Source organism: Neomonachus schauinslandi, chromosome 6 (assembly GCF_002201575.2).
Source record: "Neomonachus schauinslandi chromosome 6, ASM220157v2, whole genome shotgun sequence".
In the NCBI taxonomy this organism is placed as follows: domain Eukaryota; kingdom Metazoa; phylum Chordata; class Mammalia; order Carnivora; family Phocidae; genus Neomonachus; species Neomonachus schauinslandi.
The window spans coordinates 140,523,150-140,659,326 of NC_058408.1; the positions used below are offsets into that span (position 1 = coordinate 140,523,150).

Sequence of the window (136,177 nt, forward strand, 5' to 3'; positions counted from 1 at the left end):
AGGAGGAGGCCTTGCAGCTATGCAGAGAAGAGGTGATGAGGATCATATGAGGGTGGCAAGTGGAACTGAGTTACAATGGAGTGGGTGGGCCTTTTGGTTGGCCATGAGAGCCCTTCTCTTTGGTCAAGGACAGCCTGCTTCTCCTGCTCCCCAGACTGACAGAAATGGCCAAAGACTTGGGGGAAAATTATTTTAAAACAAAGAGGAGGGCGCCTGGGTGGCTCAGTCGGTTAAGCGGCTGCCTTCGGCTCAGGTCATGATCCCAGGGTCCTGGGATCGAGTCCCGCATCGGGCTCCCTGCAGAGCAGGGAGCCCGCTTCTCCCTCTCCATCTGCCTGCTTCTTTGCCTACTTGTGCTCTCTCTCTATCTCTCTGTCAAATAAATAAATAAAATCTTTAAAAAAAAAAACAAAAACAAAGAGGAAACTGAGAAAAGGTATGCAGTACAGACGGAGGAAGCCAGTTGGGGAGAATCCTCAAGGCTGTGGACCACATCATGAGCACTCAGCCCAGGCACTGCCTTGAGCCACAGGAGACCTGGGGTGACCTGGGTCCCACCTGCAGCTACAGTGGTGGCCAAATGCTCCAGGGGCAGGGGAGCAGCTGATGGAGAACCCAGCTGGAGTGGGGCAAGGCCCCAGCTCTCTCCTCCCACGTCCTTTTCCTCAAATGCGTGTCCTATTATCGGATACACAGCTGGAAAAAAACTCCCAGGAAGGCAGAGAACAGCAGGTTCCAAGATGCCTGCTGTGAATTTTGGCTACTTATCAGCGCAGTTATGGGGCATCTACTTCCTGACACCATGGGGGAGACCAAGCTCAGCCCCATAGATCTGCAACCCAAACATACCATCTCGGGAAGAAAGGGAGTTTGGGGCTCTCTGTAGTTACCTGGGGGTCCATCTGCAGTGTCCGTGTGGCCCAGGCCAAATCTGGCCCACTTTCCAGATTTCAGGGACTACTTGAGGCCAGTTTGATTGGGCTTCTTTTGTTTGTTTGTTTTATTGTTTATATAACAAAAGTGGTGCAGTGGGGTGATGAAAATATGCCATATTCACATTCAGTTTATTAGCATAAAGCTCAGAGGACACTCAGTCTGGTTGGGAGCAAGGGAAAAGGCACTGAGCTAACAGTCAGGACTCTAGTCAAGTCACCTTCCAGTCAAGGTGACCTTGAACAAGGGGTTTCTGTAGAGGCTGCTTTTAGGACCACAGGCTTCAGCAATGGAAACTTGATCAAGACACAAGGGTTTGGGGCGCCTGGGTGGCTCAGTCGTTAAGCGTCTGCCTTCAGCTCAGGTCATGGTCCCAGGGTCCTGGGATCGAGCCCCGCATCGGGCTCCCTGCTCTGCGGGAAGCCTGCTTCTCCCTCTCGCACTCCCCCTGCTTGTGTTCCCTCTCTCGCTATGTCTCTCTGTCAAATAAATAAAAAAAATCTTAAAAAAAAAAAAAAAAAAGACACAAGGGCTCACAGCGACCACTGAGCTGAATGCACACAGGCTCATTAAGCGACCCACCTCATAATAGCTATAGGCCCTAACTGACCAATTACAACCAGGCACAGTTCCTAAGATTACCAAAAAAAGGGACCATTCCATTGCTCCCCATCCCCTCTCGCTCTGCCCTATAACCGTGGCCCCTCACCACCGCCTCGTGGTAGTCGGTCTCTCCTTTGCTGTCCTGTCCTTCATTCCCTTGCAGTGTATTCAGTAAACTTTTTGTCCTGCCTTGCATGAATTCTTTCAATGCCCGCACCACTGGCCCCCACCCAATGGGGACACCCCACATTTGGCGGTCCCCCCATCCGATCGGAGAGCCGCACCGTTTCCACCTGTCAGATGGAGGCCATAGCCCAGAGCCCTGCCTTCCTGGTACTGTTGTCTTAGGGGTCTAACCAGAGAAGCAACAGCACCACAGGAGTGCAGGCTCTGTCTTGAAGTCAGGGCGCTGCGAAGTGAGTGAGGCAACCTAAGGAATGTGGCCACGGTTGGGCCGGACTCAGAGCTACCAGAAGGCTGCAAGCATGCCCCCAGGCCCTGAATGCACACGCTCTGTCCCTGGAGCCTCCGAGGACTCCAGCGGGGGCCAAGGCCCGGCCATCCTGGCTGCAAACCAGACTCACCTGCACTCACTTGGGACCTGGGAAAAGGAAGGTGGGGGGTCATCCCAGGCCCCACCCTAGCCGGGAATAATCTCAGGCCCAAGCGTTTGGTTTGTTTCTTTTTTTTTTTTTTTAAGATTTTATTTATTTTTTTGAGAGAGCACAAGTAGGCAAAGAGGCAGGCAGAGGGAGAGAGAGAGAGAGAGAAGCAGGCTCCCCGCTGAGCAGGGAGCCCGACGTGGGGCTCGATCCCAGGACCCTGGGATCATGACCTGAGCCGAAGGCAGCCACTCAACTGACTGAGCCACCCAGGCGCCCCTGGTTTTTTTTTTTTTTTTTTAAAGCTCTCAGGTGATTCTCACGTGCAGCCTATAAAACTCCACCATGACACAGTAGTTTCATGATAAACATGAGTCTCTGGTCGGCTCCCACGGTTCCGGGCATATACTCTTCTCTGAGAATTTATTAATTTTGTGTTTTTATTTTTTAAAGTTTATTTATTTATTTATTTATTTATCTGAGAGAGAGCGCATGAGCAGGGGGGAGGGGCAGAGAGAGAGGGAGGGGCAGAGAGAGAGGGAGAAGCAAGCTCCCTGCTGAGCAGGGAGCCCAATGTGGGGCTCGATCCCAGGACCCTGAAAACATGACCTGAGCCGAAGGCAGCTGCTTAACCGACTGAGCCACCCAGGCACCCCTTGTGTTTTTATTTTGATGAGAGTCTAGTTTTTTAACCAGTTATAGAGACCAAGTTTTCTTTGTTGTAGTCATTTGCAGCAAGACCTTGGTTGCCTGAGTTGATGTGCAATGAAATGAGGTTGAGGGAATGTTCCAGGGACTTGTGAGAACCTTTAGCGAGGGTGACATCCATGCATTTATTTACTCAGGCCTGAGTATGATTTGGGTCTGAAAACGTGGGAGAGACATCCAGCTTCCCGGCTTTGAGAGCAGAGTTTGTCCCCAGACCTGGAGAGGAGGAGCATCTGCACCCTGAGAGCGGTGGAGGAGGACGGCCTGGGGGGACCTGGGAGCAGGGGATGCAGAGCCATCCCTGACGGGGGAGCCACAGGTGCAGGAGCTCAGAAGAGGACACAAGCAGGTCCGTTCCAGAAGGAAGGCAAGTGAGCCCTTCCATCCAAGCAAGTGCAGGGTGGGAAGGCAGTCTGGGGAGCAGCGGGAACGGCGCTGGGCAGAGGCCCCTTGGTGGCCATACTAGTCTGCTCCGGCTGCCCTCACAAAGCACCACAGACCGCGCCCTTCAACCACAGAAACTTCTGTCCCGGTTCTGGAGGCTACAGGTGCAGCCAAGATGTTGCAGGGTTGCTTCCTCCCAGGAGCCGTGAGGGGAGAATCTGTTCATGCCTCCTTCCTTCGGGCGGTTGCCGGCACTCTTCGTGTTTCTTGGCTTGCAGAAACTGCACCCCAATCTCTGCATGTTCACGCAGCGTTCTTCCTGTGTGTCCGCGTCTTTCTGTCCAAATTTCCCCTTTTGGCAAGCACAGCAGCCTATTGGATTAGGACTCACCCTAATTCCCTCATTTATCTCTGTCAAGATCCTATTTCCAAATAAGGTCATATTCTGAGGTCCTGGGGGTTAGGACTCCAACAAATCTTGTGGTGAGGGACATAGTTCAACCCACAACCTCGTATACCCAGCTTCAGAGTTTGGACTCTGCTAAATTCTGACCCCTGTCCACCAGATACCCCCAAGTTATTCTCTTTACATACAGCCCAAATTACATAACCAGCATACAAGTTCCTCGGTGTGCTTTTTCCTCTTCCTAGTGCCTTCGATCATTTGTAATTATGTATTCACTTGTAGGCGATCAGTGCCTGTGCCCCATGGGGCCGTCAGTCCCAGTCCCATGAGGGCAGGGAAGGAGCATGCTCTGTTCACTGTTGTACCCTCAAGGCTGGAAGGGCATCCAGCATGTCGTAGCCACACACAAATGAGCATGAGTGAGCGAGAGAACACATCAAACATGCCGCTGAAGGCAGCAAGGAGCCACGCACGGGATCAAAGCCCGGAGGAAGCTGGGGGAGGCACCAGGGAGGGGAGATGCATCGGCCTAGAGAGAAGGGAGACCAGCTGCTGCAGGGCAGGGGGAATGCAGGGGAGGGGACAGATAAAGGTGGTGCTGAAGGAGAGGAGGAGACCAGTTTCAACAGACCTCAGGCTGTAGGAGAAGGAGGACCGAAGCCGTCCCCTTCCCCGGGCAGCTGCTCTACCAGCTGGATGGTTCCCCCACGCCCTGACCCTGGTGCCTGCCAACATGTGGACAAGAAATGTCTTTTCCCACAGGTGCTGGCCTTCCCTTCCTTCCCAGGGCAGACAGCTGGCAGAATGTTAGAACCTCAGAACCTCAGGCCTCCGGAGAGGAGAGGACAGGAGGGCTGTCTTGGGTCACCCTCCCAAAGAGACCGATCAGGCTCTGGGATGCTTGGGAGCACCCAGTAGGGTCGGCCCTCGGCCACTGGTGACTGTGGAAGGGGTGCCCAGCCCCCCTAGGGGGGCAACTTGGTGCAGGGACAATGTCCCTAAATTGAGAAATAAGTGCAGATATTGCCCAACCATGGCACAGAAGAGAGGGAGCCTGGGCAGAAATATTCCAACCTCTCTCTCCTCCTACCCTCTGATCTCCCTATGGTGCCTCTGGTTGGCTCAACCCAACCAGAAGGCCAAAGGCATGTAGCCTAGGGAGGCAATCCATAGAGCAGGGCACAGAGAAGGGAAGAGATGGCAGGAGAGATCTAGAAGTTATCCAGCCCAACAACCCAGTGAGTCATTAGCTTCCAATGTCCCATTCTTTTACCCAGCAAATGTTTATTGATTATCCCATAACAACCAGATACCGTGCAAGGCTCTAGAGACAGAAATGCCTATACAGAACTTGACCCTGCCATCAAGGCAAGATCCAAACAAATAATCATGGAAATGTAATTACCAACTAGGATATGTTCTATGGAAAAAAAAAAAAAAAGGACAGTGATAGATGTAAAGAAGGGTCTGGTTCTGCTTTGGACATTGAAGAAGGCATCTTTGACGATGTGACATTGAAGGGGAGCCCTGAGGGACAACTGATTTTAAGCAGGGAAAGAGTGAGGGTCATGTGTTTCAGGAAGAAACAGAATATGCAAAGACCCCGAGATGGACACTTTCAAGAGAGACAGCACATGACCGGCGTGCATGGAGTTCAGTGAGCAAGACTCAAGGTGAGGAAGGGGAGGAGAGCAAGGTCCAGGTGCCGTAAGGGCCATGGTAAGGAGTTTGGGTTTTCTCAAGAGTAATGGGCAGCCACACTGGTGCCATATCATGGGTCTCGGGCTTCCATTCAGTCTAATGTCATTCCAGGCTCCTCAGTGGGGTCCTTTATGAGTCTTGGATCTGACCTCCTCTCTAAGCTGCTGGAGACCTCCAGAGGCAGCATTAAGCTGTGGGGGTCACTGAGGCACAGGCAACCCTGTGAGGCTTCATCATCACCTTACTTGTTCCAGAAACTTCTCTGAAGCCGACTCGAGATACAAAAGTTCAGTCCTTAGATTTCTTCAGTTCTGCGCTGCTCACCTCAGAGTTCTCAGAAGGCAGTGTCACAAAAAAAAAAAAAAAAAGGAGCCATTTTTCGACACTCTTTCTAAACCTTCAGGAAATTGCTAGCAACCTCAGTGGTTCTGGGATTGGTCCAAGGGTAGGAGTGGAATGTGGAATAATTAGAACTCTCACCCAACTGCCAGTGGGACTCTTTGGGAGAGTGTTTGGCAGCATCTCCTAGAGCTAAGTATACACACACCGCAGGACCGGGCAGCTCTACCCCCGGGTATAAGCCTGAGAGAAATGACTGTGTGTGTCTACCTAAAAACTGGATCCAGACTAGAAGGTTTCTAGCAGCATCGTTCATCATAGTCCCAAACTAGAAAGAACCCACAGGTCCACCAATGAAAGAATGGATAACCCCACTGTGATATATTCACACAGAAATAAATCAATATAACACAGTAATAAAAAGCTAATAAAAAGTAATTAAAAATAATAAGGTAACCAATTAAAGTAAGTAACCAATTACTTAAACATGTAACAACATGGATGAATCTCAAAAACGGGTTGTGGGAAAGAAGCAAGACCTTAAAGTGCACACACTGTATAATTCCATTTATAAGCAATTCTAGAACAGATCAAACGAATCCACGATGATAGAAATCAAAGCACTGGTGTGGGCGTGATGCTAAAAGATCATGAGAGAAACTTCTGCCTTCTGGAAACGTCTTATATGTTGATCTGGGCCACTCACATAGGAGGACACATCTGTCAAAGCTCATTACGCTGTACTTTAAACTTAAGATTTCTGCACTGTGGTATATCTAAATTATACACCAATTAAAAAAAAAAAAAATGGCAGGGCGGCACCTGGCTGTCCTCTCAACAGTGAAGGAAGGACCTTCTTATCTCCAGGTCAAAGTACAGCTGATACAGCTCAGAAACGGTCTTAATATAAAGACTATGTTTCTAACTAAAGCCAGAGCTGAGCTGTGTTCGTTTTCTTCTTTTGAGCATCTCGGTCGTACGGCCAAGCTGGTGGAACGTGCGGATGTGTTTATGTGATACGTGTTTGTGAGAACCGAAGTTCGAAGCACGCAGGTGCACAGCCCTAGCTAGCCTCCCCTTCCTCTCCTCTCGGGAGGCCAAAGGAGAGGGCCGGGTGTAGAAGCCCCAGCCAACCGTTCTGGTGCTGCACAGTAAGTCTCAGCCCCCGTGGGGCAGCTTGGTGGGGCTGGGGCTGCCAGAGGGATGCGGCCCTGGGGGCGGCGGGTGAGGGCCCTGCGGCGGGGAGACCCAGACACTGGGGGTCTCAGAGCAGTGTGTGTGGGGGCGGGGGGAGGCCCCAGGGGGCCCAGGTGCTGGGCTCTGGGTTCCACACACTGTGTGTCCTGTCTGGGCTCAGCTACCGCCAGCCTCGAACCTGTGCCCAGGGGTGTCTGTGTGTCTGTGTTTTCATCCGCGTAGATGCTGCCTTCCTGGACCATCGGCCTTCTCCTGCTGGCCACCGTCAGAGGTGAGGATGCCGTTCCCCTCCCGTTGGGGAGAGAGTGACGCTGCCTGGGTGGGCCTTCCGCCGCCACGAATAACAGCATTATCATTATTTCAAGAAAAGCAACTGCCATCCTTCAGGGAGGCGTGACTCTGTGGAATGGGCTTGACACGGATGATCCCGGGGAATCCTGCTCCGTCCTCTTCTTCCTGCAAAGGCTCTAGGGACGGTGAGGCAGGTGGCAGAGGTGACAGCGGCTGGGGCAGGGGGAGGGGAGGCGGCTTCGGCAGGCCCCCCACAGCCTCGGTCCCTTGAGTGGCCAAGCGCATGCCCGCAGACTAAAGTCACAGAGATGGCACTGTGTGACAGGCCGGCCAAATGAACCCACCCTCCCGCCCACGGCCCCCACTGTCTCTCCTCACATGGTCTCCGTCTCCCCAGCTCCGATCAGTCCCTCTCCTCTGGCCTCTGTTCAGATTCAGATACAGATACCAAGGTCTACTCATCCTCAAACAGAAATAACCTCCCTTACCACCACAGTCCCTGGAGCCTCCGGCCTGCTTACTTCCCATCACCCCCACCCCCGCAGAGGCCGGCCTCACACCCTTGCTGCCTCACTTCGTCCCACCAGGCAGAACCCCTCACTGCCTGGCTCGGCCCCCCAAACCCTGCTGGAGCATGCTTCCCGCAACAACAGACATGGTCTCCTCGGGTCCTTACTGAGGCTTTCTTCCGCACCCAGACTCCCCCGCCTCGTCTCCTTGGCTTGTCCCCAGGCCCCCTCTGGGCCTCCCATCCCAGCCATGGAGCGAGACCTGGCTCCCAACAGCAGTCCGGGGTGGATGGGGCTGCATCTCAGGCCTCTCTGGGCCCTCTGGTCTCCTTTGCTGGTCTGCCGCCTCCTCCTGCCCCAGACTCGGGCAGCCCCCAGAAGTCACTCCCAGGCAACCCCACCTTTCTTTCTCTGCTTTGGGGCTTCCTCCTTGCCTAGCCTCTGGCCCTCCCACCCTCCTGAATTCCAGGACCTCCCAGCATGCCTCAAACTCACTTGTCCCAAACCAGGCTCAGACGTCACCTCCTACCCCCATCTCCCCACCTCTGCCTTAATTTCCACTGTCATCGGGGGTTAGGACACCTGTGACCTCCCCAGGCTCCCTGCCCCTGCACTGCCCCACCCCACACCCCCGCCTCTCCCAGGCCTCCCTCCTCAGAGTCACCTACACTAGGCTCTGCAGAACACCTTCATGAAGCAGGGCCCCCACACCACTCACCGGCTCGACACCCTCCAGCACGTCCCCACTCTCCCCCAACAGCCCAGGTGTCTTAACCTGGCCCCCAAGTCCCTGCATTTGCCACCGAGGCAAGCATTACTTTAGTCTCCCCGCTTCCCAGAGTGAATTCCCCTCCTTCGTTACTCCTTCCCTGTTACATTTCCTCTCTCTCTCAAGATGGGGTTTGACCCCGATCTGTCCCAGCCTCTCCTCAGCACCTAGCTGTAATCCCAATTAAACTTCACAGGTTCAAATCCTGGCTCCTCCGCTGGCCGTCCCCTGGGGCAGCTTACTCTCTCTCTCTGTGCCTCGGATTCCTCATCTGTAAAATGGGTGTAATAATACAACCTCCTTCCTCACGGGGCTGTTCTGAGTCTTCAGTGGGACAATACTGGTAAAGTGCTAGCATGGTGTCTGGTGCACAGTAAACAAGTATTAACTATCACCAGTTTTTGAATGAACGGCCAGCATTTAGCACCAGCACTTTAGGAGCTGAGGAAGCCTAAGACAGAGACCCACTGCAATCCTCCGGATTTGATTATGTCACCCTCAGTGACAATTTCTTGCGGAAATGTGCATGTTGTAGGCAGAGAAAGGAGTGACATTTATGGTTATGTGCCTTATCAGGGGCATGGGTTGAGCCCCTACTGCATATAGTATGATGCAACAATAAATCATCCCTGTTCTTTAAAAAATTCACCTTTTAGGAACAACAGGGAAAATCTGAAATAGCAGAGAATAATTTGGCGCAAAAGTGTGTGTAAAAGGATGACATGAAGTTATGTGCATTGGACAAATACCCACAAATGCCTACTGCATGCACGGCCGGCGGTGGATGTAATGGAGAGGTCAAGGGGAATCAAGAGGCACCATGCCACAGATTTTCACATTTGGATAATTACCTGATGCTTGATGAATATACGTCCAAGGCCGTCTGGGAGTTTCCTGGGAGAAGTAGTTTTAAGGCAGAAGGGTCCCAGGAATTCTCAGTGATTCCCCGACTGGCCAGATGATAAGGGTTAAACAGCATTAAATGTGCGATTCCCAGCACCCCATCCTAGGGAGTGAGGTGAATCAGAATCTCTGAGGGAGGGGCCTGAGATTGTGTAGACACACATAGTCACTCCCAGCCCCCAGGTGATTCCTATCACCACGGAAGTTTGGGGAACAACAGCTGGCAAAGGTGAAGACCAGTGTTGGCCATAGCCAGGCCTGGGCTCACCCTGAAGAATCCTCTTGTGTAGCTGAGAATACAGTGCTCCTTTCCAGAACCTCACAAGTGCCCTGTTCGTTGCTCTTCCTGCCCCAGGAAAGGAGATCTGTTATGGACATCTTGGCTGCTTTTCCGATGAAAAGCCATGGTGCGGGACCCTTCAGCGGCCTTTAAAGTTATTTCCCTGGGATCCCAAGGACATTGACACCCGCTTTCTCCTGTACACAAATGAAAATCCGAACAACTTCCAAGTAAGAGTGGGTGTGGAAACACTGCACGGTGGGTGGATTTGGGTGCCCACACTGGAGCTTTCACATGGTTGTCTAAAGAAAAAAATGCACTGCCTTGGAACTTTGCAGATGATGCTTCCTCGCCAGTGTTAGACCTAGAGCCAACTTAGCTCTCAGGATCACAGACCGCTATGCATAGCTCAATGAAATCTCTGGACGCCCAACCCAGAAACTAACACATCCACGCACACCCGTGCACAGACCTTCAAAAGTTTCCCAGCTGCAGTTTAGCCTGTTCCTGGGAAAGTATGAGCAGCATTTATGGAGAAGCCCAGGCCTGGCATTCCCTGGGAGGGTCTGTCTTCTTCCTGCACCAGGCAGGGGTGGGAGAGAAGCCCCTCAACGGGATGGAAATGGGGAACTATGAATCCTTCCTGAGGAGCCAGAAGACAGATAGGAAGAGGGGAAACTTAGCCACAAGAGACAAAAGGTGGGGACCCTCGGGGCACCCTTCAGTTCCCAGAAAGCCTACCAGGTGGAAGCAGGGCAGGCTTCCTGCTGGTGGTCAGAAGTGACCAAGAAGGACATGCTCAGAATCCAAGCAGCTCCCAGCTCCAGTCCCTGAGAGGTTTCAGAGAGCTGGTGTCTATCTATAGGTCCCTGAGGTCACCCACTGTGGGGTTCTAGGGGACCAACGCCCTGCTCCCAGCTCCCAACTGGGAGTCTGCTTGGACGCGGCTATGGTGCTGTTTTTACTTTGTGATCCTTCTTCAGGCATTTTGCCTAGCACTTTTTTTGTAATTAAACCAGCTGATCACTGCCACTGATCTAGCCACGGTCGAGGCTTCCAACTTCCAACTAGACCGCAAGACGCGCTTCATCATCCACGGCTTCATAGACAAGGGGGAAGAGAACTGGCTGACGGACATGTGCAAGGTAGGGGTCCCCCCCACCCCGCACCTAGCCACTCCAGATGGAGATCAGCACCCAGCACCCAGATTCAAACCCCACAGCCCCAGTGTCTCTGAGGCTGGGAAGGGAAATACTCAGGGAAAGAACTGTCCTTTGCAAAACCACCAAGGAAAGCCTGGATTCCCAGGGCATCCATTGTCAAGTTCTCCCAACCCAACAACTTCTGGCCAACCAGCTCCTCTTGAGGCCGAAAAGAACCAGAGTGCAATCAGAAAATTCCAGAGGTGGAGACTACAGCACATTTCCTGACATTTTTCTTTGATGCTTTATGTAAAACCCTTGGGTGACAGGAAAGCACTTAAGTTTACCTTCTAGAGCTTTGCTATCCAATAGACCATTCTGTGCTGATGGGAATGTTCTGTATCTGCACTATCCAAATCAGGAGCTAGGGTCAGGCTAGAACACCTAGAGTATTGTTGGGAACATAAAAGCAGCACTACCCCGGGCTTCAACTATCTAGTGTAGAGACCACAAACTTTTCCTGTAGGGAACCAGGTAGCAGATACTTTAGCATCTGTGTTCAATTCAGGTCATATGGGTCATATGGTTTCAACTCAACTCTGTTTTAGCTCAGAAGCAGAGATAAACAGTAAGTAAACAAATGGGTGTGGCTTTTTCCAAGAAAACTTTATCTATTAAAGCAGGTGGATTTGGCCCTACCTTGATAAGTCTGCTAACCCCTGATCTAGTAAGCGATCTTTTTGATCTGGGTGTGTCACTAAGTATCCGTGAGACCTTAGACAAATCATTTAATCCATTCCCGGCCTCAGTTTCTGCATCTGTTAAGTGAGGATAAGCATACCCAGTCGATAGTGAGGTGGCAGAAGTGCGGACAAGTGCAAGGAATCAGGCTCTGGAACAACTAGGAGCTTGACGGGTGTGAATGCCTATCTCTGGAGTGTACAGCCTGTGGCTGTTGATAAATTGGTTTCTCCCTCTTGCTTGTCTTCCCCAGAAAATGTTTAAAGTGGAGAAGGTGAACTGCATCTGTGTGGACTGGAAACGCGGGGCCAAGACACAATATACCCAAGCCGTCCACAACATTCGCGTTGTGGGAGCACAGATAGCTTTCTTCATACAAAATTTGTCGGTAAAACCCTGCCTGGGCCACATCCTGTGGGTGGCGGGCAGGGAGGAGAGAGGCGGGCACGCAAACACCACCTTCGTCGGACTTAAGACGCACCCTAAGGAACTCCCCCCACCCCGCCCCGGGCTGGGGCCAGGCCTGGAAGCCCAAGGAGGGCCTTTTCTAAGGTGAAGTTGCACCTTTCCTCCCTCCTGAATTGTCCCGAAGACGCCTACTTATGGGACCCGAGGCAAATTAACCTCTCTGAGGCTCAGTTTCCCCTTCTGAAAGAAAGCCTTCCCTGTATGCTCTTCTGGGGACTCCAGAGCACGCTGGGCTGCCAGCTACTCTCAGGCCAGATGAGTCTTCATTCTCAGACAGCCCAGGACGGAAGGCCCCTTACAGCCTTCTGGAAGGTCTATTCTGGAGAATCCCAGAGCCAGGCCCACTACCCACGATCTCCCAGGGATCGGGGAGGTGGCCCCGCGGCGGGGTGCGGGTGGCAGCAGGCAGCGCACGGCGGTCCCCGCCCGGGAAGCCTGCAGTTGACTCGGTGGCCGCTGGTCAGCACTGTCGCCCCGCGCACGAGCCGGCCCGCGGGCCACGCAGACTGCCGGGCCGGGTCGCGCGGTCGCAGGCGGCGTCCTGATCCGGGGGGGGGGGGAGGGGGGGGGGGGAGGGGAGATCGGGGCGGGAGGGGGGAGATCGGGGGCGGGGCTCCTCGCGAGTTTCCAGCCCGAGTCCCGTCCCCATCCCCGAGCCCCGCGCCCGCGCGCATCCCCTGCCCCCCCACAGCCCCGCCGGCGGGACCTGACGCGCCATCCGTCCGCAGACCGTGCTGGGCTACAGCCCGGAGGACGTGCACCTCATCGGCCACAGCCTGGGCGCGCACGCGGCGGCCGAGGCGGGCAGGAGGCTGGGCGGCCACGCGGGCAGGATCACAGGTGCGCAGCGCGCGGCCCCGACCGGGTGCGCGCGGCCGGGGCGAGACGGGAGCGCGGCCCACGCAGGGGCCCCGGCCGCGCGCACCCCTCCCCCGCCAGCGGGAGTGGGGGGTAGGTGGTGCCCCCACTGGAATCAGAAGGTAACTGTCCGTGTTTTCATGTGTATTAGAAAATACCTGATTGTAAATAAAAATACATTTATTTTTTAAAAAGAAAACTATAACTAGAATATTAAGCGCCTGACTTCAGGGTTATTATTGCAGGAGTAATATAATAATAATAATAAAACTGATTTTTTAAAATTAATTCATCCGTTCCACAAATACGTGGCAGAGAATGCACAGGCAGAGAATGAGAAGTGGCCACTTGAAACCTGCCACATCGGAGGTGCTCAGTAAATACTGAATAAATGAATGAGTCACTTGGCAAAAATGAACGCATACAAGACAGACACGGACAACTACTTATTTTGTGCCGGCAAATCAGCATGTGGCTTTGGCAAACAGTTCAATTCACAATGTAATGAATGTCTCCTTTGCTCGGGGTGCTGTGCTGGTGTCGGGGGAGGGGATAAGGGGATCATAGTTCATGTTTCTGTAGAGGTTTTCAGTTTGCAAAGTCCTTTCTCTTCCACCTTTCATGGGGGTTTCACAATAACCCTGTAAGAGAGTGGTTGTTATTCCCACCATCCGGACAAGGAAACTGAAGCTCAGAGCGGACAGGTGTTTGACCTTGAGCAGAAAACCAGGGCTAAATATAGGTGCCTGAGTCCCGGGTGCCGGTGGGTTCCACCCTCCGCCTCTCTTCAAAGATGAAGTGGCCACAGCACATTTCAGGAGATCCACAGTCTAGTCCAGGAGGCAGACGGTTAAGTAGGCAAGTCAATTCAGAGCCAAATTAATTAAACACAAAATAATCCTATACAAGGTTGGTGGTGTGCGCTGAGAAAGGAGAGGCTAAGTTTTCCCTGAGGAGGTGGTGTTTGAGCCCGGTCTTGGAGAGAAGAGATGTATTAGGGGAGGATGTGGGGAAGTGAGCAGCGGGTGGGGGTAGCGTAAGCAGCCGGAGGGGACAGACAGTGTGGGGACAGGGGACTGAGTGGAGCTGGGCAAGGCCAGGGAGCTTGCAGTCTTGGAGAGCTGTGGCCGAATAGTAACAGGTGAAGGTAAAAAGGACAAAGGAGATGAGGGGGCAAGGGGGCCCCCTAGATCCTGCTCAGAGTCAGGCACTGGGGACTTCTGGATGTTTGTTGACAGTCAGTGACCCCACTCCTGGCCTTTCTATCTCAACTTCTCTCTCCTGAGCAGACCGGGAGCTACAGACCCAATTCCCCAGGTCACAGCTGCTGAGGTCTGGGACTCTTGGCCCAGGAATCCCCATGGATTTTGTGGGTAGAGGGTTTAGAGCCTGGTTCGTCTTAGAGTGTGGCCTAACTACCCACCTCCCCCATTTCAGGACTGGACCCCGCACAGCCATGCTTCCAGGGCACGTCTGAGGAGGTTCGGCTGGACCCATCTGATGCCATGTTTGTGGATGTGATTCACACGGATTCTGCTCCCATCATCCCCTTCCTAGGTGGGTTCCCCACTGCACCTCCTGGTGACCAGCTGTGACTGATGCGAGTGGGTCCAGGTGCACCCCACACGCATACCACGAGGCTAACCACAGGACTACCTCAGGCACCAGCCACAAACAGGCAGGACGGCGCCAGTGGGATCGAATTGCCTGCTGGCCCAGGTAGAACTCAAAACACTTCTACAGCCTGGAAGGCTGTCATCAGTCTTCAAATCTTTAGGCCTTTCAATCTGCCAATATCCAGAGGGACAGTTAAAATTCTTATTGATGTTTGACTTGTACCGGCAAAATGCAAAAGTTAATTTTTGAATTTTTTTTTTTTTACTTCTTTTGTCAAAGCTATGGTTACTAACAGTTTGTTTTGTTGGAGATGAAATATATCCTTTTATCTAGTTCTTCTAAAGTCAATGTTCTTTTTTCATTATATTCTTATACAACCACTCACGAAATGTGCCAGTGAAAGCATGTTTTTAATGAAAATTATATCATTTATTGTTTACCATGCACTGCTTTGAACGTTTTGTATACATCAGCTCATTAATCGTAACAACCCTAAAAAGTGGGTATTATTATTACAATTTCACTGCCAGAGGGAAGGAGGCTCCACAAGGTCAAGGCCAAGTAATTGCCCAATATGACAGAGCCTATAGGTAGAACCAGGTTGTGATCACAGGTCTATATGCTTCAAAAACCAAAACTCCTACCATTGTGCTGGGCTCTCAGTATAGCAACATAATGGAATGTGTCTCAGCATAACAATATAACATAGAAGTAAAAATTTTTAAATGAATACGGTAATAAAAATTGCACCAGTCCTGATATGTATCTGCTGGTACATAGTGGTGTCAGGGCATGACGGTACCGCTCAGGGTCTCCCCAAGACAGACAGACAGACAGACACACATATACATACAATACACCTGTGTGCATGCTCGCCCAGAGCCCACCTTCCCCCTCATCTCTCTTCCTGTGTGCTCTCTTCCCTTCCTGAAGTCTTGCCAAGTGCCCATTTCTGAGCACTTTCTGCAGAGCCACAGACAGGGTGGCTAGGCCGAGGAGAGAATTTGCCAAGAAGGTTCTCGCTGTGGCTGGAAGGAGCTGAATGCTGTCTGTGACCACAGCCTAACATTGGGACCACTCACCTCCCTGCTCCCCTCTGCTTACAATATTTCAGGTTTTGGAATGAGCCAAAAGGTGGGCCATCTGGATTTCTATCCAAACGGAGGAAAGCAAATGCCTGGATGTCAGAAAAATATCCTTTCAACCATTGTTGACATAAATGGCCTATGGGAAGGTACGTAAGTTAGAGAAGCAAGACAGCTGCTGTTCCACTTGGGGAGAAACGGTGCGTGCTCTGTGCCAGGCATTTCCACAACAATGACATGAGGTCTTTACTCTCATCAGCCCCATTTTACAGATGAGGAAACTGGGTCAGTACAGTTACAAAACTTGCCCAAGGCTACCCTAGATTTAAGCCCAACTTCTGGCTGCAGAGCCCCAACCTTGTGCCCCTTCCTGCACCGTCGTCCACTTGTCAGGATGTTGAGGCAGGAGGGGACCAGCCCACTGGCAAAGACCCAGCTTGGGCTTTGGCCCTCCGTCCTCCGTGCCTGTTCTTTGAAGGACTGCTCGCTGGGTATAAACAAAGATCTGAGCAGCTTAGACTTTCTTGCCATTTGCTCTGGTCAGGTTCTAGGCACAGAAAGGAGCTGAGCTGGTAGGAAGACAAAGAGGGGGACGTGCTCTGCGGGTTTGGGGAGAGTGTGCTGGAAGCGGGAGGCCTGGGCTCTGGGGGATGAGCCTTGTGTGGACTTCTGTTCATCTGAGAGGGCGGGCTCAGTGCCCCAAATAGGAGGTGACCTAAAGCATCATCTGGGCTCGCTGCCCTTGTTCTGACCTTCGGCTACTCTTGTCGCCCAGCCCTGAAACCGGGCTTCACTGTCCTCCCTGAGAGTGGAGGCTTTGAGTCCGTGATCATTTCATTTTAGGATTTATTTGTCTGAGCTGGGAGTTCCCCGAAGCCAGGGAATGTGTCGGGGACCTCCCAGATGCACCGGGGTCTAGCCCAAAGCAAGCATCCATGCAAGTCCGTTACACGGGGCTCAGTGACCTTCGGTGGCATTTTTATATTTTATGTAACATCAACATTTATATATGTTGATGTTAAAGAACAGGGTTGCTGAAGCCACAGGCGATATCCACTGACAGTACATGGTGCTTTAACCTCCTCTGGGCTCCGCGCCAGGTTACTCTGGGGAAGACGCAGCTGTTCTGCTCCCTGGGAGACCACCAGAGTCACAGGGAGGGCTGCCCCCTCCCGGAAGTGCCGAGCAGGCCACACATAATGGGAGCCCAGGTTTAATTAAAAAGGCCGTTTAGAGTGAAGAAGCCCATGAACACTGGGATGTGTGTGGACTGTGTGGAGCTCCGAGTTACCCAGGCTGAGCAGAGGACAGTGCAAGTTACTTGCTCCTGTAGGATGGGATCCCAGGGCAGCAATTTCGGATGAAAGAAACAATTCCGTTTGAAACAAGTTCTGTTGTCTGGAGATGAGCGTTGGTGTGGGACACACGGAACCAGCTTCTGCAGGAAGTTTCTGGGCTGGGGGGCATGTAGAGCCCAGAGCTGTGGGGAGCTAATCCCACTGCTGCTTCCCAGTGTGCCTTTCTCCCTGGGCAGGGAATGAAGCCACCAGACCCCCGCCCCCTAAGGGACCCCCAGCTACGTCTGCTGTTGCCGGGGATCACTTCGTAGGAAGTTTTGTACCCAGTAGCTGGAGAAGTGAAAAAACAATTTTCCAAACAAGAGGGCTTTGGGTTAAAGAAAAAGATGGTGAATAAAATGCAGTGACAGAGTGGCCAGAGACACGGTAATCGCACTGTCCATTGCTTTTACCTTGTGCCTGGAATAGTAGGAAAGAAAGAGTTCTCAGCCTGGAGCCAAAGGCATGGGTAAGCCTGCTTCACTCAAAAGGCCTGTCCGGCGTGTCCAGCTTGCAAACTGAGGCCCAGCCTGCAGGCAGAAGGCAACCCCCAGCAGTATGTGATTGGCCTTCACAGTGACTATTTAAAAGTTGGAACGTACTGCTCTCATGTGAGCATGGAAAGATTTTCATGGAAAAGTCAAGATGCTAGCTACTCGTGAAAAATCAGAACAAGTAATCTGGGCCTTTACCATGCAATGACTGGCTGGGCCGTGTAGGGTCCCCTTAAAGGCTATTGCTATCCCCACCCCACCCCACCCCTCTCTGCATATACATTTCTCACTGCCCCCTGCATGGCCCCCAGCCCCCACCATTCCTTCACATTACATGCCCGGCCCCAGATTTCCTCCTCGCGCCTACGTATGTCCAAGTCAGTCACAGGTATTTCAGACTGTGCCCTGACACTCATCTTGGAGGGGATTCCTCGATCAGTCAGAGTGGTTCAGCCTTCAAAAGTGAAATGCGTCCTGTGAGCTCCGGTGGCCTTTGCTTCCTCAGGGACCCGAGACTTTGTGGCTTGCAATCACCTAAGGAGCTACAAGTATTACTCAAGTAGCATCCTCAGCCCCGACGGCTTCCTGGGCTACCCGTGCGCCTCCTACAATGAGTTTCAGGAGGTAGGTCACACCAGGGCTGGGGGAAGATGCTGGTGGCCCTGTGGGCGGTGGGGGTTTTGTCCCTGTGGCTTGGCACAGAGCAGAGCTGTAACCTCATGAGGAACGGGAGGAGGGACCAGACATGCTGAGCCTCAGGGAGACCTTCTTCCAGAAGCAGGGTGGGACCTGACCACTGGGCTTTCCCTAGATCCCAACTTTTTGTTCTAGAAGATTCCCAATCTACACAGGAGCCAAAAGAAGGACGCACCGATTGTTAACATGTAAATGTGTGCATATGTATAGTTTTCTTCTAAATTATGTGAAAGCAAACTCAAGACTTTACTCATAAATACATCCATCTCCTGAGAACAAGGTCATTCTCCTCTAGAACAATGTTCAAGAAAGTTAACATTGATACACTAATATTTTCTAATATATAGTCCATATTCAAACTTCTCCAAATATCCAAACAATGTCGTCTAGAGCTGTCTTTCTTTTTCTTTCTTTCATTCGCCCTCTCTCTCTTCCTCCCTCCCTTTCTTCTCTTCTCTGCCTCTCTCCCTCCCTTCCTTTCTCCCCTTCTTTTTCCTGCATTGCATTTTTTTTAATCTCCTTTAATTTCTCTCTCTCTTTTTTTGTTTTTGAGAGAGAGAGAGAGTGCACATGCGCAGGCAGGGAGGGGATAGAGGGAGAGAGAATCTTAAGCAGGCTCCACACCCAGCATGGAGTCCGACGTGGGGCTCAATCTCACGACCCTGAGATCATGCCCTGAGCTAAAACCAAGAGTCGGACACTCAACTGATAAGCTACCCAGGACCCCCCTTTTTAGGCTCCTTTAATCCAGAACAGCTCTCCATCTTTCATTGGTCTTCCAAGACATTGACAGTTATGAGGATTCCAGACCAAGTGTTTCGTAGAATAGCCCACAATCTGAATTTGTCTGGTTATTTCTTCGTGATTCACCGGGTGTTATCGAGTGCTCAGTGTATCACAACCAGAGACATGGGCATTCATTTAGTGACACTTTGTCTTATTATTTGATGACTTGCAGTTTGATTACTTGTTTAAGATTAAAAAAATCTGCCAGATTTCTCCACTCTAGAAGTCCCATTTCCCCTAAGTGATCTCTGAGGTGATACTGTTCTGAAACAACAAACCAGTGGGAAGGGTTGAGCTTCTTACCCGAATCAGTTAGCACTTTGGAGTTGCAAACGTTTAAGGCTTCAAAATATTTTTTTCTCAAAAGTAAAAACAAAAATATATTTATACTCACACGTTTTCCTTTCAAAATTGATTTCGACCTTAACGTTCTCGGGTTGAACTAAGATCAGAAGGGCATCATGTTCAATCCCCAGGGTCTGTGAGTATTCGTTGTGCAGCCTTGGCCATGCTGGTTATTGCTGGGGCATGGATAATAATATACCCAGCCTCCAGCACGTGTCTTGAGCTTTCCAAATCGCAAAATAGCTCTGCATATCATGGAAGATGGATTTGGTGAGAGCAAAGAACAGAAGACCAGTGACACTGTACTATAAAATGTTAGTCTGATCTGAACAGAGCAAACCACCTCCTCCATCCCCAACTAATGAGCTACCATTTGGGAAACATCACACAGGGATCAATTATATAATTCACATTAAAGTGAAGATGGTCATAGACCTTCTCTTCCTCTGCTCTTTTGAAGTAACTTATTTGTCCCATTTATTCCTCCTGGAAGATGTCTTGCATTTCCCTTCCATATTTTAATATTATCGCTTCCTGGATATGACTTGTCTACGCAACTATACTCCAAGTCTTCTGGGTACTTCTTTGGGTACATAGCAGGGCTTCATACAGTTCTGTGCATGATTCTGAGGGTGGATGCATGGATGTATGGGTAGATGAATGCATGCATGTCAGTGAAGGGGTGGAAGGATGGATGGACGGTTCAATGGGCAGGTAGATGAGAGGATGGATGGGGATAGATGGGTGCATGGGTAGATAAATAGGAAGATGGATGGGAAGATGAGTGATTCCACGAGTGACTGAGTGAGTCAGGCAAACAAGCAGTTTGTCAGTCACTAACAAGCAAATTGTGTTTTTCTTACCAGAATAGCTGTTTCCCTTGTCCAGCTGAAGGATGCCCCCAAATGGGGCACTACTCTGACCAATTTCTGGGGAAAACCAGTGCTGTGGGACAAACCTTTTTCCTGAACACAGGAGACAGTGGTAACTTTACTCGTAAGTTTCCATTTTACTCATTTAAAAACTCTTGCAAATAATTTTGAAGGTGTATCAGCCTAATTAGTCAGGACCCCTGCTAGCAACTGACAGAAACTCAACTCCAACCGGCTTAGCTGTAATAGGAGGTCATTATTTAACCAATAATCCTGATCAACGGAATGAAGTGCAGTGATTGGCACAGGCTGGTCACATTTTCATCCACCCCGGTACCAGAAAGGGTGAATCCCTTAACAGAAGAAGAGGGTCATGTGGGCAAAGCCACTGTAAGTCAAGAGGTCATGCCCGTGATTATCTGCCATACAGATAATGTAGTCTCCCTACACAATCACGCATATATGCACGTGCACACGCACACGCACAAACACACACACACACATAGTGTTTGTGTTGTTGTTTTGCCCAGCTTCTCACCAAAAACGTACAAGATAGTAAAATCATCAAGATTCATTTGTCATAAGTAATAATGCATGGTGGCTAAATAGAAGAGTGTTATTTTCCAAGGGAGTGATAAATTTAAAAATATGTACGTATAGCACTTTACAAAACACTTGTCATGTAATCCTTACAATAGTTAGGATGGAAGATAGCAGTTTGGCAGTATCTATAATGTCTCATGTGCATATTTCTTCAACCCAGTCATTCCACCTATCAGACGTACCTTAGGGCAATGCTTGCATAAGAAGGTGTGCTCAAGGATGTTCACTGCAGCACTGTTTTTTTTTTTTTGTTAAGATTTTATTTATTTATTTGAGAGAGAGAATGAGATAGAGAGAGAGCATGAGAGGGGGGAGGGTCAGAGGGAGAAGCAGACTCCCCGCCGAGCAGGGAGCCCAATGCGGGACTCGATCCCGGGACTCCAGGATCATGACCTGAGCCGAAGGCAGTCGCTTAACCAACTGAGCCACCCAGGCGCCCCTGCAGCACTGTTTTTAATACCAAAAGTTTAGTGAGGAGAAACCTAGATGCCCACCAACTGGTAAACAACCAATACTGTATTAACCATTAAAAGCAAGGAGATAGTTCTATGTACTGAAGAGAAAAATCCTCTATAGTAAGTGAAAAGGCAAATGACCAAAAAACCCTGTATCCCACAACATGTATCAGTCAGGGTCCCAACAGGAGAGAAAACTCATCGAAGTGGCTCAAATGAAGAGACTTTGTTGAAGGGTCTACTTTGAGAGGTGTGGGCAAGGTTAAAGGAACAAACAAGGGACGCTGAGGCACCCAGAATCTGGTGGCTGTGGGGCTCCTGGAATGACACGTTATCATAGGGGGGGGGGTTACTGCCAGACATCCGGTACTAGAGCCAGGGGATAGCAGGGGAGCATGAGGGATGGGTCCCCCTCTTTCCTCCTGTCTTCTGATTTCCTGCACACATCTCTTACCAGCTGAACTCAACTGAACGCCAGTGGCAAGATCCCTGGTGGGGGTGGCCTTCCAGAACACGGGGTAGGAGAGAGAAGGGTGGTAAATCAGTCTGGGGTGAGGATGGGTGGAGACAATAGAGAATAATGGCGCATCCTATTTGTGGAAGGGGAAAAAAGCCTGGGTATTCTTTTATAAACTTATCTGTGTGTGTGTGAATGCTCAGAGAAAGCTCTAGATTAGGGTTTCTCTACCTTGGCACCACTGACATTTCAGGCTGGGGATTCCGAGCTAGGAGCAAGAATCCTTCCATGGGATGATTTTTTTTTTTTTTTCAACAAGATGAGTTCATTGAACTGATTATATGTCTTTGGACAGGTTGGAGATACAGGGTATCGGTCACACTGGCTGGAAAAAAGAAAACGAGTGGGTACTTCAGGATTGCTTTGTATGGAAGTAACGGAAACTCAAAACAATATGAAATTTTCAAGTAAGTTTGACGGTAAAGTGAAATGGTCAGACTTTTCATCATAGAGTATTCATAAGAGATTGGGTATAAAATGATTTATAAATCTGGCCATCTACTCTATAGAGAACCATTGAATCCTAGAATGTCAGAGCTGGAGGAAAATCTTAGCATCTGATCCAGTCATCCCATTTTACAGATGAGAAGAGTGAGGCCCAGAGGGGGAATTCACTATTTAAAATCAAATACGTGCTAACTTCTTTTGGAATGTCCAATTCTGACTTCGGTTTTATTGATATCAACTTCTCCTTCGGTGACGCACGTTTATGTGGCAATTCCCCCAACACGTGCCCTCTCCACCCCCCAAAACAGGCATCCCTAGCTTCTTGTTGCTGTGGTGGTAGCCTCAGCACCTAGCTTTTGCTGGGCAGATGAGGTGCTTGGTAAATATGTGTTGGATGAACTGTAACTGTGCTGTAAAATTATATTCTGTTTTTTGTACTTTTACATAATGCTTTTCAAGTTAAAGCTCTTTGACAACTTTCTGTGCCCCATATGAAATCCTAACAGAAGACCTCTGCTGAGCCACATGCATCTTTAAACATAAGACATTGCGGGGCGCCTGAGTGGCTCAGTCGTTAAGCGTCTGCCTTCGGCTCAGGTCATGATCCCAGGGTCCTGGGATCGAGCCCCACATCGGGCTCCCTGCTCCGCAGGAGGCCTGCTTCTCCCTCTCCCACTCCCCCTGCTTGTGTTCCCTCTCTCGCTGTGTCTCTCTCTATCAAATAAATAAATATAATCTTAAAAAAAAATAAAAAAACAAAGATAAGACATTGCATTAGTTAGTCTTGTAGTGTAATTATAGGGTTAATATGCCTCCCCAAATATTTGATTTCCCCTAAGGACAAATTAAGACAGTAGAAATCTAGAGTCCTATATTTTTTGGCAGATGTGTGCTTCACAAATACATTTGTGTTTTAGCAGCCCCCGGACGAACATGAAGTCGTTCAAGGTATTTGCAGAAAACCTACAACGGCATTGTTTAGGGAAACATTCGATTGCTATCATGCTTTGTATTCATATATCCAGCTGATATAACATTCTATGTCTGTGTTTTCAGAGGATCCCTCAAACCACATGCAAGTCATATGCGTGACATTGACGTGGACCTCAATGTTGGAAAAATCCAGAAGGTTAAGTTCCTCTGGAACAACCATGTGATAAATCTTTTCCGGCCCAAGCTGGGGGCTTCGCAAATCACAGTGCAAAGCGGTGAAAATGGGACTGAGTACGTATCTCTTATTCCACCTACATCTTAGTATCTATACTTACCTATCAAGCTATCTATACATCCATCCATCCATCCAGTCATCCACTTACCCATCTATGTAACTATTTACCCGTCCACTCATCCATCCCTTTCTGTCCATCCACTTAACCTACTCACCTATCCATTTATCCATCAGCCATCTATCCAGTCTTCTGGTCATCCAGCCATTATCTACTCAACTATTCATCTCAACTCCCCATCAGTCCATCTGATTTACTTTGAAAAATCAAATATCATTTTCCTTCCGCCAGATTCAACTTGGCAGGAGCAAGGCATCAGTTATTTGAGAAACAGGCAAACATGAGACTGTTTTATCTCAAACACTAAGGAAAACACCTAGGCAGAACTTGTAGGAAATCGCTAAGTTAATTCCAGCTGGGGTGCAGTTATTAATGTAAACTGGTTTGTTTGGAGACTATGGCATGAAAAGGATAGAAACTGGGTTGGGATCTCGCTCATAGGGGCATTCTCTTCTCATTCAAGGGAACAGAATCTTACTTGGTTGAGGCTGGGAGAGGATATAACTGTATTTAAAATACTGAAAGAAGAAGGCCACCTTCAAAGAAGATCATCATAAATAACAGGCTGTTAGGGTCTGAAGGAAACCTAGATAACCCCCTCAACTGCTCTCATTTTAAGATGAGGAAAGTGAGATATGGCGAGTCGGGCAACTTGTTTAAGATCACAGAGGGAAGCTAGAGAGAAGAATACTAAACCTCAAAATGTGTTCGAAAACACACATCAAGACCTTGCTCAGCGGCATCATTTAACTGTGCTGGCTGTCAACCATACTATTCCCAATTCCTCCGCATGTTGTTGGAAGGATCAGATGTCACTCTGGCTGTGCCCTTCCTTTGTATACTCAAGAGCAGAGCAGGGCGCCTGGATGGCTCAGTTGGTTAAGCGACTGCCTTCGGCTCAGGTCATGATCCTGGAGTCCCGGGATCGAGTCCCGCATCGGGCTCCCTGCTTGGCAGGGAGTCTGCTTCTCCCTCTGACCCTCCCCCCTCTCATGCTCTCTGTCTCTCATTCTCTCTGTCTCAAATAAATAAATAAAATCTTTACAAAAAAAAAAAAAAGAGCAGAGCAGAAGCATAAAGCACAGCCCAGACTTGGGCCCCAGGTCCTCTGACAGCCAATCTGGTCCTCCTGCCATGGGGCCTGTCCTGCTCACACAGCCAGATGTGGAGCTGAGGATCTGGCAGGCCTGGTGGTGGGATGCATTGTGAAACTGTCTGGATTTCAGAGTCATGAGGTAGGGGTTGGGTGGAGTCGTCGTTTTCAAGTACAGTAGGGCCCACACACAACATTTTGCAAGTACCAAAGTCATCCCCTCACATAAGGGATCCCTCATCAAGGAGCTACATTCTGAAGCTGAGCCCTGAGGGAGGGCTGGGTGGTCAACCATCCTCCCCTAGCCAGAGATACCACCAGGGCTGGAAGAGGCCAGGGGTGCCCTGCATCTCATGTCTGGGTACCTGCCCCACCCAACCAGGCTTCACCCCTCAGGAATGACAACACTTCCCAGTCTTTTTTTTTTTTTTTTTTAGCATCTTTATTGAGAGATCATTCCCATACCATACAATTCACCCATGTAAAGTATGTAATTCAGTGACTTCTAATATATTCACTGAGTTTACAATCATCTCTGCAATTTTAGAACATTTCCTTACCCCAAAAGGAAACCCCACACCCATTAGCCATCACCCGCTCATCTTCCTATCCCTTTGCCCAGCCCTAGGCAACCACGAGTCTATTTTCTGTCTCTGTAGATTTTCCTGCTCTGGACATTCCATACACATGGAGCCAGATAATATCTAGTCCTCTGTGCCTGGCTTTTTTCATAGCACAATGTCTGCAAGGCTCCTCCATGTGGTAGCCTATATCATTCCTTCTTACTCATTCCTTTTTATTGCCAAATAAGATCATACAGATAGACCACATTTTAGTTATCCATTCATCAGTTGGCAGACATTTGGGTTGTTTCCACCTTGGGGCTTTTATGAATACTGTTGCCTGTATCCAAGTTTTCATGTGGACATACGTTTTCATTTCTCTTGGGTATATAGGAGCAGAATGGCTGGGTCGTAGGAGAACTTTAGGTTTCACTTTCAGAAGAACTGCCAGCCTGTTTTTCCAGAATGGCTGCCACATTTTATGTTCCCAGAAGTAGTGTATGAAGAACATTCATGATCTTGACTCAATAGGGAAAGTCCCCTCTGGGCAGGCTAGGGTGCCCCTGGGAACGCATCGCCAGGCCCACAGCTGCAGGCCCATCAGAGACTCTTATTTTGGGAAAAAAAGAAAAAGAAAAGAAAAAAAAAAAATCCTTGGCCTAACACAGCTGATTCACTCCCAGCTCATTAAGAAGCTACAGGAGAGGAGGATGTTGTTTGAGTGGTTTTGCTTAGTAAGAATCACCTGGACTCTGCTTGGTGTAGCAGAGCCTTTCGGTCAAAGAGATCTGAATTCCAGGGGGCTGGCTAACTGCTGTTTGCTCATCTGAGGTCCCATTTCCATAAGCAAATGAGTCTCATGCTGAAAATGCTTTCTTCCACAGGTCTAATTTTTGTAGCAGTGACGTGGTCCAAGAAGATGTTTTACAATCTCTTTACCCTTGTTAAAAACGTGGTCATCTCTCTTGTATCTTCGCCGTAATAAATTTTTTAATGCCCTCGGTTTGACGTTGAGGTGTTAAGTTTGGCATTCTCCGTGTTCTGGGGTCACATTTCAGAAATGATTTGTGGGACTGGAGCCAAGTTTAATCAGAGGTAATGCCTGAAAGCTCCCACCGGCTCTCCCCTGCCACCATCTCTCTCTTTCAGGGCACGTTGTGGGGCCTGTTCGAATGTATTTTATTTCCTTAGGCAACGAATTTCTCTCATATTTGATAAAGTCATCATTGCTCCCACGTGTTGCCCACCCAGCTTTTAACATGCTAGGGGAAGAAGTGGGCCCCATGCAAGAACAGCCTCTAGCAGGACTCAGAGCAGTCATTATTTAGATTAAAGCCTGTCCGTGGCATGAAGGAAGAAGGGCTTAAAAAAATTAATACATGCACGTGGTGCAAAATGCAAAAGATCCAGAAGAATATTCTTACACAAGGTATGTGTCTGTCCACCCTCACCCTCCAAGTCTCTGGTTCCTCTTCCCAGAGACAACCAGAGTTGTTCGTTTGTTTGTTTTTCCCAGAAATACTCAACTTGTACACTCATGGGTGGCCGTCTCACACAGCCAGCCCCAGCCCCACCGTTTTTATTTCAGACAAATGGTAGCAATAGGTACCATTCTCACTTTGCTTTTTGCACTATCAATAAATTGGGTATTATTCTCTAATGGTACAGAAAGAGCCTCTTCACCCTTCCTACAGCTTCATAGATTCCACTGAGGAGTGCTTGTCGTGTGGTTGTCTCTGCTAATGGACATAGAAGTGTTTTCCAAAATTTCCCCATTATGAATATTCATGCAACCACTCTCCTTTATGACTGTTTTACATTGTAAAAATTTGTCCAATAAATGTTTCAGATAGATTTCCTTTGGTCAGGATTGCCAGATTGCCTTCTGTAGCCAATATACCAACCCACACTCCAACCAACCTCATGGCATGGCCGGCCCATGCCAAATTGCCAGCCTTATAGGCCAAGAAGCCAAATACTGGTAATTTCATTCGGCTCCTTCTAACAGGAGGGCGCTTCGCACCTTTTCCAGCACAGTGAATTGTCTAATCGTTTTTTAATTTGGTAGGTTAAAGTGTTGTTCCCTAAATTGTAATTTGTGTTTGTTTTACTATGAGGGTGAACATCTTTTCCGTGTTTAATGGCCCTTTGTCTTTCTCTGTAAGTCGTCCAAATTGTTTGCCAAGTGTAGGCATTTTTTTCATCTCATTTTTACTTTAAAGAGCACTTTAAAATTAAGAAAACTGGAATATTCTGTCAAATGCAAATATTTTCCCCAAGTTATCCTTCTCCCTGGGAGGAAATGGTAAGTGAGTCGAAGGGCCTGGACCCAGCTCCTACCTGGAAAGTTCAGCAGGTGCCGTAATCCAAGGGGCTGCCCAGAAGGATTGAGCCACCTGAACTCACACTAGGTTAAGGCCAGGTGGTTGAACCAGGCCCAGGTCTCCTGCTTTCCCTCCCAAGCCAGATACAGGCCTGTATGGTCTTCTTCCGAGGCCACTGAGCAGGCAGAGTCTGTGCCCAGGTCCTGGGGTTCTCGGTGCCACCCAGGCAGAGCAGTGGGGGCCTGTGTGGAACTCAGCCCTTCCGGCCTGGCCTTCTGCCCACACGTGGCCTCCCACGCCCCCTGGCCAACCTGCCCACTTGTTCCTGGGACCCTAGTGACAGGTAGCAGATGTTACTTTCGGGGCCTGAGGCATGGTGGCATGGGGTACAGGAGTTGGGCAGGAGTTGGGGTATTTACTGTTCAAGTCTTAGAATCCAGAAACGGCTCCAGTTAGCAATTCTGGGACTGGCGTCGTGACAGAGCACTGCAGGTGATTCATCCCGAGATTCCAAGAATGAGAGCAGAAGGAGCTCTCCCTCCCCTCTCCAGGGATGCCTCGAATTTCTAGCAGAACAGCAGTGCTCGAGCTCAGCACCCGGGGGGGTTTCTTTACTAGCCTTTTCTCTTTGTATTTTCAACATTCTTTTCTTGAAACCCTATCCAGCATTTAAAATCTTGCCCTAATGTGGTGAAATAGGTCCATATCTGAGACCTCTGAGGCTCCCTAGATCTTAATAAAGCCACAAATTCTAGAACAGAGGTTCTCAGCCCTGGCTGTATATCAGAATTGACCAGGTGGCTTTAAAAGAAACCCCACGTCCAGGCCACACCCTAGGGGAGTTAGAATTTCTGGGGTGGAGCCCAACACCAGTACTCTGAAAGCTCCCCTGGAGATGAACAGTCAGGGTTGAGAACTACTATGTATGTTCCCTTCTAGGGGTGCGTAAGGACGCTTGCAAATCTTTTACCACTTCTCACCCGGTGATATTGGGCTATGCAGGAGGGCAGAGGTGACTTCGAATCCTAGTGTCCTGTCTTTCTACCCGAACTACCTGGGCTGGTTACTTTCTACCTCCAACCTCAGTGCTTCCCCGGGAATAACAGTAGCCCTCCAGTACAGGGTGGATGGGACGATGAAACAAGATAAACCATGCAAAACCCTCAGTGCAGTGCCTGACGCTTGACAGACAGCCAGTAAATGAAGCAGGACAAGCAGGCGGGCCTGAGTTATTCAGAGACACCACGACCAAGATTGTAGACAAGTGCAGCCTCGGAAAAGGTATTTGAAGTGGAGACAACAGAGAATTAGTATCCAGCATACATAATAAAAAGGACAGCCCAATAGAAAAATGGACAAAGGGACGCGAGCAGGCAACGCACAAAGGAGGATCCGAATAATAAATATTTGAGTTACCAGGGCACCTAGGTTGTTCAGTAGGTTGAGCGGTTGAGCGTTGGACTTAGTTTCGGCTCAGGTCATGATCTCAGGCTCCTGAGATTGAGCTCCACATGGCGTTCCGTGCTCAGTGCAGAGTCTGCTTGTCCCTCTCCCTCCCCCTGTGCTCTCTCTCTTGAATAAATTAAAATAAAGTCTTTAAAAAATTTAAAAAATTAAAAAAACAAATGTTTGAGTTACCTTTGCCAGTAATGAGCAGAATATCAATGAAATTAACAACATGACATTTGTACCCATCAGACATTTTTAGCAATAAAAAAGAAATGAAGGGTCCATATATAGCAATATGGGTAGGTCCCCCAAATGTCCTGTTGGGGAGAAAAGCAAATGTTGGGAAGATACCATTTAGATACAGAAATTACCATTTATGTACATTATTATTCCCCAAATACTGCTACCCGCTGCATATGCAGTACAAAATATCAAGACATGGGCATTCAGAATCCTTCCTTTTTTTGTTGTTTTTTTAATTTATGAAAGAGAGAGGGAAAGCATGGGCAGGGTGGAGGGCTGGGGAAGAGGAAGAAGCAGGCTCCCCACTGAGCAGGGAGCTCAATGAGGGGCTCAATCCCAGGATCCTGGGATCATGACCTGAGCCGAAGGCAGATGCTTAACCGACGGAGCCACCCAGGTGCCCCCCAGAATCCTTCCTTATCAATAATGTCATTTATTTTTTGTTACAATAGGATGTAAAGCAAATATGACAAAAAGTTCATCTTTGCTAATTCCACATGGTGGTCACAGAGGTGTTTGTCAATGTTATTTTTTATAGTTTTAATTTTGTATCCAATTTTAAAAGAAAAAGGAGAGAATTAGAGGTTTACAATATTTTGGAGTTCAGAACCTGTGCCTGGTAGGAGGGGTTGCCGGTAAGAGGTGACTGAGTGGTTTCTGGGACCCCAAGATGGTTCCATGTCTGTATTTGCACTCAAATCCTGATTTATGAGCCACTATTCCCGAGACACACAGCAAGAGCCTCCCTCCTTCCCTCCTGCATCTGTCACATCAAAACCCTCCATCTTCAGCCTCTGACAGTCTTGCTACTCGTCCCCAGTGTCACGCCCGTCATGCCTGGACCAAATGGCACTACCGAGGAGGACAAAACCCAGGACCTGGGCAATAGCCTGCCAGAGACAGCAGAGACCACAGTTGGAAAGACAGCTTTATTTCTTAGCACTCACCTGCCCCCGGCACAAGCCACGTAATTACTATGAAGATCTCACTGAATCAAGATGTAATGGTAAGAGAAGTGCGATACAAAGCCCTCCATTAAGAACCAGGCGTCTTCATCTTGTCTTCTCAGCCTCCGTGGGGGAAAGATAATGAATACTTTACAAAGCTATTTCGTAACATGTTATGTTAAATGAACAACAAATTACTCTTTCTTTTACTAGCTTTTAATGCTAATAGTCCCATTTATTTCTCACCTTCAGATATATGAGCTATTTTAAATGACAACGTAAAGAGTTCTTGTTTGAAAACGCAAGCTACTTTAGACTGCATATTACTCCTTCTAAGTATAGCGTATGGCAACATCACACATTTATATCTAACTGATATATATTTCAGTTGACATTTATTGTTCTCCTGCATATGTGTCAAATTTCTTAATGATGACTCCGACAAAAGCATAGAGCATGGTATATATAAATTACATTTGCTACCATATAATCAGTGTTATCTATTAGAATGCTATTTGTGACAAATCATGTTCAAAATAAAAATTGAATGGATTTGTCTGTTATTTTAACATTGTGCCGCTCACAGCAAGCCTTTGATTGAATCTTAAACACTTTAATGTTCTATTTTTGTTTCAGGCAGATCAGAAATGGGGTTTGCACCATTCTCAAAGCTAAAACAATCTGTAAAACAACAAAATCAAATTTCAAAAAGCATCTTTGTTTTCCAGCCACAGGAGTAAATTTGGTGAAGCTATCATTACAGGGTACATAACTTGGCGACCAAAGCCTCACACGCACATTTAATTTCTGTGCATCTATTTTCATCTAAATTAGATTTTAGCTGTAATGCAGAGTATGAAAAGCCTCGGCCAGGCCTTTGTCTCTACATTTTCTGTCGACCCATTGCAAAGGATTCCTCCCAGCTAATCTGAGCTCCACATCACCTCGCCCTGCTCCATTTTGGCAGTGGGTTTGGATGATGGTCTGTGTCCTGGGAGCATGGCGGTTCCATTTCCCAGAGCCCCCAAAGGGGTCTCTCTTAAGAGGGCACCTGCTTGACCCAAATTACTTATGAGATGCATCACTTATGACTAGCTCCTGGCTAGCATCATCCCCTTGGGTTAACTCGTTGTTTAGGGCAGGGGTTGGCAAATGAGGGCCCGTGGGCCACCTGTGTTTTTAAGGCCCTCCAGCAAAGAAGAATTTTCACATATTAAAATGGTTTTTTACGAAAATCAAAGGGAGAATACTATTCTGTGATGCATGAAAATTATATGAACTTAACATTTTAATGCCTATAAATAAAGTTTGATGGGAACACAGCCACACTTGTTCATTTACATATTGTCTGAAGCTTCTTTCCTGCTAAGATGGCAGAACTGAGTATTTGCGACAGAGACCAGATGGCCCAGAAGCCTAAAAAATTGACTATCTGGCCCTTTAGAGAGAAAGTCTTCAAACCTTGTTTTAGAATGAAGGGCCTTAGTAATTTATGCTTTTATTAAAAGGGTTGTCACCTTCAGGGCGGGAGGCTGAGGGAGCGTTCAAATAAAACGCCGCGTTCGCGACAATCGATTTCATAGAAAGCTTTATAGACGCATTGGCTGAAAGGTCCTCAAAATGTTAGATAAAAGAAGTTAGATAAAATGAGGGAAAAAAGGACAACCAAGGAAATAAAACAACCCCAACCTTCACCAAGCCACAGATGTGATTAATGTGTATACAAATTATAAAATAAGTCCAAAATGCCCTCAGACAAATGGATTGAAAAATAAGCAATCACCAAAATTGTGTTGAGTTTAAGCAAATGGGAGTGGCTTTGGGTCAAATGGCATTAAGCCAGAGGTCTGTTAGCACCTGCCAGTCACCCAGACCCTGGAGCCGGGGTCTGAGATGATGGAAGGCAGGGAGTGCCTCAGCCAGATGGAGAGGCCTGGGGAGAGTTGCCCTTGGTGTGACCTTCAGGAGAACACATACCAGAAACAAGGCCTAAAGGAACTTGGGGCTGGGTGTTCAGCCCGTTCAGGTCATGGAATGCCTGGTGCCCCTTCCTGATGGTACCCCTGGCTGGTTGGGGAAGGTGGGGTATATGCTCCCTCTCAGCCTTTGGAGAATCCAAATAAATCTGGTTTGAATCCAGATATGAACACAGGCTTTTGTGGGGGACACATGAGCCTCCTTTGGGGGAGCCTATTGTTGGAAGACTAATGGAGGCTGGTGTACCCCATTCTCTCCCCCCCGCCACCAAGGCCACCTCCATCAGCAGAGAAAGAGGCTTTCAGGGAGAGGGCAGGTGGGGACTCTGCCTGCTGGGTCTTCCCATCTAATGCTGGCTCACATTGTAGAGTGCTGATTCTGGGCTGCGCAGCAGGGGAAACTTTGGGTATTTGTTGGGGGAGAAGCAATTTGCTTGAGGAACTCAGAGGCCTTTGGGAAAAGAGCCAAGACCCCAGCTCTTGAAACTCTTGGGGTGGGAGAGAGTCTGATGAGCAAGGCCTAGAATAGGGCAGGGAGATGAGGGCCTCCAGTCTCTGGCCTTAATCCAACCTCTCAACTTCTGCTTTTGGTGGTGGTGTTCCTTTCTAGAGCCTTCAGCTCAGTTAAGGGTAGCCTCTGAGTCTTGGGCCAGCAAAATGCCAGGCCATGCCCTTTGTGTGCATGATTTATATAATCTTCTCAAATAACCTCACGACAAGGCATCATCATTGTATAACAGGAAACTGGGGCTCAGAGTGGGTAAGATTCTCACACCAGATCACACAGCAGTCCCATGGCACAAACCAGTGTGAGCTGCCCCCAGCACCCAGCTCTCAACATCCTGAACCCCATCATACCAACTCTGTCGCATTTAGTGTACTTTCGGGTTTCTCATTAATCCTCTCATCTCTGACCTCAGACTGCCTGGGTTCAAGTCTGGGTCTGCCATGTACTGGCTGTGTGACCCTGAGCAAAGTGCCTCAGTTGGTTCATCCGTAAGACGAAAATGTTTGTAATAAAGAATACTAATTAAATAAGCTATTCCAGGTAAAGGACTTAGACCAGAGCCTGACATAAGCAAGCACATTAGCAGCTGCTGCTGGTTTTATTATTGGTCAGTGATGCCTGATCTGCCTCCCTCCTGGGGTAGAATCCCTGGAAGAAACGTACGGCGGTAAAGAGCATTTCATTAGTGGCCAGGGGCCCTGGGTGCGGGACCGTTTTGTGTTAATGTGCGGGACCGTTTTGTGTTAATGATTCACGGTGTGGGCTCAGAGACATAACGCCCCCATCCCCAACCCATGTCGGCGACATTCCCGGGTCCCTTTGCCCCAGTTGGTAATTGACAATAACAATATTTCCTGAGCACGGGGGGCCAGATTTACCTGCCTAATCTCTCTATTCTCATAACCAACTGGGCTCCTGGGTGAGCTGTTTTGTTATCTTCATTTTACAAAGTAGGAACTTGAGGCTCAGAGAGGTTAAGGAAAGCGTCCAGAGTCACACAGCCAGAAAAAACACAGAGTTGAGATCTGAACTCAGGGAGTCTGCCCCCTGGCCACAGGCTTCACAGCGGTGCTGGAGCAAGTTAAAGCCGTGACTGAGATCCTGTTTAGAGGCAGCCCGTCACGACTCCATGGGATGGGGCGTCTGCACAAGCAACCGGACATGCCCTCCCAACAGCCCACCCCCGGGGCATTCTCACCCAGGAAGATAAAGAAGTCACCGCAAAAGAGCACTTCAATGCTAGGGAAGCCAAAGTATCCCCCACAAAAGGCCCCGTTGTCATAAGCAAATGCACAAACCCCTACCCTCAGTTTGTTTCTTCACGTCTCCAGATCCAGGGACATTTGTATTATCAGGTAATGGAATTGTTTTTAGTGGCAAGAATGAGCTCATTACGGATGCAGCTTGTGCTAATAATGATAATGTGGTCGGCAGTGAAACCACCCCTCTGCTTCCCCTGACAGACGACGCTCCAGAAATCACAGGCTAGGGAGAAACAGCGCGGGTAAAGATTAAGGAAAAGAATTACAGTGGGGGACCGCTTCCACAAAAGGAGTTGCAGATTTGCACATTGAACTTGGTGATCTTAATCACGAAGTTGTGGAAGAATTAGATACTATGAAACCATTTTTAATGGCGTTATTCAATTTTGTTACCTCTGTCACTGGGTCGCTGTTTTTTGCTTTTGTTTTACAGTTCAAGCCAATTTTCAAAGGCAGTACCAACTGATTTAGTCGGTGACTTAAACACTGATGCGCAATAGGATCCCATGGATAAGATCAAGATGAGAGCTCCTTGCAAGGAAGCATTTCCATCCTGGCCACCCCTCAATTTCACAGGTAAAGAGCTCAACAACCTTGAGTCCAGAGCAGTCATCTACAAATTCTGTGGGTTTGGGAGAGGCGGCCAGGCAGAAACGGCTTCCCCCTCCCTCACTAACGAGGGGCCAGCAGAGCCGTGGCGGGCTGGACCACCTGTCCCGGGCGGGGGACCCATCTATCTCCTGCTTTCCTTAAGGATGGATGCGGGGGTGGGACGGGGTCGGGGGGAGTCAATCTCACAGGGTCTTAACAAAGTTGGAAAAAATCTTAACTATATTCACTGAGGTTTGTCCCAGCCCTTTGAACAAGATGCCAGCTACCTTCTACTAAGACGTGGCTTTTTTCCTGTAAACATATGATCTCAAGAAGATTAAAATACCTAAAATAAAGATTTTTTTTTAAGATAACATCTTTTTTCGTGATTATGAAAACAATACCTATGGGCTGTGGAAAATTGGAAAGCACTCAAACAAGAAAATAAAAATAACTAATGATATACCGTCATCCAAATAACCACAGGTAGCATTATGGGCTAGCATCCTCTCCCCTCCCCTCACTGTTTTAAAAATGAAAAACAGGATCATAGTGTGTGTGTGTGGGTACACATGGGTTTGCTGTTATTGCACAGTTTTATGGCCTGTTTTTCATGTCCTATATTATAAATATTTGTCCGTAACAGTTATTCTTCTATCACATTATTGTTTGGTAATGGGGATAGATTGTAATCCCAAGTCCTGTGGGGTTTGGGTTGCTGCTTTGTTTTGTATGACAATCCCCCTGTACACACATCCTTGGTTGTTCCCCTGGACGAGGAAACCTATCTGGGCCGGGGCCCCTCTGGCTGTCTGGTGAAATATGCAGGCCTCTTCTCACAATAAACATTTTTAAATGCAGAAAGCAAAATACATGACATTACAAGGGAAACTAATTATATTGAACTATGATCAAAGTATTAAATAGGATAATTTTATGAACTAATCATGTATTTCTTTATACATAGATTGAATAGCAATATGTTAGGGTGTAGATATAGTCGCTCTAATAACTACATAATTATAAAGTAGTGATCAACACTAACATTATGTTAAGCTGTATGTAACAAAAGTCATGGTACGACCGGACCCCGGCTTCTATTAGGCCAAGGTGACAGGCACGGCTGTGGTTTGTTGCGTAAATGAAGGGAATACTAAATCACACTTGGAGGTTTGTAAAAACAAAGAGGTAACTCTTTTCTCATCAAAGTTCTTTATACTCATCGGAGTTAAAGATTGGACACCTAATTTTTCTGCCCAGGGGACCCCAGTGAAAATTCCCGCCCTGCGCAAGACTCCCAGGAGTAGAGGGTGCTGTATTGTTTCAGCTCTGCCCATTATTGAGCCTTTGGATGCCTGCAATGGTCTCTCAGCTCCGGGAGCTGCATCTGATGTCTTCTGAGGGCCAGTGGATGCAGAGCGAGGGCAGAGAGAGTGCCTGTTAGTGGCAACAAGTATTAGCCAGCGCTATGGGCCGAATTGTGTCCCCACAAAACGCCACGTTGAAGTCCTAACGCCCAGTACCTCAGACTAGGACTTCTTTGGAAAGGGGCTCATTGCAGGTATAATGAGCTAAGTTTAGACACGCTCATCCTGGAAAAGGGTGGACCCTAATCCAGGGTGACTGGCGTCCTTATAAGAAGGATGTGAAGACACGGAGACACAGAGGGGACGTCATGTGACCATAAAGACAGGGATTGTAGTTATGCCCCAAGGAAGGCCGAGGATTGCCAGCAAGCCACCAGGAGCTGGAAAGAGGCAAGGAAGGATTAAGTTTCTGAGGAAGCATGGCCCTACTAACACCTTGAATTTGGATTTCTAGCTTCCAGAACACTTCTGTGTTCTAGCAATATGCCTCTGTTGTCTTCTGGCGTCCAGGTTGAGGTACTGTTACAGCATTTGTATAGTGAAACAAATGCGTCTCATGTCTGCCAGTTGGGGTCTCCTGAGGAGGGGGACTCTGAAACACCAGGGTGGGGTAGGCATGGCATCGTGCCAGTGCTGGGAACTGCCACGTCAGGACCCAAGATGGAGACAGGGACCGCTGGTTAGAGGGCAGGGCTAGGGCTACCTAAGAGCCTCACCCAGGTGCACAATGCTACCTCCGGGTAAGGAAGAGAGCGGCCTCACCCTGGCTCTTCTCAAGGTCAGCATAACCTAGAAACCCGTCCCCCATAAAAACCTTCAGCGTGCTGAGCAGTATCCTCTTTATTCCCACACAATGAAAGGTCTTTATCATTGATGACACGCTATTGCCAAACAGACAGGGTGCAGGTGGCCACCGAAAGGATTCTTAGGTTTTGAAATTTCCCTAGTGCCTGTTGGGTGTGGGTGAGGGGCTGGTTCTCATGCAAGAATGGTGAGCTTCTGAGTCCCCCTTTAAGTTCACCTCTCCCTGGGAGGCTGTCTGCATCAGCTTTCTGCAGGCTTTGCTGAGGACAGTGGCTCGAGATAAATCTTCCCGTTGCACGACGTATTTGTCCTTTGGGCACAGCCACACGTCACTGGAGGTCTGGGGTCCTCTGTCAGCGGTCTTCCGTGGCCAAGACAGCTCCCACCTGGAAGAGAAACCATCCTGACCAGTTGCAGGCCGATGGCCCAGCTAAACAGGGAGGCTACTGCAAACATTTCATCCCCTTTTTAAAAGTAGTGGGAAAGAAAGAAAGAGCACTCCCTTACCTGGGAGAGAAAAATCCGGATATTTGGGCAGCAGCCCTCCATGCTGCAAAACTTCTGGAGAAGGGGCAGGAGGAGGTTGTGTGGACCCATCTCCATATATTCTAAAGGACAAAAGTCATAGGCTTACTCCTCTTTTTAATAATAAAGAGAAGAAATTTAATCTATGTAGGTCCTGTGTGAGCACAGCAGGTTACTTTCTAGTCCTGACGATTTATCCTAAACTTAAAGGATTATCATATCTCCATTTTGCAGAAGGGAAGACTGAGGCCAAAGAGCCGCCCTCTGCAGGGCCATACCATGCCCCTCCCTCAGTGCCCTTGGGCCTTAGGTTGCCGCCAGGACAGGTGGCCCTGTGGGTTTTTACTCCCGGCTTCTTCCCTGCAAACCAGCAAAGACCACAAGCAGGGCTTCTGGAGAATGCTGGGTGAGGTGGGATGGGGAGTGGAGGGTGCCTGCTTACCGTGAAGGCCCTGCTATTACCAACAAGGCCCCTTCTGTACAACAAACCAAACAAAAAAGCAGCCCTAGAGCTGGGATGGGGCATCTGCGAACCCCCTGGCCCAGCATCTGCTCTGGCCCTGGTTCTTGTCACCTGCGGCTGCGCCCCACGCCGGACTCACTCCTCATATGGCTTCAGGTGTGCCCTCTTGGCCTGCTCCACGATGCCCAGGAAGTCCCTGTAGCAGTTTCTGGCCATGACAGCATATCGCGTGGCACAGCCCAATTCGGTGACCCTGGCTCTTGGGAGGTAGCCAGCCCAGCCAGGGATCGGGGGCTCCTGGAAAGGTTTCTTTATGTTTTTGCATTCTGTAAAAAGATACCATGCTTCCTGAGGGCTTTGAGAAGCCACACAGGGGGTGGTGGTCCCCAGGTAGCTGGCACCTCAACAGTTACCCCAGTGAACCCCTAGGCTTCTAGAGGCCCTAAGATCAGCTACCCCTGGTTGGTTGATTCTGTGTGCCAGGCACCTTGGTAGGGGCTTTACCAACACCCTCTGAGTTCCTGCTCTCACGCACTTTGAGGGGCTGACACCATTATTGCCTCTACCTTATGGAACAGGACACTGAGACTAAGGTCTTTAAGAAGAGGTTAAGAGAGTCTTGGCCAAGGTCACATGACAAGGAAGTGGTAGGGCCAGGCTTCAAACCTGCGTCTGAGTCTCAAGTTCTTTCTCTTCAACAGATCCTGCTCCTCTCTCAGATTAATAAAAAAGCTTCACACATTGCTCTTTTACAGTCTACAGAAAAGAAGCAGCAGAAGCATCCAGGTCAGAAGAAAATACATCAGACTGAGCCCCAGGCAGCTGCCTTCAGGTCATGAAATTGACCTGGCGGAATTTCCCACCGGTGATATGAAAGACCCTGCCCGCCTGTCTCCTCCAGGGGCTGTCAGAACAGAATCAGGCCACTGAGTCCCAGAATTTCAGAGCTGGAAGGCACCGTGGGGAACATCTAGTCCAACCTTCCCTGCACTTGGATGAAGGAACTATAACCCAGAGAGGGGAAGCGATGTGCCCTAGGTCACACAGCAAATAGTCACAGAGCTGGGCTAAATCTCAAACTCTTAGGCAGATGTTCTTTGTTATGGCTCAGAAAACTTTAAAGCCCAATAAACATGTGAGTCAGCCGCCGCAGACAACTATAGTAATAGTAATAAAGACAGTTCTGGAGTCCATTACTTTTCCTATAAGTCTTTAGACCTTAAAAAACGGTCCAGGGCAAATCATCGTGGTGATTAGCCTTATAGAATCACATCGTCAGTTGTTTTTGTCATTGTTATTGTGGTTGTTATTCAGTGCCTGCCAGAGCTGGGTTCCAGCTGAGGTCTGACCTCAGACAAGGACCACTGCCTCTGCAGACTCGCTTCCCCCATCTCTAAAATGGGAATAATAGTATCAACGTCGTGAAATAATGGTGCCCAGCACAGAGAAAGCAACCCCAAAGCGTACATACTGAGACAGCAGGTGCGGTCTGAACGTTCATGGCCACCTGCAGGGGGGAAGGGGGGTCCCCGTTTGCAGCCCCCTCTGGCCTGACCAGGACCGTGTCCCTCTCCCCCAGGAGATGTTTCTTTCTCATCGTATGAAACCAAGCCTTTCCACCTTGCACCACACCGCCTGGGGATGCAGAAGTGGGTTGGAGTCCGTGCTCCTGGGGCGGCTCAGCGGGCTTGCCGGGCCCTGCACTTGGGCCCCAGGAGAAGGGGACTGGTTTCCGGGGGACCGGTACCCAGACTCAGGGGGTGGTATTGCCGATAGTACTGATGTAGCGCCCGCAGGACGGTCTCCTCGGAGCAGACGGGCTTCAGCCTCCGGGCAGTGGCCACCGAGCAGCGAAATTCCTCCATCTGGTTTTTATAGTGCTGTGTGCTCTCCTGGAAGATCTTCAGACAGTGGGCCATGTTGTCCTTGCTGGTGGCTTGCTGGCAGCTAAGGTAGGGCACGAAACCTGCAAGAGCCAACAAATTGCAGCCTTCAGCGAGGCCGTCGGAACCTACAGAAGCTCCCGAGAATCTCAGCCCACTCCTTGGCATTTCTTCCTTGGCCGACAACACTGCATTTTCCCAAAGGCCATTAATACAAGCAGGGCTGTTGTTTGCGCTGCACTGGGCCCTCCCAAGGCCACAAAAAAAAAAATGACCTTGGAGCTGGGGAGGGAAGGCCCATTTCAACAAAGACGATGACAGTAATATTCTTTGATAGCAAAGCCTCTGATGTCAGTCTGAACAGCAAATGGGGAAAGCATTTAATGGGCCAAAATGATAGTCTGAGGAGTAATTGAAATTATTCATCTTTTTAGAGAGAAAGCTTATTTTCCTTGACACTTCCCAAATGCAATTTGGGATCTTTTTTTGTTGGACTATCGGGAAATTGCGGGCTTATTAAAAGCTGAGACCTATTACACAAAAAAGGTAAATTCATTATCTCTGGGGCCGACCCCCTAGAACAATTTTTTACCATTTCCCACAAAATAACACATAATCATTACAATTAGTATGGGTAAAACACAAGTATTTATTTAAACTGGAGGCTGAATCCCAGGGCCTACACTATGGTCACAATAAAACTATTTTTTGAAAGAACAAAATGAAGAAAAATTGGTTAAGAACTTGGTTTTCAAGGACTAAATAAATAAATAAATACCCCTCGCTCATTACTGAAGCCCAACATTGTGCCTGTGTCCCTAAAGAAAACCTGACTTCAGAATCAAAAAGCAACGACCCTGCCTCCCACACCCTACAAGAAGCCACCTCTCGAAGAATCTAATTACTCGACTATTCTCAAAGTCCTCCCCCCACCAGCCAGGCTCCTCAACCCTGGGGCAATTAAAAGATACCCTCGTGTTGCGAGGGGAGATCGTAGAAACCGAAGGGTCCTGCCACCAGGACCTACTGGGGCCTGGAAAAATTTTATGTAATTGTATATATGCACACACACAGAGGAATTCAAGCTACCTTCGAGGAGTCTTACTAAGGGCCAGGACGATCTTAGGAGAAATCTATCATTATCCCATGGAGAGGGTTGAAGTTGTGTCTCTAGAATAGATATGTCCAAGTCCAAACCCCTGGGTCCCATGAATGTGACCTTACCCGGAAACAGGGTCTTTGCACACGTCATTAAGGATCTGGGAATGAGATTATCCTTGACTGGGGATGGGCCCTAAATCCAACCGTCTCTGCCTTGGTCCACTGTCTACATCTGGCCGGCTGGCTGGGCCAGGACAGGCACTTTTGATTTTTAGGACACTTGTTGAAAGCACTCCGTTATAAGAGAAGGGAGAGGGCGATCTGAGAAAGAGACACAGAGGTGCAGGGCAGAAGGCCGCATGAAGAGCCATGTGAAGACAGGGGCAGAGATTGGAGCCATGTGGCCACAAAGCCACGGAACAGCTGAGGCCACGAGAAACTGGAAGAGGCAAGGAAGGACCCTCCTCTAGAGCCTTCGGAGAGAGCATGGCCCTAGCAACACCTGGGTTTCAGACTGCTTGCCTCCAGAACTGTGAGAGAATAAACATCTGTTGTTTTAAAGAGCAGCCCTAAGAAACTAATACACCCATTTAGTAGACATTTTTACTTACCACAGAAAGTAAGCAGCTCTTACAATCACATACATCGAGGCCGAGCAGGGACTGAAACCTCGGTTTGGTAACAACTCAAAGCTTGTTCTCTTAACCAACCAGTAGGACCAGGGGTGAGGCTGGGCGACCTTGGAATAGTCCCCGTGCCTCTCCTCTCCTAAGAATACCTTATGTGAGAGCTGAGGGCCCATGAGGACCACCTGGTTTGTCACAGAGATGTGACTTAGTAAGTTCTCAGTAGCCCAAAAGCCCGAGGAGAATCTTTAGGTAGGGTGGCCAACTGTTTGCCAAGGACTTAGGGGTTTCCTGGGACTGAGGACTTTCCAGACAAACCGGGGCACTTGATCACTCTCCCTCTAGGGGACCCAGGAAGGAATGGGACCCTAAGAACAGCCCTCGTGCAAGACTTGAGAAAGCTCAACTTGGGAAAAAGGACAGGGCCTTGGCTTATTCATTGTGTCTATCCCTTATCTTGGCCCGGAAACCCTGAATACATATTAAGTGCTTCCTGCATACCAGGCCATGTCCTGCAAGATCTGGCCTAAGTTCTATCTCTCCACTCGTCAGAACTCAGTTATCAGCCATCTTCAGCAAGGGAGGCTTTAACAAGTGTATTAAAAAGCTAAAGTGCCCATAATGCCCAGCCAGTCAGAAAGACAGGGACGGTGACCAGGACCAGGCATATCCCCAGGGCACACCACCACTTACCACTGTAGCCTGGTGTGATGGGCGGATGTCTCATGAAGGTCTCGGAAGACTCCATGATTTCGCTCGCTGTTAACGAAGGGAAGAGGGAATGAAACGATCTCATCCAATGTCCCTGCCTCAAAACTCACTGTGTGTGTGCTGGAGCCCTTGGGAGTAGAATGACCCCAGCAGGGGGCTGGGACAGAGGAGCACCGCCACCTTCACGCAGAACCGGAAGACACTGTTGGCGTCAGTTATAAAAACAAGGGGCGTTCACCTTTTACATGAACTTAGATACAGGTGTGCGGATCCCCGTCCACGAGCGTCTCCCCTCCTGGGACCTCCTCCACCCACCCAGCCTTCCAGCCAGCGAGCCAGCCTGCCCACCGTTGTGAACTGTACACACACTAAGGCCAGCAACTATGATGAGGTTAGGAATGTAAAGACGAGCGGGACCCTCAGAAGAAGGAAGAGATGAAGCACTCCCACCCCCAGAGCCTTTCTTTCTCCAGGGGGAAAAGGTCGCACTGGGGATGTCTCCTGCCCCCCTCCCACGCCCCCCCCCCCACCACCACTGTCAGGACAACAGGCAGTGTCTAGAGACATTTTTGGTTGTCATGACAAGGGGATGGGGTGCTATCTAATGAGTTAGAGGCCAAGGATGCTGCTAAACATCCTACAAGACAGAGGGCAGCCCCACAAAGAAGAATTAGAATAGTTCTGGCTGGAAGGGCTCAGAAGTCCCCAAAGGTCGACATGGAGTCCAAGATGGGTGAGCAGAGGGTGGTGGTGGGGGGGTGGATCACCTGACATCGGGTTTATGTGGCTGCTGCATCCCCAGCCAGAACCCGTCCCCCTTCCAGGATGGCTTCTGGTCCCCCCCAAAGGGACAGGTCCTGCATCTGGGCATCTGTTGATGCTGCTGCTAAGCCAGTTCATCTCTCAAAAGTGAGGCCTTGGGGGCCACGACGGGTGGTCTCAGGGGTGGTGGGGAGGGCCACGGTCCACGTTCAGTCAGTCAGCAGTGCTGGGAACTATAAACACGCTCAGACACAGAGCGCTCGCTCCGACGCAGCTGACGCGGAACCGCACTCCTGTTCCATCCTCCGTGCCCTAAGGGTTAGTTCCCGTTTGAGTCCCCCATTTATAGATGAGAAAAAGAAGGCACGGAGAGGCTAACTTTTTTAAGGGTGCTCCCATCCAAGGAGGTATGAACGGATGGACGACATCTAATTCTGAGGGCAGCATTATGTTATCCAAAGGCGTGGCCCTGGGGAGGGGGCTCAGTCCGGTGGGGGTGGGTGGCAGCCTGGGCAGCGGTCTGGAGGAAGTGAAATCCGAGGGGAGGAGCGTGGAGAGGACGTGTGCTGGGGGTGGGGGCCCGGAGGGGTCGGTAAGCTCCACCACAGGCCCCCCCCCGCCTCCTGTCCCGGGGCAGCCGCACTCCCGCGTCCTCACCTGGGCCCGCCGGCCGGGATCTCTGCCAGCCCGGCCTCCAGCCCTCCAGGTCTCCCAGCCTCCGCCAGCGCTCCTGGCCTTTGTGCGCTCACCCCGCCCCGGGGGGAGGGGAGGGGGCCCGGACCCGCCCCGCTGCCCCTCCCCCTCGCTCCCCCTCCCGCACTGGACCGGAGCCCGCCTCGCGGGCCAGGGGGCTTGGGGCAACCCTAGTCCATGTGGGGGCGCTTCCCCTTGCTGCCCGCTCAGCGTCAGCCCCAGGCGTGAAGTGCAGGGGTTTGCCCAACCAATACTAGGCCTCTGAAGCTGTTCTCCGTACATGGTCTCCCCCCACTTGGCCCCTCTGGGTTTTGGAACTGGGGGGAGCCCTACGGGAGAGGATCTAGGTCAAAGTCGCCTTTTCTGCTGTGGACCCTGGGGCGGCCTGGGGCGGGGGATGGGAGGTAAGAGGGTTGGCAACTGGCCTTCCTCCCGGATTCAGGGCGGTGTGAGGGGCTGGCAGGGGGGCGGCAAGCAGCCTGGGAGGGAAGGAGAGGCCCGTGTGGGTGGTGACTTCCCTTCACACCCCTGCCCCCCCCCAGTCCTCTGTCTTCAGATGGTGGGGACAGGGAGGGGGATGGAAAGGGGGCAATGAGCCAAAATGAAGAGGGGGGTGCCAGGGAAGTGGAGCCAGACCATCTTCTAATCATCCTCATTTGATGGGAGCTACAGGGGACCTGAGGCTTCCTCTCCCTGGATTGAAACCAGGATGCCCACTGAGTGACCGGGACAGCAGGAATGAGGGCCTTTCCAGACAGCTAGTCCCAGTGGGGCCCTGTACTCCAAACAACTGAAACCTGATCACCCCAGGGCACTACTTTCCCACAGATTTGTGTCACTGCCTCTCCCAGCCTTACCTGCCTCTACTTCCCGGGAGCTGAAATTCAGATGAAGCCTGGTGAAGCTGCCCACTTAGGAAGAACCCCTTTGAGTCCCCTTCAGTGTCCTTAGGACTCCACTACAGACTCTCCGGAAGCTTCTAAAGCCGGCTCTGGAGGGTGACCCGGACATAGAGCCTGGAATAAACTCAAGATGAAGCAGCCAGCGGGCCATGCCTGCTAGGATGGGAGGGCTAGGCACCAGGCCTCGGCCCTTCCGCGTTGTCTTCAACCACCTGCATCTGGGTCTGGTGCAGTTGTCTGCCCCCACCCAGGCTCATCTGCCTTCTGTCTGCCTAGACCACTTTCTGTAGCTTGGAGGAAAAAGGGGCTCAGGAACATGGATGGAGCCTTGGTTCCCAGCAAACAAAGGAGCCAGTCTTGTTGGAACGAAAGTTAATTTTAAAAAGCTTCTAACACTTGAGAAAAGACCTGAAACTCAATCTCCATCTGAGTGAGATGGGGCAGAGGGGAAGTCAGCAATGATGCATCTGTAATTCCATTCACAAAATCATAGTGCAAAAAAAAAAAAATTGGGGCCACACGAGATCCAGAGTTTTTGCTTTATTAGACGTCTGTGAAGACAGAGTTTGCAGGTACAGTCTCGTCAAGTTGTGAACAGCTGTGAAGTTCTGTGGAGAGTGAATTTATCTTGTAGTGAACAAGACCCCAGTGGCTGATATTTTAGAATAAAGTTCCATGTTCCAAGCAGATGAGAGGTGTGACGTAACGGACAACAACTTTTATACGAGTCATCCACTTAGTCATTTCCCAGCATAAATACGCAGCTTACTCACAGCTACTTCAACTCTACAGTGTGAAATTTGATCTTCGACTAATAATGCATTTGGACTCCTGTTTATATTGGCGCATGCGATTCTTTGCCACCCTGGCAATTAACCAGACCTAGACTCTAAAAGCTAAACTTGATCTAAATAACATCCTAGGGGGCGGGCAGGCTCTGCAATCTGGACTCAATCATAATCCAGACTCAATCTGGACTCAATCTTCAACTCTGCGTGAGTGCCTGTATGTCTCCTTCTCTCTCCTATCTTGTCTGTCTGTGACTTGTCTGTCATTCAGCATTTACTAATGCCTGCTGTGTAGAGAGAGGGCAGTTAGAAAGGCGATCCTTTGACAGGTCTGCTTCCAAAACATGAACATCAGATAATACTCCAGGGACAGCTGAGTAATGGTCAAGACAACAGGCCTTTTAGAAACTTTCTAAGATTAGAAAATGTGTCCACGTGTATTTATCCAGTGTTCTCATTCTACAGTATTTCCGGGGGCAGGAGGGAGAGGAGGGATGGATTGGGGGCTTCCCTTTAAGAAGCTCGACTATTGGGGCTGCATTTCTGGGGCCAGAAGAAAGTCCGGTAAAGTTATCACCCCTCTCCATCACCTGCTTGCCAACAGCGCAGAATTCAACCAACTCGCTAAAGAGAAATCAGACAAGGAGACAGCCTCAGTGCAAGGTGGGAAAGGTCTTACATTAGCCAAAAAAAAAAAAAGACTTCACTAAATTACTCACACTTACACTTAATCGAGTGGAACAGCTGGATTTGTGCCCCACTTGATTCCTTCCTGGAACCCTCTTGTGCAGACAACACGGCACATGGGGACCACATCTGGCCATCAGAGTGACCCAGCTCTGCCCCACAAGAAGCTGACAACCCTGCAGGGACGCAGAGAGTTTTCGTAGGTCGTCCTGCACAGTCACGTGGCGTACAGAACCAGAATGTTCAGCTCTCAAAGACTGGACAGGAGAATCGATACATGATTATGCTCCTCTCAATGTAAACTGTGAGCTTCTGGGAAGGATGTGAGTGAAGCAAGGTCTGACGAAGCTGTTGATCCAGCTGTTGTCCCTTTTTTTTTTTCCAGAGTATTCGGAGCCTCCACACCTCTGACTCTTGCTCAGTCTCGCATACATAGTCCATAAGCTTAGTACCGGGTACAAATGGATAAGTAAGCGCAATTAAAAAATGAAGCCATGGGAAATTAAAGGCAGCAATGTCATCAACAAAATTCAGAGCATTTTCCTTTTGGTTTTTTTTTAACAAAGCACATTGTAGAAATAAAGATTCTGTACAATATTCTAATACCATATGTACATAAAATTATATTACTTATAACTAAATTGAGAAGTCTTATTTGCAGAGTATGGCTGGCAACACCAAAGAAAGACCCAGAACACTTAGCTTTTGAAGCAGAGCAGGCAGCAAGAGAACCCCAGCAAACACACCTCTGTGCCTGGATGCGCAATCCTGCTACGAAGTTAAGTTACATGACTAGCATTCTCTAGGTCAGTGGTTTGTTCGTGTTTCACATTCTAGCAGGGAATTCTGCAGCAGGCGGTGTGGAAAGACATGTTCAAATGAAACTGGAAATGCTATTTCGAATCTGCATATTGGCTATGGTAATGGGTTTGTGAATCCAGCTTGCCTTCGAAGTGAGTTCCTTAGCTCATCCTCCCTTCGTTTATTATGCATGCCTCCAGGGATTTCAAATAGGAATGAGTTCCAGCAGAGACACCAGTTGGTTCCTCATCTGTTCTTAGGGTCCCTTTCTTCCGACCTTCCTCCTTTGCAGGCTATTCCTGTGAGGGCAAAAAGCGCCACCCCCAAGCCTGGTGGAGCCCCAGCCCCACTCACAAAGGGCAGAGTGTGGGACCCCGGTTCTTCACTTGAAAATCCCTCTCCCCAAGGGGGAGACTGCAGGCGCTGGTGTGTGCTTCAGCTTCCAACAAAACCTCAAGTTAGGAGTTCTCAGATTCCCATGGAACCAGAGTCCCCCGTGGTGTCTACTGAAAATGCAAATGCTGGTCCCCTCCTCCCCCACCAAGACCCAAATTCAATTTGTAAAAGGAATAGGATCCAGAAACCTGCTTTTAAGAGGCACCCAGGCAGTTCTCACAAGGGGATCCACAGACCAGCTTTGAACCGACCTGGCTCAACTCATCAAGTACAAATCTATGAATTCCTTTTAGATACGCCTAAAAAACTGAAGATTTTAGTGAAACATTTCATAGTACAGATTCTCTACCCATGTATCACCAATGTATTCTTTTTGAAATGTGGGAATGCGGGGCCAAAACTCTTTGGGAGATGAGGGGGAGAAGGGAGTTAATTTATAATATGGACCCTTGTCAAGGTGAGGGGCTGTTCCAGATTCCTGGGCTTGGTGATGTGAACAAGGCAAACTGCAAGCCCATTTCCTCACACAGAAGCCTACTAAGGTTAATTTGAGTTATTTTATGAATTCAGAAATCAGGATCTGGCATCCGGGGAATGATGTCCCAGCGTATGATTTGGGATAAGTCAGCAGCGCCTAAACCACCCACTTCGCTCGAAGCCAGCTTTCACCTGCTGAAAAGTGAGCGCATCAGCTCTCCCACTCACTCGAATCCTAGTAGATTAGCTCAGGCGATAGTTACTCCTCACTGAAGCTATTCAGAATTGAAATTATGAGAACCTAAAATAGTGCCCAGCGTGGGCAGGCCTCTCCCACCAGCTGCACATGCTCCCAGCTCCCAGTGAATCACCGCTTTTAATCACATGATGATGAAAAGAAATTAACTGCAGATGGACAGCATTTTATATTGACTGCCATCCAAAAAAACGTAAAAAGAAAAGTCTCAAATAGATTAGGGCATCCTAACAGAGATCCGTTCAAAGCAAGCTGAATCGCCGCTGCAGAAACGGACTGACTCCCTTGTCGGGTGGCTGTCTCACCACTGGGCACCTATGAAAACTAGCTGCTCTTCCAGGATCCTCAGATTTCTTATTCCCAAACCTCCGACAGTTTTTTCTGATTCCAGTGTGCCCTCAAAAATCCCTAACTGTTTCTAGCCCTAGTCGTTCCCATCTTCCCTGCTGAAATTCAGGTGGGCGATGCTGAAGGTCAAGGACAGAGAAAGAAGAGTCAGGGTTGAGGTCAGCAGATGCAGGGGAACAGAGTCCAGGGGTGGGGGCGGGGTTCGCAGGCGGCGGGGCGGGTCTGTTAGTAATTTAAGAAGTCAATCCCAACCTTGACGCTCTTCGAGGTGGCTATGTCGACGGCCGTGGCCTTGATCTCTGTGTCCCCGAACTGCATGAGGGTCTGGATCTCCCTCCGGGCGGGCACGGCTGTGCTGCTGGTCCCTGTGAGATCCAGGCGGAGCGTGCCGCACTTCTTCACCCCCGGGTCGGTGATGAAGCTCACGTCGTCGTGCTCACAGCTGTAGATGTTGATGACGATGACCAGCTGGGAAGGCTTGGCCGGGGTGTAGCTACGCTTGACCAGCTCCCCCAGGGCCACCGACTGGTCGGCGGAGATGAACTTATCGAAGACGTCGGTGCACCAGCGAGTACCGTCCTTCACCAGCAGCTTCTCGGGTGGGTGCTTGCCCTCCACATAGCGGTTCAGCACGCCCACCCCATATGTGAGCGGCGACCGGCGCACCTTGATGACCGCGGGGTCCAGGCCGAAGAGGACGGCGCCCTTGAGGATGGTGAGGCCCACGTCCTGGGGGATGATGATGCGGCACTTGTCGCCGAAGGCAGCCTGGACCGCTTGCTGCAGGAGGGGCGCCTCCGCAAAGCCTCCCACCAGGAAGAGGAACTTGACAGTGGACACCTCAGGCTTCTGAAACAGGTCTCCTGAAAACAAAGAGGAAGGGACAGCGTTCTGTCACCAAAAGCCAGCCGCCAAGGGGGACCGGTGACCTTGAAGACGTGGGGAACAGACATGGCTGAGCTGGTTGGGCAGAATTTTCATAGAGCTGGTCTTTAAAAGAAAGGGGTTTGCACACCAGTATGCCCAGGAATAAAAACCAAAGCTGCTGGTAAGTAGACACTCATTTTTACGGCTAGATGGTGATGGTTCTAAGTAGTAATTTGTTAGGCATAAAGGAAGACTGCTAACGTTCTCCAAGCCTGTGGTCCTGTTAAGTCAGTCAAGATAGGCTGTTCTAAAAACTGTCCTGTGGTTTTCAAAGGGGTTCTGATTTGGTAGGTGTGGGGTGGGAAGTGGATGGGGGGGCTGGGATACTGAGAAAGGTCTCCAGTGAGTCTACCGTGTGTCCCCAGTGAGGGCCACTGAGGTAGCACAGTAACTGCATGGCCGGATTCTGTTTGCCCCCTCGCAGGAGACCTTTCTTTGGTCCACATAACTGTCCCTCCTCCACAGCAGAGATTATGGCTCCTAGTGCATCCTGATGAAGCAAAGACTATACATTCCCTAGGCCCTGTCACTCCAGGAGAATATTACTGCAGAGCTCCCAGCATCCTGACTTTTGAAGTCAAACTCAAGGCCCAGGTGAAGACAGGCTCTGGGCTGCTTTATAGTACCTGAAGGCAAGGATCTGGAGAGCCCATGCCCAGAAAGCTCCCCCATACATGCCCAGGCCCCGTCTGCTCCTGCCCAGGCCCCAACCTGTGGCTCCCAGCCCCAGACCCCCTGCCAACCTGACTTCACACACACTAGCTAGTGATACTAGAAAATTCAGTCCCCATTCCTGGCTCTGCCCTACTGAGTGGCCGAGCCCTGGCTGATACTTACGGAGATGCTCAATGATGCTGTCAATGGTTGGCTTAAAAAGAGCATTCATGGCATCTGGACTCATCCTCAGCATCCCTTGTGAGGACCACTTCACGAAATCCACGCTGTGGGGGGTGTGGCACAGAGAGAAATAAGCACTGAGTGTGTGAACGGTACCCAGTCTATGTGCACAGAGATGGGCCCTGTCAGAAGAGCTGTCACACTGGAGTGGGCAGAAGGGTTCAAAAGTCCTTGGAAATATCCTCAACTGCCAGAACCTGGACCCTTAGGTGCTCAAAAGCTAAGACACAGCCTCTTCTGTTTCTCTTTGCTTTGGGCTGTGGCCCTTGGGATGGTGGAAGCCAAAGTCTAGTGCAAAATATAGGGAAAGAATTAAAGGGATCTTTCTCGTTTGAATGACATTTTTTAATGGCACAATAGTCCGATTCGAGTCCATTAAAGGCTCATGTGACACGTCCACTGTGCTGCTGCATAAGGCTACAAGCCTGGATGCTCAGGTGCATTTCCTTCAGCCCTGCAGGCACCTGTCCCATGACCGTGTCGAGCCTAAGCCTACCAGGATGCCCCTTTCTCTGTCAAAGGCATAGAACGTCCAAAGCAATGGCATGGAAAAGAAAGAGCACTGGACAGGGATTCAGGATCATTGGGCTCCAGGATGGCCTCCACCACTCAGAGGCTGCGGGACTTTGGGGCAAGTTGGGCTGCATTTTCTCTGAGCCCCAGTCTCTTGTCTGGAAATCAAGGCTAGTACAACTTGTCTTACCTCCCTCGCAGGGGTTGTTGTGAAGATGAAGTTACATACCACGTCTGTGAAAACACTTTGGAAACTTTCTGGCACTAAAGGAATGCCGGGGACTGTTTACTGCAGCATGTACCCCGCCCATTCTCAAGTTCAAAGAGGCCAAGCAAATGGTGTCTCTGTCCCTGAAGCAAAGCATGCACCAGCTGCTTCCTAGCATCACATTCTAGATGCTGCCAGGGCTGCCCGACCAGGCGGTCTTTCTGTGGCCTTGGCCAAAGGACAATGTGGGATGGTGTGGAATGACCCAGTGGCTGGCTGTGGCCAGTCTCTCCAGAAGGAGAGTGGACCAGCCCCAGAACTGTGTGAGCAGGACTTGGGGTTCAACTCGGAGCAAGCACCTCTGCAGGGGAGCTGGTGGACAGAGAGAACATGAGCCTGGTAAGAGTCTGGCCAGGACCCTGCTCCAAGGGCAAGAAGAGCTAAAATCATATCTATTTTGTTTCCCTTATACAGAACCCAAGCTTTTTAGAGAAATGGCTGATTGCAGGTCTGGGATAGGGAATATAGAAGACGAGCCAGGAGCATCTTCTCTAACCAGAAGTCAGACCAAAACATCAAATCAACGGGACTCGGGAGCCAACTTGAAGAGGCTCCTACTGGCCAAGATGGGGCATTTTGACTCTCAATCAGGATACAACCGCCATGGTTTAAAATACATCAAATATGCCTGTATCTGTGAAATCTTAATGATACTCCCCTTGAGTCCCCACAAAAGAAAAAAAAATGCATTTGTCACTTAGGAGAATGCTAGGAAATCAACAATATTTTTTAACAAAAAATTTATAAATGAAAGGAAAGAACCAAGCATTTGTCTTGTCTTTCCTATATGAACTGTACTTCAGGGCAACCAAACCACTGAGGAGAAGAGTTTCTCTCTCCAGAAGCATGTAGCTAACAAATGCGGATGGAGTGAGAGACTAAGGGGCCACTCCTTAGCATTACGGACCTAGGCAACAACCCTCCAAGGCTGCTAGCATCTCAGAAGAAGCAACCAGCAAACAGCATGTGCTCCCTGACGTGAAGCAAGGGGGAAATATTACCCCCGCCCCGCCCATGTAGTGGGCTTGCCAAAAACTTAAACTTGACTCTGACCAAATGTCCAGCTCAATCTGCCGATTTGTAAGAAAATACCAGGGGGCTGAACATGTTACATGGGCGTGCAATGAGCAAAAATCCCAGACTGGAGGAAACGCTATGGGACAATCAGCTTTATCATCTAATAAACCATAAGGAAAAAAAAACAAGAGGGGGACCATATATATTAAGTGGGATGTAGGGGCAGGGGCAGATCAGAGAATTGCTGTGTATAGCCATCTTTTGGATATTAATGCAAACTGAAAAAAAATTATAAGACAATGGGAGAGATTTTAATGTTAACTGGGTATTTGAGGACATTGAAGAATGACTCATTTTAAGTGTGCTCGTGATAACAGTGTCAGGGTTATGATTTTAAATTTATCCCCCTTAAAGATACATACTGACATATTTATGGATTAGATGAGCATCAGATTTGCTTTAAAATGCTTGGGGGAGGTTACGCGAGGATTTAGGTTGGCCAGGAACTGACAGTTGTTGAAGCTGAATAATGAGGCTCATTTTGCCCAGAAGATGTTTGAAATTTTCCACTCTAAAAAGACTTTGAGAAACCTATGATTTTTGTCTATTAATTTTGTAATTCGGCTTTAAAACAGCTTCCAAATGTTCATTTTGCAACAAGCTGAACTACAAACACTTGCCTGCAGCCAAGAGACTCAGACTAGCAGGAAACCCAGAATCCCATGGGATTCATTCAACAAATATTTACTGAGCACCTTCTATGTCTGTACCAGAATCTGTTGTAGATACTGGTACAAAACACACAAAATTCCCTGCTTTCACAAAGCTTATAATTATTACTACATAATAAAAGCTAACACAAAAATAGTACTTTCCAGGTCCCCAGCATTGTGCTAAGTGCCTAACATAGGAATTCACGTCATCCTCACGACAACCCTTTGAGGTAAGTGGAAACATCATCTCCGTTTTCCAGATGCAAAACTGAGGAACAGAGAAGTTGAGTCACTTGCCCCAGGTCACACAGCTTCTCTGTAGGACTGGAAGTCAGAGTCCACACCCCCTTCTTCCTTCCCATCAACGTGACCCACCCTCTAGAATGACCTAAGCCATTGGTGAGTCCGACTCACTTGCTCTTCCTCAAGGCATGCTCCACGCTGTGCCCGCGGAACTTCTTGTAGTAGTCAATGAAGGAGAAGGGCAGGGTGATGTTCAGTGGGTTTGTTCGGTCCGGGGCTGCTGCCCTTTTACGAGACTCAAATGCAATCATTAAGTCAACCCAGGCCGCGGGACGCTTGATTTTGAATTGTTCGATAAAATCCTCTCCGAATATTTTACACAGAAGTTTTTCAAATTCGTAATCTACTCCTAAGGATCCATAGGGTCCACCTGGGTCAAGAACAAAAGGAGAGACCCCCCCCCCCATGTCAGAAACTGCCAGAAACTGAATCCAAACTCTGAGAAACAGCCTACCCTGTGTTCTTCTCAGAAACATCAAGTAGAGTGACTTAGACCCAGTTAGCAGATTGTAGCTCTAAATTTTTACTTATGCTTTAAAACCCTTAGGTTCTTCTTCTGGGTGGAGAAACTTTTTCCTACAGAATCACCTATCAACAAGCTGTTTAAATTCAATTACATTTTATTTTATTTTTAAAAGATTTTATTTTTAAGGCATCACTATACCCAACATGGGGCTCAAACTCACAACCCCGAGATGGAGAGTCACATGCTCTACCAACTGAGCCAGCCAGGCACCCCACAAAATCACTTTCACTTTAAATAAAATGGATACATATAACCAAGTATGAACAACATAGTATTCCCACCCAAGAAATCTAAGGACAGGGTCTGAAAATCAGCAGGCCCACCTAGACCCCGTGATCTGTTAATGACTCATCATCCCACCCCCACCGAGGGAGAGAGCGTGTCGCTTGCTTTGGCAACTTTGATCCAAGACCAGGTGGCCTGAAACCTCCCTAGAAAGCTTAACCAGAGCACGAAACCACAGGTGACAATCAGATCCTTCCAGAACTTTCAGAAAAAGATTCCCTTGTCTAGGATCTAAAACAGGCTCATTTTATGCCAAAACCCAAGTTACAGTCATTTGTGTTTTAAAGAACATTTAAATGCATTCTGCTCCTCAGTTCCACACAGGAACCCTCTCGGGCCTAGAATCCCATGTGCTGGTAGCAACCAAGAGAAGGAAGTACCAAGAGAAATCTGACATGAGAGAAACGGCTCAGGAATGAGAAAATCAGCCATGCAGGGGCTCACCCGTTGCTTTATACAGTTCTTTCAGGTGTCCCTCCGGTAACCGTATCTGATGGACGGTCAGGTCTACGGTGCCCCCGCCACTGTCCACGACTACATACTTGTCACCTGGGACAAAGACAGCCATCTTTTACACAGACCGCTTGTCAGCCCCATCGTGAAACAAGCTGGGGGGTGACGACTTGGTATACCCAACAACACCCGTCAACCCTTCTCATTAGCACGATGGTTTTGCAAATTAGCTGCACAGCCAAGTTATTCATGACTGAAGAGAATGCAGTAATGTCTGCCCAGGACTGCCAGTTAGCACGGATGGTAAAGAACCCGGAGGAGTGGATCTGTAAGACAGAAGCTGTCCTGTGACACTCAGCTGCGTCCCTGGCACGTACAAGGGGACAACTTCCTGCCAAGGTTTATAGTGCCGTAAAATGACCTGCTGTTTAACACAAGACTTACCCCGGAACTGGGGAGCTCCAATTCCCACTTTTCTTCTAAAGAGTCTGTATGGTTTTGTAACATGCAAAGTTATAGCTCCGAAAGAGCTCTCCTTGGGTGGGTGGTCTTTAAAAACCACCTGATTCTGAACATTTTCAACACGTGCCAAAGGAACCAACAGGAATGCATTTTTGCCAACAATATAGAATAAATCCAGCAAGGGCAAAGGACATTCAAGGACGCTACCTTCCTCCAGCTCGGACCAGATTTCTCCTATGACATTCTCCACCAAAAAGGTCCGACTCTGCCGATTACGCCGGATGTGCTCCTTAGCTAGTGGACGACAGAAAGAAAATGACGGGTAAGAAAGCACGAACAAGTGGGCAGTCATCTGCAGTCCGTGGAGGCAACAGCATGAGGAGGTTTAGGGACAGAACATTTAGCGACACTTGACCAAAAGGATTACATAAATACAACATTGGGAAACACAAAGCCAGACCGGTTCCACCAGCCTCCATCTCTTCATTGCATGGCAGCCTGGCCTGCGCCCTGCTGGAAAACTCGCCTTGGAGAAGAAGCAGCCCTTCCCCCGGTGACACTTCTTAGGGGTTACTAAATGCACCAGATTCCTGGCTTTGCTGTCCCGGGGAGGAACTTGTCTGCCAAGAAGCTTGCAGTGCACTTGGTTAAATTTCACCAATTTCACCTCAAGGAACCAGATCTGTCTGATGCCAGGAATGTCGGGGATGTTTTCCTAATCTGGATCCTGGATGAAAGGGACTGGAGCCATTTCCCGACCCAGGGGAAGCCAGTATGCTCTTCAGCCACAAGGCGGCGCTTCAGCCACAGGGCGGGCCCTCGGAACCTCGCGAAGCCCTGGCCGCCTTTCTGCTAACGCTGGGGAGCAACGCGGCTGTGGCTCAGGCCACTTAGTGGCTGTGAGGCTTTGTGTGGGCCGACTGCATCCCTCACAGGCCGCCCGCAGCCCTGGGAGGCAGACAGGGCACAGATCATCGTCCTTGTGTTCAGAGGAGGGAGGAAACCAGGTCGGACGAGGTTAAGGGGCTTGCAGTTCCCACGACTCTGTCTTGCAGCTCCACATCCACCCTTGGACCGCGGGCCCTCATGCCTTTGAGATTCAACAACTTACAGTGACAAAGCAGAACACGAACGTTAAGAGATGAGAAAGGTGCTGTGAGAGGGTATCTGGGGATCAGCAGGGCACAGCCAAGGTGCCCATTGGGGCAAATCACGTAACCCCTCTGGGCCTCAGTTTCCACATCCATAAAATGGGGATAATAACACTTGGCCTAAGTTCCTCACAGGCAGAGCAGGGACTGGTTCTCTGATTTTATCTCAGCACACAGTGTGATGCCCAGCACACAGGAGGTGATAATGAAGGCAAAGCACCAACTATGAGACTCGGTACCCAACAAATGATCACTACAATGAACAATTTAGAGCAACGCCTGATTTTACAGATAAAGGTTCTGTCCACTGCTCTGCTGCCCCATCCCACAACCTTGCCTCCCCCACCACCACCAATTTTTCTAGTTCCTAAAAACTGGTGCTGCTGACTTTGAATTGCCCTACAAATCCATCTGTTGCTGGTCATCCACTTAAGGACCCTTGACCCTCTACCCTCTTCTAGCAAGGAGCACCGTGTTTGCAAAACAGTGTCTTCTCTGGGGATTAGAACAGCAAGAGCCGTCAGCTCTTAAATTCTTCGGGCCTTGGCGTTCAGTGATGAGGCCGTCTTGATTAAAGAGTTTCTGCAGGCCTGGGAGGGGTCCTCAAACTCAGGGCCTCTCTCCTGTTCCCATCACTGGCTCCAGATGAACTTCTATTGCAGACCTTATAATGGGCATTTGGTTTGCTAAAACAATCTAGATGTCATTCATAAAAAAATGATCAAGCCAGACTAATAAAACATGTTCTGAGCTCTCAAAAAAAAAAAAATTACCATGTTTTTAGGCAAATTAAGCCCAAGATTATAAAAAGGGGATCCTTTACTGATCTCATGAAATCCTTTTGGTGCAAAATAATATGGACAGCAACGCTGTGATGCCGGAGGCAGAGGCCAGCCCCGTTCGCCTCAGTAGTGTCCACTGGGCGTCCGTCATGGAGGAGCATCAGAGGGCAGAGAACAGCCCGGGGGGCTCAGGGCCCTAATTCCAACCAGGGAGCTCCTGGTTAAGGGCCCTGCCAGGCCTCCCCAGGCAGCGCCCCCTCCTTCTGGGAGACAGGCCGTAACTGTAAAAGAAGGCTGAGCTAGAACCCCTGCTTCGCTGCCCCTCTGAGGGGTCATGGCCAACAGTGGGAGGATTTCAAAAACCAAAGAGACCTTCGGAGCGCAAGACGACAGCAAATTCCACAAGGCACGGGACACAGACACGGAGCAGTGTGGAGGCAGACAGGATAAGTTAAAGGAAAGGAACCCCAAAACTGAGCTCTCGGGGAAGGCAAGCATTCGAAAACAGTTTCCCCTTCAGATGTGAGTGTTACACTTAGGACGTATTAAGAAAAGCTGCACTACGATTAGCTAGTTCTGACCTGAGTGTGTGTGTGTGAACCAGTAAGAGTGCGCACGTAAGGCAGGAAGCCCAGTCGGTCGTGCATCTCTTTTCCCATGAAAACGATGAAGATAATTTAAATAAATATGTCATTCTGAGTATTTAAAACATTAATACATTTGATTTAGTTAGCAGGAAGGCTAGCCTTGCCATACTCCGGTGGAGGCCAAGCATTGCCCAAAAAAAGGCAAATCAAGTTGAAAGGCAACAGCTTCCATTTGCCCCGGGTGAGTCAGGTGTGAGGTGCTAGCCCTCAGCCCCGGCAGCCTGGGGCAGCAGCCTGGGGACCAGACCAGCGAACTCTCTGCCACTGTCTTATGGCTGAGGTTCACCGACTCCTCCGTCTCCGGTTGAAAATGCAGAGTGGCGACCTCTGGGGCAGCGTGACCGGGTGAAGAGGAAGAGGAGAATTCTGGAGGAGAGGACGCAGGGCCGTGCGAAGGCGGAGCCAGGGCCCCCTCGCCGTGGGAGAGTGCAGACACAGGCCTCAGGTGTGGGGACCCAGGAAAAGTTGGACCCAGGCTGTCGGGGGAACAGGGGGCGGTAGTTGCCGCTAATGTTCTCCCTCCTCCTCCTCCTCCTCCTCCTGGGCCTTCCAGGATGGGGTGGGCACGGGGCTGGGTGGCTTTCTGCCCCGAGGTCTCCTCTGGGAACAGCACCCGCAGCACTCCCATCAGCGCCTGTGCTCACTCACGTTGGTAGCTCTGACCCTGACCTAGGGTGTCTGCACCACTCATAGAGCCCCAGATAGAAGGGAAAACAGATCTGAGGACCGAAACTGTGACCAACTTGCATACAGGTAAATGTTAAAGAGGAAAAGTTCCTGGGGCGCCTGGGTGGCTCAGTCATTAAGCATCTGCCTTCGGCTCAGGTCATGATCCCAGGGTCCTAGGATCGAGCCCCTCATCGGGCTCCCTGCTCCGCGGGGAGCCTGCTTCTCCCTCTCCCACTCCCCCTGCTTGTGTTCCCTCTCTCGCTGTGTCTCTCTCTGTCAAATAAATAAAATCTTAAAAAAAAAAAAGAAGAGGAAAAGTTCCTTAACGCCCATCCTGGCTCCCCCTAGGCAGTACTATGTCCCACAGCTAAATGCGCATCAGCCGGGTCAGGAAGACTCAGCCCCGTTCATCTGTATTTTCAACTCTGCCAGGTTCACGGCTAAGACACATAATGAGCTAACCACACACAAAGCGGCCCCAGTGAGTGAGTCAGCAGTAAATCAACAGTCTTAATGGAGGAATTAATAACAGGCAAGTGGGATTAGATTAAGAATCAGTTAATGAACAAGAAAAATTAAGAGCCTAGTAAAATGTAAGGCCAAGAGCTGCTCTCAGGGCCACTGTCAGGTACTTAGAGAGAAGCACCCTCCCCCAGCCCAAGGCACACGGGCGGGCAGGTGATGACCCCGGGGTAACTACTGCGGAGTCTCTGAGGGGCCCTGGGGAGGCCAGGTCAAGGGGCCGAGGACAGAGGTGCTTACAGCTGACCTCTCTGGGGGCATCTTGATTCTTCATTACGGTGCTAAGGATCTTTCAGTAATCAGGGCCAAGAACCATGCAGGGGTGGGAGGGGAGCGAGCAGGGAGGGGAGAGAGAGAGCAGGAGGTACCCTGTGCAAACCCAGCTCCCACTGTGTCACCGGAGCTGTACCCGTTGACCGCAGCCTTGCTGCTCAGCTCGATCATCTGGTGCAGCCGCAGCTTCCGGCAGTAGATGGAGGCCGCCTCGGGCTCCAAGGCAATGATGAGCTGCTCGGCGGTCTCGGGGGAGGCCAGGCCTGCCTGGAAGACAGAGGCAGGACCACTCTGAGGACACACACGCCTTGCGCTGACGCCCTCCAGGAAGGGACACTTGTGCTCTGCCTGTCTGGGAAATTCCCTCCACAGACCCCTGCAGGGATTACCTTCAGTGGTGATGGGGTGCTGAGCCCCAGGCTGGGTCCCCAAACACTGCGGAGGAGCCAAAGAAAATGTGTGGGTGCCTTTGGGAAATGCAGGGCTCTCTGGGCCCTGCGGCCTCTTTCATTTGGGACTTGCTTGGCCCAGAACTGAGCAGCATGAAGAGGGAAATGCCCCCAAACTCTGAAAACTGTCAGAAGATGGAAGGCAGGTGGTCTGTTTCTGGTTACGATCTAAAGGCAGACCCCAATCTTTGGTGGCCCAGGAAACAAATGGGCCATCCCTGGACCTCAGCTACGTGAGCATCGGATTTGGCTGTCTGGGAATCTGACGTGTCTCCAGCACACCAAGGAGGGCTCCGGGGCTCTGGGAGAAAGCCCTCCTGGAATCCCACACAGTCTCATGCTTTCTAGAATATGGGTCAAAAGGCAGCTGACAGTTACTTTATTCAAAGCCGTTACCCCTTTAATAGCAGACATGCTTCTGCTCTGTGACATCTGGCTTATTCCAGTCACAGCCCCTTACAAGAGCCGGCCAAGGGGCTCTGGGACCACCCTTCGGAGGGCACATGGAGACCTGAGCCTGGCATGGCCTCTACCAGGTCCCTGCCCACCTCCCATGGCCTAGGAACTAAAGCGTGAGGCCTCCCTTGCTCGCTGAAGCCGTTCAAGCCCCGAGGGTTTCCTGGTCGCCAGCACGATGGGACAGAGACACGCTGTGTCCTTCACCACTGTGTTTGCTTTGTTGCTATTCCCTAGGGAACTTCGGGGTGCTGCCCTCGCACCACACCCACTTCGGAGGAGACTCTGGTTCTACACCAAGCCCATAAGGTGTAGTGGACTCATCTTGTAGATCAGGGGTGAACAGTCTGCCTAATGCCACACATGTACAGTGACCTCTCTAGAGTCACAGCCTAGAGTCACAGATGGAAGGGGCTTAGAAGATTCAGTTATTGGACAAGGAAGGGAGAGGGTTCCAGTTAGAATATTAAAAATGCAAAGGCCCTTCTTGGCCTTTTGTACAACTCCTTCATTTTATGCAGAAAGAAACAAAGGCTCAGAGAGGTAGGGTGACCAGTGGTCCTGGGTTTCCTGGGACATGGACTCTCAGTGCTGAAACCTGGACAGTCTCTGGCTCAAATGTACGCATCCTGTACGTGGCCGAGCAAGCCCAGACCCAGTCTCAAGCCTCGAAGACCAGCTCTTTAATTGGTTCTTGGTTCTCCTGCTCTCGTTGACTTCAGGTACCAGGGTGGGACCCAGGCCTTTCGGCTCGGACGAAACTCCCAGGGTGTCTCTAATGCTCCTCCTTCTGCTGGTTTCAAGGTACGATCTCTTTACCCAGTAAATCCAGGACAGCACTAGATGGTATCCCACCTCTAATTGCATGTAGACAATTCTCCGTAATAACCATACCCCCAAATGAACCAGTTAACTGTGTCTTAATGAGAAACCATTGGCAGGCAGGTGACTTAAATCTCCCCCTGCCGATACCAGATGCCTCACAAGTGGTAGAACCCCTTCTAGAAGACCGACTTTACAAAACCTACACCATCCACAGAAAAACTGCCTCCTTACTGCTTTGTGCCTTCAGCTGTTAACCAACTACACATGGGCAGCATCTATGCCCATCAGTTTGGTCCCTGGGTGCAGAAGGCCTGCATGCCCATCAACAGGCCACTGACCCAGATGCATAACAAGATTTCCCACTACTCCCAACCCAAGGGACTAAAAGTCCCTCTCCCCCAGCCTCCCACAGGGTCACTTAGACATCCTTAGTGCCAAGACAGCTGACGCTGCAGTGCCCAATGACAGGGAACAAGGTTTACAGACCTAAGTGTCACCAGGAAAGTTGAAACCTCTGAACCTTAAGCCCCAGGATCCCAGAAGAAATCCAACATAAAACCAAGAGGAGCCCCCTTCTAAAGGACCGCTCTCGAAGACTGACTTTCCCTCCTTCGTGGGTTTGTAAAGTCAAGGGCCTCCTAGAATAGAAGCTAGCAGGTCCAGCTTTCCAGAAAATGGTGTGAGGAAGAAGGAAAAACTAGCAGCAAAGAAACAACCAGGCCAAACTGTTTAAGATGCTTTTCCAAAGTTCAGAAGGGAAAATAGCCCGGGAGGAGGGGTGAGGAATGCAGAGCGCCAGGGCCGTGCCGGGGCCAGTGGGAAGGAGGACAGGCTCACTACTGCCCTGTGTCCCACTAGGATGTCCACCGGCCAGGCAGTCTCCCTCCACGTGGCCAGGAAGAGCACCGGCCGGCCTGGACCCAGCAGTGGGGGACAGGAGGGAACAAGAAGAAAAACTCAATGCCTTCATCCCTCTCCACACCTTCCCTGAGACCGTGAGCAGCCCCTCTGAGGTAGACATGAAGTATCGGGGGGCCGGGGTGGCTCAGTCAGTTGTGTCCAACTCTTGGTTTCGGCTCAGGTCATGGTCTCAAGGTCCTGAGACCGAGCCCCGAGTCAGGCTCTGTGCTCAGCAGGGAGTCTGCTGGAGATTCTCTCTCTCCCCTTCCCTCTGGTCCTCCCCCTGAGCTCCCGTTCTCTCTCTCTCTCTCAAATAAATAAATAAATAAATAAATCTTAAAAAAAAAAAAAACAGATGTGAAGTATTTAAACAGAAAGCCAAATCAGGAATTCCAGAGAAGCAAAGAGCATTGAGTACAGTTACACAACTTGAGGTATGTGATTTACACAATCCAGCTTCCCCCTGGGATGCTCCCGAATCCTGAAGACATGAAAGACACACAGGCTGCCCCAAAATGCCCCAAACAGCATGGCTACACCCCTCAGGGGAGGCCTTTCATCTGTCCCTCCCCAGCTGGGTTGGCCTCAGCCCCGCAGCAAAAACTTTGACCCATTTCCACAGAGGGTTCCCCATGGTACCCAGGAGAGGATGCAGATGGGGAGCAGGGGGGCAGAGGACCTCCAACCAGCAAGGGGGGGGGGGAGTGGGGAAGGTAAGCTCAGTGAGAGGCCCAGGACAAGCTAACCACACTCCTTTGCTCGAACCAGCCCCCGTCCTGCTCCCCAGAGAGAGTGAGGGGCCATGTCCCAATAGCAACTCCCATGGGGGCCATAGTGGAGAGCTGAAGGATTGAGGCAAGAGGCAGCGGGCTCTGCCAGGTTCCCTCTCCCCAGGAGGGGTCCCAGAGCTGCTTGTGGACTCCAAGAAAAAGAGGAAATGCAAAAGCATCCGCCAGACGCTCAAAAACTCAGATGTCTTTATCTCTGGGCAGGAGGACCCAGTGCCTGGAAGGGTAGGCTTTCTGCATAAACACCTGCAGTCCTTCTCAGCAGAAGCCCACAGCCTGGCAACTGTCAGGAGCCCTGGGATCAGGCCTGGGCCCACCAGAGCAGGGGAGCACTCACTGCTTTGGCTAGTTCTGCCTCTGAAGCTGGTACCTTGCAGCCGCTGTTCCACGTGAGCTCTCCCTCCCCTGCGCCCCGGCTGGCCGAGCACTTAGCCTATTCCATCTCCAACTACAGATCATGCAGACGCGCCGAGCCTCTCCTGCAAGATGCTACTTTCCAAGGTCAGCACATAGCAGGTGCTCGGGGGGTAGCTGCTGAGTGAATGAACCCGCCATCCCTCCAGCCAGCCTTCATTCTGTGATTTCCTGGCCCTTGTCTCCAGAACACGAATGAGAGCCTATTGCTGACATGACCTGGGGAGGCTACCAACAGAAAGGGTCTGCACCAAGAATGCACTATCCCATATGAGTCCTCCAGGAACCTGGGGCAGCGGGAGCACCACCATAGCCCCTCTGAGAGCCCTGCTTCCTGGTCCCGAGCCCCACTTGGGAGGAGCAGAAAACCACACTCGAGGAGGTTGGGGACGTGGGCCCTGATATTGACTCGTCTGCCCCTCAGCCCTGCTGTCAGCCAGGGAAGCCGTCCAGGGACGCGTGCACAGCCGTGAAGGTGGCCAGACGGGGGGACGCTCTGCGGGGCGCACGTCCAGCCGCCTGGGGCTACAGCTGCACCAGGTCTGGGTGTCAGCCACCGTAGTCCCCCCCCCCCCGATGTGATTATTTTTCACTGCAGTACCAGCTGTTAACTCCACGTCAGGGGAGATCATCCTCCGTGAGGGATTATCTTTTATTTGACAGGTTTCCAGAAACCACTAGGGTTACACATTTCCGGCAAACCGCCTCTAGAAATCAACTGGACTATTTCCTACCCATAATGACTATCCCTCAAGACTCAGTGGAACTGTCTCCCATTCTAGATCTTTGCTGAAGGCCTCAGAAGAGGGATCGGCTCTTCTTCCTGCTACGGGCTGTTCAGCGAATGCTCTGAGAGGGTCTAACGGGGCCCTGAGGCCGTGAATTATAAAACATAGAGATTGAACCTACTTTTTCAACAAGCATTTGACACAAGAGGAGTTTTTGGAGTTTCACAGATAAAACTGTATCCATAAAGTGCTCTGCAGCCCCCACCAACCTCAGCACTGAATCCCAGACTTCTGAGTGGAGGCCCCAGAACCAGCCCCTCCAGGCTTGCCTCTTCCATGAGAGATGCTGCCCAGAGCCTCATCTCTTGCTCTGCATCCAGGTCTCTTCCCCCACCACCAGGCCAGTGGAGGAATGAAGCTCAGCCCCTATCTGACTGTGCCGTGAACTTGGGCTCACAGGGCCGCCAACGGGCCTGAAGGAGGGACTCCATTTCCTGCATGCAAGCAGGGGAGATGTGACCAGTTTCCTAGCTGCCCTGACAGAGTACCATCCTACCTCATCCTTCCAGCTCTTCCTTCTGAAGCCAGGCTGATGGGCAGCACTCTGGGTGCAAGGGATGGTGGGCATCCTCAGATCTCAGAAGCTGGCTGACCCAAGAACTATGTTTTGTGCTCAGGTTCTGTATTAGCATTCTCCAGAGAAACAGAACCAGTAGGATGTATGTAAACACAGAAAGAGATTTACTGTAAAGGACTGGCTCACACCATTATGGAGACTGACAAGTCCCAAGATCTACAGTCAGCAAGCTGGGGAACCATGAGAGCTTATGGGATAGTTCCCTTGCTGGCAGCCTCAAGACCCAGGAAGAGCTGTTTCAGACTAAGTCCAAAGGGAGGAGAAAAACAATGTTCCAGTTTGAAGGCAGGTGGGCAGTAGGAATCCCCTCTTATTCTAGGGAGTTTTGTTCTAGTCTGGCCTTCAACTGATTGCATGAGGCCCACCCGCCTTAGGGAGGGCAATCTCTTTATTTAGTCAGTCAATTTAAATGTTAATCTCATTCAAAAATACCCTCACAGCAAACACTCAGGATGATGTTTGACCAAATATCTCAGTACCCCTTGGCCCAGTCGAGTTTACACATAAAATTAACTATCAGAGGTACACATTTTTCTTATTCTGTACAATTAATGGAGGATGAGGAGAGAGAATTGAAGAGATGCTAATTCTGGCCACGCTTCATATCCATATCATCATGGGGACTCTTCCAGAAGACGAGCTAAAAGATACCATAGACTAGTCGGCAAACTGTTGTGCCCCATAACTCCCTCTGCCCCTCTCTCTGAAGTACAAAAGGCTGCGATGAACCACTCAGCTATGAGCAACCTGAGAGTGGGGCCTCATCTTGGTACACAGGATATGAATCTAGCACCTACATGTCCCAGCACACAGAAGACCCCAGTATGGGTTTGTTTAGTGAATAAATGAATGAGTAAACCAAGAATGATTGAATGGCCCCTGCCATCTTGAAAGCCGTTCAGTGACTAAACTCGACACAAGTATCAAATCAGAATTACAAAGAGCCAAAAATTAAGCTGCACAAATGCCACACCCATCAGAAGTTACCCAACAACCAAAGGATGGGGCAGTCTGCAGATTATCTCTGGGCTTCACAAAGAAAAGTCCCCACGTCCATAAACGCTGGTTACATTCACCCCTCTGAGGTGCCATTTTGATTCTGCCAAACCCTGGAGGGCACCACACCTCCATCTGCCTGGTTTCCTCCTCAACCCAAGAACAAGGGGCCTCCCCGCCAGGCCCCACTTCTCAGAGAGGCAGTCCTTAGGAAGAGCCAGCCCAAGGCTCCAACAGCCCTGACAAATCTCCCAGTCCTTGCACCTCTTTCTGTTTCAGGCTAAAAATAAGAACTGACCCTTTTCCGGGTCACATGTTTGTTGCTACAGTTTTCCTGTGGGAAAACAAGAGTCAAAGCCCTGAATCCTGAGTCTCCTTCCTGTGCAAAGTCAGAACGCTGGCTCTGTCTCCACAGACAGCTGTGTCCCAGCGTCCCGTCTTTGGATGCTGCCTGAAGGCTGGCACTGAGGACAAGCTCCAGGATGCCCAGGGCTTCTGTGGACAGCAAAACTGCATTTGGGTTTCTTCCTTTTTAAAGAAGTTGCCTCTTTCTGGAACTTCCACCCTCTTCCTTCATCCCTATAAAAACAAATCTATTTTTGGCAGCTACGTAGACTGAGCCAGATTCTCACGCTGAAGGGGAGAGCAGAGGAGAGCCTGCAGCAGAGGGAAGAAGGGGAAGTGGGGAGATTGGGGGTGGGGGTGGAGCAGGGACATTGCTCTCCCTGGAACTCTACCTGTCACCTGGGGTAAAGCTCCAAGTGGTGAGTACAATTCATGACACCAAGGTAACCATGGCCATTCTGCTGCATTTGGTACTCAGGGCTGATCGGTAGGTATTTTGAAAGGAAAGTTCATACCTATGGCTACAAACTCAACATCAGAGACATGTCCCCCAGGAGCAGTGGCTGTCCCCTGGGAGGTGTGGCTTCGGGCAAGGGAACATCTATTACGTTGGTGACTTTCCCCAGCCCAGCTCAGGTTGAAGGCTCTGGAAACTGACTCTCATTGCACAGAGTGGGCCCAGGCCCCAGGGTGGCCTTTCATTAACCCAAGGGATTAAGTACAGCGGGAGCCAGCTCTGACCTTGGGGTCAGAATGGCAGGTCAGCACGGCCAGGCATTCTTGCCATGGAGTCAGACCCTCGTGGAAGCCCCGTCATGGCACACGTGGCCTGCGGACAGTGTGAGGCTTGGCGGCCATGAGGGTCCATGGTACCAGGGATGCCCCCAACGCCCAGGAGGAATGGGCTGGCCACTGGCACTAGAATGTTCTATCCATGGCGCCATGCTGACTGGCACACTCCTCAGCCATGCCACTGCCCTCATCCAGGTGTCTGCCACCACACGGGTCTGGTGGCCTCACCACCCCCTGACCCTTGTGCTCCCGTGTTACTCACAAGGTGACACGTGCAGAAGATCATTCTATTTCCCTTATGACCCAGCTGTACAGATGCAGATTTCAACCTCTATACCAAGCTGCTGTGCTTGGTCACGGCCATCGGCTTTCTCTTTATTCCTTTCTTCTTCAAACATTCTTATTGCCTAAGCTTTTTCCTGAGGGTCCATTCACCCACGGCGAAATGTCTCTGTACCCCAGTTTGAAATCCTAGCCCTGGGGAACCTACGGTGTAGAAGGTATAATGCCAGAAAGAAAATTGAGCCCAGCCCAACCCTTATGGACCTGACCCCCATTCCTCCCCCAGGAGGAAGGCTTCATGTCCCCTGGGCAGTGAGAGACCCCTCACTGCCTCCCAGGGAGGCCTGTGAGTGCTGGAGACACCTGAGTGGGGTGACAGTCACCCCCACGGGCATCCTGGGCCGCCACCCGCCCCACCCCCACACTCACCTGATAGGCAGCTTGTCTCATGAACTGCTTGGCGGGCTGTTTCCAAATGGCAGGCACTGTGATGACCCATCTGACATCAGAGTTCTCGAACTCCGACCCCGCCTGGTCACTCAGCTCCTAAAGCCAAGGGAAATGCAGCAGGTCAAGAGGACACAGCTGGTCCTCCTACAGCTTCACGGAGAATTCCAGGCTTCCTGGCCATGAACTCTTGGGGCATCTACTCTACAGCCTCCTGAACTTACCAGTGTCAGGGAGCAAGGGTCTGTTTCCTGATTATTCCACAAGCAGGGAGCTCTGCTCCTTTCACTCACTGAACGTGACTGCAAGCAGGAGGCAGGCAGGTCAGAGGCCTTTGGCCACTTCTGAGTCATGTGACAGGGCAAGTAACAGCCTCCCAGGCCTCAGTTTCCTCATCTGCACAATGGGGATAATAATACCTAGCTCACACTGTTGTTGGGAGGAGTGATAATTTTCTGAGAGCTACATTTACTGGGAGCTTACTCTGTGTTAAGCACTTTGCATACCTCATCTCCATTAGTTCCAGGATCCCACTAGGAAGGGATGATAACTATGTGTCTTTTCTACAGATGGGAACCTGAGTCCTAGATACCTGCAGTACCTTCTGATGACTGCACAGCTGGAAAGTGACAGAGCCAAAATTTGGACCCAGACCCAGTTATATCTTAACTCTAAAGGCCAAGGTCTTAACTAAGTTGTTACATGTGGTTCATATCTAGAACAGGGCCTGCCCCATAGCACTGCTTAACACCTGGTGGCAGTTGTTGTCAGAGATGTCACTGTCCTCTGCCTTATGGCAAGGCCAGCACCTCAGGGCAGTTCTCCTAGCAGGACGGGAGGGATATGAACATGACCCAAGCAAGAACTATGCTGCCCTTAGCTTTTGGTTAAGATTAAAACCACATCAGCAGGAACCACACAGATAAAAGGGATTGGCAGAAGCATCAGAGGTTCACACCAAGTCCATGCAGACAAAATACGTCTCTAGAATAGTTCTCAGACTCAGTATTCCCATCTATAAAATGGGGAGAATAAAAGTAATGCTCTGTGTTTCTGGGGAGATTGAGAACACCTGGAAGAAGCTCGCCCAGAGAAGACCTCTGATAAAGCTTGCTCCTTCCTGCCCTTCCCCTCCAGTTGCCACATTCACCAGACAAATCTGAAATCAAACCTAAACATGCACCAACACGCATCTTCGTCGGAGTCAGTTCTGGGGACAGGTTTCAGAAGATTAACAGGCTGGCAATTTGTTTCTTCTGATAGGTATCTCATTTCCTCTCTTGTTTCAGTAGATACCTTGGGACGGAGCTACCGTGTCACGGAATTAACTTCCTATGTGATCAGTCCGTAAACTTTTTTTTTTTTTTGCCCTTTAAAAATTTTTCTTTTATTTTTAATTGTGACAATAACCCATAATGTAAAATCTACCACGTGAAACTTTTTTTAAGCACATAGCTCAGCAGTGTTAAGTACGTTTAGTATACTTTTTTTTTAAACATGTTTTTAAAAACACCTCTGCGTGAAACAGCGGGTTTTGTTTTGTTTTGTTTTTATCATGTTTTATTTCCTTGCAGGTCTGCATTGGGCTTTAAGGGCAGGCAAGTAGTGATGTGTGTTGGGAAGTGTTCTAAGCAGGCCGCCGAGCACCATCCAGGCTATTTTAAACTCTTTAAACAGGAAAAGGCTCAAAAGGTGAATGATGGGCTTCCCTGGCCGTAGGGAAGGTTGTTTAAAGCTGTTTGTTCACCAGTGGATAGAGTACAGCTTAGAAGGGAAAGGACCCTGCCATTAATTAAACATCTCAGTATGTCAGGCCCTTTTCACTTGCTTTCCTTCATGAACGATGAGCCTGCTTCATGCCTGTGATTCCTGAGATACGATGCTTTAGTAGATACTCTATTTTGCTTATCCTGGTCCAACGTGCAACAGTCCCCTCCTCTGAACCCATCTGTCCTTCCAATACCAGCCAGCCCTGTCGTGGAGGGCCCGGTGCTCATAAATCTCCTCAGATAGCTTTTCTTCATGGAATTTCTTTATAGCATGCTCCCTGCTGGGAGAATGTGCAACCAGGTTCCCAAAGCTTTTGGCTGAGCTGACATGTTCAAAACCACACACCCTCCTACACTCCCTGTTGGCCCTCTGCTCCCTCCATCTCTCCCCTCCCCTTCTGAGATGGGCTGTTCACTCTTTTCCCCTTGACCAACCTGAAACACAAGCCAATGTCATGGACTTTCTCAGGTCCTAAATTTTCCCCAGATCCCCTGCCTCTTCCTCCTAATCCAAAGGCCCTGCAGTCATGGGCCTCCCTCTGCTCCTTCACCTTTCTCCAGATGGCTACAGACACGATAGTCAGACAGTCCTTCATTGGCTGTCTGGGCTACCAGGTGCTGAGCCCATGCCTCTGAGATCCCTGCTCTTCGGGCTGACAGAGGTCCACATCTCTGCGCCTCCTAGTCCGCTTTGTTGCCGCCTAGAATCATGTGCTCTCCTTTACACTCCGTCTCCCTCCTACTCCTTCCTTCTGTCCTCTCCCCTCTCCGTCCCCCACCGCCGGTGGAAGAATTATTTCCCAGAATCTACTTCTTCCCTCCGCCCTGGCCCCCTCTTTCTTCTTGGTTTTCACGTTCCCCAAGTGACCCCCCACTCTCCGAGTCTCAGAGCCCTCAGAAACACCTGCTTCAGGATCTGAGTCCACTGTTTCCATAGGGCTTTCCTCCACCCTGCAGGCCCTGGGGATGCTGTGGTCTCCCTCCCTCAAATGTTATCTCTGTGGCCATGGCATTCCCCTATTAGAAATCCTTGGATGGCTCCCCGTGACCCAAGGAGTTCATTAGCTTGGCATTTGAGGCTTTGCAAGATCTCGACCCAAGCTTGCTGTTCCCACTCGATCCCACAGCCCTGCCCTTCTCTCAACCCAAACTGCCTGCTTTCCAGAGCTGTCTGCTGTGTTTCCTTTCCCCTGCAATCGTCTTGTGCCATTCTACCAGCTCAAAACACACACCCTTCCAGTTGCTGCCAGTGAGAGGCCCCTGATGCACCTCCTCCAGGGAGCCTTCCCTACTGCAGCCCATTGGGCAGAACCTCTGTCTTCACCAAACACCAAACACCCACAATGACCCCCTCACAACACCAATCTGTTGACTACATACTCCTTCACACTCTGTTGATTTCAATGCTGCCAGAACTATCTGGCACACAAAAAGTACTCCAAAAAGAAGAAGGAGGAGGAGGAGGAGAAGAAGAGGAATAGGAAGAAGAAGAAGAAGGAGAAGGAGGAGGAGGAGGAGGTGCTTGAATGGATGAAAGCAGTATTACATTCTCATGTCTTTGTTTCCCTCAGGCCCTATTTCTAGAACTCTATTCTATTTCTAGAGTTCACTAAATTTCTTGTAGTGATCACATAATACCAAATACTTCTAAAGTTCCCAATTCTTTTTGGATAAAGCTCAGTACACAAGGTTCTTCATGCATCTGACTCACACCCACTCATCACCATGCCCATGGACAGAGACACCAAGTGGACAGCTGTATTCCACTTAGAAATTAGCCAATTCTTCCCCATCCAGGGCCATCTCTGCACAAACTTTGCAACAGTCATCCAAGCGGCTCACTCAGGCACCAGCTTCTCCCCTAGGGCCTGGAGGGACAGGGAGAAGGGATGACAGCAACCATTTGCCAGGAGTTTACTGTGCCCAGCTCTGAGGGAGGTGCCTCATGTCTGGTAAAACAACCCACAAGGTACACGACCTGCCCCACTCTTCCGGTTAGGGATGTGGGTATCAGAGAAATTAAGCACCTCACCTGAGACCCCACAGCTGCCGCACATGTCTTCTGCCTATCTTTTTTACTGAGATGTAATTCACATCTCTTAAAATTCTCCTTTTTCAAGCATACAATTCAGTGGTTTTAGTATATTCACAAGGTTGTGCAACCACCACACTCTCTAATTCCGTCACCCCAAAGAGAAGCCCCATTCCTATTAGCAGTCACTCCTGTGCCCTCCCCCAGCCCCGGACACCTGCCAATCCACCTCCTCTCTCTGGGGATTCACCTACTGTGGACATTTCTTACCACGGAATCACAAAGGATTGGCTGGCTTCTTTCACTCAGAGTAACGTTTTCAAGGTTTCTCCATGTGGTTGCAGGCGTCCGTGAGTCATTCCTTTCTATGACTGACTAATATCTCCTTGTAGGGATAGACTCACTTAGTAACCCATCCATCCATTGATGGACGTTCATGTTGTTTCCCCTTTTTAGTTATTACAAATACTGCTGCTGTAGACGCTCATAGACGGGTTTTTGTGTGAATATGCGTTTTCATCTCTCTTGGGTATATGCTGAGGAGTGGAATCACTGGGTCATGTGGTAGCCCTGTGTTTAACCTTTGAGGAACTCTCAGACTTTTCCACGGCGGCTGCCCCACTTTCCATTCCTGCCAGCAGGGCACGAGGGTGCATCCTGCCTTCTGAATGTAAGTCCTACACTTCGTCCCTGGAGGCCGTGCCTGCTCGCCTGGCTGGCAGGTGCGCCTCCCCCTGCCCCAGGGCCCTGGCATGTGTCCTACCTTCAGTGCCTGCTCCTTCAAGTATTGCAGGGCGTACGCGAAGATTTCAAGGGCTTTGATTTTCTTGCCGTTTGCTGCCGTTAGGTCTGTATCCATGGTGAGGTCCTGGTGGGGGAGAGGAAAGAACAGTAAGACGAGGGAGGAGAGACGTACCTTGTGGCTTCGGGAACTGCTACTTGGAGATCTGGGGAAGCCAGTGAGCCACATTTCTGTTTCCTGATATTTGGTAGACTGGGATAGTGTGTCTTCCACTATCTCCCACTAAGGGGCCTGGCAGCATTGTCCCCTTATTGTGTCAGGGGCCCTGGCTGTTTCCTTCAGCCCCTACCTCTCATTTTTCCCTCCCTCCCTCCCTCTCATTCTCTCTCCCCTGGATCCTCATGAAGCGGAGGTTTCAGGGAGGCGACAGAGCCCAAGAGAAGAGAAAGGAAGCAAGCACCATTGCTGATGCAGTTGACATACTATTTCCACACCCAGACACACATGGTCACCCTCGGGAGCCCCCAGCAGAGGCCTAAAGCACCACGCCAACTCGCTGACGTGCATGATGCTAAACAGACATGAAGCCTTCATTCCCCGATGAGCTGCCAACCGAGTCGCCAAAATAGAAGCGCTCCTATTTTAAGACCTGTGCTTAATCCTCTTGGGAGTGCAGCATCACCACCTCCCTTCCTCCGCCAGTAGCTAAAGCAGTCTGGTCCCTTGGGTGCAGGATGCCTGTGAGACACTGGCTGGACTGGGGTCATTCAAAAATGACAAGAAAAGTGCTCACAGGGTGGCGATGGGCAGAGAGTGGGAGCGAACATCAGGAGGAAGCCCCCAAGGCAGCCCGAACCCAGAGGCTCATTACTACCAGGGGGGATAAAAAAAATCAGCCTCCGGATTGATCCAGCTGGCTAATGAGGCTTGCGGTTAGAGTTCGAAGGGGCACAAAGCTACTAAAGCGGCCTCGTGGAGCCTGTCGGCTGTCCTGACCCATCAGCACAAGCCCCCCCTTCCCAACCAGCCACCCCACCCCCGGTGCTCAACAAAGACACCCCAGATTTGGGGGCGGGGCAACTCCCAAGTTCAGAAAGGGGACCAACCACCAGGAAGCCAGAGGGTCAGAACTGAAAAAACTCAAAACGGAAGAAATTCCCGTGTTCCACCACACAAGACTGCTGTTGGGCGGTGACCGCCATCAGGTGAAACGGGGAGGATGCATTTCTAGCAGGAACCTGTCTGCTTCACAGAGAGCCATGCCGATGCACACAGGGCCTCGAAGGCAGGGTGCTGGCTGCAGGGTCTCCATTAACATGGGTTTTGTCATCTGCAAGCACGTTAACAGCAGACAAATGAAAGCAATAATCATAGGAGCGAGCAACTGACTAGAACTTAGTACCAGCACAGCTCTAAGAGCTTTAGGTATTTTGATTCCTTTAATCCTTACACCATCCCCACAAAGAAGGCCCTGGAGTGTCTCTATTCCACACAGGGCCCAGAAAGGTTAAGTCACTTGGATTAAGCATCTTGCAAGTTTCAGAGGTAGGATTTAAATCTAGGCCGTCTGGTCCCAGGGTCCATGGTCTTAAACACCCATTGCTGTCCTGAATCTCTAAGTACCAAAAATTAAAGAAAATCTGTGGGATGTAATGCTCTCACTGAAAAAAAATCCTATCCTGTGATTCAAACTTTTCCATGAATCTTGGGAGAGGGGCCTAGCTGATGTAGACAGCTTACAGAACACTGGCATGCTGGGAGTTGAGCCTCCAATAAATTGGGCACCTGATTTCCTGAGCTACCACTTCCCCACCAGGTTTACTTCTAAACTTGTTAGCTAATCGCCACTGCCCTGGGTCCCCCAAATGCCCCCGGCCCCCAAGGCCTGCCTTCAGAATCCCCGGATCTCCCAACAACCCAGCAACTGCAGAGGGATCTCCTGGCATAGCAGGGAGCCCCCAGCCCCCTCGGCCGGGGCTCCAGCCAGTGTCCACTCTGACCGGTCAGTTGCCAAGGCACACACGTTGTTAAATATTCTGAATATCTCCCTGCCCATGTGTGTATCAGAAAGTGCCGTGTATTCCGCAAAAGTGTTGTGTGCTCCAGGTTGCTTCTAAAATCAAGGTAAATGGATGTTACTTTCTACTCAGGAGAAGCCTGAGGGTTTCCTGGGTTGGGAAGACCTCGGGGTTGGAGGAACCTTGGCTCTCCAATGCGGAGGACTTGGGGCCAGGGAGAGGCTTGCTTACCCCCGTGGTATGCAGCTTCATCTTGAACTTCTCCAGGTACAGCCACTGCTTGGCCTCATTGGGATCCAGATCATGGTAGAAGTCCCTGGCGGCATACCCAAAGCTATGGAATTTCCTCTCCGGAGTCAACAAGATAGTGGTCGGAGTCTTCTGGTTGGACACCCCAGGGTCGCCCCCTTCCCATCGCCTGACATCAAGGAAAGGCAGAGGTTATGAGAACCTTCCTTCATAATCCTAATTCAGGCGGCACTGACTGGAGCACCTACTGTGTGCACGATTCTTACGGATGTGGGTGCTCACAGGAGCCGCGACAGGTGCACTCTGGTTCTGTTGGTTGAGTGGTGATCAGAGACCCGACTTCAGTCAGAGAGAAGAAGGAACGGGGCAAGCACCAGGGTCTTGCTCAGGAACGAGGTCTGCTTCGACCATCCACTCCATGTTCACTAAGCACCTACTGTGTGCCAGGTGCTGGCGACACAGACACGAAACCTTTATGTCTCTGCCTTCAAATAACTCACAACCTAGGAGGTTATGTCTTTTTGTGGGGGGGCGGGGTCTTTTTTTAATTTGCAAGCCCTCAAAACAAATGTATAGCCGGCTTGTATCCTCTCTAAAACAAGGTAGGGTATAAACAAATACATAAATACCTGCCTTATCACATGGGAACCAGGGACCCAGGAAATGCCCTAGGGGTCAGAGAAGGCAGAGGTGCCGGATGGTAAGGCAAGGGGAGGAATGCAGCGCTAAGGAGAGACTCGAAGGACTGACACAGAGCTGCCAGGATCTTGAAGGATGGAAGGGCACTGCAGGCTGCTCAGAGGTAGGAGAACATGGGGCTTGTGCGGGGATGCTAAGTGACTGGCTTGGGTGGAGAAGGAGTGTGTAAATGGGAAGTGTGAGAAACAAGGTTGGGAAGGTGTATGGAACCAGGCTGAAGAGAACCTTGGGAAGGGAGAGAATTAATGAGTGAGTAACGGGAAGCCACTAAAGGCTGGAGGGCAGGGGCATGGCAGAATCAGAGCTGGGGTTGACCAGAGCACACTGAACTAGACAGGAAGCCAGGAGGCTGAGAAGGAGCCTCAGGCCTCGTCTGGGAGCAGAGGCAAGGGGGCTTAAACAAGGGCAGAGGAAAGGGATGGAGGAGGATGAGCCATCCCGAGGGAGAACCAAGCCAAATGGCCATGGTGTGAGCAGGAGCCAAGGCATCAGAGGCCCCCACTTGGGAGCCCAGAGGAGAAAGCCCCCTTCCCAGAAACCTGGAGCCCTGGTTAACCAAGGAGACCACAGGGAACGAGGGAACTCCAGGTGAACCTGCTGGCACTGAACTCCCAGGAGGGGGCTGGAGATGGAAGCCTGGGGTTCACAGGAGAGATCCAGGAGGAGAGACAGACTTGGGTGCCTCCATACCAGGGGACAGCCACGGTGACAAGGAGGCAGGAGAGCCCTGATGGGAACAGGGAGGTGGGAAAGGACTATTCCTGCAAGGCTGAGTGCTGAAGAGGCCCCAGAAGAGGAGAGAGGTGAGTATGGACAGATTGGTGGAGACCATGGGAGTCCATCCTGGAGCTCATGGGGGGGTAAGGGAGTGGGGCAGGGAGTAGGTGGAGCCCCAGGGAAGCTTCCTTCCTTCTCTTAGGTAGAAAGAAGAATAGGAAGGAGAGTGAAGAAGCCAAGTGATTTGGTGCCTCCCCTCCTCTGGAAGAGAGGAGAAGCCGCATCTGCCAAGGCGGCCAGGATGCTCTCTTCTCTCCCAGGTTCTGACTCTGCAGCACGCTCCCGTGCTGCCACTAGCCATGGGACCACCACGAGAAGCCTCTGGTGGTGACACGTTGTACTAGAGGAAGCACGCCTCTCCCTGGCCTGCTGGGAGGGTGGCTGAGCTCACACCTGCTCCCAACGTAGCACCATTAAGCTTCGGTGGGACCATCACAATCCAGGTGGAGAGCCAACCTGGATTTGCCACACAGCTGGGTCTGGAATCATCCCTGGCAGGTTCCCCAGTCAAGCTCCATCAAGATGCAGGCTTCTACCCAGGGAGCCAAAGTCCCCATGATGAGTGCACTGAGACCCAGGGATGCTCACCACCCCAGACGCCAGGCACCTGGGCACTCCCCACATGACCGCTCACAAATGGACTTTCTGTTCCCATTAACAACTGACATTTTCACTAGGCGATGAACCTCCTGAGTTATTTCCCTTCCAATTTTTATTCCTTCATTCCTATTAAAATACATACAAAAAAATTGAATTTTCTCAACCATAATTGTGTCAGTCTGTATCAAGGTTAACATGTTCTGATTGAACTAAAATCCAGGTAGGGCCTCCCTCCAAACTCTCTACAAGAACAGAGATGATCTCTCTAGAGGCCTGAGCGCTGCTGATACTGTGTGGATCCCTCCCAAGCAATCTCAGTGTTAGGTCTGCTCTTCATTTTTTTTTTTTTTTTCAATTTCACTGCAAGACGATCCCTTCGAAATAACATTTCTCAAAACAACTATGGAGAAGTCTAGCTTTTTACAGCATGCTCTTCTCCCTTCGGGGTTTCCATCCCTGGGGACGGCAGAGCAGACCTCGCAACAGGTATCTAGCTACCCAGATGCAGAATCCTGGTGGCGACTAGACAAGAGGGCTCTGCTGTCATCGGGGCTCTCTACCAGAACTGGCTTTTCATTATTTCCTGAAGATATGACACCCACGGGGCTCTGGAGCCTCTTAGGACATCCAAGCCAAGATTGGGGTGGGGGAGTCACTTTTATTATGACTTATGTTTTAAGCAGCACACTGCAAAAATGCTTAAGATCTTACTCTGGGAGCCATAACTAAATTCCACAGTTGCCAGGTAAAGGAGTTGCAAAACCCATCACAATCTATCTTCAGAGCCGTCCTTGGATTTGGAAAATCAGAGTGATAAACTCCTGGCCCCCAAAGCTTTGAGGGGCCACAGACTCTGCAGGAGAGCCCCGCACCAGAGCCGGAGCCCGCGTGGGGGCCAGGGTAGACCAGAGTCCTCGCAGACAGCCCGTCACGCGTGGATGGGGAGGACAAGAGGGCGGTTTTAGGCTGCTGTGTGCATGGCGGGGCGAGGTGGAGGAGGGCAGCAGTGTCCTGAGCACAGAGTGTGTCCCAAGAGACCCCGGGCAACTTCAGGGTGACCCTGAAATTCACCCCACTCTGCTTTCTGGTTACTATCACTTAAGGACTAGCACCTTCCCTGCTTACACTTTACTATGTACTAAGCTTGGCAGGAAATCTCATTTCATATGCACACACACTCTGTGAGACAGACATTGCCACTACCTCCATTTCACAGATGAGGAAACTGAGGTTTAGAAGGTCCAGCAGTTGCATAAGGTCACACAGTACGTGGCCGAGCTGACGCCTGGACCTCCTCCATCACAAATACCCTACAAGTCAGTACCTCTTCCCCGGGATGCATGCTAGAATAACCCAGGCCAGGTTTCAAACACACTGTCCAGGCCCTTCCCCAGACCCACTGAGTCAGAATTAAAGCAATGCTTTTACAGACCAGGAACCTGGAGCCCAGAGATGAGAATGGTTTACCCAAAAGGGGCACAGGGGGTTTGGGCTGAGCTGGGCCAGAATCTAGGACCCGCCTACTAAATGCCATTCACCCGCTTCTTAAACGAACCCCCTCCCCCAGGGCCCTCCTCCAAGTCTCCACAGGTACAGTGACTGGTGCCCACACACGGCCCTCCGCACCCACAGCACTCACCTCATCACGTGGATACATTCTGGCTCCTTGGTGAAGCTGTAGGCATAGCCACTGGACGTGGTTCCAAAGTCAATGGCCACCACCACCAGAAACATCTGCTGCTCTGAGACGTTCGGGTCAGCATCATTCTGTGGGTGTTCGGAGTAAGGCATGAGGGGTGGGTGGGGGTGGCCGAGCCTGGCCTTCCCGCCTGCCCAGCTGTGCACCCCCTACAGACAGAACTCTGGCTCAAGTGTGCCGCGTGGTGAGCCCTACGGAGAGGCCAGGCCAGCCTCAGCCCCCACATGGTGGCTCAAGGAGAAATGGAGGGCCAGGCTGCCAGCGAGAAGGCACCTGCCCACACCCTGCCCCCGCCTTTATCAACTGCTTATGAACACAACTAATTGTGGGAAGTCCATCCAGTCTGGAAGCCCAGTGGTTCCTCGAGTGACACAATCCTTCCCTCACCGCCCTCCCCGAACTCCTGTGCAGACACTGTCCAGAATGCCTTACCAGCTGTGGCCCTGCCACAGCCCCAGTGACCACTCCACCTGCTCAGGCATGTTGTGAGTGGGAGGAGGGCTCTGCATGCCAGGGGCCCTGGCCATGCGATCCTGCCAAGTCCTGTCCCTTCAGGGGCCAGAGCCTTTCCTCAACATCAGGCGAGTGAGTCAGGCCACTCCAGGTTTGTTTGTTTGTTTGTTAAGCAGTGTAGACTTTTTTTTTATATCCACAGAACTTCACATTATAAACCAATCAATGTCGGGCTTGAAGTGTACTGCTTAGAGCAGGGGGTGAGAGCCCCATCCATCTGGCCTCTCCTCACACTGCCCCCCACTCCCCACACACTCTGAGGTGACCCCGAAGCTCCTACAGGGACCCCTCAGGGCGCCGTCTGGAAACCCGCAGTGTGAGGACCAGGCCAGAGGAGGCCAGCCTCCCAGTCTCCCAGGACTGATGGAGTTCCAGGACACTGAGTGAGGTGAAACCCAGCCAGTTCCAGGAAAACCAGGACAAGCTGGTGCCCCCTCCTGCAAAGCCACCCCTCCCCGGGGACTTTTCTCTGGTCGGCTATGTGTAAATCCCTTGAACAGCTGCCCCACAAAAAATCCATCTTCTCATTGAGGGGTAGGGTGGGAGCAAATGCCCAGTCTGCAGCCCCCTCCCCATCCAGGCCTTCTCTCCCGGGCCGGCTGATGCAGAAGCCAGCCCAGCCACAGGCTTGCAGACCGGGCAGTTAACTGCAGTCAAAAAGCTGCTGCATTTCACCGATGCCCCGGCCAGAGGTGGCTGCTCCCTTCCAAAGGGACGCCTCGCTGTCTCTGGGCCCTCAGCGTCCAAATGCACCTGCTAATGCACCCAAGCCAACAGCTCCGGAAGCACCAGCCACACCACAAAAAGCCTTCTCAGGCCGAGGGTGGGGAAGGGGCTTGGTGGGCTCACAGGACTAGTCCCGGGACCATGTACTCCCCACCCACGAAGGTGAGGGGCTGCCCAGCAGCCTGGCTCGTGAGAGCAGATCCAGAAAGCAAAGATCGTCAGCACATAGATACACATTTCTTACCACGATATGGGAAGGGGACAGCGGCGTGATTCCTGTGTCCCCCAGACTCCGGGCTGGAGAGGAATATGCAGACGTGGGGGCTGTTTCTGAAAGGAAAGACAGAGGCCCTCCTTAGAAGCAGTGTGGGCTGAGCCTGGGGGCAGGAATGAGCCGTGGGGCTTCCTGCTATGGGCAGGTGCTGCTGTCGCCTGGAAGCCTGAACCCCGCCACACATGTAGTCTGTCTGTTCTGGCACTCCCTTGTGTTTGGTATTTAGAACGACCAAATGAAACACTCTTTCTCTCCCCGTGACCACCAGGCCTCTCACTACGTCCCACCCAACTCCCACTTCGCAGAGACACTGCCCGATCCCCACATGCCTCACCTCCAGGCTTGTGCTCTCTAAAGGGCCAGACCCTCACCTGGGCACCACGATGGACCAGAGGAACCTGTAGCCACCTGAGCAAATGTTTGTGTGCATTTTTTTGGAAGAGATTCCAGGTTCCTTGCCCTACCCTACAGATCAACAAGCCCTATTATAGGAATAAAGGACAAGAATACAGCTTCCAGAAAGAACTTCCTTGCTTAGTGGACACATCACCTCCTCCCTCCCTCTGGCAGAAGGCTGCATCACAATGTGGGAAACTCCTCTCTCTTCAGTGATCCTGATGGCTCTTGACATCCAGTAAGAAAAACCATGGCAGAAAGTCAGGTAGCTAAGCATCCCCGGACCCCGCGCCTCGGGCCCCACAACAGACATGAGGTCAAACCAGAGAAGAGCCAATAGCAAAGCTGCCTGAACATCATTGTATCGATTGCCCTGCTAATCTCACAGTTATGCAGGCGCTGACATTTGTCCTGACACCTTGCCAGGACCCGGTGGCCCTCCCCCAGGAATGAGCACCCAGGGAGAAGTCACATTGTCCCCGCTGGAAGCTCCACGCTGGCCTCCCTGCCCACTGCCCAGGACTGGCAGGGCCGGCGAGCAGCGGAGCACCGACGGTGAGTGACCCTGGGCACCCACAAATCCCGGGCGCTGGCTGGGATGCTCTGCAAATACAGCTCCATCTAGCACACAGCCTACTACCTGGTAGGAAGGAATGGGTAGTTTGCTAAAACACACCGGTGGTCAAGGAAACCCAGAGGGTACAAGGTGTCTGAGAAAGGCCTGTCTGCTTCTAAGGGAGTATAGCAGTGGCCCCATCTGCCCCTGCTGCCACATCGCTTTGGTTAATCCCACACACTTACTGGTTTTTGTGTTTTCCTGCTCGATGAGAACTCAAATAGCATCATTACCCTGGGTGCCAAATGGGCTGAGGGAATGAAATGAATCACGAAAGGGTGAATGTGAGCCTTCGAATCTGCACAGCCACCCCCACTCTCTGTAGGCATCTGGTCTCCCTCCTCCTGGAAAGGCTCTAGTTCCAACCCCTGGGAGAAACACGGAGAGGCAAGTCCGTACAGAGGTCCGAAACCAACTTGCTGGGCAAAGGACTTCACCAGACATTTCTCCAAAGAAGACACACAAATGGCCAATAAGCATGTGGAAAGATGTTTAACATCATTAGTTATTAGAGAAATGCAAATCAAAACCACAATGAGTTATGGCTTCACACCCACTAAGATGGTGGCTATAAAAAAAAAAAAAGAAAGAAAGAAAGAACAGATGTTGGCAAGAATATGGAGACACTGGAACCCTTGTAGATATCCGGTGGGAGTGCAAAATGGTACAGCTGCTATGGAAAACAGTTTAGTGCTTCCTCAAAAAGTCAAATATAGAATTACCATATGACCCAGCAATTCCATGCCTAGGCGTCTACCCAAAAGAACTGAAAAGAGGGATTCAGACACTTGTATGTGCACGTTCACTGTGATATTATTCATAATAACCAAAAAGTGGACACAGGCCAAGTCTCCATCAACAGATGAGTAAACAAAATGTGGCGTGTCCATACAATGGAATATTACTCAGCTGTAAAAAGGAAAGAAGTTCTTTTACACGCTACCATATGGATGAACCTAGAGAACAATATGCCAAGTAAAATGAGCTGGACACAAAAGGACAAGTATTGTATAATCCCACGTACATGAAATATCTAAAATAGGCAAGTTCATAGAGACAGAAAGTAGATTAGAGGTTTCCAGGGGCTGGGAGGGAGGAGGAAGGAATGGGAATGCTGAGTTTCTATTCTGAGTGAGGTCAAGGGTCTGGAAATAGTAGTGATGGTGGTTGCACAACACTGTGAATGCAATTAATGCCCCTGATCTGTACACTTAAAAATGATCAAAAGGGCAAATTTTATGTTACATATACTTTATCAAAATAAGAAATTTTTCCTTAAAAAAACTCAACTTGCTCATCTGAGAGGGAGAGCAATTTCCGATTCCTAGGAGCACCCATGGCTTGGTGCTCTTGAAAAGAGAACAGAGACGTAAGCCCAGCTCCTGGCCCAGCCTGCTGAAGTCCACTCTCTTTGCGAATCTCCCAGCTAAGGGCACCCCCTTCCATAAAGTAGGGGGAGTCCAGCCTCTCTGCTAGGGAGCCCAGCCAGATGGTCTTTCCCACCTGTTGGCAAGAAGTCTGCCCTGCCCACGGCCCCTTGGGCAGCCTGCAGAGAGATGCCATCCAGCAGTGGGAGCCACCTTCCCTCCACCTGCTACCTGCAAGGCCCACGGCCATGTGTCCACATTTGCACAGAAGGTCTTGGAAGACACCAAATGTCTAATTGCCCAGTAAATCTGGTGTTGGCAATTAGCAAACAAGCTATTATCTGCAGACAAACCATCCACCCTGCTGTCTGCTTGGTTCTAATTATCCCATCACTCAGCTCTTCTCAGAGCACGTCCCACTGACTCGCAAAAGAGCATGTGTTGGGCCACACGTTGAACACATGCCTTGGGCCCCCAGAGGACTCCAGGATATGTGAGGACAAGAACCAAGGATTTTCTTGATTCTCTCTGTCCCTCCCTCACCCAATCCCTTGCTGATCACTTAGCCAGGCCTAGAGGCAATTAACCCTCATGGACTTCCTCCATCAGAAGTAAAAATGCAGCTGTACCATGTGATACTTTAAAACTGATTTGCATAGAAGCATGGAGGAGTAACATTTTTATAGATGCATGCATATCATACACACCCACATCTAGAGCTCTACATATCCCAAATCAAAGATAACTCACCAGTTAAGGTGTACCAATCCCGCACAGGAATACACAGAGCCAGGACTGACAACTTTGTTCTATTAGCTAACTATTTAGGATGTCCAAGTGGTGCTCAAAAATTCATAGGGGAAAGAATATGGAAAAGGCTATTTCAGGCCCTGAGGGGTATGGGCAATTTCTAGCATGCTAATCATCTCAACCAAGCCAGAGAGCTCTCCTTCAATAGATAATTAATTAGGAATAAACACAACGGGGTCAATGGAATATTATCTATTGATCTATGGATATTTGACAGATCTGAGATAATAGACAACAGAAAAAAGTTGATATATGGAATTTCTATATGCACAAGGTACCTACTGCATGTCCTGGCTACCGACTGCTTCCACATCGGCCATAATCCACAGTAAGAAATAACAACTGTCACTAACTGTGGACAATGAAAGCCAATACAGTAACATCTGCCCCGTGAATACACCCACCTACATGATATTCCAGTTCAAGGACAGAGGGCCTGAGCACATGGGGGATGGACAAACAAGGCAAAGTGAAAGGCCCAACAAGGATAGACATTTTTAGAGTGCAAGCTTGGGGGCCAGAAAGGAAGCTGATGGAAATTGAACTGAGACCCATGAGTGGCAAATCAGAGATTAAAGAAAAATACTCCACCAGAAAGTGTCATCAAGGGCAGAGCTGAGGGACCTGGGAGTTCTAAGAAATACCTACTCCACTGTTCCAGCTACATTAAATAGACACTCACAGCATCTTCCATGTCCAGCCCTATGTCCCCCTGAAGTGTGGTAACACAGAGGGATCTCATGATTTCACATCACAGAATCAGAAAAACACCGAACGTTTCAAGAATGCAAACAATCAGCCACAGAACCATGGTCAAGCTGAGGAGAAAGAGACCCTGAAGCGTTCTAGTAAACCAACAGAAAACAACTGTCCGGTCTCCTTTGTTATTCGTTTCAGATAATTTTACATCACTTCTGTCTTGTGTATTTACTATGCAGTTGGGTTTCTTTTTTAGTTTGTGGGAATATAAAAATAATTTGATAAGGATTTTTCTAGGTTCACTCAACCCAGGACCCACCTTCCAACACATTCTTCAACCAAGTCACTTTTAGAATAATTTTTGCAGCAAAGAGGGGTATTGAAAATATCTTTGAATCGAAGTAGAGGATATAAATAAGTAAAAGTCCGACTCAACCAACAAGTCTCCTGCCACAGGATTTTTTTTAGAACCCCAAACCAGATAATGGAGGAGAAACTAGTTGAACTTACTAGGTTAATACTTATCACTCGCCTTAGGGTTGTGAGAATTAAGACAGGTTTCGTCCGGGCTCCTGTTATAAAATGCCAGACATGTGAAAATCAGACACGTTTTTATTTGCTCCTGGTTCTAATGGCTTTAATCAAAGCAGAGGTTCTTAAAATAAAAAAACAGTCTTGATAAGAAATGTCAAAGCCAGCCGTAATTCATGAACTTGCTTGTCGTTCTCTGCTGGAGACATTAGTTAGCAAATGGCCGTGAGCGCAGAATTGTAGACTTTCTGAGATACATAAAACTGATCCTGCTCCATAAATACAACATTTAAAAAAAAATGAAGACAGAACCCTTGGGCTGACTTTCTCCCACAGGGCTCTAGCCTCATGTGAAATGACAGGTGGTCTCAACAATGGTGACTCCCCAGCTTTTCCGAATAGGCCTTCTTTCCAGCTGTCAGATTTATGTATCTATCAAATAAATGGTGGATTTCAAAAGGATTTTTAAGGTCTGGTCCTTATGATTTAAAAAATGCAATATATATTTTCATTTCTTTCCCCTCCTAGCTGTGAGATAACAGGTATTTGCTGACAATTGCCTAAAATCAGTCTATTTGAGAAAAGCTCTCCCTTTCTCTCTCTCTCCTTATATGCCTTCCCTGCACTGTCATCTTTGAAAATTGATCAGCTCAAGGTCATGTGTAGGTTACGGGCAAAAATCTTTTAAGAAGGAAAATAAAAAAATTTTATTACCCTATAACAGGCTTCATGGCTAGCTGAACTAATGCATTATTACTGTAAGCTGAACTTCCATTTCAGTAAATAATTTATGGGTTTTTTTTTTTTTTTAATCACCATGGTTGATGTCCAGAGTAAATGGAAATTTTATTGGCGTGAACTGGAAGGCCCTTCTGGCTACAAAGAACACCAAGTGTAAAATAGCTGCTCTCCAGATGCTAAATAATAATTATGGAAATAAGTATTTATAGTGGCAGAAGCCACAGCACCAAGCCTAGCTGAGAGTGGGGGGCTGCACCAGGCCCATCCTGACACTGGGCAGCATCTTCCAGTTATCTACCGCCTGGGATGGTTCAGGAGATGAGGTGCCCCAACGAGGGAGAACTGGAACAGCTGGATTTCCTGAGAGACAGTGAGCCCCACAAGTCTCTGCAACCCCAGACCATGGTTGGGGCGGGGGTCTCACATGCACATGTGTGTCCAGACCACTGCTAGGGGAGGTGAGGAAATGGTTTCTAGACCAACAGTTCTTCCCACAACCTTCATGAATTACATCCAGCAACCTCACGGCCCTGACCCCTGGAACCCAGCATTTGGAGGGGCTCCACCAGATCACCCCACACGGTATTAAGATACTTCTGTCCCCCTGGCTTCTGTTCCATGGACCTTGGGCTCATCTGAGCAGGGCTATGTTTCACTTCCTCTCTGATTCCTCAGCTCCTGACATGTCACAGGCATTCAATAAATGTTGAGTAGGCAGATGGATGGATAGATAAAAGAATGGATGGATAGATAAAAGAAGGGATAGATGGGTGGGTGGATGGATGGGTAGACAAACAGATGGATGTTTCTATGTACACCCAAAAGTGGATTCAGTGACTATCCACAGATTTGGAGGATTACAGAGGTCTTTCCCAACAGAGGCATTGACCCCTCTGAGTCAGAATATTAGTAATACACGTGCTAAGTTACCAACCTCTAACAATGTGTGGTCAGCTCTCAAAGCACCCAGACCTGCCTCTCTCCTTAGACGTCCCCTTTGGTCAGTGCAACCACCATGGCTCCCAGCTAGAGCTCCCAGACTCCTCCCTTCCATCTTACCGCATTCTCAAGCCAAGTCATTCCTGTGAGAGATTCTGTTTCTACTCTGACAGGTCTGGGACCACTGAAAACTTGCATTTCTAGTGAGTTCCTGTGTCATCCTGATCAGCCCCAGAGACTGACTCCTACAGCTTAAGACACTTAAGAGACATCGCGACTCCAGTCATTGCAATGCACGGACCATACTGGATCGTGATTCAAATGAACAAAACAAGAGCAAATAGAGGGGGCAGAGAGGGCCACCAGCTCGGGCCGCAGAGCCCAGGGGCAGGTCTCCTCAGAACCAGGACAGCTTAGGAAGAGGAAGGGCAAAGCCAGAGTTGGCTCTTTGGCTGTTGTTCACAGAGGGATGTAAGGAAAACAAACGGCTCCCGCTGATGATGCAGACTTTGGGCGGGCTGGGTAGCTGGAGAACCCGTAGGTGTGAACGTTCACCTCTCTCTGGACACACCTTCCCCCTCTGTGAAGTGGGAGGGCCTCTATCACTATGTTTCAATAAACAAAGGACATGATTCATGAGAAACCCTCTGAAATAAATAACTGCCCCACCCACCATCTGCCGCATTCCTTCCTGGGATCAGCTATTTAGGTACAGTTTTGACTCCAGGCTCTTGTACAGGTTTATTCAGACTCACATTATTAATTTGAAATTATTAGAAATGTACAAACCCAGAAATCTATCAGGAAAACTCTCCTAGTCAACAATCACCAAATGTGAATTTCATGCCAAGCTCTGAGCTTTAGAGGTGTAACTCACGAAATCCTGCTGTGTGAGGGGGCTGTGAGGTGTGGTCATTCTTCCCATTCCATGGATGAGAAAAGTAAGTCCCAGAAGGTTACAAAAGAAGCCCATGCTGTCAGGATGTCGCCCAGCTGCACAGAGTTCTCCAGCTCTGAGCCTGCATGCCTGCACTGTGCCCAATGTCATGTCTCCAACAGGTGCCACTCATGATAGATGAAGCTACAAGAGAGATGTGACCCATTTCACAGGTGAGTAAACAGCGTGAGGAAAATCAGGAGGGCACAATCACAGGGCATTGTCATGCCCCAGCTGGCTAGCTCCACCTCTGGGCTCAGAAGACTGTGGAGCTCCTCCTTCTTTAGGTTCTGAAGTCCATTAGGGCTCTGCATCTTGAAAGCCTTAATTCTTCAAATCCAAAGATCAGGGCGTGGGAGGGGCTGCTGATAACATGGGAGTTAAAGGTACAAGTTCAGGGTCAGGAAAGCTTGAGTTCAAATCCCAGGATGGCCACTTCCCAGATGCATGACTTCGGGCGAGCTACTTTATTTCTCAGAGCCTTGATTTTCTCTTCTGGAAACTGGGGGGCGGGGGGATCATGATGATGGTGATATATTTTATAGGGTCGCTCTAAGGACAGAATGAAATGATACCTATAAACCCTGGTGCATGGCAAGCACTCAGTAAATTATAGATGTTATTTATTATCATTACCATCATCATCAAATAGGTCCAACTGCTGTTGCAAAATAGGCCATGTGTCTACACCAGGGGACAGGCCGAGTGCCCACAGATGCGCAGTCAGTTAATGCATTTCCTTTCAATGGTGCTTCCAGGCTTGTTAATCAAGGATAAAAAGACCCACTGGACAGAAACTTGGCACATGGAACCCTCAGGGAAACTCTTAGCGATGGGAACGGGGCTGTTGCTGCCACGGGTGAGAGAGACTGCCTGATCCCGACTTCACTGCTCAGCCCATCTGCTCACCCCAGCGGCACGTTCAGAAGGACGGAGGAGAATCTGGGAGGCCACCTGCCCCACTCCCACCAGGGAATGAAATGCAGGCTTTCCTGTTCTCTACAGTGAAGCACACTTCAAAACTGAACAAGTCAATGAAAAAGCTCTGTCCCGCTCCAAGGAAAAGATGCTACCTGCTTGGGCCCCGGGAAGACCCTGGCCTTCCCCAGTTTCCATCATGAACAGCCCTGGGGCAGCTCAGTCCACAGCGGTGCTTACTGTACTGAAGTTACAGACAGAGCCATTCTGGCCCGCTGGTCTCACACACAGTGGAATCCTTCACCTCCCGAACATTCGCCATCTGTCCCTGGGGAGAGGTGAGGGAGAGGCAGAACAGGAGGTGAGGGTGGGGGAGACAGACAGCTGAGCCTTCCTGATGAGGGAGAACTGTACCATCTGCAGGCAGGAAGGGGTGCCCTTAGCCCAGGTGTACCCCTAGCGGGGGAACCCGAGCATGAACTTCCCATTACAAACCCCTCTGGAGAGTGTCTTAACAGAAGAGACACTGTGCACGGCACAAAGGCGCCTACGTTAGGGGAAGGGATGTCTCCCAAGCAGGGCTGCATCCACCCATAGGCAGGGGTGCCATTTTCGTACCACAAAGGTACCACCCGAAGCCAAGAAATGAAGAGCTCTATGACCTAGAGTAGGCACCATTTTCCAATTTTTGCACCCAGAGCAGATCTTTTTCTAATTCAACTGAGAGCACTCTAAAAGGTAGCCGTGGCACTTAGTAGTCAAATGAGAAAAGTAAAATGGCTGGTAAGGCACTGAGTTCCCCATCACTAGAGGGGTTCAACCACTCAATTGTAGAAGAGTAACAGAGGGTCGGAGAAACCGGGGGTAGGTGGGAACTAGACTGTATAGATTCATGCATTCTGCCTAGATTCACTATGCACTTACTACCCATCAGGAGATGCGTGGAGGCTGTGTTGCAATGTGGTGAAGCCCAGGGGAGGGCTGGTCCAAATCCCAGCTCAGTTACTTACTGGCCTTGGTGGATCCTGCTGTGTCTACCCACAATCCATTTTGTTCTTCTTAACTAAACCTCCATTTTACATGACTATCATGGAGGCGGCGGAGGGGGACCTTTCCCCAGACCCAGGGCTGATCCCGGATGATTGAAACCGATCATGGCAAACCCCCTCCCCTTACCAACGACAGAAGTGGGAATGGGTGTGTGACTCAGTGTGGGCCCATGGAGCATGAAGGAAAGTCACCTGGGGGCTTCTGGGAAAGAAATATTCTTACTCTAAAGCCAGTGCCCTGAGGAAGAGCCCGTGGGCACCATCTTGCCACCAGCCTGAGATGCAGATACCACCGAAAGAACCTCCATCTGTTCCTGATGGGGTCCGTGAGCTGCCAAATCAACCTGCTTTGGGGCTTGCTGGGCTTCTGGACTTTCTATTCAGAGTTATAATTAATTTCCTTTTTCTGGAAACAAGACAAAGTCAGGTTTTCCATGCTTTGCTGCTAAAAACTGATTCATAGCTGTGCGACCTTAAACAAGTGACTAAACTTCTCTGTGGCTCGGTTTTCTGTCTGTATTAAAGAGGATAATAATAACTCTTACCTCTCAGGGTTAATGAGGATTAAATAAGAATGCTGCAGGCAAAGGTCTTAACAAGTGTAGCTATTATTATTTATACGGTGGCTCATTTTATCCTTACAAACAATCGACGTAGAAAGTAAGTCGTTATTAGCCCCATTTGACAGCGAAGGAAACCGTGGCACAGAGAGGTTAAGCATCTTCCTGAAATCACACAGTAGTGAGTGCCTGCCCCAATGCCTGAGCTCCTTCGCTCCATCACACTCCAGCCGCGAGGTTCCAGGACTCCGTGACTGACCAGAGTCTGCACCCGGGGCAGCTGGTGACACTGCACAGCGAGGAATGAGAGCTGCGAGGTTGGGGGGTAATCGGGGAGGGCCTGCAAACAGGCACGAGCTTCTTTTCAGAGTGATGAAAATATTCTGGAATTTGACAGTGGTGATGGTTGCACAACCTTGCAGATGTCCTAAGAGCCACCAAATTGTATACTTTAAAATGGTGGATTTTATGGTAAGTTAATTTTTTTATGATATGTGAATCTCAATTAAAAAAAAAAAAATCAAAGAGCTGCTGGAAACCACCCTGTAAGGAAAACTGTCCCCCGTCCCGCCTGCACTCAGGAGCACAGCCTTCCTCCCTGGAAGTAGACATTAGTCACCCCCCCCACACACACACACACCCTGGCCACCACTCCCTCCCGCCCTCCCTCCATCCCTGGGCAGCCGCCAACCTCTCCCCAGACACCCTGCTCTTTGGCAGCATGTGAACCCGGGCCCAGGGCAGGGCCGGCGCCCCAGCCACCAGCTGTGTTTTCCCTTTCCCCCCAGATGCTCCGAAGCTGCGGGCTGGACCGAACCGAAGGCCACGCTCCATCCTGATGGAGAGCCGCTCTCAGACGACTTGTCGGGGCTCCCCCCGCAGACAGGCAGGCTCGAGGTGTTCTGGAATCCATGCTAGAAGATGCCCAATAACCTGTGGCCGGAACTAGCCCTCAGCTGAAGTCACCGCCCCATCTTGTCAGGAGGGCAAACTGCATCAGCCTTGGATCATTGTTCTGTGTAACTACTTATATGTGCCGTCACCACTGAGCGAGGGTCCTGGGGCTGGTAGGTGTTCAGGAACCTGCCTGAGAAATTGCTGCTTCCAGAAGATAGAGAAAAAGAGAAGGCAAGTGTGTGAACCATCCACTGCAGCCCGGACAGGGGGGCTTCCAAGGGGGTGACTCATAGGAGGAGCTCCCCAGGATGCTGGACACCCCCAGGAACCAAATGCCCTCTCGGCACTGGTGGCCCGGCTCTGTACCCAGAACATTGCTCACATGGTGGCCAAATATTTCCATGTTAGCAGGAAGGACAGAAAGTCCTTTCCAAGACTTTTAAAGACTTTTTAAGTTTAAAATCCCTCATTCTTACTTTTTTTATACAAAACCTTCAGTGAGGGATTGGCATTCATACAAAGAAAGAATTAGTAAACTGGGTTAAGATATTAACTTTAAATTTTGCTAAGTTAAGCAGGCATGGCAAAATTTCAAGAGAAACTCCCTCTTGAAAGGATTTAAAATAGAGTATCTACATCCAGAGCTGGAGAGGGAGATCAAAACAAAGAAAGAAAACCAATGAACAATTCCCCCAGGACCAAATTTGCTCAAAGTCTTTTCCCAGGGAGTAGAAAGGTCATGCAAAGGTACTTTCTGGGGAATGAGGCTGACTTCCTCAGGCTAGTCCACGGAGCAAGGGCCAGACTCCGAGCCACAGGACCCAGAGTGTCTCCCAAAGCATCTCAAGGCCCACCTGAGACCAAGCAGCTTTGATGAGGGGGGTAGAGCCTTAATACACTATATGAATATACTCCATGCATCCCCAGGAAATGCTGCACACTCTGTGTTTAGGAGCCACAGGGAGGCCACGCAGATGGTCCCAGCTGCGCACACACCCCAGAGCGAGTGTGTCGTATGTGCACAAGTGGGCACACAGCCTCCAGGACCCCTGTTCCAGCCACTGCAGTGCCCGGGTGGGTCAGAACCGAGGCCCAGGGAATGGGACTTCGCACCCCCGCACACACCATCTGGAGAGGGCCAACTGCCCAAGCTGGGGACTAGGAAGGACCACTGGGGCATCTGTAAGCCCAGGTGGTCTGTCTGTGGCTTTTTATTACCGTTGTCCCACAGGCCTGTCCCTCCCAGGATGCAGGCCTGCCTGCTTCATTAAGCCCAACCATGTGCACGGGCAGCTTCTCTGACTTCATTGTTATCTTTAACAGCTCCTTCTGGAACTCAATTAATCAACAGCCATCTCCTCTGCAGAGCAGAATGCTCCAGACACACAGTGACCGGCCTGACTCGCGGCAGGCACACCCCCACTGAGACGGAACGTCCGAGCGCAGAGCAGTGACCTCCCCCTCTGGCCAGTGACTCACAGGAAGTGACCACAGGAATGCTCCCGACAGGAAAAGTGGGAGCTGGTGACAGGGACACCTGGACAGGTGATGCCTCCCTGCCTCTCTCTCCCCACAGACCCAGTCTAGAAGGTCTTGACGATGTGGACACAACGTTGAGGACATTCTGGGTTAGTGAACAAGAAGATTCTAGAAGCCAAATATGCAGTGGGGAATTTCTACCCAAGCTGAACACATCCCTGCCCTAGGACCCAGCAACTCCATGACTAAGATTCTACTCAAGAGAAGGGAGCGTATACAGGCGTCCACAAAAAAGATCTGTTCCAGAATATTCACAGCAGCTTTTTTTTCATAATCACCAAAAACTGGAAGCAATCCAAACATCCACCAATAAAAGAATGGATGAACCAGGTGTGGTATCACCGTAAGATGAAGCAGGACTCTGCAGGGCAATCACTTCAGCATTACCTGGGAAGTTCATCCACTAGGGTGCACGTGAAACAGCCCCCCCGTCCCCCTCAAACCCTGCGTGTCTGTCCGTGCTCTCCTCTGCCCCATCCCCATTGGGCTGCCATGAGTCTTGTCCAGAGGACATGTCTCACATGCATATTTAATTCATGAGAATCCAACTCTGAATTATCAGGCCAAAACAAGGTGAATGATTTCAATTCAAACATTGTAATTAAGAAAACCGTAAAATTCTATTTGCACTCTTTATTAGACACTGGGGTAAGTGCCACAGGGGGATTGGGGTACGGGAGGCAGTCCCAGGGTGGTGATGCTTGACTGGCATCTTCAAGGGCAAGTTTGCTGAGTGAACAAGACGGGGAGAGAACACCAGGCAAAGGGAACAGCATGGGCAAAGGCAGAGAGCTGTGGAGAGCGTCCCGGAGGGCCCCACACTCTGCCTCCAGGCTGCTCCCCTGGAATCATGTCACAACCACCAATTTCATCAGGTTACTCTAAGCCTCAAGCACCTACTGTGGCTCTCTATTGCCCTGCCTATCAGATCTAGCTTGTTAACCCATCAGACGCCTCCCTTAGCCCCTCACTGCTGCCCCATCATTACTGTCCCCACAAACCCCTGCACCAGCTGGACTGTTCTCTGCCATCTGGGAAGCCATCTGCCACCCCCAGGCCTGGCTCAAGCACCCATCGGCAGGGAGAAAAGGCCCCGCTGTCCTTCCCCCACCCACTCCGCCACCGTTGTCATTCCCATGGGAGGAGCTGACCCTCACAGCTGCTCTCCAACCCGCCACAGCCCCGGGCTACTCTTCCAGGGCTGGGGACGGGATTGAAAACCTGAAGTTGGCCGGGCCTGGGAAGACACCCGTTCCACCCTCACCAGCTCTGCCACAGACAGAACTGTGTCCCGGGCCTCAGTTTCCACAGCTGCAAAGTGGTTAACAACTATTGCCCCTCACAGGGCTGTGTGAAGATACAAGGGAAGACCTGTAAGAAAATTCCAGCTCTGAGCTGGGTCCAGAGCAGGTGCTCAAGAAGCACAGGCTCTTCTGCTGTCCCAAGACCCAGAGCACCCACGTGCTGGCTGAGGATTTCTACCTGAATCTCCACCAAAGGGCCACGAAGCCCCTGCCTGGACCAGAGGAGGCCCGCACCATCACGACGCACCCCCAGAAACCACTGCGGGCCAACGGGGTGACCACCAACCCCCAGTCCCGAGGCTGGTCAGGCTGACTCATGCTGTCCTTCACAGCCCCACAATTTCCACCCAAGCTGAACGCATCCCTGCCCTGGGACCCCGCAATGCCACAACCCGGATTCTACGCGTGAGAAGTGAGTGTATGTATGCATCCACAAAAAGATCTGTTCCAGAATGTTTACAGCAGTTTTTTCGTCAGCTCCAAAAACTAGAAATGATCCAAACATCCATCAGTAGAACGGAGGAACCAAGTGTGGTATAGCCTGACCAGGAAACAGTACTCAGCAATAAAAAGGGAACAAAGTATCAATACACTCAACAATATGAATGAACCTCAGAAGCACTGTGTTGAGTAAAAGACCCCGGACCTGAAGGAAGATTCCATCCATGTGAAGTTCAAGAACAGGTAGGTACATCTGAAGTGAAAGATGTCGAACAGTGGTTCCTCACAGGGTGGGTAGATAGAGCCTGGGACAAGGCACAAAGGAATGTCCTGGAGTGATAAAAATATCCTGTATCTTGCTTGGTGCAGTGGTGACACAGTGTATCAGCTTCCTATTGCTGCTAAAATAATTTATTATAAACACAGTGACTTAAAACCAGAGAGTTCTGGAGTTCTCCTGGTTCTGGAGGTCTCAAGTCTGAAATGGGTCTCACTGGGCTAAATTCAAGGGGCTAGCCGGGCCGTGTTCCTTCTGGAGACTCCGGAAGAACAGCCCTTTCCTTGCCTTTTCCAGCTTCTCGAGGACATCTGCAGTCCTTGGCTCGGGTCCCCTTCCTCTGTCTTCAAAGCCAGCAACAGAGCATCTTCCAATCCCCCTCTGTCTCTGACTCTCCTTCACTTAGAAGGACCCTTGGGATGACACTGGGCCCACACAGATAATTCAGGATAATCTCCTCTTCCCAGGACCCGTGATTTCATCACATCTGCAAAGTCCCTCTGCCAGGCAAGGTAACATACCGTGAATGTTCCAGGGGAGTAGGACATGGACATCTTCGGAGGGCATTCTTCGGCCTCCCACACATGGTATGCATGCATGTGGACATTCATCACTTCAGGTGCAGGCTTCACAGCCCGAAGCTTCACTGTTCGTCAGTTATACTCATCACCACAACTCTCAAGAGCACACGGGGCAGGCTGTGGGTGTCACTTCCCAAGAACAGCTTTGCGGGGACCCCCTCACTTGATCCCTAATCCACCCTGCGCCATCGCCCTGCTCTACAGAAACTGAGGTGCAGGTGAGTGAAAACCTCTCCTGCAGCTGGAAGGACACAAGGCTCTTCTGAGTCCAAGTCTGAGGACTCCCAAGCCCAGCTCCTCAAGGTCACCGAAGACCCCTCCTACGGGGGTCAGGACAGTGGCACCAAGGAGAAGGGGTTTCCTTTAATGCCCCCTTTTTACTGCGATGTGGGTACAAGAGTTTCCCCCTAACTCTGCTCTAAGAAAAACAACAGGACCAGGGGAATGAGAAAAGAAAAGTCGAGGTAGGGACGGTGGAGCTAGGGACACTAAACCAGAGAGCCCCGCCTGGTCTAGAGGGGCGGAGACCCAGACTTTCCTGGTAGATCTCCCATGCATTGCAAGTATGGGGAAGGCAATGAAAGGCGTGAGCACACGTTTATCTGCAGGTCCCCCTGCCCGCCCCCGCCGCTTGCCACCTGGCACAGCCCACACTGCCCCTCCCCCCTGCCCCTCCAGGCCCACCAGTGAGCACCAGCCTCGCCCCTGCAGGGCATGGGGCACTCGCGCTGAGCCTGCTGGAAAGAAATAAGACTGCTCCTGTGAGAAGGAACCTGACAGCTCCTGGGGCAAGACCACGGAGGCAGCTATAATGAGGCCTCCTGCCTGCAGCCAGTGCCCCTTCCAGATGGGACCAAAGGCGCTGCTCTAGCAGGGAGCCGCTCCCACCACCGAGGCCCCTGCAAGGAGAAGGGGTGGGGCTTCCAGGCCTATTCGCCATTTTGCCAGATGTCCACCTGGGGGCCCCTGACCACACCCCAATATCTGGGGCCTGGATCACCTTTATCCAGGTTCTAGCAGAGCTCTGGGGGGGCAGCCATGGCCAGGAGCACCCCAGCCAAGAACCTCAGGAGCTCTGGGAAGAGATGGTGAGGACTACTCTCCAGCACCCCCAACACACACTTGCACAGAGCCCTGCCTTGGTGAGTGCCCAGCCCATCCTGCTCCCAGGGTGTTTGGTACAAGGGAAGCAAGGCTACTTGGGGGTGGCTTTCTTGCAGCTGGGGACAAAGGATGTGAGGGAGCGTGACAGAAGTGATCCAGGACAAAAATTTTTGAAGAACCCACACTTCGAACTCAGAAACCAGCAGGCCCACCACCCACTCTCTCCCTGTGGGACCTTAAGCAAGGACCATAAACTTTCAAGCCTCTGTGTTCTCATTCATAAAAGGAGGATAGCACCCACTACCTCGTGGTGCTAGGTTTCACGAAAGCCCATCTATTAGCTTTGTCTCGCTATGCCTGGCAAGTCTGGAATTTCTGAACACCAAGGGATTAACGGGCATGGTGACGTTGACTCTGGGCTTGGGGTCCCGGCTGTCCCTTCTTTTCTTCTTTTGGATGCTATTTTCCTTGATGGACATGTAATGGTTTTGTCATGAGAAGCAGAGTTATCTTTTTTTCACCCAGTACCTACCCAGAACAACTGCATGGGGCAGAGGAGGTGGTTGGGTGGGGTGGGGTGCTCAGAGGTTGGCTTCCACACATCACTTCCTGCAGCCTTCCTGGGGGTCCTGCTGTCCGGCCGCAGCGCTGGTCCTGCCCGAGGCCCCTGCCTGCTCCTCTGTTTCCTGCACCAGGACCCCAGTGATCACCCAGCTCCCACCTCCTGGGGGTCAGCTCTCTGCCAGGCCAATCTCCCCAGCAGCCCCGTGGAGTAGGCTTTATTCCTTAGCTCCATCCTACAGATGAGGAAACACAGCCCCATAGCAAGTACAACACAGAGCTGAAACTGGAACTCAGGACCTGAGCTCATCCTGCAGTCCCATACAGCCTCCCAACAGGGAGCAGAACTCAGGGACCCTGCCTGGAAGGGGGTCTAGAACTGCCTTGGCCTCAGCCTCCTCTAAGACCAGGAGGGGAGCTACATTTTATGGGTGTCGCTTCTGGCTTCAATACTCAACCCTCCCCACCCCCCCACAATGTCCCCAAATGTTCTCTGCCTGAAGTGGGCCATCCTGGTGATGAGACAGAAAATTTGCCACCCTGCAGGGTCGGGAGGGAAGGGGGAGGTGCTCTGCGTGGGTTCCAGGCCTCACCCTGGGCTCCTAGGACCTGGCTCTACCCGCTGGGCTCCAACCTTTCCAACCAACACTGTCCGAGGCTTTAATCATTCACATCTGGTCAGAGCCCGGATGACCAGATGCCAAATCTGAGCACGAGCCTGGAGCTGGCCATGTCCAGGAGATGACCATCTGGCCCCCTCTGGGTCCTGGGCCCTGAGGCTTGGGGGAAGCGGGCAGGGAGGGTCACCTTGAGTTGGAAGCATATTCACAGATGGAAACCAATTTGCAAATTCTCTGTGAGAGTGGCACTGGCTGTGAGCTGGGGCTGGGGAATGGCACGAGAGAGGAACTCCGAGGGCAGAAGCAGGTGAGGGGCTGCGTCCTGGGAGGGGAAAGCCTGACTGCTCTTCAGTGAGTCACTGGATGATCAGGGCCATCCTTCTGCCACGATCACTGTATTTTGGGCTTCTGTGTTCGTTCTGGGGCTTATTTCAATCTCACTGCTAATACTTCATTAGAAAGGGGCCCTGCCACCCTCCTCCACACTAAGATTTTTTAGGGCCAATCCTAACAGGACGCCCGCTGCCTTCTGCAGCATCTTTGTATTCTCTTCGGGCCTTACTCTACAGGAAGACATGCCCCTTCCATAACATAACTCGGTGAGGAGGGCTGTTTTCCCATATGAATATGCATTCAACACACAAGGTATAGATACAAATAATAAGCAGGACAAAGAACATTCCTACTGCTCCTCGATAAATTCCATCCTGCTGGTTCGTCGTCTTCCTTCTGGAGGACCTCAGGCTCTGGCCCCCAGAATGTGACACTTTGGGATTCCACTACCGAATGTTTGGGAAGACCCAAGGAGTGCAGTGTTAGGGCAATGTCTGTGACCTGCTGAGTTCTTTGGGCTTCATTTCTGAATGAACCATACGAACCCCAAGGGAAGACCTATCAGAAGCTTCTAACATCTCTTAGTCTTTCCCTTCTTTTGTCTGTCTCTGTCTCTCTCCCTCCCTCTCCATCTCTGCTACTGCCTTTCTCCCCACGAATACATACATGTGAACACATGTGTACACACACACACACACACACACACACACACACACACCCCAGGCTCTCCTGGGACAGTTCTGATGGGACCCGGCAGCATAAGGTCTTTGCTGGGTCTCTGGCACCTCTGCTCACCACTCTCCTTCTGACTGGCCCCCAGGAGCTTGGTGCCCTCGGTCAGACAATCCCCTGCTCCCCAAATCCTTCCAGGGTGCCCTGGACACCACCAGGCACCAGCGGGGTACTGCCACCCCGATGTCCCTATCCTCAGCCCACCCCCATCCCCAGCACCCCAACCCAAACGGGCAGAGTGTGAGTTTGCTCTAAGGGACAGCATGACCGTATCCTGTCACTAGGTCACTGTGGGCTCTCAAGGTCACTGTCACTTGCTAGGCTTCTGTTTCTTCAGCTGGCTGGCAGAATGCTGAAGGCCCCCATCGGCAGCCTCCAGCTGTACCCACTTCTCTCTGATCCCCAAGCCACACTAATGGCTGATAAAGACCCAAAGCTATGAGCCCTTCCCTCACATCTCCACCAATTCCACGTTCCAAGTTCCTCAGCTTACCAAGCAGTAAACCTCTGCCCCAAATTGCTGACAGAGTATTAGGAGGTTTTTATTTTGCCAAGGACAGACACACACTGAAACTTTTTATTTATTTATTAAGCCTATCATCTGCTATTACATTTGATTTGTAGAAGAAAGGAAAATGGGACTGCATCAGATATCCGTTGCTATTAGAAACAAGAGCAACATTTCTCACAGGCTTACGTCTATTCTCTGTCTACACAGCCCTCACCTAGGAACCATCTGCTGTGAATGACTTACTCCATGACTCGCACTGTAACTGCAAGAAGCAGCCGCTCCCTGACCACTGGCCAGGGCTCCCCCCCGCCGGCTCCCCCCACCCAGCAAGTGACCCCAGCCCCGGGCCAGGGCTAACAGTTCCAGGGGCAGGTAGTCATCATGCCTGGACCCAGGGGCCTCCCCTGGCAATCTGGATCGGAGTGAAAAAGACAGATTGGGGAGCCCATAAGGTGGGTGTGCAGGGAGGGAAGGAGAGGCTACAAGGAGGGTAAAGCAGAAGTCATAGAGACTGGGCTGGGGAGGACTCTAGGCTCCCAGCGCGTTCCCTCCTACACCCGGCACAGAGGAAGCTCTAGAAGCCATCCTGGGATCCTCTCTCTAAAATCTCCTTCTTGACTCCTTCTAGCTAGAAAACGTTTAGTTACCCGCCACTAAAAGCCCTCCTTAATGCTGTCACAGAAGATGGGCCACCACCCATGTCAAGAACGGAGGGACAATGCAAGGAAAGAGAAGAGGCTGCTCCTGGGGCAACACCACCCACAGCTCTGTTTCCTCAACAGCTTCTGTGTCCGCTTTGGGAACAGGACTCCTGACACTGGTGCTGTAAACGCCTTCTTATCCCAACCGGCAGAGACGGCCCCTCAAGGACAATGAGGAAAGGAAAAGAAAGGAAGGAAGTGACCAGAGGAATTTAGCCTTTAGTCCACAGAAACCTGAGGCCAACGAGGCCAGCTTGTGGCCTCCGAGGCAGCAGGCCCGAGCGCTGGCCACTCATGCACCAGCAAGCAGAAATACCAGCCCTTCTGCCATAACGCGGTGTGTTTTCCTGCAAGTCCTCACATTCTGCAACACCGCACACTGAAAATAGAAGGATTCATGGGAAAGACAGGGTTGGTGCCTATCACCCAACACCTGTAGGTCCTTGTCACTTGAGCCCTTCCCAAAACAGTCACGGCTCTAGTAACATCGTTCACAGTGAGCCGCACTGGCCCCTGGACCCCAAGCCGCAGGGAGGCAATCGTTGGCTGGTGCTCCTCCTTTGAGCTGACAGGCCTCGGGGGGCCTCACTTCTTACAGAGACCACGCTCACCAAAGTCAAAAAACCCCACCCCGGGTGTCACCTGCACTCGCTGTGTTCTTACGGGGTAACGCCGATCATCGGCCCCCTCGGCTTCCCCATTCAGCGTGAGGGGGGCGGAAAGACACTAAAACGGCCACAGCTTGCACGAGAAGGTGCACCTGTAGACTTTCAGCATTTTTTTTTTAGTTCTTCTGTTGCTCTTTAATCTGATCTATCAAACCACAAACACACTGGGAAGAATTATGAGCCAACACGTCTACACATATACCGACATCACGCCCCCATTTATCAATCATGGAAACACATGCTGTTGACCGACAACCAACTAGTCTCTTGCCTTTTTTTTTTAAAGATTTTATTTATTTACTTAGAGAGAGCACACGTGCATGGGAGCAGGGGGAGGGGCAGAGGGAGAGAATCTCCAGCAGACTCCACACTGAGCATGGAGCCCGACTTGGGGCTCGATTTCACAACCCTGAGATCATGACCTGAGCCAAAACCAAGAGTCGGACACTGAACCGACTGAGGCACGCAGACGCTCCCCACCCTTTTTTTTTTAAGATTTTATTTGACCAACAACGAAGTAATTTCAAGTGTAAGATACCGCAAGTTGCTTTGCAGAGAATTTGACTATGAGGAACATCTGATTGACAACGGGTGGCCTTCCTGACATCACAGTCACAGGAAGTTGTAAGAAGTGAGTGACTCTGACCTGCAGGCTGTGTTTAAACATAAGGCAATTTTTTAAAGTTTGTACTTTTATCACTTTCGTCAAACTGACTCAGATTCAAAGCCGCCACAAATTCTCTGCAGCACCTCCCATGAAGAGGGGGATCTGCCTCTCTACGCCTTGAACCTGGTGGGCCCGTGACTTGGCTTTGACCTCCAGAATGCAGAAGTGACAGCATGCAACTTCTCAAGGGGCCTTCCTTGCTACCTCCTGCTCTGCTCCTCCTCTTGCCGCCCTGAGACCACCATGGAAAGCAGCCCAGCTGACAGCCAGCACCGACCCCATCTTGGACTTGCCAGCCCAGGGGAGCCAGCAGAGGCAAGACCAGCAGAAGAAGCAAGCGGCACAGAATCAGCACAGAATCATGAGCAAATAAAATGGTTACCATGTTAACCCTTAAACTTCTGGGATGGTTCGTTACATAGCAAACACAAACATAATGTGACATTTTGCTGACATTTCGCCAATTCTTTCATATTTTAATAGTTTTCCCCACTTGGGAGCCAATCAACCTTTTCTTAGGTCTCAGGGATTTCATAGACCCCTGAGAAGGGGCTAAATCAATCCCAAAAGTGGCTGTGTCTCCATAGACCCTACCAGGATTGATGAAAAGCCAAGGGCTAACCAACAGCCCCAGTCCCAGGAAGGTATCACGGAGCCGGCCAGAGGAATCCAACTGATGTAAAACACCAAGAAGGAACAGCTCCTAATATTCTAAACCACTCCTGAGGGAGGCTAAAGGCTCTCCAACTAACGCTCCTGATTCTAAGCAAGACCCCAATCTTTCTGGCTGTAGTACACTGAATAATAGCACCCCACCAAACACACCCCGGGCCCAATCCCCAGAACCTACGAATATGTCACCTTACATGACCAAAGGGAATTTGCAGATGCAATGACACGAAGGACCTTGAGATGGGGAGACTGTTCTGGTTATCCAGGCGGGCCTCAATAGAGGTCTTTACACGAGAGCCCTTATAAGAGGAGGCAGGAGGGGCAGAGGCAGACAGAAGGTGTGATGGTGAAGGCAGAGGTTGGCGTGATGTGTTCTGAAGGTGGAAAAAGGGGCCACAAGCCAAGGAATGCAGGCGGCCTCTGGAAGCTGGAAAAGGGAGCAGAGTCTCCCCCAGAGCCTCCAAAGGAAGGCTCTGCCACCACCTTGATTTCAGCTCAGTTAGACCCACTCTGGACTTCCTTCCAACCTGCAGACAATAAGATAATACGTTTGTGTTGTTTTGTGCCACTGAGTTTGTGGTAATTTTTAGGATGGCAATAGGAAACTAATACAGCGGATAATTCCTCCTGCCTACAAGAAGGTAGCTTAAGATTCTTACTCACGATCACAATAACAGCTAATAATAATTACTAACATTAATTTAGTGTCTACTTTATGGCTGACCTTGTTCTAAGTGCTCTTCCTATATAAACTCATTTAATCCTCACAAAAACCACATAAAGAAGACTATTACAATCCATATTTTACAAATGAGAAAAACTGAGCTTTCCGGAGGTTTAGTAACTTGCCAGGGCCACAGAGCAGGTCAATGATACAGCCCAGGCTTGAACCCAGGCAGTCTAGCTCCAGATGCCACGTTTCACCTCTACAACTCCCAAATCAAACCAGCAGTGGTAACAGTCAATTCCAGCCACTGAGCAAGCACCTTCTACGGACCAGGCTCATGCTTAGCACTTGACTTATATTCTCTCATTTGATTCTCATAGCACCCCGTTGGGGCAGGATTACCACTCCTCCTTGTTTACAGAAGAAGAAATGGAGACGTGCAATGTTACACCCAGGAATTATACACAGCTGAACCCAGGAGTGTCTGAGCCCGGAGCCTGGGTTTAACCGAAACATCCTCCTGCCTCTCTTGTCCCACTTGAGGCCCACGTGGCTGAGGAAAGGACAGAGATAAGTAGCACGACCACAGAATTTATCTTTCAAACTGGGATACCCAGAAAGTGAAAGGAGTCACTATTAGGAATTTCACCAGGATAAGAGGTATAAACCAGAACTGTCCCAGCAAACCTGGACACATGGCCACCCTCGAGATAAGGGGACTGAAACCTAGGCCCATATGCTGCAGTTCACAGTTCCCTGGTAGGGACACTGTGGAGCCCCAGCTGACATCCCTAACTGCTTGGAAATGGGTACTATTGATTATTCCCACTTTACAGATGAGAAAACTGAGGTGGGGTGGGGGGAGGGGCTAAGTGACTTGCCCAGAATCCCATGCCTGGTAAGTGGTAAAACCAGAACTGGAATCCAGGCTGACTCTCCCTATAAAATCGCATGGAAATGTTCTCTCCTCCCCACATGGCCAACGTAAAGCAGCACATCCTAGTTCAGAGTCCCTGAGGGAGGGCCCCGTTCCCCTGGTGGGCAGAGATGTCTGTGGTGGCCCGTGGACTGGGCACTAGTTCTTGCCTGATTATATGACTTACTGGCAGGCTTTGCAAATCCACTCCCAGGTCCCCTTCTCCAGGGCGGTCCAATTCCAGAAGGTCTGGGAGTGAGAATCATAAGTACCTCCCCTCAGGTGATTCCTAAAGCATTTCTCTTCCTGTTCAAGCCTCTCTGGAGAATGACTTCCGGAAAAGAGAATGTCTTAGTCTGGTGCTCCTATATCCTTGACCTCCTCTAAAACTCTCTGGTCTCCCTCTTACCCGGAGTGCAGCCTCAGCACAAAACCTTCCAAGGCAATAGCATTTGCCTAAAGCATTTTGACTGTGTTTGAGTTGCCATACATTTTCGCTGTGGTCCCCTTCTGTTTGTGGCAAGTGACACAGGTTTCCCATTTATGGAACTGACATAAGTAAGACTCTTAAATGCATTTTTCAAAAAACAGCATATCAATTTTAAAAGTAATCACTAAATCACGGTTTCGGTGGTCAGTACGTATGGCGGAATCAGGAAGGTGAATCTCAAGTGGCTGCAGACTGAGAAAAAGTTCCCTAAGGATAAGATGTGCCCATGAAGGTTCTGCTGATAGCCCTGAGCTCTCTTCTAACATTCCCCCTCCCCCCTCCAGCTATCTCATCCTGGAGCATGTACTCAATTCCTCTGAGCCTCAGTTTCCCCTTGTGTAAAATCTCCTACTTTGTGGAGTATTTATGAAGATTAAATGACACAATACAAGCGAAGCATTTAACACAGAACTGGTGCTTACAAACTCTGCTGACTCAGTCTAGCACCAGGGAACGAACCGTGTCGGATGCTCCTGCCCTCTACCCCTCTCATGCTGAGGTCCCAAGTCTGAAGTCCAGATATGTAGGTAACACACAGATTCCCAAACTTGGCTGTTCACATAAAGAAGTCCTGATAGAATAGTTCTGGGAGGAGGCCTAGGCATCAAGACACTTAAAAAGTTCCCCAGGTGATTCTAATAGGCAGCCAGGATTGAGAACCAACCCCAGGGGATGTCCAGTGACCAAAAAGTGTAGCTTCTCACACTCCATGCTCCAGGACCAGCCCTCAGCCACCTTCATTCTTGCTTCCCACCAGTGGGCTCTGCAGAGATGGGGGAAAGGCACTCAAGAAGGGCTGACTTCATGTTTGCCAGGAAAGAGATGTTCACCACTTCCAGGGTCTTGCTTCAGGGCCTGAACATACTCCCCACATAGACCCAAGTCAGAAAAACCCGAGCAGAATCTGCCCTCCTTCTAATGCCTACAAAGAAAGCAGATTAGCTGGACCCGCCATCATGCCACACAAGGCAATGGCCATCCCAGGGAGCATCTGGGAGGTAGAGACAGGAAGGCCAACTCTCCCTTCCTCCAATGGGGAAAGAACTTGATAAATTCCAGCCCCCCTGATATCTGCACTGTTCCCACAACAGACCAAGGCAGGCGTCATGTGCCCCTTGCCCAGACCAGGAAGGTAAAGCTTAGCTGGAGTCGACATGCACTTTGGGCTCCAAAGCCACATTGCCCTTTACCACCCCCACCCCCCGCACCTGTTACTGCCCATCTCGGGATGGATTAGGAGTCATTTCCAATAAAGGGGGGCAGCAAGGATTTGCAGAATCCACGGCGGTGGAGTCAGTGTCAGTTCTTGGTCCCCTCTCTGACACCCCCCACCCCCGCTCCCCTGGCGATGCCCAGACATGCTGCAGGTGGAAGGCGCTCGCTCCCAGCCACATGCCGCTCATTCATTAAACCGCCTGGTTCCTCCCTGCTATTCTAATTATGTGCAACAATAATAAAGAAGCTTTCTCCCTTACCAGAGGCCTACTTATGCAATGAGAGAGCATTCTGCCCCCACAATACTGAGTCATCACTCAAACCTTTGTTGGAATCAAGGTCGCATCTCTTCAAGGATTGACTGAGCCCTGCCTACCCCCCTTCAGCTTCCACCCACTCCTGAGCATCCACGTTTCTAGAAGCACCACTTCGCTGCAGAGTGGGCAGGATGAAGATGCCATTCCCCACTGCTGTGTTCCCTTGTGGATTACTGACTGATATTCATTTGACACACAGGGAGGTGTTTATTGAGCACCTACTATGTGCCCTCACTAAGAGTATGGAAATGAAAGACACAGTCCCTGCCCATGTTGGGAGAAAAGGCAAGAGAAAAGTCCAAGCTTTTAGGGTCAACGACTGATTCATATCCCAACTCAAGCATTCATTGGCTCTGTGATTTGATCCCTTGGCCGGGCAAACTACCAAATTTCTCAAAAGCCTCGTTGCCTCATCGGCAAAATGGGGTAATAATAACCAAACCTCATAGGGCTGTCAGAGGAGTCGATGGAATATACACATACAAAGTTGGAACATTGTAAGCGTTCAATGAACACTAGTTGAGATTACCAACAATCAGTACCAAAGGCTTTGGGGCACAAAGTCCAGATAGATCTCACCAAGATGGATGAGTCTATGAAGGCTTCCTGAGAAGTGATAACGTGCGCTGAGTTTTGAAGGATAAGCTGGAGTTTGCTAGAGAAAGGGAGGATGTTCCTGGCGGGGGGGAACAGCATGAGGGCTAAAGGAGATCACGGGGCTCTGGGAAACGGGACACTGCATGGGGAGCACGCACAGAGCGGCAGGGGACACAGCTGCAGACGCACACATGGACGTGAAAGTGGGTCCGTGGCCAGAGCCCTCGCCAGGCACGTGCTCAGAGAGGCGGGACAGCCTGCCCACCTCCCACCCACCCTTCACTCAAGCCCACTTCCAGCTGTGCCGTGTGGGCCTGGCAGGTCCCTCCCTGGTGGAGTCGGGGTAACAGGACCCTCTGTCAGCCATTCATTCACTCACAATTGTGGGCAGGACCAACTGAAATAATTCAGTATTTTCCGATTTCAGCATAAATGGAGTCCTCAGAATCTCACCTCCAAAGCCCAACGCAATGCTTCCAGAGGCACCCCCAACACGGGCAAACCCCCCAGCCTGCTGTTCCTCTCCCTAACGCCATCCCCGCCCTGGAACAAATTACTAGGTGTCCGCCGCCCACGCCTACCCCTGACTGGGTCACCGTAAGAGCTAGCCCGGCCTGAACCATCCCATGTCCGCACCCCCCCCCGCCGTTCATCTCATCCTTCTAGGGCTCCCTGTGGCCAACCAAGGCAGGTCTTGGTGGGGGCAGGACTGAAGGTCATCTCAGCTTTTGCTGTCCAAAGCTCTAAAGATGAAAAGTGGCCCTTTGTAAATTAACGGAAATGTTCTATTAAGGAAACTCACACACACAAAAGGAATAGTAATGAAGCGCCGTGTACCATCAGCCAGCTTCCACAACTACCAACTTTCTGCCATTCTTGTCTCATGAGTAACTCTACCCACACCCCACCCCCACTTGCTCTGTTGGGAAACATGCTATGGCCAGCCTTTCTGGCCCACACCACCATCCAGGGCTCTCACTGCCCACAAGTCCCAACACAGTTTGATCTCTCCGCACTCATCCTTTGGCACCAGAAACATCCTTGAAATAATCCCCTGAAGAACACCATTTTTATGTTCCTCATAGAGTAGTCATCACTGGCCACACCCACAGGGGCTACATAGGATGGCGGCAAAGGGCCAGAGGCCTGGAATCAGATGGCCTGAGTCCAAATCAATACTTGCTAGATGCAACGACCTTGGATAGGTCGTTCAACTTACATTTAGATTTCCTACCTGGGGGAAAGGGCAATGCTGGTAACAGATCTGTTGTTGAGGCTTTAACAAATAAAATAAGGTATGCTCCTTGCCCCGCACAGAATATTCAGTGAGGAAATCTGAGACATAGATGTGTTAGATGATGGGTGAGCAGGCTCTGCTCCCGTGAGATACTATTAATATGTCTCATTTTAGAGATGAAGGGATGGGAACCAAGAGAGAACCAGCAAGTTGCCAGGGACAGCCTGCTCTGTGTCCCAAGTCCATGTGTTGGATATTCTCACAGGCTGCCTTGAACTGCAGATCACTGGAAGTGAAGAAACACTCTAGGATAGATAGACGCGAACAGTGGCAGGTGGCCCAGCACCACCCAGCATGTGTTTCCCCATCCTGGATGGGGAGCTCTCCCAGCCTGAGGACAGACAACCACCCAGTGCCTCTGTGTGCCTGTGTGTGTGTGTGTGTGTGTGTGTGTGTCTAGGGTAGGGGTGCTGAATTTGATTTTACAAGACAAATGGTGCGGGGGGAAGCATATTCCTGCTCACTCTTCTGATTTCACACACCCTATGGCCAACCTTGCATTTGATACAGCCATCCGCTGTTTATCATCCCAGCATGAGAGGCAAGAAACTTAAGCTTTAGAAATTCTTAGCAAATCTGATGTGCCTCCCTATCATCCTACATTTTTTTTCCAATTTAAAGAAAAGGGGGGGGGCAATGAATCGATCCAGTTGCTGAGTGATATCCAGACAATGTCGCCAGCCCACTGCCCGCGTTTGCCAGCTGGGGAAGGGCAGAGGCGGGGGCAGATTTGGATGCGCGTTTGGGCCCGGCCTGGGCTCTGGCCCGGGCTCTCCAAGGCCCCTCCCAAGAGTGAACCCTGTCAGGATGCCCCCTCCCCCCGCACTCCCCCACTACTGCAGTGCCGCGTGGGGAGGCACCTCCCAGATCTGCAGGAACAATGGGCTGGGGAGGGGGCAGGTGCCGCTCAGAGCGCAGCAGAGGGCGGGGGCCGCGGCCACAGACTGCACGACTGCAAGCACCCCACCCATGGTGGCTGCGCAGCCACCTGACTCAGTTTCCCCAGCTTTGAGGTGCCCGCAGATCTTTTCCTGGATGAATCTCCCTTACGTCCCAGACATTTTAATTTCATCCTCGCCAGGCTCATCCTGCCGCTCGCCGGAAGCCACTGGGCTACGCTCCCCTCCAGCGGATGCTACTGCTAAAGCCCCTCAGGTCAGGGACGCGCGGCAGCTCCGTGCGCCCAACTTTCCCCACTTGGGACCCACGATCCTGGTCAGGCCGTCTCCTCCGCTGGCGAAACCATGATTTATAGCCCTGGGCTCCAAAAGCTGCTCCTCCTCTTCCTTTGACTCCCGGGTCCTCCTCTCGGTCCTTACCCGGCACCTTCGCCCCATCTGAGCCCTAACCCCGCTCCCCAAAGAAAGCGGCCATGGCACATTTGCAGAATGCGAGCGTCCGTCCTCCGCACAGGGCGCCACCTTCCTCTCCCCCGCCCGGGCAAGGAGGGGACAGCCGAGCCCCCGCCGCTTCGCCCCTCCACGGCCCGCAGAACCCTGGGGATGGGCGGGGCGGGCAGTGCGCGCTGCAATTCCGCCCGGAGCTGCAGCACCCACTGCCCGCACGTACGTCCGACCTCGGCAGGGCGAGGGGACAGCTCCAAACCCTCGATTTGCCCCCAGGGTCCCACCCGCGCCTCGCTTAGTCACGGAAATGAGCCGCTGGGGATACGGGGCCACCCGGCGGCCGGCGCTTTACTCGGCCAGCGCGGGCGGCCCCGCACAGTGCGCGGGGGATGGACACGGGGGGGTTGGTTCTCACCCGTACTCACCAGGGGCCCCGCAGGAGGCGCCACCCCGGGACCGGACGCCCAGGGCGCCCGGGCGGGGGCTGCGGTCCCCGCCGCAGTGTCCGCACCCCGGCCGGGAGCGCAGCACGTGACCGGCGGGCCGAATCGGGTCCCCCGGACGCCCTGCTCCGCCGCGGCGCTGACCCTGGCCCTCCCGGCTGGGGCAAGATGTTGAGGGGTGCGCGCCCACTTTCCCGCGGCCGGAGAGGGAGCTGCGGGGCGCCGGGCCGAGTGCGCCTCATCCCTCCCCGGCCCGCCCCGCCGCAGCCGCAGGACCCGCGCCCCGCGCTCACCTCGGGGCCCCGCGTCGCCGTCGCCGGCCTCCTTGTCCGCCATGGTCGCGCAGCCCCGGCCCGCGAGAGGAAGCTCCGGCGCAGCCGCTGTGCCCGTGCGGGTCCCCGTCCGCGTCCTCCGCGGCGCTCGGGCCGGGTCTGAGGCGCCGGGCAGCGGGAGCACTGCTGTGACGCGGCCGCCGCCGCAGCCCGGACTCCTCCCCGCGCTCCTCCCGGGCCCGCCCCGCGCCCCGCCCCGCGGAGCCCGGCCGGCTAGGGGAGGCCGGGGAAGGCCGGCGCAGGGCCGGGCTCGGCGTCGGCCCGCCACCACCTCCCCCCGGACCCGTCGCTCCGGGGCTCGCCCCCGAGCCGGCCGCCGCCGAGGAAGGGGTGCGGCAGGGGCTTGGCGGCTCGCCAGCCGGCCGAACGCCGGCGCACTGAAGGCGCAGTGCTCGGCGAGCGGCGGCGACTGGATTTCAGGTCCCCTCGGCCCCGCCGCGCGTCCGCTCCGCGGAATAGCCCGGGGTCGAAGCCCTGCAGCAGGCACCGCACGGAAACCGCACTCTCCCGCGGAAGCCCGCCCCACTCTCCACCCATCCATTTCGCTCCCCCAGGGCCCCAGGGGAGCGGGCAAGGGCCACGCAAAGGAGGAACCCGGCGCGGCCAGGACTCAGGCCGCAGACCGAGGACCTGCGCGGGGGGCCTCGTTCCGGGCACTGCCGCGGGCGGCTACCTCCAGGTTGCCTGCGGGACTCCATGGCAACTCGGGACCCCGGGGGGCGCCTGTCGCGGAGGCTGCGACGCGCCTTCCATATATGGGCTCCCAAGGCGGCCCTCGTTAAAAGTCTGAGAATAACGGCATTAATAATGCAGAGCTTCGGTCAGTGATTCATCCTCCCGGTCCTCTGGCTCTGCCACACACGCGCGCGCCATTGGCACCTGTTCGCGATTGGCCAGGTGGCTTCTGGGTCCTCTGTGCAAGAAGGCAACGAGGTTGGTGATAGGACTCTAATGACCACCGTTACTGGGCCCTTCCCTTATGCCTGGCCCTATGCTAAGTGCTCAAGAGCCTTATCTCATTTGCTCTGCATAGCTCTAAGAGGTGGGGACTAGTGGTCTCCATTCTGCAGAGAAGGAAACTGAGGTGTGAGGGATTTCGGTGATGATCCCTAGAACACACACATCAAGTAAGTGACCAAGCTGGGATAACCACCAGCTATCCCTCATGCCCTGCGATGGACCACAGCTCTCAAAAGGCACCTAATGGAGGCTTCATCGTGCGGCCAGGTTATGGAGGAGGGGGTGCGCAGGGGTGCTGAGAGAGACCAGTCTCTGCTCAGAAAGTGATTTTAGGGTGATGAGTTAAAAGGATGAACTTGCCCTCTGTCTGCCTGCATTGAAAATCCCGAGCCTACAGTCTCTGACTATGTATGAGACCATAAGTTAATTATTTAACCTTTTTGAGCCTCAATATTCTCGTCGGTGGAATGGGTACAGAGAACCCACTTCCTAAGAATGAAGATGAGCTGATGCATGTAGCATGCATTGCTTGGGGTCTGGTGCACGATAAGCAGTCCAAAAGGTATTACATGTCATAAAGTCACAGGCACCTCTTCACGGTGGGCAATAGCCCGTTGTGCAGGACAGTGGGGAATGGGGGGCACATGGTGGGGGGCACTCCCAGAGTGGAGAACACTGTTTTCCTAGAGTGCCCCCTCCTTCCCAGGACTCCTGCTGAGACAATACCATACTATCTCAGAGGCAGACTCAAGACATGGCCTGGAGGCCAAGAGCACCCAAGGCAGGCAACCAAATGCAGGCCAGGGGAAGGGTGAAGGCAGTTGTGCAGGTGACGAGCCCTTCAAGCTGCCTTCCCAGTTCTGCCCCTGTACCCCTACTGAATGAAGCTGGCCGGGCTGAGGCCACATGGACTGAAGCTCAGAGGGCAGGGACGGCACCAGTGTCACACGGACACATGCCTAAGCAGTGAGGCCAGAAAGAGTTTTTTATTAAACGTGGTTCTGATTAAGTCTCTTTTGTGTTCAAAACCATGCTGGGCCTCCCTCATCTACAAGAAAAAGCCCTAACTCTTCAGCTTAATGTTCAACACCTTTGACAACATGCCTCGTCTGGCATCTTTCTCCCAAGAAGCCTTCCTTCCACCAGCCTTCCTCGGATATGGGCACAGTCTACATCTCTCTCCCTGTTGGACACCCCCATTGCTTCCCTCCTCTACCCGCCCACATCCAGGCATCCTTCAGGGCCCCAGTCCCAGGCCACCAGCCCAGGGAAAACTAGGACACCACCCAACCCCTCAGGCTCCCAGAGTATTCTACACACTCACACATTTCGTTTTATTTTTCTCCTCCTTCTACACAGCTGCCCGGGCAGCTCAGCACTCAGAAGCTTCCTCTATCTGCAGAGATGCTCACCTCCAACACCCAGGACTCGAGGCTCCAGACCTCCTGAAAGTCTCCCCAGGGCACCTCCCAGGCCCTTCCCACTCTCCCAAAGCCCAGCTCATCCTCTGCCACCCTCCCTCCTGGCTGCAGGATCTCTGTAAAGGCAGCAGCCACCCACAGCCACCCAGCCACACACCTGGGCATCGGCTCTCACTCCTTTCTCTGTGTCCATCTGAGTTTGGCCCATCTCCAAGTCAAGTGTTGCCCAGCTGACCATGGACATTTCCGTTCCATGTTCACTGCCACCATCCTCGTCCACATCCCCACCATGTCTCACGGCCTACGTGTCTGCAGGGCCAGCTCACTGTCTCGGGCTCCTGTCCTACCCCTCAGGCCATTATTTGTGAATCTGGTCTGCCCTGCCCACCCACCTCTCAGCTTGGTCTCCGCCCCCCCCACCCCTCATGACTTCTTTCAATCCCTCGCACCCACCCCCGCCTCTCGGGTACTGGCATTTCAAACGCCTTAAAATGTATTTGATGTTTGGACCACTTGGCCCCTCATCCCTCATCACCAACAACCTGGAGAACTCAGCATGGACTCCCCAACTCCAGGGAGCCTTCCCTGCACCCCCCATTCTGGCCCGGGTGCCCCTCCTCAGTGTCCTTATGGCACCCCGTCCCTCTCCATCAGGCGCCTGACCCCCAGCACCAAGACATTGGTGTGGGCAGCCTGTCAGAACCAGCAAGAACCCCACAGTCCCCACCCTCCTGCCACCTATGGAGGAAAGGCCTGAGAGCCATCTGCTCTCTCTCCTGACATGCAGCCACAGTGACATGAGGGCACGTGAGGACGATGGGGGATGACATGCGGGCCCCGCGCTGTGGGCAGAGAGCAGAAGACAGTCTTGATTTTCAGGGAGAATGAAAGGCAGTGCACGCTCTGCCTGGGGTTTATCCTCAGGGCTTTAATCATCACAGTAATTACAGGCCACCCGGCGAGCGAACACTCGGCCGCCAGGCGCCTCACCTACTCGCGGTTTTCTAGCAGAGCGGCCGGAAGCACACGAAGGTGGCAGCCCCTGTGCAGGCCTCCTGAGGCCACAAACAGCGTGGCCTGTCTCCTGTCACTCGACAGAGGGAAGGGCTCCCCCGTCCTCCCCTGACGCCTACAGTCTCGTCACCAGCAGCAGCAGCCTGAGATCTCGTCACTCCTCTGCTACCAGGTCCCACGTGAATTGGCCTCCTGATGCCTCTTGACTCTCGCTCCTTCCACTCTCCCTTCCCTCACGCCAAAACGCGCACGCCATCCATGTGAACGTGCCCAATCTCATCAGGGTCTCTGCTCCAGGTGGTGGCCCTGCTTGGGACACAGTCCCCAAGACACGCACACGGCTTGCCACCTCACTCACTTCGGGAAATGCCACCCTCCCAGATGGTTCTACGGCTGCAGTCTCATCCCCACTGGGAAGTGAGCTCCGTGAGAGTAGGATCTTGGACTGTGCTGCTCACCTCTGTATCCCCAGGTCTAGAACAGTGCCCGGTATGTGGCAGGCGCCCAATAAATGCTTGATGGTGGGGGGGGGCTGGCTCCGTCAGCGAAACAGGAACATGACAGGTTCGTCTAGCTGGGCGGGCCAAGCCCACCATGGGGACATCACACGGACTCCTGGAGGCTCTCACAGCCATTGCAGAACACATCTGTACTTGTGGGAGGTCGCTCTGCAGCAAGTCCCCTCCAGCCTCCCTCCAAACTCCTCTGCACAGAGCTCCCTGTGGACTCCCTTCGGCACCCTCCATATGATCTCCTCTCCACCTTCTGGGCCAGAGGGGCCCAGGCTGTGGTCTGTGGTGGTGGGCAGTGGGAATGCCCCCACCTCCACTCGTACCAATTACAGGTCTCAGCTGGCCACCTGAGTCCCAAAAAGGGGCCCAGCCCAGAGCCAAGTCACCACCTTCTGGTAACTTCAAGCCGGTCACTCCAGCCACATGGGCCTGTCCTCAGGTCCCCAAAGAATTGAGTAAGTCTCTCTCCACTTCCAGGTCTCAGCTTAAATGTCACTTCTTCCAGAAAGCCACCTGGCCCTCCAAGACAGCCTGAGGCCCCCACTCCATCCTCTGTGCCTGATTCCTCATGCCCTCCTTACACATAGCACTATCACAGCTCTGGGTCACTATTACTATTAACCCATTATAGAGATGACAAAATCGAGGCCCAGAAAGGTACAGCTGAGAAGACTAGAACCCAGGTCTTTCCAATGTCAGGTGGCCCATCTCCCCCTCCAGCTGCCAGCTTCCCAGGGTCAGTTAAATAGTTAATGAGTTAAATACTAAACACTTATTTAGTTAAGTTAAATACTTAAATACTAAAAGTTAAATACTAAAGGACAGTTAAATACTAAAAGGAAAATAGCCCCTCAGCCTCAGGCCCTCACCTGACTCATCCTCTCTGGGGTCCTCTTCCCCCTCCAGCCCACAGACACCTCCCTGCAACAGTCCCCTTCCTTGTTCTTCAGCCCCCACACAAAGATACACCTCCCTCCCTTCCTGATGGATCTGCCACTGAGGGTGCTGATCCTGGGGGTGCAACGAGACAGGGACAGAGCAAGTAGAGTGAAGAGTGTGGGGTCACATGGAGTCAGCCAGACCAAGGTTCAAATCTGGGCTGAGTCATTCCCTGCCCCCATCAAGCGACCTGAGGACACACCCCTCTGGGTCTGTTTCTTCATCTGTAAAAGGGGTTGATAATCGTAGGCAGAATAATTGTGGGAGATAATATATGTAAAACACTCAGCGTAGGGCCAGGCTACATATGCCACAGTAAATAGGACTTATTATTTAATTTGCAAATTGGAACCACAAAAAGGCCTATTCCTTGTATATTATAAATTACAGAATGGATCTAGACAAAAAATAATTGGGGATGGTAAAAGACACATGGAAGATATGGGGGTGAGTGGCTTTTTAAAAAACATTTATCCAAAAATTTTTTAATTTTGAGAAACACTGATACTAATCCAAATCTGAGCTTTTATGTAGGAAGCTTCCAGTAAAAGCTGCTTTGGACTTTATGATATGCCACCAGAATTTTGTCTATAAACTGAATATCATAAAAGTGACTCCTTTATAACAGGACCAAGATTCAGATGAGCCAAGGCAACATGAAAACTTAAGGGAGGGGCACCTGGCTGGTTCAGTCGGTTGGGAGACTGACTCTTGGTTTCAACTCAGGTCATGATCCTGGGATTGAGCCCTGTGTCAGGCTCTGTGCTGAATAGGTAGTCTGCTTGAGGATTTCTCTCCCTCTTTCTCTGCCCCCCCCCCCACTCATGCGTGCACACTCACGTGCACGTGCGCGCTCTCTTTCTCTCAAATAAATAAATCTTAAAAAAAAAAGAAAACTTAAGGGAAAGCCTGGACAATAGGTCAAGGTCCTTGACCTCTGACCTTTAGTATATCTTAAAAATCCAAACTCAGAACTGAATCGTTGTGTTCAGTTTGTACATCCTTTTCCCTTGGATTTCCACCCCATCTGGTATGAATCAGCCTCTCTGTTAACATTCCAAAACACACTTCACATATACAACATGGGTTGCCACATGAGTCTTCCAGGAGAAACATTCAAGTTCCACAGGAAATTATTTCTCAAAATATCACAATCACTCAGGCCTGCAATGTAAACTTGAGAAATGCCTGCTCAGGTAATGAAGGGTCATCCAAATATTTTTTTGTAAGTATTTCAAACAGCAGAGCAAACGTCTGCGGCCACTCTCTCAGCAGTATCCTCAGAAATGCTCAGACACTGGCTCTGCAAACTCCTGGTTCATAATAAGATGGGACGTTCTGGAAGCCACATAAGAAGGAGGACAGTGCAAAGTGAGACAAGAGACGAGGCTCAGAGAAGGAAAACGGGAATGATCGCGTGGCCAGGACAGCTATCACAAGGGCTGCAACAAATTAGATTGTTAGAGCCAAAAGATTTTGAGTTATAGAAGAAAATTACTTGTTGCATCTTCTCCAGCTCCTAGCCCAGTGCCTGGCTCACAGTAGGTACTCGAGATATGTTTGTTGAAGAAATGAATGAGTGGTCACGTAAATAAATAATGGAGTGGCAACTGGGGCTCAGAGAAGCTAAATCTCTTGTTCAAAGTCATACAATCAGCGACAGCCCCCTGCTTCTCAACTCCGTCGGGCTTTCAGTGTCCCCCCTGCAAAAGGCCCAGCAGGGGGCTAACTGTAATTGATTCCTGATGACTGCCAGGGACACCAGAGGCACTAAGGCCCTTTCTAGCTCTGTGGACAGGAATACGGTGGACAGGAATGCGGTGATGAGTAGCAGTGTCTGCCCCCTGCAGAGAGTGTGGCATGGAGCTGACCTCCAGGATCCCTCCTCTCCAACTTTCTAGAATTCTATACCAGGCAAAGAGAGCATTCTGCACTGTGCAAAGATAAACCTGAGCAGATCCAGCCACATGCAGCCTCAGGAAAAGCCCTTGAAAAATCAAATCTCCCCTATCTCGGTGCTGCCTGGTCACCTGCCTGTCTGGATGGTTCTACCCCACCACAGGAACATCTGCACATCCCGCGTAGATGTGAGAGGCTGCTGTGCCCTCCTGGCCTGCACAGTTGTGTGTCTTCTTCCTGGTGGCAGGTCTATGGTCACAGCATTTGCATGGAGAAGAGGAAGGCAGCACTGGGCTGAGGGAAAGGAGATCTGCCTTAAGATCTCCAGGTTCCTGGCCTCGTGAGAGCTTGTCTCTGGGCCTCACCCATAAAGTGGAGAGGGACCATTAAGTCTTCGCTAAGAGCCCATGGAAAGATGTCCTTGAGTTCTGGAAGCAAACTAAGGAAGAACAATTGGATAAGGACCTTAATCATGAGACTCATTTGCTCCTTCCACAGATATGTATGAGGTTTTACTAGGTACCAGGCACTATGTTCTAAGCTTGGATGAAGCCAAACAGCCAAAATATGTGTTCTTGGCCAGCAAGACTCTGCCTTTATTCTGGGAAAAGGGTGCCCCCCCCACCATACAGTTCCAGGCTCTCAGCACCCTAAAGCCCAGCCAAGGGCCCTTGGAACTCAGACTAAGACTCAAACTCAAAACTCTCCACTGGTTAGCAACTAAACAAAATGGTAGCTTCCCTCAGGTGCACTGGGCAGAGGAAGCCAGGCCATGTCAGGAAGTAGGCTGTGAATGGTGGGGCAAGGGAGGGCTCCGGCGCCAGGCAGGGTGCCCTGGGCAAGTTAACCAACCTCCTCAGAAGCCCTGCCTCTCCCTATAGAGAGCACAGAGATGTCACCCTCCTCACAGGGTAGTATGATCAATGGAGACAGTCCGTAGTGCTCAGACAGTCCCATAGTGCTCAGAGCTACGCAGGCGGCAGCTGGGGCTGACACAAGCCAGCCATTGCACCCAGGCTGGCCCACCTGTATCCCCCCTTAGGCCCAGCCTCAGAGGTCTGCCCATCCTCACTCCCTTTCCCACAGAATCCCAGATCCATTTGCTTGCAGTGGATTGCCATTCTGGACGGTGCTCCAGGCTGCCTGGGAACAAAGCACAGGCATATTGACCAAAGTGAGAAGTGGGGAAAGGCGGGTCTTCAAGGACTTCGGGATTCAGGAAAAAGAAACCGTCGGTGGCTATAAAATATCGTCAAAATCCTGTCTTCTCCCCATCTCCCTTTGACTTCTACTTTGCTTTTACTTTATTTTTTCCTCATTAACAAATGCGTGATAAGCATCACTTCTCTCCAGGGCCACCTCCATCACACTAGCACAGACCATCCCCTTCGTCTCTCACCAGCTTCCCGGGGCCTAGAGCTGCCACTCTTGCGCCCCCTTCGGTTCAGCCTGAGAGATGCCCGGGAAGTTGGTCAAGACCCACTTTTCCTCTGTTCATAACCCCTCCAAAGATATCCCACTCGAATTAGGATCAACACAAACTTGTTTCCCAGGCCTAAGAGGCCCTGCAGGATGTAGCCCCATTCACCCTGCTAGCTTCATCCCGGTCACACTCCTCTCTCATCCCCCTACTCCTGGGCCTCCACTAACCCATATGACACGTTCACAATTAGAACAAGGAGTCCCTTCCTCAAAACTCTTTACTTCCAACCGTGGGAAACCAGCATAATATCTTAACTTAGTCAGAATAACACACTCATTTTATCTTCCAGAAAATGGAGGTAAAAAAACATTCAGGTCCACAATGTCTAAGATAGCCCCCAGAATTGAACAGTTCACAACCTGACCAACTGTACCCAGTAACTTGACACTACTCTGTCCTCTCGGATTCTTTTTTTTTTTTTTTAAAGATTTTATTTATTTATTTGAGAGAGAGAGAATGAGAGACAGAGAGCATAAGAGGGAGGAGGGTCAGAGGGAGAAGCAGACTCCCTGCCGAGCAGGGAGCCCAATGCGGGACTCGATCCCGGGACTCCAGGATCATGACCTGAGCCGAAGGCAGTCGCTTAACCAACTGAGCCACCCAGGCGCCCTGTCCTCTCGGATTCTTGAGCAGGTCCAGTACTTCCTGCCTCACCCTCTGCTGACCTCTGTCCACACCTCTGTCCCTGCTTAATATCATCCAACTGACACACCTTAAAGGTCAGCGCCCTGGCGAGGCCCTCTCTGGCCCCACGCGTTGTTCCATGTCACATCATGCCACCCCATTTCTCCATGACACAAACATACTTTAAAGCCACTTCTCTCATTTGTTTATTCTGAGCCTTTCCCACTAGGCTGTCCCCTCCCTGTGGGCAGTAGCAATAAAGAGTACACATTAAGTACTTGCTGCGTGTTAGACAACACTCTAGGCACTTTACTTCTATTGTCCCATTTCATCTTCACAGCAATGCAAAGGAACGCTGTCCCCATTTTACAGATAAGAAAACTGAGGCCTGCCATAATTACCCAAGGAGTAAGTGGCAGGGTCAGAATTTGCACCTGGGCAGTGTGGTCTCAGGAGAATGTCCCGGTCTATCCTACATGCCGTGGAGAGCTGTGCAGGACTGTGTCCTGGGGCTCAGCCTGGCACCCGGCACGTAGCAGGGCCTCAAGAAATGTGTCAAATGAATGAACAAATCATCCAACTGGAAGGCAGAATTACAGTTTACAAAGCACCCTCACATCTCTTCTCTTGCTTGACTCATAAAGTACTTGGAGGGGAAGTGTCACTATTCCTGACTTTTAAGATGAGAATATTGAAGGCCCAGTGAGATCACAAGCGGCCTTGGCCTGAGGTCGTAATTCTAAGCAGCTCCTTTAAGCCATTCGTTTCTTTCAAATCTGCTGTTTAATTAAAAGTTTTCATGTACATTCTGCATTCTATCCCATGATATATCTGCATTTGTATTTTGTTTTTGTTTTTTTTACTATGTTCCCTACGCTGTACCTTTCACCCTCGTGACTTACTCATTCCATAACTGGAAGCTGGACCTCCCACCCGCCTTCCCCCATTTTGTCCAACCCCCCATCCCTATTTGTGTTTGTTTTCTAAGCAGAACTAACATCTTAGATATCTAGTACTTGTTTTTAAAACATCCATCTTCTTGTGGCAAGTTTCAAGCATCCACAAAAGTAGAAAAGAATGATATAATGAATCCCCAGGTACCCAACATCCAAGTTACCAAATTTTAAAAATCCAACCCATTAAGGGACATGGGCTCCCCCAGGAAGCCTTCACAGTGGCTGTCATTCATAGTTTATGCGTCAATATGCTCATTTAATTTCCACAGCCTTCCCTCTGAAGGGAACAAAAACAAAAGAACAAAAGCTCCAGGCGCGGGGCCCATCTGGCCTCCCTCCAGGACCTCCTCCTAGGTGGCTAAGAAGGCCCCGGGCCACCCGGCACGCAGTGTGCACTTTGCTAACAGTGGTGAAGGCCACGTCAGTAGTGGGACAAGCACCAGACCGGGTCTCAGGACTCCTGTCTCCAAGACCAGGCTCTGCCAGGCTTTCGCTGTGTGGCCTCAGGCAGGTCACCAAGCCTCTCTGATGCCCAGTCTCCTCTAATGCAGATACAACTCACACTTGTTCCTCCTGCCTCACCCTGCCTGTCGCGGACCCGGAGTGGAATCGCAGCTTTGCCACTTCTGAGTCTGCGGTGTTAATTACCCTCAGCCTTGTTTTCCTCATCTGCCCAATGGGACTACTCACGCACCAGCCTCCCAGTGCCACGGCAAAGAGGAAATGAGGCAGTGTGAGCTGCGTGCCAGCCAAGTGCTCGGTGCAGAGGATGGGTGCCTCCCCCCCGGCTAAACATGTCGGCAACACCGACTTCAGTCACCAGCAGCAACAGCCCCCTTCTGCGTTTGCTTATTCTATGCCAGACAATACGCCAAGCGCCCGACTGCGCTCCTTCATTTCCCCTTCCCAAGAGAGTGAGCCTGTGCGCAGGCCAGGGGCGGCCTGCTCCGGGAACACGGCGGGTCCACAGACCAGCCTCTCCCTCCCCGGGGCTCTGCTACGTGCAGTGTAATCACCATCCACAGCCACGGAACGGCCCCGACCGCCCCACCAGAGGCCTTCCCTTGCTGGCATGGAGGCAGGAGGGGAGACAAGGAAGAAGCCTCCTCCCATGACAAGCCCGCACCTGGGCAGCCTGCACCAGGAAAATGGGAAGAAATATGTTGTCCTGAAACCTTTGGTTTGCTCTGAGGATGGAAGGTACTAAGGTGTGGGTCAAGGTAAGAGGGTGTTATTCATTTTACCCCTCCCCGAAGGTTGTGACTGTCTTGGTTTCCTATTTTTTCTAGTGTCCCAATAAAGTTCTAAGGCTGGAGCAAGAGGAGAAATAAAAAAAAAATAAATCAAAATATTGAACTTAAAAAAATTAAGTTTCTGGGTTTTTTTTTTTCTTCCCAGAAACAAAGCAATTAAGGATAAGACGGAAAATAGAGGAGGGGCGCCTGGGTGGCTCAGTGGGTTAAGCATCTGCCTTCAGCTCAGGTCACGATCCCAGGCTCCCTGCTCAGTGGGGAGTCTGCTTCTCTCTCTCCCTTTGCCCCTCCCCCCTGCTGTGGTCTCTCTCTCTCTCTCTCAAACAAATAAATAAAGTCTTTAATAAAAAAAAAGGGAAATAGATGAGGTAATAGGTTGCATTACGTGTGATCTAACAGGTGTGCCTGTGTGTGCACACAGGTGTGTTTCTCCAAGTCCCAGAGCTAAATACACAACTGTCACAAAGAAATATCTCCACGAAGAAAACAATTAAACAAGCACAGGAAAAGTTATCATTCTCACCAGTAATTTATATGTGTGTGTATATAATTAAACACTGAGAAAACATGGCATCAATTACAAAACAAACAATAGTATCTAATGAGGATAAGATTGTGTTAAAGCTTATCCTTTCATGCAGACATAGATAATGCTGTCATAAACTAAGTTTCACACTTTGGAAAAGCATACGTAACATTAAAAGTACTTTGATCAATTATTCCTTCTCTTAGAAATCTATTCTAGGTCAAAAGAAAACAATTATATTTATGCATGTATGTTTCAGTGTTATATCATGCAAAGTGTACAACTGAATAGAATTATAAATATAAATGGGAAGGTGGTATAGCAACATGGGAAAATGTCAAAATATAATATTAAGTAAAAAAAGGCAGAAAAAGTCTATAGACTAATGATTATAACCGCTAAAATTACGCCTGCATGTGGATAGATACCAGCATGCAGAGAAATCAAACAGTTGTGCTAAGACAGAGGGACAATGAGGGGGCCTTTGGTCCTTTCCAGATTCCCTTTAATGATTTATCATATTTTTCTTTCTCCCTCTTTCTCTAAACTCTTCCAAGAGACTGCCCCTCCCTTCCCAGGAAGGGCGGGGAGCTGCATCCTGCCTCTGTCTCTACTCCCACTCTGGCCATTTGATTTGGTTTCTAAATCGTGTTGCTGTTTCTTGAAACTGCAGCTCTCAAAACAAACCAGGGGTGTGTGTGTGAGATCAGAAGGCAAACAAGCTCTAGCAAGCACATTCAGCTCTGTGCAGGGGCCAAGGAATTTCACATTTGGACACAAAATGTCAGATCCCACAAAAGTCCTTCTCAGGTCCCTGAGTGAGCTCAGAATGTCTGCCCTTCCCCAAGCCTACTTGCCAGGGCAACCCCCGGACACCTGCCAATGCAGGGTGGGGCTTACATCACCCCATCCCAAGGCCTGTGGCCGCCCTTCAGCACCTCCTGGGTCACGTGTCTCTTTGGGAATCTGATAAGTGCTCAGACTTTGCACACCATTTTGAGGGGTTCATAGATCTACATAGTGGGAATTTATTCATTTATTTACTTATTTGTGCATGAAGACAAGCAGGTGTTAAGAGCCCGTTATGTACCAGGCCGGGAGGGTAAATATGAGGGTGGGAAAACATGGTTCCTAACCCTAGAGGAGAGAGAGCATAGTGTCTAGAGACAGACAGAAAACAAGAAAATACACTTTCTAATAAATTGTGGTTGGGCTGGTCCAGGCGTCAGTTGTGCCAATATCAGAAGCTACTTTGTACTGAGCACTTACTAGATGCCAGGCTTAGCTCAAGGCCCTCTCCATGGACTATACAGTTCATTATGGATTATTGTGACTTATGTTTAATTCACTTACTCTCCCAACAACCCTAGAAGAAGGTATTAGCCTTATTCTGCTTACAGATCGGGAAACTGAGGCACGGGAAAATTTCAGTAACTTTTTCAAGGCTGCTCAGCAAAGAAGTTTGAGACCTGTGACCCCCACCCCCCACCAGAGTCAGGCTGGTAACCAGGCAGCCTCTGTCAAGGTGCTTAACAGCAAATGGGACCGGCCCACAGCACTCCTCAGACTCTCCTTGTGAATAGGCCCCCATGGTATTCTGAATTATGCCTGCACTCCCTGAGCCGGGCCAACTGCAGGGGTCTCCCTGGGAAAAGCAGACCTGTGTGGGCTGACACTCCAGGTTCTGAGTGACAGGGTGGAGGATCGGGCCCCAGACGGGGAACTGCTGCTCACTTCGGGCCTGCTGAGTGCACCTGCGTGGGCAACCAGGCTGCTCTCCCCCGGTCACCTGACCTCCCTCTAAACACCCCTCCTCGTAAACAGCCAAGGACGCCAGGAAGGCTGTCCAGAGTTAGGCTCACCCAGTCCACACACACCAGATGGGGTTGGACAAATACAAAGTCCCATTCAGAGACAGAGTGTGTTTTAGGCTGAAGCCAGGAAGGAAGAAAGGCAGTATCTAGAGCTCACAGTTAAAAGCACAGGCCTGGGTTCGATTTCTTGCTGCATGGCGGTGGGCGCTTCTTGTTGCCTCAGTGTTTTCATCGGTAAAATGGGGATAATAACTGTACCTACTTTAGAGAAGCGTTACAAAAATTAAATGAGATAATACTTGCACATAGAACGAGTGACTGGCACATAGTAAGCGCCAATAAATGTCAGGTACTACTGATTATAGACTGAGTACTTATAGTAATGTATCCACATATCAAGATAAAAGCAAACCGCATCAATCTACTTCTCTATTCCTCTATAATAGCTATACATGCATTTAAAAGACTAGAAGGAAAGACATTAACACAGTGATAGTGGTAATCCTTGTATAATAAGCTTATGAGTGACTTTTATTTTTTTATTATACCACCCCCCCACAGACATTTTCAACAGATAATATGTTTTTTCTTTTACAACCAGAATAAAATCAATATATGAATCTTTAAAATTGAATCAACAGAAGTGGGATAGGTCGGAAACAGGGGGGTTTAAACAGAGGGGTCAGGCCGGAAAGGCATGTCTTAATGTCAGGTGCCTGACACCATTCAAGGAAGGGGATACCTTGATTTGTAGACTTTGGTCTTCTTGGAAACCTCTGAGTCATCCAAATCAGCACCCCAGGTCCCATCTTCTGAGAACATTGCTAACTGTGCCCACCTGCACCGCACCGTTGGTCCAGGCCTCCTCGAGACCATGCCTCATGACTTCAGTTGCTAGTTATGGCCCACCCATGTGTCAGTCCTGGGATAGCTACTTTACTGGGTGGTCTCTTAGTTCAGGCCTACAGAGAGCAGGTGACTTGCCCAGGACCACCCAGCCAGGAGGCAGTCTGGCCAGAATTCAAACACACATTTTCTCACTTCAAGTCCACAGCTGATCTTACTAGACAGCTTGTAACCCAGAGAAAACAGGGGTTACAGGAATATGGTCAGGGGCCAGGGTAGGGGATTTCTATTTTCTGGTTAGAATTCTTGCCTGTGGATAATGTGGGTGTTAACCGTGTGTAATTATATCTGTGTGTATGTGTGAGTGTGTGTGTGTGTGTGTGTGTGTGTGTTAGAGACAAAGAGAGAATGTATTTATAAAATGTTTTTCAAAGACTGTAAGAATAGGTAGCAACACATGGAGCTTGCTCAGTCAGAAAAACTGAATTTAAAGTAAAAAAAAAAGGGGGGGGCGCCTGGGTGGCTCAGTTGTTAAGCATCTGCCTTTGGCTCGGGTCATGATCCCAGGGTCCTGGGATTGAGCCCCGCATCGGGCTCTCTGCTCCACGGGAAACCTGCTTCTCCCTGTCCTGCTCCCCCTGCTTGTGTTCCCTCTCTCGCTGTGTCTCTCTCTGTCAAATAAATAAAATCTTAAAAAAAAAAAAGTAAAAAAAAATTAAGAGAATGTATTTAAATGCATAGAAATTAGAAAAATCTGACCTCTGGCTAATTCTAGGTCCTTGTTACTGACCACAGAATCCTGGAAGTTCAAGGTCAGAGGAACTTTAGAGGTGATCCTGTTGAATCTTCTCCCTGCAGAAAAGCCATCTGCGGCACCCCAGACGGCCATCTTGTTTGAATGCCTCCCGGGCCGGGAGCTCACTACCTGAATATCCCACATCCCCCACCCCCCCATCTCAGAGTGGTGTCAGAAAGCTCTTCCTCTCATAGTTGAAATGTCTTCCTCATTATGTCACTTTTTGGTCTTAGTTCTAATCTCTGGAGTAATGGGGAATAAATCTGCCCTTCTATCCCAGAGTTTCTGTATTAGGACACCTCCAGCTGCAAATAATAAAAAACTTTAACTCAATAGCAAGCAATGAGAAGGGGGCTCTGTCTCCATTTCTGTGGCCCTGCCGGGTCACACTGTGGCTTGATGACCTCGGGAGGGCAGCAAGATGGCTGCTGCCTTCCATGCATCCCACTTAGCCATTGGGTGGACAGAGGGAAAAAACAGTTAAGTCTTCTTACGGGTCTTTCTTCTTCCCCAGACAGCCTCTACTCACTTCTCATTGGACAGAACTAGACCACATGACCACTCTGAACCAATCCTGCCTGAGGACAACAGGATTATCTTCACTGCCTTAAACGGAGCTGGGTTTACTCCTGAGCTGGAGACGGAGTCTCCTTCCATGAGTATGAGCAAAATCAGGGCTCTTCCCAAAAGAGATAAGGTGGAAATCGATTTTGAGTTAACAACAGTGGCTTCAACAGCATCCAGTGCTTAGTTTGCAGAGTAGTGGATGTTGTGTAAGGTGGACTCCGGTGATTCGTGCCTGCCCAGGATCCACTCCCCTTCTCCTGGGGCAGCACCTAATTTTGCTCCGAGGAATTACCCCTCCCTGACACCCTCAATTCAAGATCCTATGGTTTCCAAGTCCTGGTTGATCAGCTCCTTTGATTCTATGAGCTGCCCTATATCCTTCTACTCCTTTTTTTTGATAGTTTCAATAGCCAAACCCAGTCTCTGTTGCTTGCAGCCCTTAAGATTCAAAGGCATTGAGAGCTCCAGGGTCCACTCTTCAGGGCTGGCAGCAGCCCAGGATCCGATTCTGGAATTCAGAACCTGGAGTAGAATCTGAGAATCTAAGCAATCCTCCGACTAGCTGTGTGATTTTGTGCAAGTCACGCAACATCTCTGGTCAGTCAGACCCTGACATCTCTTTGATCCTAGCAAGAATTGGCAGAGAAACAAACGACAACAACAAAAACCAGAACAGCAACAACCAAACACACACACACACACCCCACACATGAACGAGCCCATCCAACTGAAGAAATAATGCAATCAGAAGTCCCAATAATAAGCCACAAATCACCATCTATTTGCTCAGTTAATTACCAAATTTCAAATCACATGACCTCTCCGCACCTCATTTTTCTCATTTGTAAAATGAGGATATTAATAGTATTGCATAGGGGCTTTTGGATGATAATGTAGAATAGTATTTGTAAAAATACTTTCTACTCTGTTTATGCCACCAAATGCAAGGAATCAATATTCCCAATATCTGCTGAAAAGATTTGCTTATTTATAAGTAATAACTAAAAAAAAAGATAAGAAAGTGTAAGCGTGTGTAGTCTTCCTCCCCTCTCCCTGCTTCTAAAAGGATACTTCTTGGGGTGCCTGGGTGGCTCAGTCAGTTAAGTGACCAACTCTTGATTTCGGCTCAGGTCATGATCTCGAGGTGGTGGGACTGGGTCCCAGGGTCCCAGAGTCTGCCTGAGATTCTCTCCCCCTCTCCCTCCAGCTCTCTCTCTCTCTCAAATCAATCAATCAAATATTTTTTTAAAAAAAATAAAAGGATGTTTCTCTGTGCATCCTTGGCACTTGGGTTTCTATGATATTAATGGAGAGAAAGGATAAAACACATGTGCACACACAAGTGGAGAAGCCAGAGGCTAGCTGATGTACGTGGGAAAGAGAATTATAATTCTCACCAGAGTTTAAAAAAGAAGAAGAGAAGAAAAAAAGAAGACAGCTTTGACCTAAAAGTTGAAGGTGGAAGGGAAAAAAAGAACAGACGCGAAGAAGAAAGTTTGCAAATCTGGAAAGAGAGGAGAGATGTTGGGGGCGGCTGCCATGAATATGGGAAGATGAGAATATGGGGAGGCAGGCAATGACAAGAAAAAAATGTCACGAATGTCCCCCTTTGCATTTCCTAGGAGACAGCAGGAAATTTTAATCTGCTCTCAATTATTTGGGAATGTTGCACTGATGTTTCTCTGACCACTGTGGCAGCCCAGTTTTTTATGGTACATGGAAATATTCACTGAGCTCCTCATATGAGCCAGACATTGCGCTAAGCTCCGAATATGCCTGGCCCTTGCCCTCGCGGACAGTGCAGAAAGCACTTGGTCTGCCCCCATCCTGGTGGGCGCTGGACCCCATGGACATCCACAATCACTCCTCCCCAGCCCCTGGCACTGCCTCAGATGGGGCTCTGGCCATGTCTTTCCAGATTACTCTGTGAGGTGGTCTCCTTGTCCCTAGTTCCAACCCCCCACACCCAATCCACTTTCTACACTGCTGCCAAAATGATTTTTTCCAAAATGCGAATCATGATCATGGCTTGCTCCCATGTGAAACCTTTCAACCTTGACTTCCTCCTCACCCTTTATTTTTTTTATACTTTTTTTTTTAAGATTTTTTATTTATTTGAGAGAGATCAAGAGCGAGAGAAATCGCAGAGGGAGAAGCAGACTCGCCACTGAGCAGGGAGCCCGATGCGGGGCTCCAATCCCAGGACCCCAGGATCACACCCCGAGCCAAAGGCAGACATTTAACCCACTGAGCCATTCAGGCGCCCCCCCCCCCCCCCCCCTTTATAGGATGAAATCGTAATGCCCCAGCTCTCAGGAAAGACCCCTGGGATCTGGGTCTGGCCTAACTCCTGAGCCACCCCCCACCCCCCGCCAGCCTCCACATGTCACATTCCCACATTTTCACACTGCCTGGAAAACTCACTGTGGACTCTTCCCACTTTTCCTCTTTCACACTCAGCTGGGCCTCCCTCCTCTTCCCTGGGAATCATTCACCTCGCCCCCATCTCACACAAAGCCAACCCTTCACCCCCTAGGACATTGCTCTCTTTACGCTCGGCAGTGATTTACTTCCACCCGCTGCTGGTTCCCAGCGGCCACCGCATTGGGGACAAAACTGCATCATGGCCAGTTCGAGCACAGCACCAGGCACAGGGTGGACGCACAAAGGAGGTTTCTTGCTGATGGGGACAGAGATGACAAGGGGCAGAAAAATACGTCCTGGGCACCTGGGTGGCTCAGTTGGTTGAACGACTGCCTTCGGCTCAGGTCATGATCCTGGGGTCCCGGGATCGAGTCCCGCATCGGGCTCCCTGCTCGGCAGGGAGCCTGCTTCTCCCTCTGACCCTCCCCCCTCTCATGTGCTCTCCCTCTCTCATTCTCTCTGTCTCAAATAAATAAATAAAATCTTTAAAAAAAAAAAAAAAGAAAGAAAGAAAAATACGTCCTGCTCTTGGGAGGGGCTCACACTACCAACCTGGCCAATTCAACTTGAACTTAGGCGTGGTGGAAACTTGCTGCTTTTGAATGAATCTGTGTTTTCTACCTCCTGGCACATGTGGGCCGGGAGACGTCAGTGACTTTTTAGCTAATATCTTAAAATAAAAAATTTTCAGGGGCACCTGGGTGGCTCAGTCATTAAGCGTCTGCCTTCGGCTCAGGTTATGATCCCAGGACCCTGGGATCGAGCCCCGCATCGGGCTCCGTGCTCAGCCAGGAGCCTGCTTCTCCCTCTCCCGCTCCCCCTGCTTGTGTTCCCTCTCTCGCTGTGTCTCTCTCTCTGTGTCAAATAAATAAAATCTTTTAAAATAAATAAATAAATAAATAAAAATTTTCAAATGACAGCCGTGAAATATGATTGTTTCCAAACAACAACAGCAAAAGAACAATAAACATAAAGAAGAATATTAAATTTTGGCGGGGGGGGGGGGGGCGGGCAGGCTGCCCAGGGATAACTACTGCAGACATTCTGACAGTGGCCTCTGTGTCCCTGTGATTCGCTACATCTGTCTGTAGCGTGTCATATGATCCGGTATCTCCATGCCCACAGGGCCCCAGCTTCCGAGAATCTGGGCGGAACTGGCCCCAGAAGGGTGGGACCAGGGGACCCTCTCTTTGAGGCTTTGGTCTGGTCAAAGACATAGCTGGCCCCACTCCCAATTTGGGGCCATCTCCAGGCAGCTACAAAAGGGCCATTTTTCTTTCCCTCATGTACAAAGTATGCTCCAGACTGGGAGCTTTTCTGGGTTATGAGATTCGATTCCATTGAAAAAGATCATCTGAGGTTGCCCAAGAAAGTCATATTTAAAGATGGCATAGACTGAAGCTTTATTTTTGTCCGAAATAGTCATGAATTATGAAAGCCATTGGTTGGAAGCTGGAGGAACAGCAGGCTTTTGTGGACAAAGAAAAAGCATGGGTAAGATTTCGATGCTGATAGGACTGCCGAAGAGTCTGAAAGGACCACTGAGTTATGGGAGGGGCCCAGCAATGCGCCTGTCTTGCTTCCTTGTGTCCTCCAGGGGGGTCTTCGCACAAGGAAATCTGTGACTGCAGAATACGAGTGAGTTAATGTTTGGATTTGCCCAGTGCCAAGGTTGAGTCTCACACCAGAGGTCCTCTGTGATGGCTACCAAACAAGTGGTGGGTTCCTTTATAACCCACTTGGGGGAAGTCCATCCACAGGTACCACCCTGTGGTAGCCATAACTATATAGGACTTTACAGTTGGACCCAGCAATTTTATATCTAGGAATCTACCTACAAATGGGAAACCACAACGCAAAAGGTGGGATTATCTGTAACTGCAAAATATTGGAAACAGCACGAATGGTCATTCATAAACTAGTTGGATATAAACTATAGTATATCCACTTGATGAAATTCTATGGAGTCATACAAATGAATGAAGAAACTCCCTATGAATTAATAAGGAGCAAGTTCCAGGATATATATTATTAAGTAAAACAAGCAAATTACAAAAGACCATAAATTGTATTCTACTTTTTCTGTAAGATAAGGGGAAATACACATATACATACATATATATATATATATATATATATATATGCATATGCATGCTTAGTTTTGCAAAAGGAGGCACAGAAGCAATAAATCAGAAGCTAATAAAAATGGGCAGGCATGGTGAAGGGCATGGGGATAGCCATTTTGTACATAGTTTCAGTTTGGAGTGCTTCATATATCCAAAAATAAAATTAAGTCCAAGGGATTTTTTAAAAGCGAACCCTAAATTTGACATGAAGAGAAGCAAATAAACCTTACACTGCATCATATGAGTGGTAGGTACCATGTAACTTGACAAAGAAAATCACTAATTCAAGTAATTTGGGGCACAGTATTATGACCATATATCTTTATTTTTTAAAAAGATTGATTTATTTGAGAGAAAGAGAGAGAGAGAGCACATAGAGGGAGAGGGAGAAGCAGACCCCCCCTGAGCAGGGAGCCCAATGCAAGGTTCAATCCCAGGACCCTGAGATCATGACCCAAGCAGAAGGCAGCCGCTCAACCGACTGAGCTACCCAGGCGCCCCATGACCATATATCTTTAATATGACATATCCTCACAGTAAAAAGAACCACAAAAGCATCTTAAACTTAATTTAGTAGGTTTGTTGCTGGTAGAGGTATGCGTGGCATAATTCTGAAGGTATGTTTATTGCATATTGAAGGATAAAACAAATGAGCAAATATTTGATGTTGTAGACCAGGGTTTGCTGTGGAGAGAAAGATACAAACACAGAATGGGGGGGGGGTGGATCGTACGTTACTGATTTTGAATGAGATAGATCAGTGTGTACTTATAGGTTTAAAAAATAAAGAGTTCCTAGTTTTGTTTACAGAAAGGGCCTAGAAGCAATGGTCTTCTGGTAGCAGTGAGCCACCGAGAGCCCAGATCTTGGTTTCTAAATACCATTCCCCACTAAAAGGAACCTGGGCTTCCAGTTTGCCTGGGACTGTCCTGGTTCAAAAATCTGAAAGTGTTGCACCCCAGGAACTCCTTCTGTCCTGGGTAAGCCAGGATGCTTGTCCCTCACCTGGGAACAAAGGGGCTGCTGGCTTGGAGAGGAGCCAGGATGTGCTCCCAGGTAGACATCACCCCCTTCCAGAAACTCCGCCAGGCACCTCTGCCCAGGCCCTAGCATCTGACAGCCTGTGAGAAAAATGCTTTGTGCCTGCCGACACCTTCAGACAAGGATGCCCCCACCGCAAGGGCCCCTCACCATGACTGTCTGGTTCTCTCTCAGAGGCATTCACGAGGAAGCTCAAAGTTCCCCCAGTGATCATAAATGCCTAAAAATGGCATAACAAATTAACCCAGATTGTCATTTCCTCCCCGTGATTCAGTCAGCCTGACCTGACTCAGGGGAATCCCCTTGTTTTAATCATGTTTCTCTTCAAAATCACTCTTGCTAGGAGCAAGGGATGCCATTCACAAATATTTGGTTCCAATTATCTCTCACCTCCTTCACCCTCATAATTTAATAAACAAGTTTGTTGAGAGACTTCCTTTAGAGAATATGCCAGAGACTTAAGAAAGAGCTCACATTGGTGCATGTGGGCCCCCAGGGATATGCTGGCTTTGCAATCACAAGTCATCCCCAGAAAGCTCCAGCAGGCTGACAGCCAACCCTGTCCCAGTGCGGAGTGGGGAGCTGCAGTGCCCCCCCGGGGGGCTGAAGGAGGGGACACCCACCCCAAGGTCTGCCCCCCACTCATGACCCTGAGGTGGGCTAGAGTTGAGGAGAGGAGAGCCGAGGCCCCCGCCTGGGTCTAGCAAGTTCTGATTTGTCTGCTCCATACTGTTTTCTTCCCTCCTGATCAACCTGGAGGCAAAACTGGCCTGGCAGACACAGGCTCTGGAAGGAAGCAGGAGAGAGACCAGCAGAGGCCAGGGGCCTGGCACTGAGCGGCCCACACAGGCTGGAAGGGGCTGCCTGGAGAAGGCAGATGCACTGGCTCTCCTCCTTCAGTCCAGACTTCATGTCTGGCCGCCATCCCCCCTCTTTGTCTTCTTGCCCCATCCAGTGATGGCAAGTGATGAGGGTCCCCCAAGGCAGGGCAGACGGGAGCAGGTGCTGCTCCCCCAGCACCCTTCACCCACTAGGGCTCTGGCTGAGCCTCAGGCTCAGGTCTGTTAAGGAAGGAAAGAGCCCTTGTCCCTCTTGGCGCTCGTCCCCACGGCTCCTGTGCAGCCTCTCTTGGCTCCATGTTTCCTAATTGCACCTGCATTCAATAGGGAGTGACCACTTCTTCTAATCCCTTGTACCCCCAGTATCTCACATGCGGGGCTACAAAAGCAGCCCATGGAAATAGTTCGGCAGTTCCTCTAAAAGTCAAACCTAGAATTATCAACTGAACCAGCAATCCCGCTCCTCCGTAACAGATCCGAGGGAACTAAAAATCCCTCTTCATACAATAAGCAGTGCACGAGTGTTCACAGAAGCCCTGCTCACAACAGGCAAAAGGCGGAAACGCCGCAAACCCCCTCAGTGATGAACGGATAAGTAAGATCTAGTTTATCCATACAGTGGAAAGTAATTCAGCAATAAAAAGGAATAAAGTTCTGACACATGCTACAACATAGAGGAACCTTGAAAACATTATGCTAAGTGAAAGAAGCCAGACACCAAAGGACAATACTGTCTGATTCCATTGATAGGATATGTCCAGAATAGGCAAATCCCTAGAGACAGGAGGCAGATTGGCAGGTGTCGGGGGCTGGGGGAGGGGAGAGGAGTGACTGCTAATAGGGATGGGGTTTCTCTTGGGGTGATGGAAATCTGAAATCAGCAGTCATGGTTGCACAACATAGTGAATATACTAAAACCCCACTGAATTGTACATTTTTACCTTGGCGAATTTTATGTTCTATTAATTATGTCTCAATTTTTTAAAAAAGCAGTCTGCTAAGGTCACTCTGACTTTGACCCCAACACAACTCCATATTCCTGGCAAGCTTGCTCTTTGACCCACCCCAAATACCTCTGCTGCTGGGGGAGATTTTCAGGACAGATTTGGGGACAATGAGGGGGTGACATCCAGCACAGCACACCGAGACATATAAATCAGACATTCAACATCTCTGTCCTTGGAAGACCCCCAGCCCGGCCATCAGCAGGTTCTCCTTTCGCCACACCGGCTTCCCCTTCCTCCAGCCACCCGCCCTCCTGCTAGACCCAAAGGGCCTCCGCTTCGCAATCACAGAAGCCCAAGGTATGGCCTCAGTGGTGGTCCCTTCTTAAAGAAGGCCTTTTCTTCCCTCCCTGCTACAGTGCTACCAGAAAGGAGGAGGCTTAGAGAAAGTCAAATCACCCAGCTACTAAGGGGGGCAGTGGGTGGGGGCTCCAACATAGACCCTTGTGGTCTCCCATGGTGGAGGCCGAGTTCTGGGGAGAAAGGTCCTCACCGCCGGGGCTGGGGCCTGGGGCAGCCAAAGCACCAGCAACTGGCCCTCAGGAGCCATGTCTCCCTGGCTGTTCTTTTACCCGGAATGACGCTGTCAGTAAGATCTGTCCCTCCCGATGCGCTCAGCTCAGGGCAGCTGCATGATTGATTCCCCCCCACCCCCCCACCCCCATCGAAGTCCAGGACTGAGGAGCTCTTCACGGCTTTGAAACATGCTAATTAGGTTTAGGCAATTGAGGTCAATAAATTAGAGCAAAACAGCTACTGATTCTGTTATCAACTCTCCTGGAGATGCACAAAGCATCAGAAACGATAGGGAGAAAAACGAACAAAACAGCTCAGGAGAGCATTTACTCTTCAGAGGTTCTGTTTTCTTAGTAAATGTTTAATTTTTTTTTTTTTTAAGGAGCATGATGCTGCAGGAAAACATCTTAACAAGCGCAGGCCTCAGCTCCTGAGCTCAGTATTGATTCTCTGCCAAGTACCCTCCCGACAGCACCAGCTCTCCAGGAGAGAGTTCCAGCGGCTGGGGGCTACAGAGGGCCGAAGTCATGCAGTCCACTCCCCAGCCATGGAGAAGTGCAGAGCTCAGACCTCAGCTCTGGCCACCTCCAGACAGAAAGGGGTGACCAAGCAGGGAGGGGCTCCTGCTTTATTAAGCGTAGCCTCAGTGTAAGGCACTCAATGTACTGGGTCTCAGTCTGTCCTCAAAAGAGCCCAAGGAAAGACATGTGGTGTGAGCCTATTTTGTGGATGAGGACACCAAGCCTGAGAGGTTGGTGACTTGTCGTGGTCACACAGCTGCCAAAAACAGAGCAAAGAACCCTGGCTCTCGCATAATTATCAAGAGTTTGGCTTATGTGGACCCCTGCACGCCCCTCCTAGAGAAGGCGGAAACGCCCCAAACCCCCTCAATGATGAACAGATAAGTAAGATCTAGTTTCTCCATACAGTGAACTTCTCCTGGAGAAGTTCAAAGCCAGTCCGCAGATGAAAGGCTCCCTGCAGAACTGTCAAGAGAGGCAGAAGGGGCAGCCATGGGGAGGACCCTGTCCTGTCCGGAGCCCCCCTCCTGTCTGGAACAGGCCAGGTCTCCTGGGGACAGCGCTTGGCTGGACCAATCAGATGCCTTCCTTGGGTCTGTAACTTTGTAAAGGATTCAGAATATCTCAAAGTAAGTGTGATGGCTCAAAGCCACGAGGCATAGGGGTGTGCTGGGGGTGGGGGGACGCAGGGGGGAGGCTGAGAGGGTGACTGAAGCCACATAGGAGAAGGCAGGTGGCAGAGAGGCACCAGACCCCAACATAGCCCACCCCAGGAGCCACGGCTAAAATGTCGGAGGGTCCCAGGTTCCTAAAGGCCCCCTGGCTGCCTGGTTGTCCCAAGGCTCTCTGCTCCTCCCTGCTCCCCAGGCTCCTCACCACCCCCACCCAGCGGCCCTGAGTCCTTGAGAACAAGGAGCACTTCTCAGGGCACCAAACTTCTCTGAATTTGCTTAAAACATAAAAGCCTCAACCACCTAAAAGCTTTCTCTAAGGATTGCTCATGAATCTCTCTGGGGGGTGGGGGGGAGATTTTTATGTTTAAAGGGGAGAACCACCTCTCTCAACCGTGGACTCTGTGTGTGCTGGGACGGGGGCAGCAGAGAGCAGTCTCGGGCCTTCTCGAGTGTGTTCAAGGGGCCTCAGTGTGCAAACATGGGGGCTGCCGCTCCTGGCAATGGGGGTGCAGGCAGAAGGTATAGAGATGCAGATGGGGGCTGTCCAGGCTGGGGACCACTTAAACCTCCCCCATTTCTATGGTATAAGGCCACAGATGTTGCCCCCACAGAGCGTCTGGTTGCCCCACTGACATACTCAACAGAACCACATTCACAGAGAATAAAACCAGGAGGCTCACCCAGAGCTCCTGCTCTCAGCTCCCATCAGCAGGAGGGAGCCAAGAAGCAGGGAGGGGAGGATGGAAGGCTTGACAGCCATTTGGGACACAGGCCAAAACGGAAACCTAGGGGTGATCCCAGCAGTGACATCAGTGTCAAGCCTCGGGGGAGCAAGCCTCCTCCGGGAGCTGAAATGGGAACCGAGAGAGGAAAAGTGTTTTAAGCTGGGCAAGAGTTCAGGGCAGTGCCCAGGTCTGAATCATTTCCTGGGCCTGGACAGAGGGGCCCCCGAGGATGTTTCTGGAATGAATAAATCCAAAGGGATGGGATCGTAATTGTACAATCCCATTAAGGGGAGCCCCAGGCTGCCTGCATGTTTGATAGGGCTCTCAGGAAGAAGCCGGAGAGGCAGGCCAGGCAGGCCGGTGGTTTCTCCCTGCTGTGGCTGGAGGTTTCTCTCCAGGTCAAGGGGACTTGCCACAAGGGGTCCAGGCCCCAGGTCAGGAGGGCTGCCTCTGGGAGGGGACGATGGGGAAGGGATGTGGCCCCTGAGGGGGCTTGGGGACCAAAATACAGAGGTGGGGGGTCTGGAGGGGGGTGACTGTCCCCTGGAGCTACACTGATGCCAACTCTAGCCAGACAGCTGCCCCAGGGGTAGCACGCTCCCAGCCTCAGCCACACCTAACCGTCCCCTGAATCTCCCGTCTCCCACATATGCCAGGCTAGCTATACTCCATGAACTCGGTGTCGGATCATGTGGGAGACGGTGGTGCCCGGATGGGGCAGGGATCTGGGCTTGGCCAAATGGGGAGCACAGGATGGAGTCGGGGGGGGTGGTGAGGACAATAGGGCTCCACCTTGGGACAGGCTGGCTCAGGGTGTCTCTGAGATGTCCAAGGGCAGGTGTCCAGACAAGTGTCTCTGGGTACCATGGGCATGAGCAGGGGGCAAGGGAGGGACTGAGCAGCCTGTGAGTGGATGAGCTCATCCTGGAGCTGGTGTACAGGAGGACAGGGGAGGAGGGTCCAGCATGGTCCCAGGGCCCCGACATTTATGTGGTGGCGGAAGAAGGGGCCCTCAGAGTGCACCCCCCTTGCTCCAGGGCCAGGGAATAGGACCACGGGACCGACAGGCGGACCAGCATGTATGGTTCAGCCCAGACCCAGCACTTTGTCACCTGCATGCATGTTCGGGGCACAACTGTCCCAGCTCTTCTGCAGATGTTGGAACAGAGACGCACAGAAGTTAAACGACAGCTAGAGGGCAGATGAGCAGATGGGGCCTGCTAGGGACTGAATGCTCTTGTCTCCCTGGAGTCCATCTGGAAGCCCTCATCCCCACTGGGATGGCATGAGCCGGTGGGAACTTTGGGGGGGTGAGTAGGTCATGAGGGTGGAGCCCTCCTGTGGGATCAGGGTCCTTACAGAAAGAGACAGGAGGGAGCCTGCTTCCTCTCCCTGCTCCCTGTCCCCTCCATGTGAGGACATAATAAGAAGGAGTCCATCTGCAAGCCAGAAGGGGTTCTCACCCAAACCCCACTATGCTGGCACCCTGATCTCAGACTTCCAGCCTCCAGAACAGTGAGCAATACATATCTGATTATAGCGGCCTCAGCTGACTGAAATGAGGCCAGAGGCTGTGGAGAGCCCCAGCGAGATGAGGAGAGTGGGTGGGCCAACACCCCCCCTCCAGATACTTGCAGCCCCAGAAGCTTCCGTCGGCTCCATGAGGAATGAGCCAGCCTCCACTGGGCCCTCCTTCCTTCTGTTCTTTGTCCTCTACAGAAGCAGCCAGAGGTGCCAGCAAGGCAACAGGTATCTCCCTGTCTGCCCTCGAGAGGCCCCTGGCTGAGGTCATTCGGGGAGAACAGCAGGTTTATAGAAGCAGGCCCCGCACGCAAACCCCTAGAGCTGGCAGCTCGGGCTGGGCCCACCAGGCAGCCCCAGCCCAGCAGGCAGGCAAAGTGTGGGAGATCCAGGAGCCGTGTCTGGGTCAGAGCCCCCTTGGTCGGCGTGAGGATTCTTTCCTGCTCCCAGACGGTCTCGAAAGAGAGCGGAGGGTGACATGACTCTGTCACCTCTAAACCTCACCCTCACTCATGACCTCCCTGCCCCTACTTGTCATAAGTAAGTGAACAAACCAACCGACCACTTAGCCATCTCCTCGTGCCCTGGCCAACCTGCCAACGCCTCAGGGGGTGTCTCCACTAACAGTCGCCAAATCGCCGTCTGAGAAAGTCTTCCTCACTGACTGGCTCCAGGAAGGGATTCCACTCAACAATTATTAAGCTCTGGGCTGGGCCCAGGCTCTAGACAAGGGCAAAGCTGCAAGACAGGCCCCCTTGGAGAGTTCAAAGTACATGGATGATGATGATGATGAAGACAACGATGATGATGGTCATTATCATGGTGAAGGAGCGGAACACTAGGTGTTGGCAGGACCTAATGCAAATTAAGCCCCTGCCACTGTTCAGTGGGGTGACATCACTTACCCTCTCTGACCTTGAGCATCATTAGCTCTGACATGTGCGGAGGAGGGTCATATTCACCGCAGAGCAGGCTCTGAGGATCCCAGAAGATACTGGCCCGAGACCTAGGTCAGTGGTTCTCAAAATATGGTCCCCAGACCAGCCGCATAAACATCATTTGGGAACTTCCCAGAAATGCAACTTCTCAGGCCCCACCACAGACCTACTGAACCAGAAACCCTGGGCGAGGCTCAGCGACTGTGCTTTCACGGGCTCTTGCCACAGTCTGAGAGCCCCCAGGGGGACAAGAATGTCATGGTACTTTTCGGTCTCTCCAAAGACTGGCCCTGCTAGGAAGGATCCGCCTTCCTAGGTGGCCCAGCTCTACCTCTCTTCAGGAGAGCAGGCATGCCGAAGAGGTCTTCTGTGTGCCCTCAGTTCATGCTACTAGAAAACCTGGGTCCACCATCTCCTGAGCCCCTCTCCTAGGTCTCCAGCCTCATTCCACCCTGTAGGCCATTCAGGCCTTGAGCTCCTCCCCTCCGGCCCCCAGGCCCCGGCAGGCCCCACTTCTGCCTCCTACTTCCGCCGGCGCTGGTGCTCTGTGTTGGGGTGCCCAAGATGCAGGTCCCACCACTGCCCTGTCATCCCCACCTCCTTCTGTCGGGGGTATCAGATCACCATCACCCCTCCACCAGCTTTCCACCACTGACCCCTCCACGGTCCTCCCACTGGACACAACCTCCCAAGGACCCCACTGCCTTGGGGGACCCCAGCATGTTCTTCTCCCGCCCTCCCATCCTGTGGCTTGACTTCATTAGCGTCCTCTGGAAAGCCTAGCACAGGCCCCCCCAAGGGGCGGGGCCAAAAGCCCATACCAGCGATTGCTGTTATCTGTGGGGCCTTCATTGTGACCCTGGACGTGTGAGTCCTTCCCATTGGGTTCTCCAGAACCCTCACACCTGCAAAGGAGCATTATGACCCCATTTTATAGATGAATGACTGAGGCTCAGGGGCGC

At 50.7% G+C, this 136,177-nt stretch overlaps 3 protein-coding genes across 3 annotated transcripts; 1 reads left to right on the forward strand and 2 right to left on the reverse strand.

The window, feature by feature from the left end:
* Positions 1-7,059: 7,059 nt before the first annotated feature.
* LOC110589307 (pancreatic lipase-related protein 2-like) lies at positions 7,060-25,978 on the forward strand. The gene is made up of 12 exons (XM_021699853.1): positions 7,060-7,144; positions 9,701-9,855; positions 10,645-10,770; positions 11,762-11,896; positions 12,705-12,816; positions 14,272-14,391; positions 15,566-15,685; positions 17,873-17,991; positions 20,061-20,190; positions 21,937-22,048; positions 23,145-23,312; positions 25,915-25,978. Exons 1-12 carry the CDS (start codon positions 7,096-7,098, stop codon positions 25,976-25,978), a joined length of 1,410 nt encoding a protein of 469 aa, XP_021555528.1. The 5' UTR covers positions 7,060-7,095.
* A 10,546-nt stretch (positions 25,979-36,524) lies between these two features.
* Positions 36,525-41,847, reverse strand: C6H10orf82 (chromosome 6 C10orf82 homolog). The gene is made up of 5 exons (XM_021700096.2): positions 41,793-41,847; positions 39,237-39,455; positions 37,629-37,815; positions 37,009-37,109; positions 36,525-36,887 (listed from the first exon to the last, which is right to left on the reverse strand). The coding sequence occupies exons 1-5, from the start codon at positions 41,845-41,847 to the stop codon at positions 36,742-36,744; spliced, it is 708 nt and encodes a 235-aa protein (XP_021555771.1). The 3' UTR covers positions 36,525-36,741.
* A 5,195-nt stretch (positions 41,848-47,042) lies between these two features.
* On the reverse strand, positions 47,043-107,286 carry HSPA12A (heat shock protein family A (Hsp70) member 12A). The gene is made up of 12 exons (XM_044916165.1): positions 107,238-107,286; positions 78,456-78,541; positions 76,913-77,040; positions 73,180-73,366; positions 70,952-71,056; positions 66,370-66,486; positions 58,424-58,595; positions 54,492-54,578; positions 53,814-53,918; positions 52,670-52,928; positions 49,685-49,788; positions 47,043-48,783 (listed from the first exon to the last, which is right to left on the reverse strand). Exons 1-12 carry the CDS (start codon positions 107,278-107,280, stop codon positions 48,146-48,148), a joined length of 2,031 nt encoding a protein of 676 aa, XP_044772100.1. The 5' UTR covers positions 107,281-107,286; the 3' UTR covers positions 47,043-48,145.
* Between the last annotated feature and the right edge of the window lie 28,891 nt (positions 107,287-136,177).

What these genes read in the sequence shown, in the direction of transcription:
- LOC110589307 (XM_021699853.1), top strand. Translation starts at nt 7,096, where the DNA reads ATGCTGCCTTCCTGGACCATCGGCCTTCTCCTGCTGGCCACCGTCAGA. An exon ending in CCTGCTGGCCACCGTCAGAG is followed by an intron (nt 7,145 to 9,700) that starts GTGAGGATGCCG and finishes TTCCTGCCCCAG; the next exon opens with GAAAGGAGATCTGTTATGGA. An exon ending in CCTACAATGAGTTTCAGGAG is followed by an intron (nt 17,992 to 20,060) that starts GTAGGTCACACC and finishes TTTTCTTACCAG; the next exon opens with AATAGCTGTTTCCCTTGTCC.
- C6H10orf82 (XM_021700096.2), bottom strand. Translation starts at nt 41,847, where the DNA reads ATGGAGTCTTCCGAGACCTTCATGAGACATCCGCCCATCACACCAGGC. An exon ending in ATACCACCCCCTGAGTCTGG is followed by an intron (nt 37,816 to 39,236) that starts GTACCGGTCCCC and finishes ATCTTTTTACAG; the next exon opens with AATGCAAAAACATAAAGAAA. An exon ending in TCCGGATTTTTCTCTCCCAG is followed by an intron (nt 36,888 to 37,008) that starts GTAAGGGAGTGC and finishes TTTCTCTTCCAG; the next exon opens with GTGGGAGCTGTCTTGGCCAC.
- HSPA12A (XM_044916165.1), bottom strand. Translation starts at nt 107,280, where the DNA reads ATGGCGGACAAGGAGGCCGGCGACGGCGACGCGGGGCCCCGAG. An exon ending in GAATGTATCCACGTGATGAG is followed by an intron (nt 73,367 to 76,912) that starts GTGAGTGCTGTG and finishes CCTTGATGTCAG; the next exon opens with GCGATGGGAAGGGGGCGACC. An exon ending in CAGCATCATTGAGCATCTCC is followed by an intron (nt 48,784 to 49,684) that starts GTAAGTATCAGC and finishes CTTTGTTTTCAG; the next exon opens with GAGACCTGTTTCAGAAGCCT.